At 36.4% G+C, this 144,179-nt stretch overlaps 5 protein-coding genes, 2 long non-coding RNA genes and 2 pseudogenes across 19 annotated transcripts; 4 read left to right on the forward strand and 5 right to left on the reverse strand.

The window, feature by feature from the left end:
* Positions 1-274: 274 nt before the first annotated feature.
* LOC121243560 (ras-related protein RABA6a) lies at positions 275-4,008 on the reverse strand. Its single transcript, XM_041141690.1, has 2 exons — positions 3,415-4,008; positions 275-839 (listed from the first exon to the last, which is right to left on the reverse strand). The coding sequence occupies exons 1-2, from the start codon at positions 3,630-3,632 to the stop codon at positions 392-394; spliced, it is 666 nt and encodes a 221-aa protein (XP_040997624.1). The 5' UTR covers positions 3,633-4,008; the 3' UTR covers positions 275-391.
* A 3,035-nt stretch (positions 4,009-7,043) lies between these two features.
* LOC121243048 lies at positions 7,044-9,814 on the forward strand. 9 transcript variants are annotated; one of them, XR_005936048.1, is made up of 4 exons: positions 7,044-7,609; positions 7,830-7,995; positions 9,201-9,264; positions 9,365-9,807. XR_005936048.1 is itself a non-coding variant. In XM_041141109.1 (3 exons), the coding sequence occupies exons 1-3, from the start codon at positions 7,908-7,910 to the stop codon at positions 9,503-9,505; spliced, it is 336 nt and encodes a 111-aa protein (XP_040997043.1). In that variant the 5' UTR covers positions 7,704-7,907; the 3' UTR covers positions 9,506-9,807. The 9 variants fall into 9 exon arrangements, 1 of the variants encoding a protein (XP_040997043.1); XR_005936050.1 differs by lacking the exon at positions 9,201-9,264 and having other exon boundaries at positions 7,830-8,038; positions 9,697-9,814; XR_005936051.1 differs by lacking the exon at positions 9,201-9,264 and having other exon boundaries at positions 9,697-9,813.
* Positions 9,815-9,926: 112 nt separating this feature from the next.
* On the forward strand, positions 9,927-14,636 carry LOC121243049. 2 transcript variants are annotated; one of them, XR_005936053.1, is made up of 5 exons: positions 9,927-10,066; positions 10,198-10,321; positions 13,092-13,248; positions 14,308-14,360; positions 14,505-14,636. It is a non-coding gene; the product is annotated as an uncharacterized LOC121243049 (long non-coding RNA). The 2 variants fall into 2 exon arrangements; XR_005936054.1 differs by having other exon boundaries at positions 14,308-14,345; positions 14,505-14,623.
* Positions 14,637-60,800: 46,164 nt separating this feature from the next.
* LOC121242402 lies at positions 60,801-69,655 on the reverse strand (annotated as a pseudogene).
* A 1,445-nt stretch (positions 69,656-71,100) lies between these two features.
* On the forward strand, positions 71,101-102,541 carry LOC121243105 (annotated as a pseudogene).
* LOC121243102 (wall-associated receptor kinase 5-like) lies at positions 93,830-107,359 on the reverse strand. 3 transcript variants are annotated; one of them, XM_041141164.1, is made up of 4 exons: positions 107,239-107,359; positions 96,755-97,037; positions 95,941-96,120; positions 93,832-95,157 (listed from the first exon to the last, which is right to left on the reverse strand). In XM_041141164.1, the coding sequence occupies exons 1-4, from the start codon at positions 107,329-107,331 to the stop codon at positions 93,947-93,949; spliced, it is 1,767 nt and encodes a 588-aa protein (XP_040997098.1). In that variant the 5' UTR covers positions 107,332-107,359; the 3' UTR covers positions 93,832-93,946. The 3 variants fall into 3 exon arrangements, with proteins under 3 accessions (XP_040997096.1, XP_040997097.1, XP_040997098.1); XM_041141162.1 differs by lacking the exon at positions 107,239-107,359 and having other exon boundaries at positions 93,830-95,157; positions 96,755-97,378; XM_041141163.1 differs by lacking the exons at positions 95,941-96,120; positions 107,239-107,359 and having other exon boundaries at positions 93,830-95,157; positions 96,755-97,381.
* LOC121243104 (nicotinamidase 1-like) lies at positions 100,411-103,799 on the forward strand. 2 transcript variants are annotated; one of them, XM_041141168.1, is made up of 5 exons: positions 100,411-100,613; positions 100,941-101,124; positions 102,252-102,385; positions 102,476-102,658; positions 103,640-103,799. In XM_041141168.1, the coding sequence occupies exons 1-5, from the start codon at positions 100,473-100,475 to the stop codon at positions 103,643-103,645; spliced, it is 648 nt and encodes a 215-aa protein (XP_040997102.1). In that variant the 5' UTR covers positions 100,411-100,472; the 3' UTR covers positions 103,646-103,799. The 2 variants fall into 2 exon arrangements, with proteins under 2 accessions (XP_040997102.1, XP_040997101.1); XM_041141167.1 differs by lacking the exon at positions 103,640-103,799 and adding an exon at positions 102,939-103,266 and having other exon boundaries at positions 100,425-100,613.
* A 614-nt stretch (positions 107,360-107,973) lies between the features above and the next one.
* On the reverse strand, positions 107,974-112,072 carry LOC121243100 (wall-associated receptor kinase 2-like). The gene is made up of 3 exons (XM_041141159.1): positions 110,946-112,072; positions 110,108-110,287; positions 107,974-109,315 (listed from the first exon to the last, which is right to left on the reverse strand). Exons 1-3 carry the CDS (start codon positions 111,880-111,882, stop codon positions 108,105-108,107), a joined length of 2,328 nt encoding a protein of 775 aa, XP_040997093.1. The 5' UTR covers positions 111,883-112,072; the 3' UTR covers positions 107,974-108,104.
* Positions 112,073-135,467: 23,395 nt separating this feature from the next.
* On the reverse strand, positions 135,468-140,588 carry LOC121243108. Its single transcript, XR_005936062.1, has 4 exons — positions 140,357-140,588; positions 140,024-140,121; positions 137,906-138,018; positions 135,468-135,952 (listed from the first exon to the last, which is right to left on the reverse strand). It is a non-coding gene; the product is annotated as an uncharacterized LOC121243108 (long non-coding RNA).
* Between the last annotated feature and the right edge of the window lie 3,591 nt (positions 140,589-144,179).

Genomic DNA, 144,179 nt, shown 5'->3' on the forward strand with positions numbered 1-144,179 from the left:
AAATCTAAACTCATTTTGAATGGCCTCCTACAAAACTCACTCTACCATTTCAACTCATTACTATTCATAAAGAACTCAACTCAATTTAACATCCAATAGTGCCTTAAAGGCTAATGGTTGGGTTCTTTTTTCTTCTCTAACTCCTTTCCCATATGTGGGTTAGATTCAATAAATTTTATTGAAAAAAAAAAACGATAATTCCTCTTTCTGTTGTCAATGAATTAAGCTTCTCTCATTACTTACATTCTCTCCGGATTGATCAGTCCATCTAATGTTGTGGTAAAATCCTGATATTTGCTCATAACCAAAAAGAAAAAAAAAAAAAAAAAACCCAAATAACAATAGCAACTAGAGATGATAAAAACTCCAAGTGATCTTTGTAATCAGCAATCTACTTTATGCAACAAGTAGTTGATTGCTTGGTGGCTGTGACTTCATGATCAATAGTGATTATCTTTTCTCCACTACAAAGAGTAGTACTGCTTGGGACTGATCCATTTGTTTTGGCTTCCAAGCTTTTTTGGCTTGTGATTTCATGGATTTTGGTAATCATATGCATGAATGCTTCCTCCACATTCACCTTCTCCAATGCAGATGTTTCCATGAAACACAAACCTTCTGCCTCGGCAACACTGTTTCCTTCTTCCTCACTCACCTCTCTGGAGTGACCCAGATCAGTTTTGTTACCAACAAGAACAACCACCATGTCTCCACTCCCAAATTGTCTTAGCTCCTGCAACCATTTCTTCACATTTTCGAATGTTGCTCGCCTTGTTATGTCGTAGATTAACATCGCACCTAGTGCTCCTCGGTAGTATGAACTGGTAATGGCTCTAAACCTATCACAAATAAGATTATTTTGAACCAATGAGAAAAAAAATTCCGGACCAAGTGACAGTTTAACATGATATCATAAATATTGTTAAGACATATAAATTAAGAGAAATTGTAATCATCAGCCACTATTTACTCCCGCACTCTACACGTGCAACTTTTTTTTTTCATAAGATCATTTGGAGGTGTTTTTCATAATATGTGGAGTGTGGGATAGTGAATTGTGGCTGATGAGAAATTTTTTTCATAAATTGAATAATAAAATCTACTCATTTCTATAGTTTACACTTATGAGATAAATGATAATTTTACGTGATGTCATATTAATTCATTTTGCCACATGCATTACATTCTTAAACTATAACAAATTATGACACGCACTCTTTTTAATATTTGAATATCAATACCAACAAAATAGAAATGACGAATTACATTAATATTGATAGTTGATTTTATCTTTTAAAAAGAATTTCCTAAACTTAGTAATTAACAACAAGACTATACTCTTAAAGATATAAATAATAAAGATAATATCTATTTATAAGTCTTAGCTAGTTTTTATATACTCAACACACCATTAAATTTTAATTTTTTTTTTAAAATGATGATAGATCCCACTATAATTATCAGTTTAAAATATATCATATTTTATCAGATTATTAAAGCGTTTACCTTCATAGTTTTGCCCTCATTTTACAACTAATCCATATAATAATGCTATTTCATTTATAATAGGGAAGTGCTTGTGTGCTGTCCAGCTTTAACTGCAGGACGTATCTACATGTAAGACGACATAATAATATTATTTTTTAAAATAATCATTTTCTTAACCAATCAGTAAAAAATAATTAAAAAATATATATATAAATAATTAAAATAAAAAAATAAAATAAGGCGACATAATAATATTATTTTTTAAAATAAGTAATTGTGACGGAGAGGACAAGTATGATGCCAAATGTAATTCTCAAAAGCTCCTCCAGGTGGAGAAGAATGGCAGTCCGCATGGGAGATGACAAACATGTCACGACTCCTTGATTGCCGTGCAATGAAAAGATCATCTTCCTAACCCACCAATGACCAAAAAAAAAAGGGTAGAAAGAGTAGAATAATAATGGTGTCACAAATTCACAGGTTGGGATCGATTTGGTGGTGTCTCATTTCTTTTTCTTTCAACTATTTCGGGTGTGAAAAAAGCCTTTATGAATTATGAATTTGTACAAACTTTCTTTTCGGTTTCTGGGTCCCGCCTCAGTTGGATTTATACATTTTCTTCATCTTCGGCTTTTATTTTCATGATGATATCAAGGAATACTTTTGCATCACGGATCTGCACCTGCCTATTCTACTTATACTTTTATCTATTATTAATAGTTCGGGTCTAAACTTTATATAGTTATTTTATTTTTATTTTTATTTTTTTTAATTTAAAGAGATAGTTACAGTATAATAAATGCAATTTTAAAATGTGTAAGTTGAAGAAATTTATAGATTAACTCATCTCATAAAATTAGTTTTATAAGAGATGATTGCTCATTCCTTATAAGCATATTCAAGATCTTGTCTACATGGAATATGAGATTATTTCTCAACACCCTCCCTCACATGTAGATCAGTATTTTTTTCTGATCATTATCACGGGATAAGTAATGTGAGCTTTCATTCGTCCTATAGTAGACTCTGATATCATGAAGAAATTCTTAGGCTTAACTGATCTTATAAAATTGATTTGACAAGAAATGATTGCTTATTCTTTACAAACATACATAAGACCTTATTCACATGCAATATAAGATTATTCCTCAACATAAGCCTCCTACAAATCTATTGTAATAGTACATTCTTTTTGAGAAAAATGAGACCCACTACTAAAAAATAGATTTATTCCATCCCACATTTATGTACTTTTTAAAGAATATTACGTTGGCCTTACATACTCTAAAACTATTTAATTGTTTATTATAAACTGAGTTATTCAATTTTTAAATTGGTGTAAAGAGTATACTATACACGTCACTCAAATGATAAAATAGAATTTATTAGATGTGTTAACCACATCTAATAAACTCTACAGTAGAAGATGCATTATTCTAGGTTTATATTTGATCTTAGAATTTCTAGTAAATTTTTTTACTTAATTTTTATTTATTTATTTGAAATAAAACAGTTTATATGGATAAGTTCGAAATCGAGATAAGAGGGGAAAAAAAAAATCAAAAGGAGAAAGGTCTTCCTAATTGAACGTTTGTTTCGTCAAGGCTAAGATAACGAGTTTAGACATGGGACCCCCTCGGAAACCTACCTTTACAAGCAACTTTCCTGAGTTTCTGTTGAAACCACGACGAACCCAAAAGGAAAAAAAAAAAAAAAAAAAAAACACGGATATAATTCAATTTTATAGAATATATAATTGTTATATCTATTTGTTTGATCATATATATATATATATATATATATATATATATATAAATATGGATGAAAGTATGGTTTCGGAAAAGATGATAAAAACCCAGGTCTAAACAATGGATTACAGAGAAAATTATAAAAAGCAAGAAGAAATTAAAGAAATGAATTACTAACCTTTCTTGGCCAGCAGTATCCCATATCTGAGCCTTGATCAGCTTGTCTCCAACCTTTATATTCCTGTAAGCAAATTCCACACCTATTGTGGGCTTTGAATCTAACCTGAATTCATCTTTTGCAAATCTTGAGAGAAGGTTTGATTTCCCAACACCAGAATCTCCAGTAAGAACAGCTTTAAACAGATAATCACACTCTTCATCAAATGAATCAGCCATGGAGATGATGGATGATGATGATGATGATGATCTTAAGTTCTTCTTCTTCCTTTGCTCTGATCAATCTCTCCAGCCCAAGAAATTATGAACAAACTTCCAGGAAAGATCAGTTCTTTCTTGAAGAAGATCAAGATGAAGAAAATACAAAGAAAACAGAAAATGTTTGAGTCATGGTGATGAGGAAGCAGCCATGGTCATATATATATCAAATCAGGTACTTTATAGCAGTTTCTTTGGCATTGTTTTTGGAGGGTACTGAGTATTTACATGTGAAAACATTGAGAAACGACATCATGGCTGTTTTCTGATGCTGTCAAGATATGTGGGTGTCTCTAACAAATAAGCCAAATCCAGCTAAACTTGATCTTGGGATAATCTTATCCCCAATTAACTTAAAAAAGCAAAGCCCACTTATATTACTCCAACTGTTCTTCTAAAGACCTTTAATGGAGTATCTTAATTTTCAAATCCTGATGTGGCAAAACCTGATTGGACATTCCTCTCCTCATTCTAACCGATGATTAGCTTGTTCCAAAGCAAAGTTTTTTTGTTGCTTAAAGCTTGTGTATTAGTGGTCAGAGATAATCATTCCAAACTCTCTCCTCTTTCAATTTTAAATGTTTTAGTTGTAACCGTATGTTAGTCGTTTAGATTCCCTTTCCATTAGGAAAACTTGGACATTTTTAGGTAGATAAAAAACTACTACGGTTTGATTTGAATTATAAGAATTAAATAAAAGAGATAGAGATATAAAATAAATCTTATAATAAGTAATTAATATTGATCTAAAAGTCAAATAATTAAACAGCTTTCCATTTTAAAAAAAAATAATAATAAATTAATAGAAAAATAAACTGCAATCAACCTTATCATGTGTTTATGAGATGAGATGAATAAAATATTATTTTTTAATATTATTATTATTTTAAAATTTGAAAAAAATAGAATTGTTTATTATATTTTATGTGAAAATTTAAAAAAATTATAAGATAAAATGAAATCAGATGAAATGAGGTGAGATAGTATTTGTATCCAAACCAACCCTAAATCTCATCTTAAGTCCTTAAATTTGGGTTAAAAATAAATATTGTTGGATTTATATTATAATACTTTATTGATAACTCCACATCTTTCTTGAAAACAATGTAGGTTCTCACCGTTCATTCTAATTGGTATATAATACAAGCAATGTTAGATACAGTCTAGAGCCTGTAAGTCTTATACACTCATTTTGAAAAAAAAGTGAGATCTATCATTAAAAGAATAATCTTTTCATGTAGATCTCATATTTACCTATTTTCTTCAAAGGAAGTACTTGATACTTGTATATCTTGAAATTGTAAATATCATTTTTCGTATAATATATAGTTAAAAAGAAATACTAGGATGAAACTTGACATGACATACTTTCACCTAACTAATATATGATTTATTATTTTTACCTTTCTATTTAACCACATACATATTTAAATATTAAGATAAAATATCAAAAATAATAAATTATATACTATTTAATGTAAAACTTTCGCGTAGAATTTCTCATAGTTAAAACCGAAGGAGTGCTAGCTAGGCTAGCTATTTTGGGCTGATGTAAAGCACACGAATATCTTTCACGAAATTGGTAAAACTCCCCCAAAAATTAATTAATAAAAGATAGATCCTTTGGATCGATCATGACCTTTTCTTGGTGGACCTGGTCCTAATTATTGCAGCATGCATAAGTTTTTTTTTTTTTTTTTTTTTTCTTTTTTAACCAAAGCATGCATGCTGATATGGCCACGAAATAAATACTCCAAGTAAAGCCATATTGTTAGGAACAAATCGAATGAAGGCTACCCTTTCAATACTTACCTAAAAATAAAAATAAAAAGAATAAAGCATATAGTCTTCCAGCCAAAGAAATACAAATAATAAATTCATCGAAGTTCATGAGATTATAAAATTGATTTGATTGGTCCTTTTTATTGAGATTTGATCTTATGCTTATACTATAAGAAAATTACTTATTAGCTGTCAATTATTTTTTTTTAAACTAACTATTTTGTGTCAAAATGAGTATATTCTTGTCATAAATAATCAATTTCGTTGCAAATAATTCATTAAAAATACTCAATTTTCTTGTAGTGATATAATATATATATATATATATATATACACACACATACACGGGAACAATTTGGCATGACATACCAAATTACAAGCTTTGTAAGTTGCATTTCTTACTAGTCTAAAAACAGGTGGTTGGTATGCAACTTGTGTGTGAAGGTAAGAACTTGAAAATCAATTAAGAGTGTGTGTATATATATATATATATATATATATATATATATATATGATTAAGAACTATCCCAAGATAGCTTTATGATCTAGCAAATAGATGAGATATTAATCTACTTTTATAGTTGACACATTGTAGTCTCATAATTACTCTCCAAAAAAGGAGTCCCATTGTTAGTTGAGATATTAATCAATCTTTGTAATCCTAAGAAACAGATTTTTCATGAAATTTTTTATATAGTTGGATGGAAAATAAATCATGGTTGACAGAAGATGAGATACATAATAAGGATGTACTACCCCATTTGAACCCACCTAATTATGAATGGACTTCCTACACCCCATAAGATTTCAAAATCCGCCTATATATAAATATATATATATATATATATCTCTTTATACTTAAAAGAGGCTATCGAACATGAATGAACAGTGCCTTTATTTGACATTTCTATCTTCCATGTCTGTCCTTCTATATCCGGTCGTATTACGGTTTTGCCCCCTTTTTTTTTCCTTTTTCAATCTTTTCTCTTTTGTCTCGTATTCTCTTTCCTCTGCTCTCCCTCCTGCACTCTCTATTTCGCCTCTGTCGACCCTTTTCAATTCTCCAAATCGACACCAATCTCTCTTACGATTCCCCAAATCTCGCCAGCAACCACTCCCAAATATCACAAAGAATTTTTAGATGATTAAAAATTCAAAACAAATTAAATAAATTGCTGAGAAATTTGGGAGATAGATACTGAAAGAATTGGGACCTGCAGTGAAATCCAGCGTGTTGCAGAGAAATCATGCTTCTTCGTTTCGGATAAGATGGAAATATCAGAAGAGAAGGTATGAGGAAGATGCACACTGTTTGATGGGGTTGTAATTCCCTCTGATCATGTAATTTTCTCTGTAAACAAGAATATTATAGTGGATTTCTCCTCCCCAAACCCCCGTAGACGTAGGCATGGAGCCGAACTACGTAAATGTTGGTGTCATCTCTCTTTACTTTCTCTGCACTTATTTTCCATTCACTAACATGGACGTACGCACCGCAGCCGTACAATCGCACCAGAACATTGTCGAGGGCTCCATACAACGCCGATCGAGGCCTAAGTCACCCTAGTGGATCGGGAATGACTCATTATAAGAAAAAAAGGACTTTTACGGCAATTTTAAATTCGCTGCAAATAAAATTGCCACAATAAGTAATCTTTTGCAGCTAAAATAAAATCGTCATGGCCTTTGTACAATTTAAACGCGGTGGTGTCCAAACTTTTGTATTTACATCGATTTAATGCCTTTTAACGGCGAGAAAAATCAACGGAAGTTGGAAAAATTAGTCGCAACGGGATAAAATCGACGGGATTGAGTCTGGGGTGCCGAAACACACTAAACATTTGATTCCACACCCCCGCGCGCGCGCATGGTGAGCCTTACCCAGTCTTCGTCACAATACCCCCTTCTCCACTTCGACCTTCTTCCCCAATTCGGGTACCTGCAATTAAATCCTCCCACTTCATACACACGGTTTCATCTCCATTATCGACTACGTCCCAAAGCTTTTGCATGGGCCAGGGACGTGGTTTCCTCCCCATACAAAATTTGTGCCTCCTTCAACAAATCTCCGAGTGATTTTTTGTGAGATTTTCAAGTATCGGAGGGCGAGCATAATCGACCGATACTCTTGAAGTGAAATCCTTCCGTTAACACAGGTATATCTGCAACTAATTTCTCTCTCTCCACCTTCATCCGCGGTCGTTGCTTTATAAAAATTGGTCTTTTTTTGTAGACTTATTTCAAGATGTTTGAATCTGAAAGCATGTCATTTTTTGCATGAAATTGCTTTTTTATATGATGCATTTTGTGTAAGTGTTGCTGTGGGTATTAGATATTAGTAATGTTTGGGCGATTTTTTTAATTTGCACACCACAGATTGATGGACTTTTGCATGAAATCCCTAATTTGTCAATCATCCATCGAGATCCAAGAACTGCTCCTTTTGTAGAAGCAATGGCATCTCAACCCTTCTTGTTTGAGAACCAATTTTTGGTGTCTATGACAAAGCTTGGAAATGTTCAAGTTCTTACTAGGAATGAAGGTGAAGTTCGAGTGAATTGCAATTATGTTAATGGCGTTGAAGGGTATTGTTCAGTACTTCCAAGTTATTTTCCCAATGCTTTTATTCAATAACTCATGAAACCTGACCTTTTGTGATTTAAAATGTTGGGAGTTCGAATATTGGTTCATTGTAACAGAGAGCTCATGTATTTTGACGAAGATTTTGCTTCTTATAAATCGGAGTGCAAATATATAGGTTAATTAGACTATATGATTTTTTGATAGTTATCAAACTTACACTACTTCCTGTCAAATATTAAAATGTATTCATTTTGTTGTGAAATTGTTAATCACTCTTTCTTGGTGATTTACTTGCAGAATTCATGAGATCTTCTAACATTCTTAAGGTTTGACGTGGGAGATAAAATACATAAAATTTAGTGGCTTTTACAATATTTATGAGCATTTGATGTTGTTAAGAAAATTCAAACGGGAAGCTAGATAGGGATTTAGATCCCTATCAAAATTATAGGATTTGAAGAAGAAGACTAACTTGAGAAAGTGACTGGTGATGGGGTTGAGCTAATTTCTGTATACTCTTCATGAATCAAGTTATTCTTGTTTTAGTTCATAAAGAATATACTAATGCTACTTTACTTCTCCAGTACATGGTTAGTTGATCTCTCTTTGGATGACACATGGAGTAATTTCAACACTTGGTCACTCAATATTTTCTCATTGATGTAATAGTTTTAAGTTTTGATTGATATGTACTTCTTTTTGTGCATTCTTAAGTATTGGTTGCAATAAAGGAAAGCAAAATACATACATATATTTCTTCTACTTCCACTTCTAAGTATTTATTGCTCAAGTACTTGAGGAATTAAGAATCAGATCCTCTAGCATGTTTGGGGATGACACTTGCAGTTTCGAACAATTTGATATAGCTAAAGATATATTGGAGGAAGTTATTCCATTCTAATGATATATCCTTTTGCTTGTCAAATTCCTTGATATGTAGACCTATGCTATTATTTCAGCTCAACCAATCATGAGGTCTGAAAAATGTCTACGACCATATCACCTTGCACTCCATATGTATGGATATATTACCCATTAAGTATACTTTTATTACCTATTGTACTGCTATTATCTCATCAAGAGTGATACAATTGGTGAAGAACTTCTCGTTCTATATATGCTTCATTAAACCAATTCTGAACTCATATAGAAAAATTGTGGTAGATTCATCAACCTCTGGTTAGTGCAAATCAGTTTGAGCATGACTTCTAAATGGCTTGTGTTTAAAGTAGTGAGCTTCATAAAACTTGATGAAGTCCATCTTTTCTTCTGATTTTTTTGTAACTGTTATCTATGGAATATGGATATCTTTATGCCTTGAGCATCAGTACATTCACACCCGAATCTCCTACGATCAAGTAAGAATTGGAATATGGAAAGCAGTAATCATGTTGCAGTGCATGGAAGGATTTAAGCATTTAGGTGCTTCCCTACTAGGGGATGACCTAAATCATAGCTTTGTTGTCTGAGTACGTCATGGCTACAATTGAGGCAAGTAAAAAACATTTAATTTTCATTCTTTCTGGTGTGGTTGAAAACTATTTGATAGTATGGATAACATTAATTGAATTGTACACTCGACATGGCATTTGGAGAAGCACCAATATACATGGCATTTGTTTACCATGGTACTCATTATTATTCCATTAATCTCTTTCAGGATGCATCAGATTCTTGGGGTTTGTCTGTTAGCTTCCTCAGCATAATATTGCTACCAATTGTGGGAAATGTAGCGGAACATGCAGGAGCAATCATATTTGCTTTCAAGAACAAGTTAGTGAGTACTATATATATTGGAATTGGCTTTAATTTTCCTGTGTGCCATTTTATTTTGAAATAACAACAAGGTTGTTAATCTAATTAGTGAAATCTTTTGGGCTTAGATGCAAGATATAACTTTAGGTGTTGCTTTGGGGTCTGCAGCTCAAATTGCAATGTTTGTGGTGAGAATTTAAAACAGAAGCTAGCTGCATCAATTAAAGCTTTCTTCATGAACTTTTGAAAAAAATACTAAGCAAATATACGTTCTGGTAAATACTAAGCAATGTTTGTGGTGAGACCATAAAACATGACATGAAGCAGAAAAGGAGTCTGACTGTTGATTTTGGGTTTTATCATTTCCTTATCGTTTCTCTGGAACTTTGCAGTTATGATTTTGTAGGATAAGACTAATGGCCGGAATGAAGAATGTTGCTCATATACAAGCTCAAATAGAGAAAGTTGGGGAAAATGCTTATCTTTAGGAGGCACTGATAAAGAATCTTCTACAGCTTGCACAACTGCTGGTAATGGCCATCAGGTCTCTCTCTCTCTCTCTCTCTCTCATGCATGTGTTGGCATACATTTCCTGAAGGGCTTTTATTTTTTCTGAACATACTGCTTCAACTCTCGTCATCTTGAGGCATATCCAGAACAATTGTACTCTATTTCTTTTTTGTACTCTGTTTTTTCTCAAAATTTCCATGAGTTGAAGGGTGTACTTTGCCATTCTGTTATTTTACTCTCTATTTTTTTTGTTATTTTACTCTATTTTTTCTCATGAGTTGAAGGGTGTACTTTGCCATTCTATTTTTGCTTTGCTATTATTGTACTTGATGTCAATTCTCATAATAAGATTACAAGCATGCATGATATATGCAAAACTACTCGTTGACATCCATCACTTAGATCTCTTTTATTCTCAAGTAACAAGCTCATGATGGAAACAAACAAGGAACTTGACACAACTGACATAACAGCCAACAACAACTTTCCCACATTTATCCTACAAATAATCGTTTTTAATCAAATAATACCAAATTCTAGCGCCAACACTAGCGAGCAATAACTATGTAGATATATATATATATATATATATATATATATATATACACGAGTGATATATAATGAGTTACTAGATTTTTAGGGCCCATTACCATACCATATGTCCTCATAGAAGAACTTCTTGTCTTTAACCCATGTATTCTGTTTGCAAACAGAGTGCTATGATGACAACATCCATCATGCAGCTGGGCTTGACATGATGAATGCTTTGCCATTATCATTTAACAATCCGGGATAAAGATGACACCCATTAATTTAAGCCAATTATTTTGGGGTACTTGATTTATTTAATTAGTCATTATGTTCCACATTATATATTAAGTCGGTGTCAAGAATTCTCCATGGGCAGGATGAACAGGTAATGTATTGAAATCCCGTAGGCCATTTCCTTTGGAACTTCCTAGTTGATTTAATGTTTGGAGTGTGAATTACTAGGCCTGCAACCCGACGTGATATAGTCGGTTTTGTGCCGGACCCGATCCGAGAAAAAATATTTATGGTGCCAAACCGGTCCGACCCGACCCGACCAAAATAGAATCGGATCGAACCCGCATGACCCTTTTTTTTTTTTTTTTTTTTTTTTTTAAATAAAATTGAAAATCTTGCTTTCTTCTTCAAAAGGCAGAAGAACCAGCTTCCATTTTTTAATTGAATACCAATTTATTTTTCCCCCAAATCAAACTTCAATTTTCAATCTTATCGACAATTTCTATCATGCTGATCTCTACAGAAATGCTGAGATTAGAATAAAACAAAGAAAAATATTAAGAACAAGAAAAATACCGACATTACCACTTCCTTTCCCTTCACACTTTTTCGGAAACCAAACAAATACAGACCCACTAAATATTGGATTGAGTTTGATAAATACTGGACTCAAATAACCATACTAGACCCACTAAAGATCCTTTAAATCTGGACTAGACACAAGAAAAAAATCCTTTAAAGATCTAACATTGTTTTCAACACAACAGTATTTTTCAGGATTAGCCTCCAAATTGTCCAAAATCACTTGCTTAGCAACATGTATCAGTCCTGCACAACAAAAGAGTTCATACTCAGCAATAGATTTTTTCTTTACTCAACGTCAGAATTTATTTTTTCCTTCATTTTCTCAAGAGCCAAACAATTAAAACCACAATAGGAAGCCATTTCATTTCTTTACTCAACGTCAAAATTCATTTTTTCCTTTGTTTCCTCATGAGCCAAACAACTAAAATTACAACAGATTATATTCAAATACAGAGAAAAAAACCCAAAAAATTCAGAAACTTGAAGACTACTTGAACCAAAAACACCAATAGAACTCCAAATTTGTAATGGGAATAAGAAAAAAGTTACCCCATGTCATTCAATACAAGAAAGACCCAGAAAAACTGACTCCGAATCAACGTAGAAATCAGAAAAACTTATCATAATTAGAGAAAAAATTATGAACCCGCTCCAACAGAGAACAATGTCCAAGATCCAAATGATGAAACAGAAGAAGAAAGGAAAATCCACAAAAGTTTTAACTGAAAATTCTGAAAATGCAAATTAAATGTGAAGCCAGAGAAAACCAAACAAAAAAGATTAACCACATACCATTTCATTCGGAAGTCCTTCTCTACAAGCCTCCATTTTCGTTAACTTCACCGTGAGCAGAATAAAAAACAACCACAGAACAGAATCCTAATCTCAAAATCAAACCCTAGATCACGATCCCAGGCATAAAAAACTCAATAACAAGCCTTTAAAGTGAACGAGGCACGCCACATTCTCTCAAAACGCGAAAATAGTTGTTTACTAGCGAGGAACAATGTTTACAGGTATGGAAGGAAGGAAGACAAACGGTGGATGAGAGAGAGAGAGAGAGACAGAGGGCTTACGCGAGAAAGACCCACGCAGGGTTTGAGATCTGAAAAGAGCGGCTAGGGTTTGAGATTTGAAGATAATGATGTTTTTATAGTCGGATGGGTTGACACCCAAAACATAAATCCGCTTCTTGTCGGGTTAGAGATCCGATCAAATAGCAAGCCGATAAAATACGGGTCGGGTCGATTCATTTTAATTGGGTTCATCTGTTCTTCGGATTAAATGCACAGCCCTTTGAATTACATTGATAAGTGTTTGACATTTTTACGTCCATTTTGTTGTAGTAAGTACTATATAACAGAACTTAGTTCCTTAAACCAGTTGCATCAAATTGCTAATACCAAAAGTTAATGAAGAAGTTGTTCGTTCTGATGGCAGCAACTTGCTCTTTTGGTTTTGCATTAGTGCGTTACTGCTTTTTGAAGAAAATCCCATTCCCATGTTGTGGAAGTCAAAGAAGCAAATGAAGGAGATATGATTTTAGCAGTAGTAAATTAGATTGGGGAGGCTATTAATTCCTTCAACCAAATCTATGGTGAGTAAAAAAGCTTTAACTTTTAGAGTCCTTATTCTATAGAGCCTTGAATGTTTAGAGTTTCAGACACTTTCATTATTAATTTTATGGTCGCTGTCAACAACGGAACAATGGTATTGCCTCTTTCTTGTTTTGATGTATCGTTTCCTTTCTTCATTTAGCCATGGTGTTTCATTTCCTTTCGCCAGTTTTCTCTGGTGCAATCTGGCTTCTTTACTTCAATATCAGTATTTTTATGGATTCCTGGAATCTAATATAAATGATCACCATATGTGTTTAGTTACTTGGAGAAGTGCCATCCCAAAATGGGAAATTTCCTTTTAAGTCAAAACTCAGAGTAGACCTTGTAAATATTGTTTGTTTTTCTGCATCAGATGGTATAAATATGTTATTCTGCAGAAGTAATTGATGGAAGTATGCTAAGTAGCATATGGGTATCTGTTAAGAACAGATGCTTGTACCTGCAGGCTGCAAGTCATTGATTTCAAGCTCAACAATTTCTTACTGGTGAAACCTAGACTCTAGACTACCTGGTCCATGAATATGTAATTGAAAGCGGTATATAGGAAATGAAAGTGAGATAACAAGGCACGCTTGAGCTTAAATCCATCTCAAAAGTTGTTTCCTTCTTGTAAAGAATATATCTTGAAAAGGAAAGTTGAAAATTTATAAAATGAAAATTTGGAAATGAAATTTGAAACTGTGTAGAGGCAAATGTTATTGTTTGGCCAAGAATTCAAATAATTTATAACCGTGTGCAATTATGCCCCTGAGTACGTGTGGTTGGTTCACTTAAACAATACCTTTTGACATAAAATACAGACTTATTGGTCCTGAAAATGCTCTAGTGGAATGAATGTCTTTTTGACTTGTGTTGAGTCATTGCGGCAGAGGTGCTGCCTAAATAGTTTGGGATTTATATTGTGAGGTTTTGTGCATTATGTTCTGTATTTTCTTAGATTTTTCTTTCATGCCAAGTTGATGATTGTGCCTTTATTGTTGGGCTAGTTTCACTTAGTTTCTGCTCCTGTCATTGAATGAGTTCCTATGTTGCTGTAGGTGCAGAAACAATGTTTGCTGATTTAGGTCACTTCTCTGTACGTGCCATACAGGTTTATTTCTGCACTACATCAAATCATTTTTTCCTTGGAGAATAAATTCATGTATTTGCTTTACAAGAGGCTCCTTATAAATAATCCATACTATTTATCCATATTGCCTTGTGTGTTATTTCCCTGTCTTCTTCTTGCTTACAGGGGCCAAGCTGCTTATCTGTTGAGATACCCAAATTCTGCAGAAAGAATATTCTATGACTCTGTGCCAGGTAACACCTTTTATTGATATGGATGCTTACATATGTCAAACAGACCCAATATTAGGAATCCAATGCTTAAATCATTTTCTTTTTTTAATAAGAAAAACATTGGATTGTTTGCTTCCCTCACTAGCTAATCCAAAACCATGGCATCTAAATCAGTCATTTCTATCTTTAAAAAGCTCTAGATAAAGTCACTTTTTTATGGAGTTAAGTGCAGTGGATTAGAATATGAACACTATAGTTGATTGCAAATGCAAACTATTTCTATTTTCCAGGTAAGCTTTGATGAGGTTTGGATCCAACAGATTCCTATGAACTAACTATTTATTAATATTCTCACTAATTATTGCGTTGGACAATATTTTTCTCTCTTCATCCATCCATCCATCTCTCTCCCTCTCTCTCTCTCTCTCTCTCTCTCTCTATCTATCTATTTTTCTATCATAAATATATGAAGCAACATAGGATCAACAATGGCTGGGTAAGGCATTCAATGCTCAGCCTCTTTTCCTAGCTAGGCCTGCAGTGTTAGAGCAACTGATCTGTCTTCCTTTTCTCTATCTAGGGCTCTTCATAATTATTAGGTGATATTGTTTCTTCTTTTCTCTTCTAAGCGATTCAATAGTGACGCTGTTTGTGGGATACGATATCCTTTTTTCATCGAAGCTAGGACAAGGACAATTTCTCTGCGCACTGGACAAATCATCGGATGAACAGATAACATACTCCCAGTCCCAGATGAGTATTCTCAATTTTCTTAACATTTACATTTATGAAAAATGGGTGGATAGCGGGCGAGGAAAGATAATCATTCTCGCCCAAGCGAGGGATTGACTGAACTTCTCGCCCTTGCACCCACATTTTACTCTTACGAAAAATGGGCGAATAACGGGCGAGGAAAGATAAAATCTTTCTCACCCAAGCGAAGGACTGACTGAACTCCTTGCCCCTGCACCCACATTTTACGTTTATGAAAAATGGGCAGATAGCAGGCGAGGAAATATAATCTCTCACCCAGGTAAGGGACTGACTGAACTCCTCACCCTTACACCCACATTTTACGCTTATGAAAAATGGGCGGATAGCGGGCGAGGAAAGTTAAAATCTTTCTCGCCCAGGCGAGGGACTGATTGAACTTCTCGCCCCTGCACCCACATTTTACGTTTATGAAAACTGGGTGGATAGCAGGTGAGGAAAGATAAAATCTTTCTCGCCCAGGCTAGGGACTGACTAAACTCCTCGCCCCTACACCCGAATCACTCTACCGCATAAAAGCACACTGCTTGGGCACTTACACTTCTGAGTTGGACAAATAATTAAAGGTGCATAATGGCCGTGAAGTAGGGTGCAGTACACAGGCCGGCATGGACTTAAGTGTACAGTGCCATGCACACCCACCATGCGTGCACAGTGCTCGGGAGCACCACACGAGACCTACTCTCCATCACAGCCCCTCTTGCTTGGTAGCCAACTCACTCGAGACCAATCCTCACGTTCCTCGGGAGTCTCCATCGTAGCCTCCCTCGGCTCGGGATTCCTCCTCAGCCCACCAGCTCGGGAGCCATCCGCTGGGGAACCACTTGCTTGGGAGCCACCTGGTTGAAAGTCACCTACTAGGGAGCCACTTGCTCGGCACCTCTTCTGCCCAGGACTTACTAAGCTTGGGAAGCACGGCTCGGGAAGCATCTCAGGAAGCATCTTGGGATAGACTCTCACTTTGCTCGGGAGACACCCGCTCGGGGATGACCTACTCGGCACCCCACCAGCTCAGGCATCACCTCACTTTGCTCTGGAGTTACCCACTTGGGACCTCATGATCTCCTCGGGACTCATCTGCCCAAGATTTGTTAAGCTTCGGAAACAAGTTCACGCACGAGAGTTCAGCTCTGGAAACAAATGAAGTTTAGCTTGTGATCCCTCCTCTGCTCTGCACCTCTGCTCAGGAACCTCCACCTCCACTTGCTCGGGAGATGACCTGCTTGGCACCCCACCATCTCGGGACAGCACCTCACTTGCTCTGGAGTTACTCACTCAGTACCACATGATCTCCTCGGAACTCCTCTGCCTAGGATTTATTAAGCTCGAGAAACAAGTTCACGCAAGGGGCTCTATACAACGCCGATCGAGGCCCAAGTCGCCCAAGTGGCCGGAAATGACTCTTATTCCCCTTCCGGCCTGTTGAGCAATTTTTACCGCATCAACAATAATAATACAAGGCAAACGTGCCTCCTGCTAAATGTTATATATATGAACATTTTAATTTCTCATCATTAAATAGGTTAAGGTGCAATTTAATAATTGGATACATAAATTATTTGTTTTACATCATAAGTCTAATAAATTTATTTAAATAAATGTAATTCCAATTAAGTTGCCAAAATGCATGATCCAATTTCGAAAGGTAACAACAAAAATTTGAAAGGTAACAACAAAATTTATAGTAGATAATGCCATTCAAAACGTCTCAATTAGAAGAAATAAAACTGTGGGATATTTGAAATTACAAGAAAAGAGAAATCCGTCTCGTAGACATATATTATTGGAGAGTCATTGACTCACTATTAGACAGACCCAATAACACAAAGTAAAAGGCCCATATAATAGATCCAGCGGTCCATAAACTTTACTTAGGAACAAAATGAACTACTCGATCCACTTCTCTAGAACTTCAGTAGCAATGATAAACTCCTCAGTGACATCACAAGATGATTAAAAAAATGGCCATGATGGTTTAACAATAAGGGGAGAGAAGTACCATTAATGCTTGTCAAGATGTCTGTAAATAAGGTTTTCTCTATAGAAAGACAATAAATACTTCACCTCTCTCTATGAAAAAATCTTCTATATTATTAATGTTGTATATATAGATAAGGTGCTAATAATATTCTTTCCTTATATATTTTGAATAAGCAACACCTACCAAGTAAAGCTTTGTTGAAGAGGCTAGGCTTGTTCCTTTTATGTGGATGATGGGGCAAGGTAAGTCCCAAGAAAGTATATATTGGATTCCAGCTCCACTCGTTCGGCATCCTACTTGATCCAATTGAGAGGATACCATGCAAAAGCCATTCCACCTCAACGCCATGCTGTGGGATGTGCTAAGCAAATTGCTTTTGAGTTAATACTATTCTTGTCAACGCCAAAATGGTGTCGAGAAAGAGTCATTTCTGACCCGCTATGTCGATCTTGGCTTCGATCTATGTAGTGTGGAGCCCGCAGAGGTAGTTTAGTGTGGCCGTGCGATGTCTGTGCTTTCATCCATGTAAGAGCATCCTCATTGGCTTGACCAAAATGAAAGGATGGCTAAAATTTAGATAATTTATACTAAAAAGACTCTACATTGGATTGGCTATCTCCAAAATAATTTAGATTTCTACTACAGTGATTGGCCAAATATAGTCAACTACAATTACTTCATCAAACATTAAAATATTAGTTTCTCACTCCAAGTAAACAAATTAAATTAATTAGAATATAATTAACAACTAACATTTAATTTAATTATAATGTAATTATTATTAACATTTAATAATACTTTTTTTAATATTAATTTAATTAGAATATAATTATTATTAACATTTAATAATACTTTTTTTAATATTAATTTAATTAGAATATACTTATTATTAACATTTAATAATAATAATACTTTTTTAATATTAATTTAATTAGAGTGTAATTATTATTAACATTTAATAATACTTTTTGATATTAATTTAATTAGAATATAATTATTATTAAGATTTAATTGGTAGAACTACAAAATGTGATAAAAATAAAATTAATTAATTAATTATTAAAGTAATAATATTTTATTATTATATAGAGAGTAAATGGATAATCCAATGTGGGGATTGAATTTAAATGGAATAGGTAAATGTAAATTCATGTGATATTATCTAAAATTTGAAGATGCATTTGGCCAATCCAATGAGAATGCTCTAAGTGAGGAGTGAAAATAAAGAGACAAACACACAAATTTATATGGTTCGACGTAAAGCCTACATCCATGAGATTTAAGGAGGGGAGGATCTACTATAATATGATTGTTTGCAGAATCTGATGATCTCTAGTCCTCATTGTACATTGGAAATCTAAGCTTTATCTTTTGGTGGAGATCCCCTTGCTGGAGTCCCTATCGTGAGGTTAAAGAAATTGCCAAAGCTGAAGTCTGGAAGAAGCCCCTTAGGAAGTGGTCCAGTCCTTTTGCTTTATCCTCTACCATTTGCGTACTTTACGTCCTATCTTCTCTCTTTTATGTCACATCCTCCTTTTCCTTCTGCCACCCTGTCTTTCCACAACCTTTTGTCCCCTCCTTCTGTCTCTCTTTCTATGCATGCAATACATATTGCCCAACGTTACTTCGAAACCTCCATTCAACAACTTTTAGTACTTGGGAATTAAGGTTTCGAAATAATAATCTCATAGGCAACAAGAGAAAATTAATATCCAGAAAGATAGCTGAGATGAATCTTAGTTTGTAGGCAGCTTGATGGACATTGCAACATTTATACCAATAAAAAATTTCAATTTTTTAGATGAATATGTGTAATTAGATTTCATTAATAAGGTAATTATGAAATCTTTGCTTTGAATCTCTGTTCAATACGATTCCAACCTTAGTCTTCTAATTTGTATCTATCTTTTATGCTAGCACTCATTGAAGGCTTTTTTATTTTTTATTTTATTTTTGTGAAAGACAATGTGTATCCAACTAGTGTTGCTTGGTATTTTTTAACTGCAATGACCCATTAAAAGAGAGACCCAAATACGGGTATTCATTATTTTAGTATTCATTACCCAAGTACGGGCATTCATATATTATTCTAGTATTATATAAGATTACCGAAAGCAATAGACATTATATATATAGTTTCAACTGCACCTCCACCTCTGTATCAAAGTAAAGAGAGCAAAAAATTTACTTGAACAACATATAGTTCTCTACATTATTATTATTACATGACATTATTAAGCATATAGAAATTCAATCGATCTAACCAACTTATGCAAAACTATTGGTGGAGTAATTAATTATCGACCATCATGCATCCAGTGGTTTCAACAGAAGGTTTCGAATTATGCTATCTTGTCCAATAGTTGCATTGGTAGAACTCATGCCCAAATCGATTCCGAAAGAGTGGGTGGGTGTACTGAGCAAGTAGACCATCTCTTCTTTAGTTTGATTATCCTTTCCCCATAGATGTTTTTAAATACTTCTCAATCCCTTTAGCTCCATGGCCACTTCAGTCATAGTGGGCCTATCCTCATTTCTTACCCTTAAGCACCTTGTTGCAAGACTAGCAACTTCCTTTAATACCTCAATATTATTGTCATTGACAATGTGATCCTTAAGAATTTGAAGTAGACGATCCTCTTTAACTGCAGAAACAAAGTACATTGCTAGATTTTTATAAAAAGCTGAATAGAAGTTGAATTATTTATTATATTGTGTGTGAGAGTTGTAATGACAATGTGATCCTCAAAGTTATAAAAACCTGAAAGTTATAAAAATCTAGCAATGTACTTTGTTTCTGCAGTTAAATAGGATCGTCTACTTGAAATTCTTGAGGATCACATTGTCAATGAGAATAATATTGAGGTGTTAAAGGAAGTTGCTAGTCTTGCAACAAGGTGCTTAGGGGTAGAGGATAAGCCCACTATGACTGAAGTGTCGATGGAGCAAGAGGGATTGAGAAGTATGGAAAAACATCCATGGGGAAAGGATAATCAAATTGAAGAAGAGATGGGCATGAGTTCTACCAATGCAACTATTGGACAAGATAGTATGGAAAAGCATCCATGGGGAAAGGATAATCGAACTGGAAAAGCATCCATGCTCAGTACACCCACACACTCTTTTTCAGAATCGATATGGGCATGAGTTCTACCAATGCAACTATTAGACAAGATAGCATAATTCGAAACCTTTTGTTGTAATTACACCACCAATAGTTTTGCATAAGTTGGTTAGATCCATTGAATTTCAATATGCTTAATAATGTCATGTAAAATTAATAATGTAGAGAACTATATGTTGTTCAAGTAACTTTTTTGCTCGCTTTACTTTGATACAGACGTGGAGGTGCAGTTGAAACTATATATATAATGCCTATTGCTTTCGATAATCTTATAGAATACTATAATAATATATGAATACCCGTATTTGGGTCTCTCTTTTAATAGGTCATTGCAGTTAAAAAATAACAAGCAACACTAGTTTGATCAACACTGTATTTCACAAAAATAAAATAAAAAATAAAAAAGCTTTCAATGAGTGCTAGCATAAAAGAAAGATAAGAAGACTAAGGTTGGAATCGTGTTGAACAGAGATTCAAAGCAAGGATTTCATAATTACCTTATTAATGAAATCTAATTACTCATATTCATCTAAAAGATTGAAATTGTTTATTGGTATAAATGTTGCAATGTCCATCAAGCTGCCTACAAACTAATATTTATCTCAGTTATCTTTATGGATATTAGTTTTCTCTTGTTGTCTATGAGATTATTATTTCGAAACCTTAATTCCCAAGTACTAAAAGTTGCTGAACAGAGTTTTCGAAGTAATGTTGGGTGATATGTATTGCATGCATTGAAAGAGAGGCAGAAGGAAGGGACAAAAGGTTGAGGGAAGACAGGGTGGCCGGAGGAAATGGGGGATGTGACATAAATGAGAGAAGATAGAACGTAAAGTAGGCAAATGGTAGAGGATAAAGCAAAGGAAATGGACGACTTCCAATTAGATCAAGTAGGATGCCGGCCGAGTGGAGCTGGAATCCAATATATACTTTATGGGCACTTACCTTGCCCCATCATCCGCATAAAAGGCAGGCGCCAAAAAGGAAAAAGCCCAACCTCTTCAACAAACCTTTGCTTGGTAGGTGTTGCTTATTCAAAATATATTAGGAAAGAATATTATTAGGACCTTATCTATATATACAACATTAATAATATAGAAGATTTTTTCATAGAGAGACGAAATATTTATTGTCTTTGTATAGAGAAAACCTTATTTATAGACATCTTGACTTAAAGCATTAATGGTATTTCTCTCTCCTTATTGTTAAACCATCTTGACCATTTTTTTAATCATCTTGTGATGTCACTGAAGAGTTCATCATTGCTACTGAAGTTCTAGAGAAGTGGATCGAGTAGTTCGTTTCGTTCCAATGTAAAGTTTATGGACCGTTGGATCTATTATATGGGCCTTTTACTTTGTGTCATTGGGTCTGTCTAATAGTGAGTCTAATGACCCTACAGTAATATTTGTCTATGAGACGGATTTTTCTTTTCTTGTAATTTCAAATATCCCACAGCTTTATTTCTTATGATTGAGATGTTTTGAATGGTATTGTCTACTATAAATTTTGTTGTTACCTTTCGAATTTTTGTTGTTACCTTTCAAAATTGGATCATGCATTTTCGCAGCTTAATTGGAATTACATTTATTTAAATAAAATTTATACATTCATGATGTAAAACAAATAATTTATGTATCCAATTATCAAATTGCACCATAACCTATTTAATGATGAGAAATTAAAATGTTCATATATAGGTGGGTTTTGAAATCTTATGGGGTGTAGGAAGTCCATTCATAATTATGTGGGTTCAAATGGGGTAGTAAATCCATATTATATATCTCATCTTCTGTCAACCATGATTTATTTTCCATCCAACTATATAAAAATTTTCATGAAAATCTGTTTCTTAGGATTACAAAGATTGATTAATAGAAGTTGTAATTTAAGAATATAAAGAAGGGCAAAATTGGAAACAAAAATATTAGACTAAAGTAAGTCGGCAAACAAATGAGGGATAAAGACAAAAAAGTTGTCAGCAAAAGAGAAGGGTAAAACTGTAAAAATATGAACAAGATAACAGAAATCAAGGATACAAATGGAAAATAAATATAAAAACAGAGGTAAAATCGAAAACAAAAATGTTAGACAAAAATACTGATTATCCAACATTCGCACTTTATATATAAGTATATATATATATATATATATATATAATATACTAAATTGATTTTCAAGCTCTTACCTTCACACACAAGTTGCATACCAACCACCTGTTTTTAGACTGGTAAGAAATGCAACTTACAAATTAAGCTGGTGATTGGGTATGTCATGCCAAATTGGTCTCATATATATATATATATATATATATATATATATATATACTAGTTGATGGTGCAACGTGCAAGGCACGTTTTTCCAATTGTGTGAAAAATTTCTGGAAATAACATCTATAAACAGTATCGGGTTCAAGGCACGTTTTAAGAGTGAACACTTGAAAAATGATAAGAGTCGGTTTGTGATAAGAGTCGGTTTGTGATAAGAGTCGGTTTGCCCTGTCATTTATTGGGTTCAACCCGACACTGAAGCCAAACCGTATTTTGTCGGACGGATCTGATCGGGTGAGATAGGTTGCTCGGTCTAATCGGTTTTTTGCACAACCCTATCCTAAACCATTTTGGAAAACTTTTTCAAATCTGCTTATGCACTTATATAAGCATGCTTTATCATTTCTAATAAGACTCATGTTGAAAGCAAATGCTATGTATGATCACATTTCTAGTAGAGGTATAATCTAGATTTGCAAAACACGTCTTTTCCTGGCTGTTCTCAGCAATATTGATAATGTCATTGCACAAAAAGTTGACCCGATAGTTTAAATTGATCATGGTAGATAATATCATGTTATGAAGAATACTTACATCTAAAGCTATCATATCACTCTCATGTTATGAAGAACATCAGGCGTAACAATATCCTCTCTCTCTCGTTGAAAACCCTCTCTCTCTCTCTCTCTCTCTAAAAAAGCCTCATGAAGCTTGTTTTTCTTATCTCACATTCTCTAAAGTATATTATCTTCTCGTACTAACCAAAAGACTACACAAATGTATACATATAGTTCATAGACGTAACTGGAAAAAGGAATAAAATGAAATAAAGGAGCCAACATTAATAACCCTTTAATGCCATGTTAAATCACAAAGAAACGGAAACTTTATTACAAGCCCGTTAAAAACAACGTCCAAAAAACCATTAAAGCAATAAAATTGCTTGAAATCCAAAACGGTACGATCACTTAAAGACACAAACTCTCTCCAACGGAAATGCTATTAACTATCAACAAATTATGAGAGAATGAAACGTAAAAAGCAAATGTAAGAAATAAATGTTATTAAAAAATACTAACATTCCCCCACTATTTTTTAATAAAATAATATATATATATATATATATATATATATAAGAGATACTTCCAGACAAAGAATGTTTCTTATGCATCATGAATGTGTGTTTGCATTGAAACGTAACTTAGTGAAATAACAACCTTTACTCCAGAGCCAGTAGTAGTCTCAGATTTGAACTATAACTACTTAAGAAAAATAAATAATTATTAGTCACACATAATAACTTAGGTGTTGACATGGGCTTTATTAGCCAGTACATTACGACTTTGTGCTAATTTCGGTTCCTGAGTGTATTTGAGAATAAACCCAAATCTCATAGAGAGCGGCCTCACTCTCACACTCACATAAGTGAAATCTGTCAAGGGTGCTCCTGTAATTTTTACAACCTACTCATAAGAGCTACAGAATTTCATTAAGAGTTTCTCCAAAAACTCATCCTCCACAATATTACAGAATAAATGCACTCACATCATAGGAGAAACTCCTTCCATGAAGGTGGTAACTTGTCGATGATGCCACAAACAATTAGATTATCTCCAATTTTGATCCCTTCGGATCTAATTTCTGCTACAACCATTTGAAAATGTTGTGCTTACTCCACGATAGATTTTCCATTTATCATTTGATATTGAAAGAAGCGATTTGCCGCATATTTCTTTGCTCCGGCTTCTTCCGTATCATATTTACTCTGTAAAGCTTTCCAAATTTTCTTTGCAGAGGTGTAAGTAGTATTGTAATAATTATAAAATTGATCTGCAAGACAATTTAAAAGATAACATCGACAGTTATACTCATCTTTGATATATTTTTCAATCTTTTCTTTATGAGTTTTCACTTGTGCTTCAGTAATGTTCTCGGTAGTAATCTTGCTAGGATTCTTTGCTGTGAGAACATTAGAAACGCTGAGAAGGCTTAGATAGAAGATCGCATTGCACTTCCATCTCTTGAAATGAGCTCATTTGAAACGAAATGACTTGTTGAGATCTCCAATGTTTTCTGTAGATTTTTCAGTTGTAGGCTCCATTTTGAAATCTCTTTAAAATTGTATGTGAAATATACAATAATATAATAAAAATTACAATGAAATTAATATTCAAATGAAACCAGTTTGGACTGAGGTACGAAAATATCGCTCTCTTTAAGGAGATTCAAGCCCTCTGCGGTGTACAAAGCCTCAAATTAACCGGTGCAACAGAAGTCCTCTTAACTTGACTCCTCCAGGAGCCCAATTGATCATCGTATGATTCAAGCCTGCTCTGCACAAGTGGTTGACTCCAAAGCTCCACTCAAATGAACACCTCTCATTTATCTGGAAATACTCTAAGAAATATATACTCACTGAGCTTGTTTTTCTTATCTCACTTTCTCTAAAGTATATTATCTCCTCGTACTAATTGCAAGACTACACAAATATATACATATAGCTCATAGACGTAACCGTAAAAAGGAATAAAATGAAATAAAGGAGCCAACGTTAACAACCCTTTAATGCCATGTTCTTTTTTTTTTTTTTTTTTTTTTTTTTTTTTTTTTTTTTTTTTTTTTTTTTAAAGAAATAGATTTCATTTCATTCCATCCATGAAGAAAGTTACAGCTGTGACTAATCAATATAGAGAAAAATTTCGAATACAAGCCAAACTACTCATCTGTTGTACGCCTCCCCGCACATAAAATTTTTTGCAACGAACATTGTCTTAACTTCTAGAAACCCTCATAAGAGAGTATTAGTCTCTGAATAAAACAAAGATAAAAAACCAACCCCTACCTCCAAAGGAGGGAAGGGTATCCAAATCGATATCCAAACCCCCATCCTCCAAAGGAGGAGAAGGAGATAACCACCCCATCCTCCAACAGAGGTGGGGTTCTCTTACTATGGACATAAGTCCAATAGCCTATTCCTTTATTAATCAACACAAAATACAAAAAATTAAGAAAACACTATAAAAATGGAGAAAACCAGCACAAAGAAGCTACTAGAGTGCGTGCAAGACACATGCCAGTTGAGGAAGAAACCGGGTAGACGATCGTGGAGGAGCTGGAGGCACTGGATCTAGCGACGCCTCGGGTGGCACCAAAAAAAGAAACTGCTCGGAGGCGCGTGGCGGCCACACTCAAATTTCAAACTGCGCGTGAAGGATATGCGCCACTCCTTTGGACACCGCATTCGGTAGGCTTATAAATCGGCAGCCTTTGAATCCCCTTGTGGGGCACGTGGTGTCCTCTGACCACCGGAAAGTCTTTGAATGAGACTCCTCCCTTATTTGGCCTATAAAACTAAAAAAACAAAAAAAATAACAAAAATAGAGAAAAGGACTGGGCTGAGAGGAAGGAGAAGGAAGGAGGGAGGGGGAGGAGCCGAAGCTTCCACCCCCTGATTGGTTTTTTCTGGTGAGTTTTCTAGAAAGAAAAGTTGGTTTTCTAGAAAGAAGGCGCCATCCTTTAACGCCATGTTAAATCACAGAGGAACGGAAACTTTATTACAAGCCCGTTAAAAACAACGTCCAAAAAACCATTACAACAATAAAATTGCTTGAAACCCAAAACGGTACGATCACTTGAAGACAGACTCTCTCCGACGAAATGCTTTTAACTATCAACAAATTATGAGAATGAAATGTAAAAAGCAACGATAAGAAATAAATGTTATTCATAGCATCCTAAAATTACTTGGTATTTAATATTTTTACATTATTATTTTTAACATTGCAGCAAGAACACCTGAAATGTTTGAAAAGATTATAGAGAATCATTTTGGTATATATATATATATATACACACATACACACACACACCCAACGTAGTTTCAACAATTTTGAAAGAATTAAGGGTAGGAATATTACCGAGACAAGTTAGAGTCTTGACATGAGTACTCTTAATCTGTTTGACAAGGGAAGTATGAATATCTGACCAGGGAGGTGGATTGGACTGTTACTTCTCAAATAGTGGTTTATAGTGTTTCCTGAGGTCTTTGTAGAACTCAACAACATAATTTAATGAACCAATAAATCTTTGTAATTGAATTTTATCAGTGATGACAATAGGAAATTTATCAGCAAATTGAATGGATCTATTGATAGGACGAATATGTCCTTCAAAAATATCAAAACCAAGGAAACAAATTTTGGTTTGGAACAATTTCATTTTCTTAACAAAGACAACAAGATAATTTCTTTTGATGACTTCTAGAAAAGAATACAAATGTTTCTAGTGTTTATCAATAAATTTTGAGTAGATATGAACATCTTCAATATAAACAATTGTAAAATCACTAAATGAATTGAAAATATCATTCGTAATATTCTAGAATTCACTAGGCACATTCTTAAGACCAAAGGGCTTAACATTCCACTCATAATGTCCAAATGAAGTGATAAAAGCAGTTTTGTACATAATATATATATATATATATATATATTGGGTTTTATTGTTTAAAATACTCATCTGTTTGCATTCGTTAATTAGTTTTATAGGTTGATTAATGGTTGAATCTAAACTGAAGCTCAAGTATATTGCAAAATAATCCATATAATATTACAATTTTGCTATGGACAACGGGGATGGGTAAGCGGGGCTAACCAGATGTACGTAGCAACTTACATGGAATTAAAAAAATGGAAGAAAAAAACAAATAAAGAAAAATCGCAGAAAGGAAATAGCAGAACAATTTGTGGTCTTAACCTTTTTCGGCTTTTGTATCGCAGATTATTCGTCTCTGTAAAGAGGAAGCAGAAAAGCCTCTCAAGAGCAAATTTTTCTACTTTCTCCTATTATGAGAGCAGATTATTCTTCTTTCAGGCAAGTAGCATGGCAAATTTTACCTTCGCCTTTAAGGCGTCTCTTTTTCTCTTTCTTCTTCCGATTCTACCTTCCTGGTTTTGGTTTTCTCTCTTGATATTTTTCCTTGAGAAATTAAAGAGGCAGCTAAACAGGGTTATAACTTTCTTTGATTATCTTGTCTAGGCTAGTTCTATGTTTTTTGGACTAAGAATTTTTAATAGATCCATCTGCTTGTTAAGTTTTTTTTTTTTTGGATTTTCCCTTTATTTCTGCACCGTTTTTAATTGATCGGTCGGTCACAAGATTGGGTTTTGATTGTTATGTTTGACATCTCCTTCAAGTTTTTGGGTTTATTTGTAAAGCAAACTTTCAAGTTTTGTTTTTTTTTTTTTTTTTGGTTTTAATGCTATTTTAACTCCATACCCAGATGGTTATGAGTGTGAAATCTGTTTTTTTTTTTCCTTTATTTTTCTTGCTTTTAATTCTGGTCTTAATATGTTTTTTGATTTTTCAAATCATTTTGATGCAGAAAGGAGAGGGAGTGAAATCGGAGAGGGATCAAGGTGAGGAGAGGAGAGGGAGATGGAGAGGGAGAGGGAGGGATTACAACCGACGAAATTTCGAGGGAGAGAGAGAGAGAGAGAGAGGGAACGAAATGAAGAGAGAGGGGGAGGGGAAAATGAAACAATTATGTATTTAATCAAGAATAAAAAAGCAAACGGGTGAAAAACACATCTGAAGTGGGCATGCCGGTTGCACCATGCGGTTGCAACCAGCATTTTCATAATCTTAAAGTTACAATTTAAAAAACTAAAAAAATAAATTTTTATTTAACATTTGAGTATTATTTAAGCATAAAACCTATAAAGGTCAACTTTCGTTACCTTTAATTAATTGAGCTCAACTTTCATTACCTTGACACTAGCTTTACCTCTTCATGAAAAAAATAAAACAATTTATTTGAACTTTAAAGTGAGATATCCCAACAAAAGCTATTAATTAGTTCTTTCTTTTACCATTAATGATACACTAATTAAGTAAATTAACAATATTAGAGGGGGATGCATGCATGCATGGGATGTCTAAAAAAAAAAATACTACAACGTAATATTACATATAGCTGTGGATCGAGTGCGTAAGTACCGTGTAATTATTTTGAAAAAGAGCAGAGTCTATTAGTAAAAAATTAATTTTTTTATGTTGTTTCTATATTTACTTACTTTTTTTTAAAAAATTATACGATACTTACATATTTTACGATTGTAAATATCATTTCTCAATAAGATTATTCTTATTAAACAACACTCGTGATATTGTACGTTATCTATTCACTTTTCACGTGCAGAAGTAGACAATCTTAAATGTGTGTGAAAGAGAGAGAGAGAGAGCATAGATATTGGTGAAAGCTGGCTTGAAAAACAAGTGTACAAAAGAGAGAAAATAATTAATTTAAAGGCTGGAATTCGCCAAATGGATCTAATTTCCGAGCGTTAAAGAAATTGTAATGGGAATCTAGGCCGTCCGGGATTAAAACAAGCACACACGTACATGATCTCTCTTTTATGTTTCTGTGCCTAGCTATATCAAATTAATTATATGGGTGAGAGAGAGAGAGAGAGAGAGAGAGTTGTACGTACGTGGCTACCATTTAGATTTTCTGCCACTTACTTGTGTTGGGTCGGCCGTCACTGAGACAATGCTTTGTGGGTTTGTCGCGTCTGTATAATGATCTCTCTCTCTAGCTACGTACGTACTTTAGCATCCCCTAATCAAATCTTTAAATTTTGGCCGAGTCGACGTACGTACCTAATTAGTAATTAGCTCTTTATGCTTTTAGTTATTAATTATAGTAAGGTAATGACAAGAGCACAACTATTTTTACAATTACAATTACAGTTATAAATCTTTATCAAAATAGAAAAATGACTTCTTCTGTCCATTATTCTCATACTACATATCTGTTAAAGAAAAAAAATTAAAAAGATAAAAATAAATATACAGTATAATCTATATAGAGATGATGAGTAGTCATGACTGATAATAGTTTTATATCTTATATATATTTATTATTTCATGAACAACATGCATCCTGACAGAAACCAACATTCCCACTACTGACATCAACATACATCTTTCCGTTTGATCATAATTTTACATCTTTCGGTAATCTTATAGAATAATATATGAATACCCGTACTTGGGTAATGAATACTAGAATAATGAATACCCGTATTTGGGTCTCTCTTTTGGTCATTGCAGTTAAAAAATACCAAGCAACACTAGTTGGATCCACACTGTCTTTCACAAAAATAAAATAAAAAATAAAAAAGCCCTCAGTGAGTGCTAGCATAAAAGATAGATACAAATTAGAAGACTAAGGTTGGAATCGTGTTGAACAGAGATTCAAATCAAGGATTTCATAATTACCTTATTAATGAAATCTAATTACACATATTCATCTAAAAAATTGAAATTGTTTATTGGTATAAATGTTGCAATGTCCATTAAGCTGCCTACAAACTAAGATTCGTCTCAACTATCTTTATGGATATTAATTTTTTCTTGTTGTCAATGAGATTATTGTTTCGAAACCTTAATTTCCAAGTACTAAAAGTTGCTGAATGGAGCTTTCAAAGTAATGATGGGCGATATGTATTGCATGCATAGAAAGAGAGACAGAAGGAGGAGACAAACGGTTGAGGGAAAACAGGGTGGCAGGAGGAAAATGAGGATGTGACATAAATGAGAGAAGATAGGATGTAAAGTAGGCAAAGGGCAAGGGATAAAGCAAAGGGACTAGACCACTTCCAAAGGGGCTTCTTCCAAACTTCAACTTCGACAGTTTCTTTAACCTCACGATAGGGACTCCAGCAAAGGGATCTCCACCAAAAGATAGAGCTCATATTTTCAATGTACAATGAGGACTAGAGATCATGAGAGACTGCAAACAATCATATTATAGTGGATCCTCCCCTCCTTAAATCTCGTGGACGTAGGCTTTACGTCGAACCGCATAAATTTGTGTGTCTCTGTCTCTTTATTTTCACTGCTCACTACCATGGATGAAAGCAGACACCGCACAACAGCACTAAACTAGCTCTACGGGCTTTACACTACACCGATCGAAGCCAAGATTGCCATAGCAGGTCAGAAATGACTCTTTCTCGACTCCATTTTGGCGTTAACAAGAACAGTATTAACTCAAAAGCTATTTGCTTAGCACATCCCACAGCATGGCGTTGAGGTGGAATGGCTTTTGCATGGTATCCTCTCAATTGGATCAAGTAGGATGCCGGTCAAGTAGAGCTGGAATCCAATATATACTTTCTTGGGACTTACCTTGCCCCATCATCCATATAAAAGGCAGGCGCAAAAAAGGAACAAGCCCAGCCTCTTCAACAAAGCTTTGCTTGGAATGTGCTGCTTATTCAAAATATATAAGGAAAGAATATTATTAGGACCTTATCTATATATACAACATTAATAATATAGAAGATTTTTTTATAGAGAGAGGCGAAATATTTATTGTCTTTCTATAGAGAAAACCTTATTTACAGACATATTGACTTAAAGCATTAATGGTACTTCTCTCTCCTTATTGTTAAACCATCATGGCCATTTTTTTAATCATCTTGTGATGTCACTGAGGAGCTTATCATTGCTACTGAAGTTCTAGAGAAGTGGATCGAGTAGTTCGTTTCGTTCCTAAGTAAAGTTTATGGACTGCTGGATCTATTATATGGGTCTTTTACTTTGTGTCATTGGGTCTGTCTAATAGTGAGTCAATGACTCTCTAGTAATATGTCTAAGAGACGGATTTCTCTTTTCTTGTAATTTCAAATATCCCACAGCTTTATTTCTTATAATTGAGATGTTTTGAATGGCATTATCTACCATAAATTTTGTTGTTACCTTTCAAAATTGGATCATGCATTTTGGCAGCTTAATTGGAATTACATTTATTTATATAAATTTCTTACATTCATGATGTAAAACAAATAATTTATGTATCCAATTATTAAATTGCACCATAACCTATTTGATGATGAGAAATTAAAATGTTCATATATATAATATATTAACAGTGGGGTTACGTGCGAGGCACGTTTGCCTTGTATTATTATTGTTGATGCGGTAAAAATTGCTCAACAGGCCGGAAGGAGAGAAAGAGTCATTCCCGGCCATTGGGGCGACTTAGGCCTCGATCGGTGTTGTATAGAGCTCCCGTGTGTGAACTTGTGTCCCGAGCTTAATAAATCCTAGGCAGAGGAGTCCCGAGGAGATCATGAGGTACCTAGCAGGTAACTCCAGAGTAGGTGAGGTGCTGTCTCGAGCTGGTGAGGTGCCAAGCAGGTCATCTCCAGAGCAAGTGGAGGTGGAGGTTCTTGAGCAGAGGTGCAGAGCAGAGGAGGGATCCCAAGCTGAACTTCATTTGTTTCTCGAGCTGAACTCCCGTGCGTGAACTTGTTTCCCAAGCTTAACAAATCCTGGGCAGAGGAGTCCCGAGGAGATCATGAGGTACCAAGTGGGTAACTCTAGAGCAAAGTGAGGAGTTGTCCTGACCTGGTGGGTTGCCAAGTAGGTCATCTTCGAGCAGGTGTCTCCCGAGCAAAGAGAGGGTCTGTCTCGAGATGCTTCCCTAGCCATGCTTCTCGAGATGGTTCCTGAGCTATGCTTCCCAAGCTTAGTAAGTCCTAGGCAAAAGAGGTGTCGAGCAGGTGGCTCCCTAGCAGGTGACATCCGAGCAGGTGACTTCCAACCAGGTGGCTCGCAAGCATGTGGTTCCCAAGATGATGGCTCCTGAGCTAGTGGGCTAAGGAGGGATCCCGAGCTGAGGGAGGCTACGATGGAGACTCCTGAGTAGCGTGAGGATTGGTCCTGAGTGAGTTGGCTACCGAGTGAGAGGGGTTGTGATGGAGAGTAAGTCCTGTGCAGTGCTCTCGAGCACTGTGCATGCACGGTGAATGTACATGGCACTGTACACTTAAGTGCACCATGCCGGCCGAGTAGTTTGCATTTGCAATCAACTATAGTGTTCATATTCTAATTCACTGCACTTAGCTCCATCCAAAAGTGACTTTATCTAGATCTTTTTAAAGATAGAAATGACTGATTTAGATGCCGTGGTTTTGGATTAGCTAGTAAGGGCAGAAAACAATCTAATGTTTTTCTTATTAAAAAAAAAAGATTTAAGCATTGGATTCCAAATATTGGGTCTGTTTGACATATGTAAGCATCCACATCAATAAAAGGTGTTACCTGGCACAGAGTCATAGAATATTCTTTCTGCAGAATTTGGGTATCTCAATAGATAAGCAGCTTGGCCCCTGTAAGCAAGAAGAAGATAGAGAAATACCACACAAGTAAAGGCAATCTGGATAAATAGTATGGATTATTTATAAGGAGCCTCTTGTAAAGCAAATACATGGATTTATTCTCCAAGGAAAAAATGATTTGATGTAGTGCAGAAATAAACCTGTATGGCATGTATAGAGAAGTGACCTAAATCAACAAACATTGTTTCTGCACCTACAGCAACACAGGAACTCATTCAATGACAGGAGCAGAAACTAAGTGAAACTAGGCCAACAATAAAGGCACAATCATCAACTTGGCATGAAAGAAAAATCTAAGGAAATACAGAACATAATGCACAAAACCTCACAATATAAATCCCAAACTATTTAGGCAGCACATTCTGCTGCAATGACTCAACACAAGTCAAAAAGACATTCATTTCACTCGAGCATTTTCAAGACCAATAAGTCTGTATTTTATGTCAAAATGTATTGTTTAAGTGAACCACACGTACCCAGGGGCATAATTGCACATGGTTATAAATTGTTTGAATTCCTGGCCAAACAATTACATTTGCCTCTACACACAGTTTCAAATTTCATTTCCAAATTTTCATTTTACAAATTTTCAACTTTCCATTTCAAAATATATTCTTTACAAGAAGGAAACAACTTTTGAGATGGATTTAAGCTCGAGCGGGTGCCTTGTTATCTCACTTTCATTTCCTATATACCACTTTCAATTACATATTCATGGACCAAGTAGTCTAGGTTTCACCAGAAAGAAATTGTTGAGCTTAAAAATAATGACTTGCAGCCTGTAGGTACAAGCATCTGTTCTTAACAGATACCCGTATGCTACTTAGCATACTTTATGATCATGTATGTATATATATATCACTATAAGAAAATTGAGTAATTTTTACGATTTATTTACAACGAAAATGATTATTCATGACGTGAATATACTAATTTTGACATAAAATAATCAGTTTAGCAAGCAATAACTGACAGCTAATAAGAAATTTTCTTGTAATGTATGAATGAGATTAAATCTCAATGAAAAAGGACCAATCAATTCAATTTTATAATCTGATGAACTTGGATGAATTTATTATTTGTATTTCTTTGGCTGGAAGACTATATGCTTTATTCTTTTTATTTTTGTTTTTAGGTAAGTATTGAAAGGGTAGTCTTCATTCGATTTGTTCCTAACAATATGGCTTTACTTGGAGTATTTATTTCGTGGCCATATCAGCATGAATGCTTAAAAAAAAAAAAAGAAAAAAAAAAAAAGAAAAAAGCATGCATGCTGCAATAATTAGGACCAGGTCCACCAGTAAAAGGGCATGATCGATCCAAAGGACCTATCTTTTATTAACTTTTTGGGGGAGTTTAACCAATTTCGTGACAGATATTAGTGTGCTTTACATCAGCCCAAAGTAGCTTGCCTAGCACTTCTTCGGTTTTAAGTACTATGAGGAATTCTACGTGGAAGTGTCACATTAATTAATATATAATTTATTATTTTTATTATTATGTATTTGTTTAAATAGAATAATAAAAATGATAAATCATATATTAGTTAGGTAGAAGTGTGTGGTGTAAGACTTCAATATTATAGTATTTCTTTTTAACTATATACTATATGAGAAATGATATTTGTAGTTTTAAGATATGCAAGTTTCGAGTACTTCTTTTGAAGAAAACAAGTAAATATGGGACTTATATGAAAAAATTATTCTTTTAGTGATGGATCTCATTTTTTTTCAAAATGAGTGTATGAGACTTACACATTCTAGACTGTATCTAAGATTGCTCATATTATATACCAATTAGAATGAACGGTGAGAACCTACATTGTTTTCAAGAAAGATGTGGTGTTATCAATAAAGTATTATAATATAAATCCAACAATATTGATTTTTAACCCAAATTTAGGGGCTTAAAATGAGATTTAGGGCTGGTTTGGATACAAAATTATCTCATCTCACTTCATCTCATTTTACAATTTTTTTAAATTTCTACACAAGATATAATAATTCAACTTTTTCAAATCTCAAAATAATAATAATATTAAAAAATAATATTCTAATAATATTTTATTCAACTCATCTAAAATTATCTCATCTCATCTCATTAGATAAACACGTGATAGGTAGTTTTTTTTTTTAAATGGATTGCTGTTTAATTATGTGACTTTTAGATCAATATTAACTGCTTATTATAAGATCTATTTTATATGTCTATCTTTTTTATTTAACTCAAATAATTCAAATCAAACTGTATTAGTTTTTTATCTAGCCAAAAATGTCCAAGTTTTCCTTTTTTATTTTTCTAATTATTTATTATATTTTGTATGAAAATTTAGAAAATTTATAATGATGAAATGAGATAAGATGGGTTGAGAGTGTTTTTGTATTTAAACGGGGCGTTAGAATTAAGGGAGTTCTTATTAAAAAAACAAAAAAGGATTTGCAAGCAAATATATGAAATTAGAAACTCAATAATTAAAAGGATCATAAACATGATGAAAAATCCAACGTATGACTACATGTTTACGTCCTTCACCGGCCCTAAGGCCTTGTTTGGTTACATGGATGATATGAGATGAGATAAAAGTTGAAAGTTGAATAAAATATTGTTAGAATATAGTTTTTATTTTGAGATTTGAAAAAGTTAAATTATTTATTACATTATATGTGGGAGTTTGTGAAAGTTGTAATGATTATTTGAGATGAGATAATGAAATGAGTCTTCTCAATTCATCTTAGTAACCAAACTAGCCTAAAATTAACATAATGATAACTAGTTTTAATTAATTATCATATATGGTACAAGCACTATATATAGAGAGAGATACTTACAGTGTAATAACGATGGCCCTAGAATTGCTTGGTTTAGGACTGCAACCTGTTCCTTCTCTCCTCCCATCGCCTTCGTACCCCTTGGGGCACGAACAATTGAAATACCCCACATGGTTTATGCATGCTTTCTCAATGCAAGGGCTTGAAGTTTTGCACTCATCAATATCTGCAACTTAGTAATAACCAAAAATACTCATGTAAGAAAGAAGAAAGGCTCGTGCTAGAACGATACAGGCCAGCTAGCTTAAAATATACAAGATCATAAGCGTAGATCACTTTTTCATGGCATGTTCCATTCTTTTTTAAAGAATCGAGCTTTCATAATTTAAGAAGGCTATGCTAGCGGGCCGGCTAGCATTTACTACTAGACATACCACTAGTTATAATTTTATAGTATTTTTTAACATTTTTAATCATTAAGAAAAAAAATATACAATTTCCACTTCCTTAATTATTAAAGAAAATAAATAAATAATAAAATTAAAATACATGAGCGGTAAGATTGAGCAGTAGGTTTGAGGAGCTCGACAGACATTTTTCATTTAAGAAGGTACATATTCATAAATTAATATAGATTAATTACCTTCATAGCCATTGGAGAGATATGGGTTTCCGAGATAGCCTGAGGAGCAATAACAACGATACACAGGACCGCTTGTTGAATTGTGACACTCACTATTTGCTGCCTTGCATGCATATCTTGTGGTATTTTTCTTAGCATCTTCGCATGTCTGGTTTCCAACTGCCCAATCTAGCATTAAGGGAAGATCATCTTTATCCTACAACTTCTGAAGATCCAAGGACAAAAATTTGTATGCTTCTTCTTCCACCACAAAGCCAAAAAGTTGTATGCTTATTTTTCAAGGTACCAAGCCACACAACAAAATAATTTAGTCCTTGTGGGATTGATGTCTGGCAACAGCTTGTGCCACAGCAAGACCAATTTACAACACTGTCGATGCTATCACAGAGAGACACACATCCACTCATATACTTCTTTTTTGAGATTGAAGTACTTATAATAATTCCTACAGTACTGTTGTAACCGATGGTAGTGAACTTGTTTTTTGTGGAAGAAATTGGAAACCATTGCGTGGGGAGTTCGACATAGCTGTTGTTGGGATTATACCCAGATTCGTAGGGGCAATTGCGGGCGACAGGAGCCGAGACTCGGAGTTCGCCATCCAACGAAATGTTGCGGACTTATGTTCCATTCAAAAATGGTGTTGGAGTCCCGGAGGAAGAGTTACAAGTGATGAGAAAAGATGGGTCGAGGTAATACCCATGACTTGTTCCGAATGGGTAGGGAATGTCGAGTGATCCTCATGTTGTGATGCAGTTGGAGTTGGGTTCAGCCGCTGCTATAAATATTGATGCTAAAATTACAACCCCAAGAAGGAGGAGTTGTTGCACCTGAAGTGTTTTATGCAAAGACATGATGAATCTCTGCTCTTCTGTAATTAAACAGTACATTTTATTTGGTTCAAGATCCCTTGATCGTTAACGGCCTCTAATGGCCATCTATTTGTAAAACTAGCAGTAGCGGAACCAACTAGGAATTTGTTGTGGGGGCCAAGATAATCTGTAAGTTCAAAAGAATTTTGTAGAGGGGCCAAGATAAGTTTTGAGAGAGGGGGCCAACAGATGAGATTAATATAATCCTATTAAATCATAAAAAATTAATATATATCATTATTTTTTCTTTCAAACCTTGGGGGGCCATGGCCCCTTTCCCCTTCATAGGTCCGTCCCTGTGTAGAAGGAAATTAATTCCTCTTTGGAGAGACTCAACTAGTCTTGAATTCTTCTAAATATATATATATATATATATATATATATAGAAGAAGACTTGTCTGATTTGGAGGATTATTCTTAATGTATTCATTCAATTGTTTTCAGTGAGATGTTGTAAGTCTTCAGCATTAATAAAGATCAGTTTCATTTAAAAAAAAAAAAACTTCAAGCAAGGAGGACATAGTTAGGCTTCGTTTGGTTACACAGTTCAGATGAGATGAGATATTTTGTTGAAAGTTGAATAAAATATTATTATAATATAATTTTTTAATATTCTTTCTATTTTGAGATTTGAAAAAGTTGAATTGTTTATTATATTTTATGTGAGAGTTTGAAAAAATTGTAATGATTATATAAAATGTGATAAGATGAGATGAAATACTTTAGTTTTATATAACCAAATCAGATTGCCTTTTTCTATGTCTCTAATATTCTTTTTTCGTTCATTCATAATAGTTAACTTAGAAGAAGATGGCCTTCTGCTTATAGAAGGCAACTATTAGTACTTATCATTGAACTAGTCAAGAAAATTAATATCTCATTTCTTTGAAGGGTATTTTGGGTGGCAACGGCAGAACCGCATTGATCCTTAATTAGGAGGAGGAGCCATGGCCTCCCATTTATTCTCTTCAAAATTTTCTAAAATTTTAACATACAAAGAAATGTCTCACTCTAATTTTTTTCTACATTTCCTAATTTTTTATAATTTATATATATGATCTACTTTTAAAGATGTGGCCCCATTAATATTAAATTAAACTAAATTTAAAAAAATAAAAAATTTATTAATATGAATCCACTATTAATAAACTTATAATTAATAGGAGCCAACTAATACTGCCTATTAGTCATCATTGAACTAGTCAGCGAGTCAACTAGTCAAGAAAATAAAGTCTTTTTCCTGTAGAGACTTGTATAGGTACAACATGTACTTAATCTTGAGGATGCTGAGCTATGTATTATGGGGCACAGAGTGATCTAAAAATGATTAAAGAACTTTGTGTCACGATCAGAGGTAATAGTTCTGGGGACTCCATGCAGGTGGACAACTTCTTTAAAAAATAAGTGAGCTACGCTGGATGCATTCTATATCTTTCGGCAGAGAATAAAGTGTGCCATCTTGGAGACTCGATCCACGACTAGAAAATTAGAATTGGCACCATGTTGAGTACGTGGTAACCCAAGCATTGCGTTAAATCCTCCCAAATTTTTTGAGGTATTGGTAATGGGGTATATAATCCCGTGTTCTATGAATGACCCTTCTTCACTTGACAAATAGGGTAGCTTTGCACAAACCTCCCTACATCACGTTTCAACTGAGGCCAGAAATAACGTTCAATCACCAAGGAAATTGTTTTGTCTTGACCCACATGGCCTCCTAATCCTCTCCCATGCAGCTCACGTAGGACGTGTTCACGCGAGAAGTCCGAGGAATACAGAGTTGGTTTCCATGGAAAACGTATCTCTCTTGTATATGAAAGTCTGAACTTGGCTGTCCTATTACACATTTATTCCAGACCTCAGAAAAGTCCTCATCATTGGCATTCAAATCCCTGAGTTGTTCAAAGCCAGTGATCTCGACCTTCATTGTCACAAGCATGGATGCACGACGGCGGAGAGCGTTGGCTACTTTGTCTGTTGCCCAGATTTGTGTTTGAGCACCATGGTAAATTTTTGCATAAAGCTAATTCATCTGGCAAGCATACGATTCAAGCTATTCTAGGTGTTTATGAATTTTAGGGTGTGATGGTCACTATAGAGGACAAACTCACGCTGAATCAAGTAGTGCTCCTAGTGTTTCAGAGACCGTATAACAATAAAATTCCAACTCATATGTAGTCCACTTTTGCCCTTCTTGGAACAAGACATACCGATTATGGAGGTGTCACATCAACTTCAAAAAGCTTATCAAAGCTGGGAAGAGCAAGTATTGGTGCTATGGACAACTTCTCTTTGATAGTATTAAAACTGACCTCTTGCTCCTTACCCCATATGAATCGCCCTTTATTCATACACTTTGTGATGGGTGCCACCAGGGAGCTAAAATTCCTGTTGAACCAACATTAGAAAGTGGCCAGTCCATGGAAGCTGCAAACTTGGCTGACGGTGGTGGGTGTTGGCGAATCACAGATAGCACGCACCTTCTCCTCATCCACATGTATCCCTTCGGCGCTTACCACAAATCCAAGAAATAGTAACCTGCTACTTAAGAAAGTGCATTTCTTCAAGTTAATATATAACTTGTGATGGAACAGTACCGATAGAACCTCCCTTAGATGACTCAAGTGATCAACTTGATTGTGGCTGCAAATAAGAATGTCGTCAAAATATACCACAACAAATTTTCCGATGAAGGGCTTGACAACTTGGTGCATGATGCGCATAAAAGTGCTTGGCGTGTTAGAGAGACCAAACAACATTACCAACCACTCGTACAAGCCTTCTTTGGTTTTAAAGAACGTCTTCCACTCATCTCTTGGTTATATTCTTATTTGATGATACCCGCTATTCTTATTTCAAAAAATGTTCGACCTTATAAGCATATCCAACATATCAATTAGTCCCAGAATGGGAAACCTGTATTTTACCGTTATTTTGTTGATGGCACGGTTGTCCGTGCACATTCGCCAACTCCCATCTTTCTTTGTCGATTAGCGTTGGTACTGCACACGGGCTCATGCTCTCCCTGATGATCAGTCCCTTATGAAGGAGGTCCTCTACTTGTTCTTGCAAGATATGGTGCTCACTGGGATTCATTCGATAGTGTGGCGGATTCAGTAAGCTCGTTCCAGGAACTAAATCAATGTGATGCTGGACATCATGCATGGGTGGTAGTCCCTTAGGTAACTTTTGTGGTGCGAGGCCTTCAAATTCAGTCGAGAGATATTGCACTTGTGGGGGTATGATGTGGGAGTCAGCAACATCTTCTCCTTTCACCACCAGTGTCCATATTTCCTCAGTTTCTTTTGCTTCTTCTAGGAACTGACTCTCGCTTATGGTAAACAAGGCACTCTTTTCTTCAGCTTGTAAGGAGTTGGGACCCTTTTCCCCCATGGGCATTAACACTATTTTTTGGTCTTGCCACCAAAATGAAATAGTGTTGTTGTGCCCCTGTAAGTGGCATCTACATGGAATTGTCAAGGTCTCCTGAGTAAGATATGGCAGGGGTCCATTTCCACCACATTGCACATAGCTTCATCTTTGTAGTATTTTCCAATGGAAAAAGGAACACGGCAAACGTTACTTATCCTTGCCTTGACTCCCTTTCGGATCCAACTGATCTTGTATGGACGTGGGTGCTTGTCCATCTTTAACTCCAATGCATTCGCAAGGGCCTTTGATACTATGTTCTTGCAACTTCCACTGTCGATTATTACATTGCATACCTTATTGTTAATAGTGCAGCGTGTCTTGAAAATAGAGTGCCATTGGTTTCTATCCTTCAGCTTAAGTGCAAGCAGCACTCGTTGAATGACACAGTTGATTGGCTCTCTTTCATCTCCTTCTACGAGTTCTTCTACTACATCATCTTCACTACTTTCTCCTTCTCTCGGATCCCCTTCACCTCTTATCACATGGACTAATCGGCATGTGGGGCACTCATTGGATCGATGCCTTGGCTGGTTGCATTGAAAACACTTTCCTGCCATGGGCTTAGTATATGGGTTGTTGCTCCCTCCTTCCTTGTGCATTGGAGCCTTTGTATTTTGATTACTGCTTTCCCTTCTTTGTATCCTACTATATGAGGGTGGAGGGGAATCACTCGGCTGCTGATGTTGGGTAACAGCCTTTGTTTGTGGTGCCTGATTCGATGTCCTCGGTGGTGGCCTAGCCAACTGCATCGTAATCTTCTCGGGTAGGTTGACTGCTTCCGAAAAAGCACAGACGGTATGTGTAACGCCCGTCCTTGTGGTGGGACCTTTAGAAAATGATTTTTAAGAAAAGAGAGGGGAATTACCGTTCATTTTAAAACTTTTTACTTCCATACCCAGGGTGCAAGACTCTATGTTACAAAATAAAATATGCATTGAGAATAAAAGAGGTTTACAATGGAAAACATCAATCTTAAAATAAAAAGGCCTCCCATACAATTAAAACTCTCATGCCTAGACTTCTGTGCTCTTCCCCTTGGGTCGTGTCTGTCCTGACACATGTTCATTTAGTTCCTGTGAGGGAAGGGGCATATATAAAAACTAAAATGAGTCGAATACTCAGTAAGCATTACTTCATACAGTTAAAATATACTAACATAGGTTTTTATTCATGCATTTATCACTCCATACATACTATACGTACATGAAACATACATTCATTTTGAAAACATCACTAGGTGGGGTTTTTCTTAATAGGGTTTTCTTTTCGTAAAACATCTCCCGTCAGTTCCTTCATCTTTCAAAGAGTTCGATGCATTCATACATTCTTTCTTTTCACGTTTTTTGGCTGGTACACACTGTTACGCCCCGTGTGTTGGGGTTAGCGGTCTTCCTTTGGACCTAGATTCTGCCCGTGGCCACTATTTGGGAATCCCTTTCAGTCAGAGGGTAGCACTGGGTGCACTGCTAGTACTACTTAGCCGGCATTGTAATATGCCCATTCCTTTGGTACCCTTTTCATTCATATGACCCTTACGTATTTTCATACATTGAAACGTTCATTTCCTTTCAGTCCTTTCCTTTCATTCAGTCATTTCCTTTTCAGTCTTTTTCATTTGACAGTTCATTCATGGAAAAAGGTCATTTAAAAGCATGAGCTTAAACATCATCTTTCATGGCATCCATAAAGCATCAGTTCATAGGGACATTTTAACATCATCAGTTTATAGGGACATTTTAACACAATCAGTTCATAAGGACATTTAAAACATTTTCTTCACATCGTTTAAAGCATCGCTGAAAGCAGAAGGCATAGACCTCACATCTCATTTCGTGAAAATACATACAATAGATACTAAGTATAGTCATCCATTCACATGCATACAATTGATACTTTGGTTGCATAAAAAGGGACTGGTAAGAAGGGCCATACATACGTATATTTTTGAACACTTAGCATGTTTTTTCATAAAACATCGTTTCCCTTCATTTTGTAAAGCATTGTAAAGATAAACATTTATTTTGCATTTTCATATCATTTAGAAAACTCTAGAAGAGCTTGAACATAATACTTACCTGGACTCCATGCTATAGTCATTTCATGCAGTCCATTCATGTGTGTGTCAGATAGCAATCTACATGCATGCACATAACCTTGGCGTCATTGTTTATCTAATGCATAAGCAACTAAACTAGAAGTAGAACTACACTTCGCTTGGAAACACTCCTTCTATCCCGTGCTCTTACATGTCACTTACTATGCTAAAACCTTCAAGATCTACTTACGGTCATTTCCTCTTTCAAACTCAAGGTCTTACCTCTAGTGCTCATCCACTAAAGTGAACCTCCATGATTAATCTTAGGGTAAAGACACTAAGACCTTCATCTTATTCTTCTTATTAACCTTATCCCGATGCATGACTCAGACCGACTAAGTCACGCATCCCAATCCTAGACAATACATACGCCACTTCCTACATTCGAGATTGTGCTTCCTCATCGTCATCATTATTCTCATTCATGTATATCATACGACTCTAAGCCAACTTTAAGGCTCAAACATCGTGTACCTATGCTTAGGACAGATTACTTATTACATATGGTAAAGTTGTTTGGCACATATGTTTCACTAGATTACGCATGAATCCTACCTCCTTATCACTTAAGATCAACATATAACACGTTGATCACCTGCTTGTATAAACAAGCCCATACTTCGATACCAACCTTCTCTTAACCCAGCTAGCATGACTCTTCATGCTACCCCTTCCTCTTGACAGTTCATCCCAACACTTGACATGACAAGACTCCATTCATAACTACACCTTACGTCACGTCACCTGACATCCTGCTACGTCATTTCTACGCCAACTCTGAACTCATCATGAGTACGGTCCCTCACATACTCCTATCACATCGTGACATCTCGTCACGTTCTCGCTACGTCGCTCTTACATTAACTCCTCACTCATCACAAGCACAACTTCTTATTTAACCATGTCACTTCGTGACATTTCCCCGTCATGCTTTTGTTGTGTTACTCTTACACTATTCTGTCACTTCACACATACTCTCAGCCATAAGTCAACTACATGGCGACACTTGTCTCCTCAGACTACAGGCCACATCACAACTACTTTGAGACACTGTTCCACAGTTTCCGACACTACACATCATGCTCTACGCTAATCAACTATGCAACTATCTTTATCTTCACAACATGCCACACGGTGTATCGCTTCACCCATGTGTACTCCCTTCACACACGTTACACCACATCACCACTGCGACATACACGTCATATGGTGCATCACTCCACATAGAGTACACTCCACGTGTACTCCCTTCACACATGCTACACCACATCACTACTAAGACATACACGCCATATGGTGCATCACTCCACCACATGGAGTACACTCCACGTGTACTCTTCTCATTCCATGCTACGCTAGGAGGGTATATTTCGTGTATACCCTTCTTATTCCACGCTACGCCACGAGAGTACACTCCACGTGTACTCTTCCCAGTCCATACAATGCCATATAATTCACAACCACACTTCAGAGCACAGTCCACAATGACACAACACACTTCCCAACTACGCCCAACACTTCACATACACAAGACATCACATCACCACACTACACAGCAAACTCCATAAATACTAACAGCACAGTCCACAACATAACCAAACAACTAACATAATAACAAGGATAAGGGAAAGATAGTTATACCATTGTCGGGATAACCCATGCATTGCTAGTTGGCCGGCACGGCCAGTGGCATCGAAAGCCATTAGCTTAGGCGGTTGCGGTCACTACTGTGACCTTACAACAGGACTATCCTGGGGATTGGATCTAGGATTCTAGTGGGTAGATCTGGGCTATGCAAAGGTGGCCAACATGGTGGGGAGTCCGTGGGTGGTGGCTAAGGCTATGTATAGTGGCGCTTAACCACGTACAGTGGCTGTTTGGACGTTTGGATAGCTAGGTGTGGTCATGGAAGTGCTCATGGTGGCCTCGTGGTGGCAGTAAAGGGTGGAACACGATGGATCTAGCCATGTATAGTGCATCCGAGAGGGTGAGGATGCGTGTGAAGGCTAAGGGCAGCTGGAGACTATGGCCAAGCATGGAGGGGCTGAGAGAGGTGCGGTGGAGCTAGTGGTGGCATTGAGGTGGCTGGAGGCTGCGGATCTGGGCTATGAGGTGGAGGAACACCCGTGACAGAGTGAGAGAGCGTGAGGGAGGAGGGAGGAGGGAGGCTCAGCTGGGCATGGGGGTAGCTAGGGGAGGTCGCCGGTGAGGGAGAAGGCTTATGGCGGCGGTGGTGCGGTGGCCATGGGAGGTGGAGCTCGGTCGTGTGTATGGTGAACTCGTGCATTAAGGCTACGTGTGTGCGGTCTAGGGAGAAGCTAAGGTAGTTGGGTCAAGGGGAGGAGGAAGTGGATGGTTAGGGGAGACCCGTGGTGGTGTCGGTGGTGGCTGTGGCTGACGACAGCGGCGCTAGGAGGGGATATAGAGAGAAACCGAGAGGAGAGAAGGGGCTCGCGTGAGACTAAGGGAGGGGCTGCTGGAGGGACTTCAACGGTGGATGTGCTCGTCGGCGTGAGGGGAGGCCATTGGTGGTGGTGGTGAGGCTGGGTGGCACACAGCGGCGCTGGGCTAAGCCGAAGGAGATTCAGGTAGGGGGAGGGGCTGCGTGCGGCGTAAGCTGGAGGGAGAGGGAGGAGAGAGAGGGAAAGCAAAAAGTGAGAGAGAAAGAGGGGGAGCTAGGGTTTTAATCCAAACCCTTCATCTTGGGGTCTTCAAGATGATCTAATGATGGGCTTTAAATATGAATTTGACTTAAAACACTGAGGGGAATAAAGATAGAATATTATTTAAACTAAACTTTAGTTTATAAAATAATATTCTTTTATCATTAATAAAATGATGAAGTTTTATTTAATATCTTTAAGAGAATAAAACCATCTAATTAATTAGAGTTTTCAATATAATTTAAATCTCATAATATTTTAAATTACTAAAATCACATTGATAAAATGATTTCCTACAATTATAATATTTTTGGAGCTCTTCAAAAATATTATAATTGTCTTACTTAAAATCAGGCTTAGTCAAATAACACTAGGAACATCCCATTTCAAATACTCATGACTTTGAAATACTGAGCTAGCTTTATAAATCACATAATATCTTTAAAAATACGACATCAAGATTCGGCACACATAACGAGACTCGTAGTCGCCAGAGAGAAGGGGAGGACTGTAACATCCTTTCCTTCTTGGAATAAATTCCATCCTCGAAATTTGTTTACGTTAGAAAGAATGAGCGGGATGTCACAATATGCAAGGACACTTTGTCTTGGATGGCTTTGTGGAAACCTCCCATGTACCTCACAATTTGCTGCCCCTCAGTTTCCGAGAGATTATTTCGAGCATTTAGTCGACAGAACTCTTCCATATAGTCATTGGCAGTCCTCATTCCTTGCTTGCATTTCTGATATTGTTGGTAAAGGATTTGCTCATAATCTAGAGGAAGAAATCTAGCCCTCATCAATATATCGTTTCATCTTTGGTCATACACGCACTGGCTGCTTGCTTTGTCTTCTCCTGTTATTTTGCATTTGCTCCCACCAAGCTGATGCACCACCACGTAGTTTATAAGCAACCAGTTTTACTTGTTGCGCTTTAGAAATTTGCATATAGTCGAAAAGAATTTCCACTTCAAGCATCCAATCAAGAAAGCTCTCAACATGAAGGGAACCATTGAAGCATGGTAAGCAGTTTTAATTCTAAAGTTGTTGTTGTTTTGTGGAGCCTTCCTACCATCTGGGTTCCCATGAACGAAGCCCTCCAGTTCTTCATCACTAGAAGAATTTCATGCACTTGGTCTCTCTATCGCTGCATAAAGCCACGACCTCCTCTTGGACAGTTTGTGCCTTCATTTTCTTCATCCCTGTCACCACCAACATGAACACCATTGATGGCTGTTTGAATTTCCTGTAACATGCGTTCAATCCCTTCGAAACGCTGCTAGTTCCTTTGATCTTGAGAGTTAACGGCTGCCCAAATGGCTTCAATGCCACGATCTTCACCTTGGGAGTCATCTCTCGCCATTAAGCCAAGTAAAGCCTTGCTCTGATGCCAAAACTGGCATAGCAAAAAGGCATGAAGAAAAAAAAATAGAGTACTTGGAAGAACTGTGTCTTCTGAAATGAACACAAGCCGAAGAAAATAAATCACCACCTTCTCATTCAATCTTTTCAATAATATCTCTTCTACAATGGTGTCAAAATATATAGTAGGATCACAAAAAGGAATTGGACAATCAGTAAAATGGAAATACTTGAAAAATGAAACAATCAATTAATGAGCAAATCATAAGAAAATCATAGATGAAGAAACAGAAACAATTTTTTTTTTTTGATAAACCAAAAAAAAGAAACAATTAAAAAGGCAGGTTGACGTCGATAATTCAAGCATTAGCAAGGGATGCTATCGGTGCATTGGCTGGAGTTCAACTTTCCCACCACTTAACAAGATCTTCTAGAATCATTGCATGCAACTGCCACGTTGGTGTCTTGCATCAATATACATTGCGTACAAGACGCTTATATGGTCGAAATAGTTCAGGTTCAATGACATCATCGGATACGGATGAAGACTCGAAACAACCTCCGTCTGTTGTAAGGCAGAGTGATGGTAAGGAGCCTAGAAGTCATGATGAGGCAACGTCTAACCAGATTCGTAAACTCATGTTAAATTACGTCCTAGTTACAATGTGGTTCTCAATTGAGATATGAACATCTGCTATCCCAATTAAGTAGATATATAGGCTAATCTATATGCCAAATATATATATATATATATATTTCTCAATTACAATAAGGGTGTTAGCCTCGAATGACAATAAACATATGTAGGGATGTGTATATAAGTATGTATTGCATTAGCTTGTGATTTAGTTTCAGTGCCACCATCAAGGAAGTGATGCCGTGGGGTAGCGACAAGTAGACTGTTTGATCAGCTCCAAAAGGTGGGACCCATTTCTACTGTAATACCAGATGGACGGATCTCACCCTTGTGTGAACATGGTAAGATATATACCCGGATGGTAACATGGATTGTGAAGCATCATGCTAACATGGTTCATGACAATTGGAGATTTGCCCTTGAAAGTGAGGTGGAGGAGCTGACCCAGCATGTGAAGGTAAGCAATATGTACTCAAAATTGGTTTTTACCTTGAACAGATTTGAATAGTGTACCTTTGTAAAACCCCATCCCACAATGGTATTTAGCAGGTATGTTATATGCGTCCATGATCATTAGGCAGATTTCGTTTTATTTTGGGAGAAGGGAAATCACCGTGAATGTGTGAGGAAGCAGCTGCAAATCAGTTACAATACGTTTTATCATGAGCTTTATGTCGAGTACAAGAGACTCGATAAACATGAAGTGGCGTTGGCTATAGGGTGCAAGTTAGTCAATGCACTTGTTTGACAGAAGCTGTGTGCATGTTGGGCAACCCCTAAATTTAAGGTAAATAGGTATATATGCATATAAATATATATATATATATATATATATATGTCAAATGATTATATAGTGCCATATGACATGAATTATAAGCATACAGATTTTGAAGTAATTATTTTGAGAGTCTGGAGTTGGAGACATATGCCGTGGGGAATGTGTCTTGACTTTTTTTACTATTGAAAGCCACTAATGTTTGCATCTGCACATTGAGGAAGTTAATTGTTCCAGTTAAAGCTTTTGTTATTGTAAAGCTATATTTGGCATGTTAACGGGACTAGTGATGACCTGTTTTGGTTTGGCATGTGTTTAGATGTACATCTTTTAATGAAAGAAGAGGGCAGCTCCAGCCAAGCCCAACCATAGTGTCAAAGCCATTATGAGGCCGCCATTCCAGAAAGTCACCAAGATAGTCTCTGGATGATGGAAGCTGATTGGTTGTTGACCAACTTCTCCTTTCATCCTTGTCCTTGTATTTATCACTCCATACTCCATGTTCCAGCATAGCTGCAATAACACATCCAATTACTTTCTATTATTACTCAAAATGTCGCACAAATCAGTCTGAAACATGAATAGTTAATAAATGCAAATTAACATTCCAAAATAAAAGGCAAGAGTCAAGACCAGGGTCTTGGATGACATCAATCAAGGCCAAAGTCGTTGAATCTATGAGCAAGAAAGATCAGTGATGAAAATATTTGCTGAAGGTTGAATGCATTCACAGATGCTCCATTTCAAAACTACATTCTGTAGCTCATTAAAGAAGCCAATGCTATTTTGCTCCTGGAGCCAGTAAATGGCCCATTGAGGATGAGGACATCTAATTCAGTTATAATCACATGGATTAGCATTAGATTTCAAACTTTTGGAGATCCATTAAAAACATAATTGTGCGCCAGAATAAGAAGGCAGTACCTAAGTAAAATAGGTTGCACTTAGATGAGTTGATACTGTTCTAGGAGCCACTCATGGTCCTTAAATACGTTGCAAAGAAAATAACCTCTAGCATCTTCAAAATGTTTAGTGAGACTTGGATGACATTAGCAAGGTTAAAATAAATAGATTTCTACCAATCTCAATAGGGCTCTTGAAATACTGACTGCATTTGTACAAGGAGAAAAAGATAGAACCTTTAGTCAGCAGATTAGGCACCGCCATAGCCCAATGAAGAAGGGAATACATCAACTTCATACCAACAATGATGTAATACGGTCCTCTGAAACAGAGACTTGAAAAATTTCACTACAAAAAGCTTCATTCTCAATGCCCGGCATCCATTCAATGCCATCTTTTTTATCTCATACTATATTGATGACTGAACACCAACCCAATTGCGACCGGAAAAAAAAAAAAAACAAAAAACTACATAAAAAAAACCCTGAAAATTTTACCTCTGGAAACTAGAACAACGAAACACCATAGAAAGAGATTAAGGAACCAAACAAATCCAAAGATTTACCTCAAAGATGTTGTTACCTCAAAGCCAAGACCCGGTGAAGAACCAAAGATTTGCAATTTGGAGCTTAAATTTCTACAGAGGGAAAAATAGAGAAAAGAGTAGCATCGGGCTCTAGAGGGAAGAGAGAGAGAGAGAGAAAGAGAAAGGAAAAAGAGAAAATGGAGAGGAAAAACTGAAAGGGAGAAAGGAAATTTTTTTCGGATTCACGGGAAATGGGAGAAAGGGACGCTGGAGAGGAAGAAAGGGAAGAAAGTGAGAGGAAAAAATAAATGGAATTATGGGCAAAAAGGGGAAGAGCAGTTGAGAGAAGTGATTTTGTAATAAAAGAATCAAGATAGATTACGAATAGTGAGTCTTCAAATATGAAGACGAAAATAAATTTCCTATAGCTCAAAGTTTGAGTTTTCATGTTTACCAAATTCAATGCCAGCGTTTTAAACCCCTGATTCACCAAATTTTGGAGATTCCTTCATTTTAGTGAGACCGATGCGAGTGCTCTTAGCGGGACTAGTGATGACCTGTTTTGGTTTGGCGTGTGTTTAGATGTACATCTTTTAGTGAAATACAATGAGATATTAATGAAATTGTTATGCATGCATGGTAAAATCTCAAAAAGAAACCATCAAGAAGAATTTCAGAAATTGAAGAGACATAAACTTGTAATTATTATATCAGTAACATAGTATGGAATTACTTGTCCTTTATGATTGAGTGCATAGAAACTATTATATATGTAAAAGTTTGGCTAGGACTAGGTGACTAAGTTGATAAGTTTGGATATGGCTAAGTGAATAAGATGATAGAGTTTATCTTATCTTTGGTTTTGTAATTTGGATGAAGGTAAAGCACTTTGATTTTATCTAGGGCTATTTTGATTTTATCTAGAGGTTGTTAGATAATATTGCAGATAAGTCAAAAGTGTATTTATCTGAATTATAAGGAGTCTGGAATTGTCCTGTGAAGAATTTGAATGGAAACTACATCTACTGAGACTTAGCGCCAGATGCAATAGATGCGTCAGCAGAGTTTCACGCGGCAGAGTCCTTCTGTTAGCAGAGTCCTATTGAAGATCAAATTCCTACCAGACTCATTTCGTCAACAGAGTCCTACTGCAGATCAAATTCCTATCAGATTGTTTATTTAAAGGATCCTACTGGTTAGGATTTGCAGAGATTCAGTTCTGGATATTTTTTAGGGATTTGCAGAGATTCAGTTCTGGATATTTTTTAGAGCACTTTATAGTGCATATTTTTGTGAGAAAATTCATTGGAGAATTTTCATATTGTTTCTCTCAAATAGTATGATTCGGCCACTGGAGTTCCAGGAGAAAAGTCAATGTTTGAAGATCGTCAAAGGTTCTAGCTGATACTACAGTAGAGACAAATGGGTCATTTGTCTAGTCAAGTAAGAGTGTTAATTGACAAAGATTTTGTAATTGAGATTTACTTTTAATTGATTTTCAAATAATAAAATTGATTTTTCTAGGTTTGGCTGCATCGTAAGGTTTTACCTTTAAAGGGTTATTTAAAGGGTTTCCCTTCAATACCAGTCTTGGTGTTATGCAATTTATTTACTTTACGTTATTGCTTAATTATTAAATAATTGCATGATTAACGACTAATCAATTTGTTGAGTGAATTGGTAGATATTTTTGCTGCGTTACAATATAAGGACATTTGGGTAATTTCAACTATCGAGCCAAAGTTAAAAGAATTAGGACGCACCACGCTCAAACCAAGTACCAAGATCACAATCCTTTCTAAGGCTCATCCAAGAGAATGTAAGGGTCGCATGGTTGTGCATCTAATTGATCTATTTGTGGTAAGATAGCTTATTCACAATACTTGTTGTAATGATTTTGCTACATACATTGTTGCAGCGTGAAAAGTATAGATAATTTGGTGGATTTCTATCGGTTAAGCCACTAGACTCTGGTGAATGGGGGATTTGTGACAAAATAGGCTGAAGTGACCTATGTGAGTTATTTTGAAACTACATGATTTAATGGTTTTATAATATAATTGTGTAATATCACTACAACACAAGTTGTCTTTCGTGATAGAGGAAACTGTCACCCAAAATAATCAAAACGTCACTAAAGATATTTGGTGACGGTTTGAAACTGTCACCACGACTGTCACCTAATGTGCGTCACAGAAAACAATGGGTGACGGTTTATTGTTGAACCATCACTAAAAATATTTTTAGTGACGGTTGGAGGTATTCCGTTTGGTGTAACGTTCGAACGTTCCCTTTTTCTGTGATGGTTGAGATCTGTCACAGAAAGTCACTTTCAGATGTCCAATCTAGTGTTCGAATGTCAACCTGACTGATTGGCGTTCGAATATCAGAAGTTGATGTTCGTTGATTATAGTTCAAACGTATCATTTTTACGTTCGAACGTTTATACTTCCGAATGTTAACTACAATAAACGTTTGAACCTCCGTTCGAATGTTATCGGACCATTGTTCAAACGTAACGGATATAACGTTTGGACATTAGTTCAATTGTTAATGAAGAAGCGTTCAAATGCAAGTGGTACGTTCGAAGGTTTGTTGGAACAACGATTTGTTCGTTTGAGGGTGAGTACGTTCGAACGTTGAGTCGGACGCTCAAACGTTATGTTACAATTCTGTTAACGTTCGAACGTGAACCAATGTTCAAACATTTTTTATTTACATTCGAACGTTCAAATCAGAAATACTAATTTCATAAAATTAAAAAACATACAAATTGTATCATATTATACACCATCAATTAACAACTAACAATGTCTTATAAAGTTTTAAAATTAGATATTAAAATAAGTTATATACACTGATAGAATTGATAAAATTCATTTCTTCTTCTTTCCTCGCCCACCGTGATTCTGTTGCAACGACATAACACGCTCCATTTGCACCATTATCTCCCGCTGCACTTGCTCTTGGATTTCACTGCATATTCTTTCCTCTTGGTCTCTCTGTTGGTCCTGCAAACGTGTCTCTAAATGAGACTGTCGCTCTAAGAGAGACTCTAGCTCTTGCTGTCTTGATCTCATATACTTATTCTCATGCCGTGCATCTTCTAAATCTTTGGTAAGATTATTAATTTTTGAAGTCTATGAGATTGAGGAGGATGAACATCTATGCTTGAAAGATCGTCTCAAACCTCTTGCCATACTAGACTGTGGCCTGAGCAGTTGCGTGAATATGTTTATGTCACTAGGAGATTCCCTAGAAGCTGACTGCATCTCCATCATTCTTTCCTGCAATTTGAAAGAAAACACACAATAAGTAATGTATTAAAAGAAATACAAATAAAAAATAAATTATTCACATGTTGCATAATTTATTTAACAAAATTAACACCGCTTACATAATTATCTACAACGGCAGGATCCATTCACTCACTATATTCATTAGTGTGAGCAGTAGTATAGACATGAATGAGAAAAAAGTTTTTAGGATCATCACGTTTCTAATAAAGTGACATTAGTAATTTTAAAAAGATAATGCTAGTACTTGAATAAAAGAATATCAGAAAAATAAATGAATTCTATAATTTTTTAATTACAATTTTTTCAACAAGACAGTGGAATGACGTTGAACCGGCATGATGGTGGACAGTAGAGCGGATCTATTCTGTGCATTTGTAGAACTTAAGTGCTACAAAATTAATTAGGAATGTTAATTGTAATATATATACATATAATATATAGAACGAATATAAATGTAAATAATTAAAGGATATAAATGTAGAATACCTGATAATCTGGAGATGTGAAAAGATCACAACACTTTCTCCAATTGTCTAACTTCATCTGCTGGAAAGGGGATTGCGCAGCCTCTTCCAATGTCTCAAACTTTTTGAAGTAGTCATGACATCGTCCCTTGTGACGTCGGAATAGTGTAGCCATCAATTCATTCACAGTTCTCAAATCCCCACTACGGCCAAAGTCGAGGTCGAATTCATCCTAATAAGTGAATTAGGTCAAAAATATGATATACTAATTTAGGTGAAAAAATGTACTCTCAAAGTAAACTCACCAACACACGACTTCGAATGTGCTCCTTAATCTCATTCGAAACATCTTACTATGAGCATACATAAAATTGAGTATAAACTCGGACTATTGTGCCAATATAGGAGGAAAGCGCTACTGCACTATCATCCACTCCTCCAGTAAAATTATCAAGAATGGTGATCTTGATTTTTCCATGCCTTCTATTTTTCTCAAGAGAGATGTCACATGTATAGCCACGACTGCGACGAGCAGATGTATCAACTATACAATAATAGTATAATTATAGTTATATAGTTATTGAGACAAAAGTATTAATTATATAATTAATTATCAACGACATTTCCTTATTGGTAGGTGTCGACTAGTTGTTGTTCTCTTACGTGTTAACTTAATCTTCAGGAGCGGATTCCTCGAGTGAGAAGTCCTCAATGGTTTCCGGATTTGGACTTGGCGGAGAAGGCACATTTCCTCATTGTCGTTTTGGCGGCATCCTTGAAAATGATTAATTATATCAAAGAGAATTAATTAGAAGAAATTATGAAAAGTATAATATTCTATAGTCACCTATATGAATAAAATATTTAGTACTTTTATTCTTAATTTTCGGATGTATTTTCCATACTTGTTTCAAAATCTCCCTCAATAAAATCTTCGTCATCATCATTAACCTCTTATTCGTCCTCCTTATCCACCTCCTCTCCGTATTTTCTTCTGACTCTGCTTTTTCTTCTTTCTCACTTACTTGAATTGAATGATCATTTAATATGGATGGGTCAAGATGGACAGGTGGGACGCCATCTCTACATAAGGGAAGCAACTCGAGTGCACCGAGGTCAACAAACAAGTTAATACCATCTCCATCTTCCTAATAGGCCTCTGCAATCGGAGTGTCATCTTCATCTCCACTATTCTCGTAATTTACACTCGTTCCTACTTCATATATATTTTGAGGGAAAAATTTTTGTATGACTTGCCAAGTTATCTCTCGACTATCTTCATTAGTGCTTTTCATTGAATCAATCAAGTAATAGACTTGGATAGCTTGACAAGCCAATACAAATGGATTATCTTCGTACCATTTAGACGTAGTATTGACACTCATAAAATGATTATCCCTATGTATCAAAACCTGACCACTGCCTATATCCCACTAATCACATTTAAAGACATATGTTACAGACCCACCTATATATTTCAATCCGATAATACCATGTATGACACCATAATAGTCAATATCATCTATTCCATGACTCCCCTCTACCAACACACCAGAGTTTTGAGTCTTTCTATTACGTTCACAGTCCAGAGTATGGAGCTTATAACCTCGAACCGTGCATGCAGTGTATCGAAGTGCTTTATTTGAGGGACCATGGGCCAATGCATACAATTCAGGAGAAACTGATCCGGGATCATGAGCACGTTGTTCCAAAATCTAACAATTGAAATAATATATATTTATTAAAAGTTACCCAGAGTTAAAAGTTTCAAAATGTAATATATATATATATATAATTTTAGTTTGTATACATTGTTCAAACCATCCGAAAAATTCTTCCTCGTGTCTTACCTTTATATTCTCTACGCCTTCCGTCCTAAGTTTGTCCATGTGCTCAATATATATAAGTGCGAAATAATATTATTTTGAGCACAAAAATTATAGTTAAACTTGAAGAAACTAGAATTATTCGAAGCATGTAACGATATACCTGAGATAGTCATCAATCTCCCGGCAATTATTTAGTACATACCACTGTATTTTACCCAACTCTCCATCAATTAAATCGTAACCCGTTTGTGCACCCAAGGGTCGTACATTCTGAGAAAACACTGATAGCTCATGAGGAGGCGGAGCAGCAAGATTAGCATTTCGCTCTTAACAATTAAATCGTGTCTCAACACCACGAAGATACAGAGAGCAATATGTTAACCATTCCTCGTGTATATAGGCCTCTGTTATTGAACCCTCAGCTCTAGCTTTATTTCCAACAATGCGCTTTAGTCGACCCAAATATCTTTCAACTGGATACATCTAACGGAACTGCACTGGTCCACCCAACAGTACCTCCAGGGGTAAATGTATTGCTAAATGGACCATGATATCAAAAAATGATGGTAGAAAGATCTGCTCGAATTTACATAGCATAGTAGCAATGTCTTTTTCTAGTTTCTGCAATATATTTCGATTTACTATCGGAACGCACAAATTCTTAAAAAACATACAGAGTTTGGATATGGCGACACGTACATTAGATGTAAGATTCCCACGAATTTCCACCGGTAAAAACTTCTGCAAAAATATGTGACAGTCATGACTTTTCAATCCACTAATTTTTTAGTCATCAGGGCTCACGCATCTACCGATATTTAAAGCATAACCATCTGGCAATTTCACACCTTGCAACCATTTGCAGAAGAACATCCTCTCCTCTCTCATCATTGTAAAACATGTATGCAGCATGACCACCCTGTTGCCTTCTACCCGCCAATGTAAATTATGTTTAATTCTCATTCTCTCAAGATCTTTCCTTGTCTTGATTGTGTCTTTCGTCTTTTTGTTAATACTCATCAATATACCCAGTATATTATCATAGATATTCTTCTCTATGTGCATTACATCCAAGCTATGTCGCAACATGCAGGACGACCAATATGGCAAGTAAAAAAAAATACTACGCCTTGTCCAATTCAATTCTGCTGCACCTCGTTTTCTCTTGTTCTTTCCCCAACCTTTACCAAAATTGTTTGCACTAACATGTACCAGTTGTTCCACTATCTCTTTCGCAGACAACTAATTTGGTGCAATTCTATCATCTACTCTCCTATCAAACTTAGCACATTCTCTTTTCAATGCATGATTTGCTGGTAGATAATGTCGATGACCCATGAAACACAACTTCTCAGAATATTTTAAACACTTACTAGCAGTTTCTTTATTACACGTCGGACAGGCTAACTTCCCTTTAGTACTCCAGTCGGAAAGATTCCCATATGCCGGAAAGTCATTTATCGTCCACATTACCGTAGCATGCATATGAAAAGATATCAATGTGGATGCATCAAAAGTTCTGACGCCTATTTCTCATAACTCTTTCAGTTCTTCAATTAACGGCTACATGAATATGTCAATGTCATTCCCAGATGATCTCGGGCCGGGGATAAGTAAAATTAACAAAAAGTTAGGTGCCTTCATGCACCTCCATGGTGGAAGATTATACGGAATCAACACTATGGGCCAAGTGCTATAACTTGTACTCATATTCTCAAAAGGGTTGAATCCATAGGTTGTAGGCGCACGTTTCTAGTTTCTATCCCAAACTTTGGGTATTGATTATCAAAAGATTGTCACGCAAGTGAGTCAGCTGGGTGCCTCATATATGCGCCATCCTTAACTCTTTTCTCCTCGTGCCACCTCATATTGTGAGCTATTTTCTCACACATATATGGTCTTTGCAACCTAGGTCTCAAGAGAAAATATCGCAACATCTTAACCGGCACGTCTTTCTTACCCTTCCACCTCGACTCTCCGCATACAGGACATGCTTGTTTCTCCTTGTTCTCCTTCTAGAACAAAACACAATCATTCTTGCATGCATGTATGGACTTGTACTCAAATCCTAATCCTCTTCTCAATTGTTTTGCTTCATAAAAGTTCTTCAGTGACATCCCACACAATGGCTTATTGCGAAGCAACCACACAATAAACGACATTTTGGAATGTTTTATGCAGCCTGGATAAAGCTGGTGCTTTGCATCTTCCCACATTGTAGCAAAATTTTCAGAATCAATCCCTCGGCCACTTGAGGCATTGTCATCAACCTCATCCATAAACATCTTAGCTCCAATGTCACCCAACATCTCATCCATAATGTGCGAATGTTCTACAGTACGTGCAAACGTATTTAGTATGCGTGCAAATTTAAATTGTATTTGCGAACGTACGTTTGTAACGTTCACATGTATGGTCGTTCATATTCTTGAGCGGCACATACGCGCAAACGTTATTTGTAATTTGTGTGAATGTAAAACCTTTCAGTTGCCATAAACCAAATATATGTTCGCTTTAATAGTTATGTTCGTTCGCACGTATTATTAAATATGTTCAACAGCTTCCTCACATGTGAACATGATATGCTTTATATGTTCCAACGTGTATTTGAGCCATCACGTTTGAACATTTATCATTTTATGTTAGACTGTTTATACTAGATAATCTAACGTGCGAACGTAATAACCAAAACGTTCGCACGTATAAGCTTATCCTCCGAATGTTAAATTTTACGTTTGAACGTGTACCAGAAATAATTTAGATTAGAATACATAATATGCTTCATAATATTAATATTGGTCAATTTCACGAACTCATATAGGAGCAGAAGAGTTTTCGTTACGAGAGGTTGGATGAATATCTGCTCATTGGGGGGTATCTTGCCTAAGGATGCATCCTCTCACACCATGACAGTACACAGTGTTCAGCTTAAGGTCTCGGTGGATGTCATCACCGAGTTTTTGGGGATCGGTCACGTAGTTGAGAGATCGACTGCAAAAAATGCTCAGCCTATGGATGGATCCTGAGTAGATGTAGAAGTAGACACTTCTACATCATCTGTTGGCTCAGTTGACCGGTCGGATGCTGGGGATACTGATGAGGAGGATGGCGACCAAGATGAGAATTTCTACATTCTTGCTGGGACTGACCGAGACTGGATCGATAGGAAGAACTCCTTCAACCAAGTATAGCTCCTCCCTTTTTTTCTGCATGTTGCATCTTATTGTTGCAACAAATGTAGATCTTGTGGGACATAAAGCCACATTTAGCCAAAAACATGCACAATTCCTTATACAAGTGGCACGTGGAGACTCCATCGACTTGCCACTTCATATTTTTTAGAGGATCTGTTATGAGGCGAGCATCATCTCCACGGACAACCTCCCATATGGAGTCCTTATTACCAAGCTATTAATGGCCCGAGGTGTGCAACCCATGGTTGAGGAGTGGAGGACAAACTAGATGAGCCCCATTGACATTACAACACATCGTCGAAGCATTGGACAGGAGAAGGGGCATGCTCGACGTTAGCTTGGCCCTGTACCAGATCTTGTTCCTCTGATCCAATTCGAGCCCCATGTTGGGAGTACTAATCAGCTGCCGATGGGTACATCTATGGGAGATGCGCGGCCTGCTTAGGTTGATGCGATGGTCTCAGATATTACTATGCACATTGATCGAAAGATTGAGTCAGTGGAACAGACTGTTGGAGATTTTGCTACCGATGTTCTCCATCGAATAGATATCCTAAACACAAAGGTCAACGCAGTGACTAATGATTTTAATAAATATGTAACCAACACGTTTGATTATTCTATACTTTATTTTTATCATATGTAATGAAAAATATTATTATTTAATATATCTACTGTTTTTGAATTTTAATTCCCAATCTTTTTTTTTTAAAAAAATCTATTCATAAGCCTCATACACCACACTCCACCTTTTTTTGTTATTTTTTTAATTTTTTTCTCTTATCAAATGTATAGTATATGGATGATGAGTAGAAGAATTTAATTATTTTAAAAAAATAAAACAAAAAAAAAAATTATGGTGTGTGGTGTGTGGAGCTTATGAATAGCAATGCTCCTTTTTCAATGTTAGCTTATACAACTTTAATATTAAATCATAGCATTTCAATTCTCAATCATTTTTAATTTGAAATATCCAACTTTAATATTAAATCAATTAACGTTCGCATGTGAGAATCAATACCGTTTGAACGTTGGCGCCAAAATTTTTTACATTCACACGTAAATAGACTCCACGTTCGAATGTCCAAGGAACGTTCTAACGTGAATATGTATATGTTCAAATGTAATGTAATTTTTCAACTGCCTTCAGTGACGGTTTCTACAAACAGTCATAGAAAATACTTTTTTGTGACGGTTTGGGCACTGTCACAATTTTCAAACAGTCACAAAAACTAATTTTTGTTGTAGTGTATATCCCCACTCCAAGCTACCAAGTCCTAATCTCCATCTCACAAAAACCTAAAATGCTCACCGCTAGTGTTAATCCTTCACGGATAAAAACCTTGAGAAAAAAAAAAGGTTAACAAAATCTACACAACACAAATCAAACCAAGAAGCAAAAAGCAAGAGAAACTCAAGAATTGATTTTCACAATGAAGCACGTATGAAAGAGCACCTACTGAGGAACCTGTCTCCGCCTTTGCTTCCAAGTTCAAGGATTACCATGTTAGCTCAACATGACAAGTAATGACAATTTTCCAAATGGGATCTTGTCTCTGACTTTGCTTTCATTGTTGTGTCCTTTGAAAGTTCTTGATCAAAATGGGGATTTGATCCTCAAATGGGAAGCTAGCTAGATTCGACCTATTTTATTCTAGATGAAGAGCTAGATGCAAGTCATCCTTACTACTTGATCAAGCAATGCAGAGGGCGTAGATCTATCATGGGTTCATTAAGTACTTGTCAAAGAATCTCCAACCCATATCAAAGAAAAGTGAAGTGAGATGCAAATTTGGAATCTTCTTATTGGAATATGGGCAATAATTTTGTACATCTCAAATTATTTGTATGAAATGAGAGACTTAACATATAAGGTTAAGATTACATGTTAAACCCAACTATACAGTACATTCGGATCAAAGATGCACTCTTTTGCTGAAAATCATGTTAAGGAAAATTCCACATAATTAGGAAGACAAGAGCCACCCCATGAGGGAGTGACGACCCTCTTGATGAGGGTTGGCCACTTGAACTCTAGATTTGCCATTTTATTATTTATGTGTTTTTTAGTTTTAATTTCTTGTCATTTGATCAGCTTTTTTTTCGTAATTTTCTTTATGGAAAAGGTCGGGATAAATGCCATGATTTAGCTAATTAATTGATGCTAATTGCTAGTGTAATGTACCTAGGAACTAAAGAGCACTTATGATGGAACCCTCATTGCATTATGAAAGACAGTACAAGTTGTACAACTTTTATTACATTAACATTTTTAAACACAAAATTGTTGCAAGTTACATCCAACTACAGAAAATTAGTAAAAGAGGGACAACCAAAATAAGGTACTGAATGATCTAGTCTACAACATTGTTACACAACATTAATAGACATATAGAAGTTCACGAATGGATCTAATTGATTTATATAAATCAATTATTGTCAACTTAACCACTTATCGGCCATCATCTAGGGGTTTCATGAGTTGGTTTATCATGCTAGCATGTCCACTAACTACACTTACAGAAGAACTAGCGCCACTATCAATGTTTAAAGATAGTGTAGTTGTACTAAGTAAGTATTCGGTTTCTTCTGTGGCTTGATTATCCTTTCCCCATGGATGCTTTTCCATAATTCTCAATCCTTCTAGCTTCATTGCCACTTCCATCATAGTGGGCCTATCCTCCCCTCTTAACCTTAAGCATGCTTTTGCAAGATTAGCAACTTCCTTTATTGGCTCAATATTAGCCTCATTGACAATGTGATTGTCAAGAATGTGAAGTAGACGATCCTTTTTCACTGCAGAACCAAAATACATTGCTAGGTTGTTATAACTTTTAGGCCTATTGGAAGAAATTGCCTCTTCACCTGCCAGCAGCTCTGCCAACACAACACCAAAGCTGTACACATCACTTTTTTCTGTTAGCTGGTCAGTTTGGAAGTATTCAGGGTTTAAATACCCAAGGGTTCCTTGCACCAAGGTGGTTATTTCTATTGATCAAGAGCTATCAACCTTGAAGCTCCAAAGTCAGCAACTTTTGTTGTGTGGTTATCATCTAATAGTATATTTGTACTTTTCACATCTCTATGTATAATTGGCATAGAAGTTTCAGGATGTAGGTATGCAAGGGCTCTTGCTGTTTCTGTTGCTATCTTCAAACGTCTTTCCCATGAAAGAGAAGAAGCACGACTTATATCATGAATATGGTCAGAAAGAGTCTCATTTGTGATGAATTCATAAACAAGTAAGGGAACTTCTGTTTCAAGATAACAACCTATTAGCTTAACCACATTTCTATGATCGATTTGGGTAAGCAAAATCACCTCATTTATGAATTGCTCGATTTGACTCTTATCACAGATTTTTTACTTTTTTATGGCAACTTCTTTGTTATCGGATAATACACCTTTGTAAACAGTTCCATAACCCCCTTTGCCAAGGACTGTACTCTCATCGTAATTGTTGGTGGCCTTTTTAAGCTCTTCATTGCTAAAGATTTTCGTTGTCTCCATAGACCTTCCATGATTCAACATATGTTCTTGTAACATGAAACCACCATTTTGTTGGAAGTACTTTTCTTGGAGTTTGATGAGCTTCCTTCTTTTCAATCCCAAAAGTACTGAAAAACCTCCCAAGAGCAAGAGTAGGAGACTTATGCTGATGCCTGTAGAAAATGAATTTTCAATTAAAATTGTCACTAAAATCCAATGTTTCATTATTCATGTTTGAGAAGCGTCACAGACACAAAGAGATTTTACAAAAATAAACTCATAAACTGATGTGACATGTGATATAATAGATCTATTGTACAGTGAAAATAGTTTTACAGTCTGATGAATTACACAACTTAAAACTATAAAAATCACTTATACATACTTACATAGTGCAATAATGATATTCTTAGAATTGCTTGGTTTAGGAATAACGGGAGTGCAACTACTTCCATTTCTCCACCCATCTCCTTGGTAGCCCGTGGGGCAAGAACAGCTGTAAAACCCCCACATGGTTGACGCATATTGCATTATAAGCGTACTCGTGATTTAGAGTTTCACACTCATCAGTATCTAAAACAGTACGATGAATAAAGCCCATGTCAAAACTCACATCCATCGTAGCAATAAAACATCTTTAATATGATGTCATTTAGCTGGAAAATTAATCAACTCCAATTCATTTTTTCTTTCTTTATTTAATGACTTTTATAGTATAGTTTATCTATTAAATTTTTCTATATTGACCATTTAAATAATTTTTTAATCTTTTTTTTTTATTTTAAATATTTCCTCTAACTACTAATAAATTTATAATATCATGGTATGTTTTGATATTTGCAATATTTCTCTATATACAATATCATTTAATTTTGTACTATGCACAAGAAAAAGTTAATTATAAGCCAAAGAAAAATCAAAATTGATTCAAAATATATAAAAAAAATGAGATTATACTATGAGATTATACTATGAGAATATTGTCAATTATATTATAAAACATTCATTTTTTAGAATTGTCTAAAAATATTCTCAAACTTTGCTTGGATATATTATGAAATATTCATTTTAATAATTATGAATGAATATTTTTAAATATATTATAGAATATTCATTTTCGATGTATATTTATAAAAAAGTATTCTCGGAATATATATGGATTTGACGGAACATCACATGGAAATTCAGCCTAAAGAAACCAAAGAAATTAAAGATCTAAGAAGTTATCAAATTAATGCATATATATAGAACATGAATTATGTACCTTTGCAACCACCAGAGAGATATGGGTTTCCGTAATAGCCTGAGGAGCAGTTGCAACGATATCCAGGTCCGTTTGTGGAATTGAAACATTCACTATTCGTTGCCTTACATGCGTATCCTGTAGTATTCTCCTTAGCATCTTCGCATGTCTGGTTCCCAATTGCCCAATCTAGCACTAAGGGAAAAGCATCTTTATTTTGCATATTCTGAAGATCTAATGTGGAAAAGTTGTATTCTTTTTTATTTTTTTTTCCACCACAAAGGTGAAACTGCATGGATTGAATTCGCTCACTGTGGAGTGCTTTTTAAGGCTGCCAACCGACACAGTAAAATCTTTTATTCCATTTGGGATTGGAGTCTGGCAACATCCTACGCCAGTGCAAGACCCGTTAACCATACCGTCAATGCTGTCACAGAGTGACATGAGTCCTGTCGTATAATTTTTGTTTGAGAATGAACTTCCAATGAGCGCCAGAGTGTCGCAACCGACGGCGGTGAACACGTTCTTCGTATACGAGATGGGGAACTCTCGCAAGGTGAGATAGGTAGAGTTATCTCTGGCATTAATATAGTCCAATTCCTGTGGGCAATCACGGGCTATAGAAGATGAGACTCGTAATTCACCATCCAATGATATGTTGAGTATCTTTATGTTACTAACGCGCAGAAATGGTGTTGGAGTACTCGTCCCGGAGTTGGAGGAGGAGGATGAGTTACAAGTAATGAGAAAAGATGAGTCAAGGTAGTAGTCTTTGGATGTTCCAAATGGGTAGGGGATTTCAAGCGATCCACATGTTCTGTTGCAGTTGGAATTGGGTTCAGCTTCTGCTGTTGAAGTCCCTGCCCCAAGCAAGCAGTCAACAATGACTGCTTGCTTCTCAACCTCCAGCGAAGCGTCCAGCGCCTAACTGTCTATTGAATGCATATTAAATGCATTCATACGGTAATGCGATATACATTCGCTTATAAATTGAAGTTCCATGAGAGAGCTTCAGATACACCCAAGGAAGAGAAGAGAAAAGAGAAAGAGCTTGGAGAGCTATGAGAGAAAAGAAGAGAGTTGAGTTGAGTGGAGTGTGATCCTCCTCCTCTGTAATATTTTCTTGTGTACCACTATTTAAATAGTGAAGCTCTTTTCTGTGGATGTAGCCAGTTGCCGAACCACGTTAAATTCTTGGTGTCACTGAGTGCGTAGAGTGTACTATTTTATTACCGCTTTTATCCCTTCCGCTGTGTTGATTTCCCCAACAAGTGGTATCAGAGCGATTGTTGCGAAAAGTTTTTTTTATAAAAAACTCGTTTTTAGTGTGTAGCTCAGTTTTCAAATTTGAGTATACCACTGTGTTCGTCTCATCGAGACAAGAAAAGTAGTGAAAACCAGAGGCCGGACGGACACCGTACGCTCCCCCACGCGCCGTCTGATGATCAGAGGGTGAGCCCACTCTCGACACGGGCCGCACGCGCCCAGGAGAGGCACGAGCGCGTGATACCCACTCTCAGTATGCGCCACAAGTGCTCCTGAGAGAGTCTTGCCGTGAAGTCCACGCGCACTTGAATCTAGAAGGCGCGTTAGATACACGCGCCTACGCGTTCCACGCGCTCCAATGAGGTTCTGGAGAGTGAAGAACATGCGCCTACGCGCTGTTATTCGTGCCACGTGCTGCACGCACGACAGTGTTCCTGTTTTGGTTCTTTTGCTCATTCCTTGTGCTATCTGAGTCCGATTTTGACGAAACAAGACTCGTTTCCAACAAAATCAAGCGTTCCGGACACAACGGTGTTGTCCGTTTTACGATATTCCACTTCAAAGATCCTGTACTTGCATTTTGTATTTAGAATCAGTCTAAATCCATGGAGGATTCAGCATCAGGCGCCATGATAAAGCTGACTGCCTCAAACTACAGTCTTTGGAGGCCTCGGATGGAGGATCTATTGAATTGTAAAGATCTGTCTGACCCTTTGGAAGATGAAGGGAAGAAGCCAGATGAAGTTACGGATCAAGTGTGGAGAAAGATGCACAAGAAGACTATCGGTCAGATCAGACAATGGATTGACCATAGTGTTTTTCACCACGTGGCCCAGGAGACAGATGCATATAGCCTCTGGAAAAAGTTGGAGGATATGTATCAAGCTTAGACTGCTCGAAACAAGGCCCTCTTGATGAGACGGCTTGTTAACTTGAAGTTGAAGAGCGACATCTCTGTTACCAAGCACACTAGCGAGTTTCAAAACCTAGTTAACCAACTCGGATCTGTCAACCTGAATCTTGGCGATGAAGAACAAGCACTGCTACTTCTCAGTTCGTTACCAGATAATTGGGAGACGCTAGTGGTCTCCCTCAGTAACTCTACTCTAGATGGCAAACTTACCATGACGATGGTTAAGGATGCCCTGTTTAATGAGGAGGCCAGACGAAAAGAGACAAGCATGAATCAAACTCATGTCCTTGTCACCGAGAATAAAGAAAGGCCTCAAGGTGATGATAGAGGGAGAAGTGGAGGCAGAAACAGAGGGAAGTCTCAACCACGTGGAAGGTCCAGCAGTACCAGGAACCAGCAGACGGGTAACATGAAATGTTACTATTGTGGCAAAGAAGGCCACATAAGGAAAAACTGCCGCAAGTTTTTAAGGGAGCAAGGTCAAAGCAGTAAGCTGAAGAAAGAAGATGGTGAAACCCTTGTCACTCTTTTGGGAGATGTGGTAATACTCTCCACCAGTGATGAGACGTGTCTGCATGTTGCAAGCCATGATGTTGAGTGGGTGGTAGACATAGCAGCATCATACCATGCAGTGAATTTTTCACTACGTACAAAGCAGGAGACTTTGGTACGATAAGGATGGGGAACGCCAGTTCCTCGAAGATCGTGGGAGTTGGCGAAGTGCAGATAAAAACCAACGTTGGTTGTACCATGGTGTTGAAAGATGTTCGACACATTCCCGACCTTCGGCTCAACCTGATTTCGGGAACAACCCTTGATCAACAGGGCTATGACAGCTACTTCAGCAATGGCACTTGGAAGCTGTCACAAGGTGCCATGGTTGTCGCCCGAGGACATATTTGCAGTACGTTGTACAAAACCCATGTGAAGATTGGTTTTGATAGCCTCAATGCAGCGGAAGACGAGGCATCACCAAATCTGTGGCATAAGAGACTCGGACACATGGGTGAGAAAGGGTTGGATACGCTTGCGAAGAAGGCACTCATCAAGGTTGCCAAAGGAATAGCGTTAAACCCTTGTGAGTATTGTTTATTTGGCAAACAACGCAGAGTCTCGTTCAATTCCTCTACGAAGAGAAGATTAGAGTTGTTGAGTCTAGTACAGTCTGATATATGTGGCCCCATGGAAGAAGAGTCATTGGGAGGTAGCAGATATTTCGTGACATTCATTGATGATGCTTCACGAAAGGTCTGGGTATATGTTTTGAAGTCAAAGGATCAGGTCTTTCAGCACTTCAAGAATTTCCACACCCTAATGGAAAGAGAGTCGGGAAAGAAGTTGAAGTGCCTGCGAACGGACAATGGAGGAGAATATGTTTCCAAAAGGTTCGCTGCATACTGCGCTGATCGCAATATTCGACATGAGAAGACGGTCCCATATACCCCTCAGCACAATGGTGTAGCCGAAAGAATGAATCGGACCATCATTGAAAGAACAAGATGCATGCTCAGTATGGCTAAGTTACCAAAGCCATTCTGGGGTAAAGCTGTTCGTGCTGCCTGTTACCTGATCAATAGATCACCTTCCGCACCACTGGAATTTGAAGTTCCTGAGAAGGTTTGGTCTGGAAAAGATGTCTTTTACTCTCACCTGAGAGTGTTTGGGTGCAAAGCCTTTGCACACGTATCCAAGGAGCTGAGACAGAAGCTCGATGTCAAGTCAACTCCATGTATCTTTGTTGGATATGGAGATGAAGAATTCAGATACAAATTATGGGATCCAGTGACAAAGAGAATTGTCAGAAGTAGGGACGTTGTGTTCCATGAAAACCAGCATATAGGAACTGAAGCTTCCTCGATGTCAGTAGAGCTTAGTTCCTATACACATCCTGCACCATTACAGTTCGCCACAGATAATGAGGATATGCAGGATCGAGATCCAGAAGCAGAAGAAGAAGCTTAGGGTGTCGAGCAGGGGGAGCAAGAACCCTCTCCACTAGCAGCTAGTGTACCACCACAAGGGTTAGATGGTGATGAACCTCCTTTGGTTAATGAAACTCAACCAAGAAGATCAGCAAGAGGCCGCCTACTGATTCCGTCGATGAGATATCCGGAATCAGACTATATTCTGCTTACTGATGAGGGGGAGCCGGAGAGCTTCCAGGAAGTTCAATCTCATGCTGATAGAAGCCTATGGGTGCAGGCAATGCAAGAAGAGATGAGTTCTTTGCAGAAAAATCAGACCTATGAGTTGGTGAAACTTCCTGAAGGAAAGAAAGCCCTAAAGAGCAAATGGGTGCTCAAGCTGAAGAAAGATGGCCAAGGAAAGCTAATAAAGCATAAGGCCAGATTGGTTGTCAAAGGATTCCAACAGAAGAAGGGAATCGACTTTGACGAGATATTTTTCCCAGTGGTGAAAATGATGTCAATCCGAGTCATACTCGGATTGGTAGCTAGCTTGAATTTGGAACTCGAACAGATGGATGTGAAGACAGCCTTTCTCCATGGAGATTTGGAGGAGGAAATCTATATGGAGCAACTTGAAGGGTTTGAAGCTCCAGGGAAAGATCACTTAGTCTTCAAGCTAAAGAAGAGTCTATATGGCCTCAAGCAAGCGCCTAGGCAATGGTACAAGAAGTTCGACTCATTCATGATGAGTCATGGTTACAAGAGACTTGTTGCAGATCAGTGTGTCTATGTTCGAAGGTTCCAGGATGACAAGTTTGTCATACTCCTTCTTTATGTTGATGATATGTTAATCGTTGGTGATGATAGGTCCAAGATTAACAAACTAAAGAAGGAACTATCCAAGTCCTTTGACATGAAGGACTTAGGCCCAGCACAGTAACTTTTGGGCATGAAGATTGTTCGTGATAGGAAAGTCAAAAGGGTGTGGTTATCACAACAAAAATATGTTGAACGGGTCATCAGACGTTTCAACATGGGTGATGCTAAGCCAGTCAATACTCCACTTGCTAACCACTTCAAGTTGAGCAAGAGCTCGTGTCCTTCTTCAAAGAAAGAGATTGAAGAAATGGAAGTAATTCCCTACTCTTCAGCAGTTGGAAGCCTGATGTATACAATGGTTTGTACCAGACCAGATATTGCTCATGCTGTAGGCATGGTGAGCAGATTCCTTTCAAATCCAGGAAAGGATCATTGGGAAGCAATCAAGTGGATTCTCAGGTACCAAAAAGGTACATCGAAGATGTGCTTGTATTTTGGGGGAGCTAAACCAGTTTTGGAAGGCTATACAGATTCAGATATGGCAGGAGATCTGGATAGCAGGAAATCTACTTCAGGATTTCTCTTCACTTTTGCAGGAGGAGCTGTCTCTTGGCAGTCTAAATTGCAGAAGTGTGTTGCTTTATCTACAACTGAGGCAGAGTACATTGCCGCAGCGGAAGCTGGAAAGGAGATGTTGTGGATGAAGCGTTTTCTCCAAGAACTAGGGGTTAGTCAAGAAGACTACAAAGTACATTGTGATAGTCAAAGTGCTCTAGATTTGAGCAAGAGCTCAATGAACCATTCCCGCACTAAGCATATTGATATCCGCTATCATTGGATACGCAAAGCGATGGAACAACAGTTGTTGAAGCTTGTGAAGATCCATACGAAAGAGAATCCAGCGGATATGCTGACGAAGTGGTTATAAGTGAGAAACTTGAGCTATGCAGAGACATAGCTGGGATGGATAGCATCTAGGTAAATGGGCATGGAGGGGAGAATTGTTGAAGTCCCTGCCCCAAGCAAGCAATCAACAATGACTGCTTGCTTCTCAACCTCCAGCTCGCAGTGCCCAGCCCCTAACTGTCTATTGAATGCATATTAAATGCATTCATACGGTAATGTGTTGACTGCTTGCTTCTCAACCTACAGCGCGCAGTGCCCAGCACCCAACTGTCTATTGAATGCATATTAAATGCATTCATACGGTAATGCGATATACATTCGCTTATAAATTGAAGTTCCATGCGAGAGCTTCAGATACACCCAAGGAAGAGAAGAGAAAAGAGAGAGAGCCTGGAGAGCTCTGAGAGAAAAGAAGAGAGTTGAGTTGAGTGGAGTGTGATCCTCCTCCTCTGTAATATTTTCTTGTGTACCACTATTTAAATAGTGAAGCTCTTTTCTGTGGATGTAGGCAGTTGCCGAACCACGTTAAATTTTTGGTGTCACTGAGTGCGTAAAGTGTACTATTTTATTATCACTTTTATCCATTTTGCTGTGTTGATTTCTCCAATATCTACTGCTGTTGCTACAAATATTGATGCTGAAATTACAAGTACCCCAAGCAGGAGTTTTACAGCTTGTTGCTGCAGAAGAACAGTTACAAGCAAGGAAGGTAGGTACTTATAGAAGGTAGGTACTGGTAGTGTCCATTTGGCAACATCACCCATCATTGAATTGGTCAAGACACGACCGGCTATTTTGAGGGCTAAGCAATAAGTTAAAACGGTCGTTTTTCTTTTATCAATTTAACTAGGTTATGTTTAAATATATTTTTATTTAAAAATTATTTTTCTTGATCTTTGAGATGCAAAATTGTTAATTAAATTTTTATATTCAAGTTCTTTTAATATCTTCTTCTTAATTGATAATATGACTAGTCCATTTAAGATTTTATACTTTTTGCAAATTCTCCAGCAATAATTGTAACAGTACATGTTTAGGCACTATCCTCAGATCCCTTTTTTTGGATTTGTTGTATTGTTTAATTATCTCCATATCTCTTTTGTCGTATTTTTTGATTTATTTTGTTATCTTGTAGTTCTATTTGGTGTGTTTCTTGATCATCTACAAATGTTTCACCTAAATTTTCTACTATATTTTGTTTATTAGTAGTAACAAATTTATTTAAAGATCCTTTTTGGGATTTAATCAATTTTTCTATTTTTCTCTTCTTCTTTTTTTTTTTTTTAGTTTCTCATATCCAGATGCATATTTTCTATTAGACATATTTTCTAGTAGAAAAGAATAATATCTACTATATAAAATCTTACTATACTTATGAATATTTTAGAATAAAATAAATATTAATATAAAACAATAGAACCTGATGTAGCAAATGAGATTCACTTTTATATAACAAATAGACTTCACTTTTATATAAAATTTTTAATCTGCACAATAAAACACGATATCTTAACGTTAAAATTTAAAATCAACAAATAAATTCTAGACCAGAAGAATTGAAAGAGAAATAAACAAAGTTTGAAAAATAGTGAATAAGAATCTACACTTTTTTTATATAGATCAAAAAAATATTTTCTTGGACTGAGTAAACAAATTAGAGGAATCTACATGACTTTTTATTTTTTATTTTTTATTTTTTATTTTTGGAAAATTAGAGGAATCTACACTTGGAGAAGCTAGCATGCATATCTGGAAGGGTGACGAAGATTTTCTTGGACACATGCGCCTGTTTCTGTCCCAATACAAAATATTTTCTTGACTTTTGCCCGAATACGTTTTCAACTTTGGATTTTTTAGCATGGAAAATAGAAATCGGATAAATGTCGACATGTTGCACCAGCAATGTATCCAGCATCGATGCTGGATATGATCTGTTGATAGACATGTGATCTCGATATCCGACTTTATAAAAACTTTACTCTCTAAAAGGTGGTTTGGGTTTAAAACTCATTTCAACTTATATTAACGTATTTTATTTTATTATTATAATTTTTTTAAATTTTTATATAAAATATAATAAATAATTTTATTTTTTTAAATTTTAAAATAATAATAATATTTTAACAATATTATATTCTATTATTTATAAACTATCTTAATTCGTCAATCAATCCAAACTAATTTGTTGGTAGACATATGATCTGGGAATAAGTGAATCAAGCAACAGGAAATTAAAATGGTGTCTCCGACCATTGATCTTTTGAAGGGTGAAATTCCTCTTGAGCAGGAGGCCGTGGTTTTGGCCGATGATACTCTCACCGGTCTTGTTCTTGTTGACATCATAAATGGTTTCTGCACTGTTGGTGCTGGAAATCTGGTATACTTTAAATATTAATCAATTCCTTGATGTCTTCTGGTTTTATTCTGTTAAATACTTGAAGTTAATGCCTTTTGTTTTTTTATCTGTCTATCTCCCACTGATGGAAATATGTCACCAAAGTTCATGTTTTCATCTTTGTTTCCGATTGGTTTCTGCTTTGTTTTTTACTTCCAAATCATGGATCCTTGTAAGAAATTGTGTCTTGGTTAAACTGTTTACAAGATTTTGTTCAACAAGCAATTAGAGCTCTAAAATTGGAAGTTTACTTACCAAAATCTAACGATGTTCATGTCTCAGGCACCAAGACAGCCTAACAGTCAGATTTTTGGAATGATCAAAGAATAAGAAAGGCTGGCCAGATTGTTTTGTGAGAAGAAATGGCCAATTATGGCATTTCTTGATTCTCATCATCCAAACAAGCCCGAGGAACCATATCCTCCTCATTGTATTGCTGGCACGGACGAGTCAAATCTGATTCCTGGTATTTAGTTTTGCCATCTCTTTAATAATTCCTCGTCCAGTTTTGTTCCTTGTATGTGTAGTGCGTACATGAAACAAGAAAATGCAAATCTTTGCAGTTAAAATGATTGTTCTGTTTTTTGCGGTGTTGGAAATGTTTAGATTTGGGCTTCCGAGGAAGACTACTTTTATCAAAAATAAATGAGGCAAATATAATTTGAGTTTGACATCATTCTAAATTTCTATGTATGCTTGATAGAAAAGCCAATTTGAGATAATATTGCAACACCTTAGGTTAATATCCCAATGAACGATTCATATTATTATGTTTTTAGATTCACCTTAGGTTTCATTCTATGTAGTTTTCTTAATCTTTGGATTTACCTTTCGCTTTGTAGTACCACATGATTTCTGTCTAAGGTTTAAAGGAACACCACTTTTTCATGGCATGATCCCATTTTTTTCGAAACAGACTACTAGGTGTTTACACACTATGGTTTGGTTTCACAAACCATCTCAAATCTTCTTGTCTAATCATTACAATTTTTCCAAACTCCTAAAAGAGTAATTCAACTATTCAAATCTCAAAATAAAATTAATATTGATAAATTTTATTCTAATTATATTTTATTCAACTTTCCTTTTATCTTATCTCACATGAGTAAACAAACAAGAACTTGTATATAGAGTTACTCTTCTGCGGTTGTTCCCCCTCTCCCAACGTTTAGGTTGTCCAATCATCTCTATTGGCCACTTTTCTGGGATGTTTCACAATGGTTGATCTGTTTTTTGAATATTGATTATACCTTGTTAAAACCATCCCAAGTTTGCCAACATGCTGTGTTAAACACATGCTATAGGAATAAACTTCCCTCTCTTTTACTCTGATTTGATGTTTGTTTTTTTTCCACTAAACTGTAGCTCTGCGATGGATAGAGAATGAACCTAATGTAACAATAAGGCGCAAGGACTGTTTTGACGGATTCTTGGGTTCAACTGAGGCTGATGGTTCCAATGTTTTTGTGGATTGGGTGAAGAAGAATCAGATCAAATCTCTAAGTGCTTAAGACAATTCCTTTGAGAGCTATTCTTCCTAATTGTTTGATCTTATTAATTAGCATGATTGATTATGTTTATGATTTGTGTTGATGAAGTTACTGGTTGCTGCTTGCGGTGGCGTCATGCCCTAACTGCAGCAAGACATGGCCCTCGGTTTGGAGATAATGCTCTGTTCTTCTTGCTTAAAACAGAGGCTGTTGCAGGATCGGTACTTATATATATGCAGGTGGTTGCTGGTTCTTGGCGTACTCTCTCATGTGGCTTCCGATGCAGATTTCCAAGAGCGGAGGGTGGCGGTGCAGTTAGACTAATGCCGGAACAGACCTTGAAATAACACGGATATTATATACAACTTGACCACTAAACCTTAAAATAACTTTAGATTCAAGCTGTTATAATGTATAAAATGTAATTCAAGCAAATTTACTAGAATCATTTATTTGCTCAAACTAAATTAACCAAGCCTTTTATTAGGACATAAACCCTTAAAATAAAGCTCACTAAGCTCTACTTATAGAAATAAAGAAGATTCTTAAATTTTTCCTAAGTAGAAATTTATTAAAATGTAGACCTAAGTTTTGAATTTGAAGCCTCTAGGCCTAGCAAAGTGTCATTGTAGGTTGGCGTGAGGCTGCCTGAATGGTTTGGATTCAAAGATGAGCTGAGATGGATTGAGATGGTTTGTGAATAGTATAATAAAAATTGAATTATTTATTATATTTTATGTGGAAATTTAAAAAAGTTATTTTAGAATTTAAAAAAGTTAAATTGTTTATTATATTTTGTATGGAAATTTGAGAAAGTTGTAATGATGAGATAAAATGAGTTGAGGTAGGTTTTGAATGCAAACGAGGAGTGTTACTTCTATTTTCTTCTTTGGCTTCTACCAAACTCTCTTCTTCTTCTTCTTAATTCTTTTCATTTCTTCCCACATAGCCTTCCTCTTTTGTGGCACTTATGTTTCATTATTCTTTTTTTTTTTCTTTTTTTTCTGTTGCATTAACAACAGTAATTATTAAATAATATATCTTTATCAGTTTTAGACTTCAATATTACTGTGATTTAATTTTTTTTTTCAAATTTAAAGAAAAATAAGACAGGGCAGGTTTGGGAGGTGAGATGAGAATTTTGTGTTTTGTTTGAGAGTTTAAAATATTGTGTTTTAATATTATTATTATATTGAGATTTAAAAAAGGTGAATTGGGATTTGAAAAAGTTGAATTGTTTATTATATTTTGTATGAGGATTTGAAAAAGGTGTAATGATGAGATGAGAATTTTGTGTCTCATTCCATCCCCAAACCTGCCCTAAATTTTTAGCTGCCTATCGTCTAGGGACTCTTATCATTGTTGTTTTGGATATAAATATTAAGTTAATTTTTTTAAGATGCTAAAGATATAATATATGTCCTTCTATAAATTATATATATATATATATATGCCCACGTTATATATATTGATCATGTTATTTGCCCTGGCAATATATAACCCGATGGCAATATATATATATATATATATATATATATATATATATATATATTTATCTTCCCAGTGTTTTCAAAACTCCAACAATACTAGGGTTACCGAATGTTTTAACCAAACGCAGAGCATCGTGCCACGCATATACGTACGTTCCCACATAGCAACGCCTTTGATCACTCCATAGCAGGGCAAACGAAGGTTTTTCCTCCACCGATAGACGTCGGTTCCTCTGTTTTGGACCCTCAAAACAGAGCAAGAAATAGCAGTGCAAACCGAGAGTTTTCCACGGATCAAACACCCACCGTACGTAAATCTCACGTTAAACTGATCTCCATGAATTTACTCTTCACGTTATACTGATCTCTATATATTTACTCTATTTATTTACTCTATGTTTCTGCCCCTCTATGTATTTTCTCTATGAATCTGCCCCTCTATGTATTTACTCCATGATTTTATTGAAATCTTGCTAGCTTTGAATGGGATAGAGACCCAGTAGAACAGAGATTGACTATAAATAGGACTCTCCCACACCGAATTGGATTCAAAAGACACCAACACCTGAATGAAGTTTGACTCCAAATAACCATCAAACAAACTACTGCATCTAAAGACACCTACTAAATCTATACATGCTCATGCAATACCGTAACTCATCTCCAAACATAACCCTTAATTGGCAACAAAAGATGGCATCAATCCTACCATTTAACAAAAACCTTTTAACTTCTATTGATTGAAAACAGACAATGCTCTCAGACCAGCCTTGGTGACCAACGAATTTAACTAAAAGGGGAAATGGTAAGAACATGTTTGATGCATATTTGATTCACAATGCTTGAGAGAGAGGGATTAGGGCCAAAGTTTCCTTTGACTTCTGCATTCTACGGAATGAATACAAGAATATCCAATAATTCCTTGTAAGCTGATCTCAATAATTCCTTAATCAATCATAACATGGAAAACAAGACAACACATCGTATATTTTAATCACCAACAGCTGCATTAAAAAAAAAAAAAGAAAAAAAAAAGAAAGAGAAAAAACAGATGACATGTAACCATTTAGACATCAAACCTCATAATATATAGGGAATAATATTTCAGAAGATCCAATTATCCCTGCAATCAATAGATATTTTGTAATTTAATTTTCTGGTATGCTTTGTGTAATTTAATTTTGTAAAGTGTACTTTTTACAAACACCTGCTGTAAAAAAAAAGTCTATATATTGTACTGGCATACATTGGAAATGTACATGAGAAAATATTCTGAATCAAATGGGATTATTCAAGAGCAAAATATTCTTTAAGAACTTTTTACAAACACCTGTTGTGCATTGGAAGTGTACGTGAGGAAATATTCTGAATCAAATGGGATTAATCGAAAGCTCTTGTTATCAAAATTATGAGAGTTAAAATATAGATGCTCTTTGCAGCCAAAGCAAACACCAAATTAATGTGACAAGGCTATTTTTATTATTATTTTTTTAAAACGTATTAAGGTGATAAGGACAAATTAATAGATTTAAATCAAAAAAGGAAAAAACTATATAGGTGGTCATTTGAAGGTGAAACTTTATAGGACTACTATTAGACTAACTGTGTTTCACATATCACATATTATAAGTTTGGGGTTTATTATTTATGCCTATATTTATGCTATCGAAGCCTTCATGGGCCGTGACATAGTCGTCGTTGATACTTATATTTATGCTTTATTTTGCTTTACTTTTCGAAGTTTAATATTATTTTCCATACTATGTTTTAAGTTATTGATGATCTTGCATTCTCATTCAGTTCTATTTTCATATTTCAAATATAGTTAAGCTATGGACAAAAGTTGGATGGAAAAACCTCGACATACAAAAGAGTATGCCCATAGTGTCAATGAGTTTTTGAAGTTTGCATGAAGGTTACACCATTTGGCATGCTCATGGGGAGAGAAAAGGGGAGGCATCTTACCATGCTATTGGTGCCCAAAACAATAATGAACAAATAAATGAAGGCTCCAGTGGGATGACAATCATGTTACATGATATTTTTCCAATGTTTGATCCTGAAATAGTCGAAGGTACTAGGCCTGAAATACGTGTGGAAGCTGGAGAAGCTAGAGTGCAATATGAAAATCAACAAGATTCAAACGAGAAAGTTAATAAATTTTACAATATGTTGAAAGATGCTAATGAGCCATTATATGAAGGGTGCACAAAACATACTAAGTTTAGTGCTATCATACGTCTCTGGAATATGAAGTGTTTGAGTGGATTGAGTAATATCATATTTACAGAATTGCTTGAATTCATGAATGAGTTGCTCCCACCAGGAGCATCATTGCCTAAAAATACATACGAGGCAAAGAAGTACATGAATGAATTAGGGCTTGGATACGAGAAGATCTTAGTATGTCCCAATGGTTGTATGTTATTTTGGAAGGACAATGAGAATCTGGAAACATGCGTGGTATGCGGAGAGTCAAAGTGGAAGCAAAAAGAGTCTATGGATGAAAGGTCTATAAAAGGTAAAAGAAATCCAGCGAAAATATTACGGTGGTTTCTGTTAAAACCAAGGTTGCAAAGGCTTTTTATGTCATCAAAGACTTCTTCACAAAGGAAATGGCATGCTATAGGCCGCACAAATGATTGGGTACTAAGGCATCCAGCAGATGGTTTGGCTTGGAAGACGTTTGATTCACAACATGATGAGTTTGCCTCTGACTCCTACAATGTTAGGCTTGGTTTATTTGCAGATGGCTTTAATCCTTTTGGTAACATGAGCATTTCCTATAGTACCTAACCGGTTATGTTGGTACTGTACAATTTACCTCCTTGGATGTGCATGAAACAATCAACTTTCACGCTATCGTTGATTATACCGGGACCATCGTCACCTTCAATGAATATAGATGTATACTTAGAGCCTCTAATATCAGAATTAAAGGAATTATGGGAGGTTGGAGCACCAACATATGATGTTTGCTCTAGAGAGATGTTTACAATGCGCGCGGCTTTAATGTGGACGATAAATAATTTTCTTGCATATGGTGATTTGTCTGGATGGAGTACAAAAGGTCGTTTAGCATGTCCTTGTTGTGTGGGTAATACACGATCTAGATGGCTGAAATATGGAAAAAAAATTTCCTACATGGGGCATAGACTATTCTTGCCAAGAAATCATAGGTGGAGAATAATGGCAAGAACATTTGATAGTACACAAAAAATTGATCCTCCACCTATTATGCCAACACCTGATGAAATTTTCGAATAATTAGATGATGAAAGATGCAATGCTAGAACAAATCGTAAAAGAAATATAGTTGTGGGGGTCCACTACCGTTAAGAACACTCATGGAAGAAACGTAGTATTTTTTTTAGTTTGCCTTACCGAAAAGATAATTTATTGCATCATAATCTTGATGTGATGTACATTAAAAAAATTTGGTGGATAATATTGTTGGCACACTGTTAAATATTGATACGAAATCAAAAGATGGCATACAAGCACGCCTTGACTTACAAGAGATGGGTTTGAGACCACAACTTCATCCAGTTATTACAGCTGCAAACAAGACATATTTGCCTCTAGTTTTTTTCACAATGAGTAACCAACAGAAAGAAGACTTGTTGAAGGTTATAAAAAATGTAAAACTACCAGATGGTTATTCTTCAAATGTTTCACGTTGTGTCAACCTTCAACATCGTACTATAATGGGCATGAAGAGTCATGATAGCCATATAGTGATGCAACAGCTCCTGCCAATTGCATTACGTGGGTCATTACCTAAGAAAGTAATAGAACCCTTAATCGAGCTATCTAGATTCTTTAGGGGAATTTGTTCGAAAATGATGCGGCTTGAAGATTTGGACCAATTTGAATCTAGAATACCCTACATATTGTGCCAATTAGAAATGATATTTCCGCCATCATTTTTCACGGTTATGGTGCACTTGATTATACATTTAGTTGCAGAATGTAAACTTGGAGGATCCGTGTGTTGTCGATGGATGTATCCCGTTGAAAGGTATGCTATAGTTATTGTGTGATACCCCGTATTTACGTGTTTTTTGATTAAGTAAATTATTATATTTATTAAGATTATGAGCTTTCTTGTTTTACATTTTAGATGATTTACGTGATATTATTTTAAGATTTTTTAATTGTTAATTCAATGTGTTTTCTTGTTATATTGTTCATTATTTAAATTGATCTTTACTTTAAATTAGTTTATTGTTAGATTTAATCACTACGTTTAAATTATTTTATTTGACTTGATGTTTTGAAATCTTTTTCGTTGGATCATTTGTGTGACCCAAGATGTGAGGATTGGATCTCATTTATTTCCCTCACTTTTTCTTTTTCTTTTCCTCTTTTTATTTTCCTTTTCTCCTCATTTTCTTTTCTCCTCTCTCTCTCTTCTCTCCCGTGTGCGAGCCTCTCTCTCCCCCGTCCGTTGCGTTGTCCTCCACCCAGTGCCGCCGTACGATGTCATGGTCGTCACCGCCCCTCCCAACCTCTTCCCTCTAGCCGGCGACCACCCCCTCCGTTCCCAGCCCCTCTCACGCCGCCAATCTCCTCCAAGCACGGCTTCAAGCCGCGGCACCTCTTGTGTTCGCACGCCGCCGTCGAGCCACCATTGGCCGCCATCTTTTCACCACACCACCATTGACCTCCCAACTACCTTACCCACCCATCCTGGGCTCCAATTTGCCACCGGTGAAGTCCATCCAACTCCATTTACATTTTGGGCTTTTTGGACTTCAACCGCCCTCTACGCCGCCACCCACGACCAACCACCACCACCATTAGCTTCATCGACGTCCCTAAGCCATTCCCTTGTAATCTCAAGTCTTTGTTTGTCTCCGTTCAAAATCTTGCATTTTGAGACCCACGGCCATAGTGTATTTTGCACTGTTACATTGCCGTGCCGCCACTTCTAGCACCTCCGTGATCATTCAAAAATTATATTATAGAACTATAAGTATTTTTCCAAAGAACCTTTGAAATTTAAATGTATTTTTGCACTAACTCATTTTTACTGTGAATTGGTTGTTTGTGCCGGACTGAGTCCGAGGAGTAAGGGGGTCAGTTGGATTGGAGGATGAAGTTGTTTGTGTTATTGGACTATGTTGTGATTTGCTGGTTGTTGAATATTTGTGTTGTGTCATATACAATGCATTTACACGTATGTTCATGTTTGTAACTGAAAATTGGGTTTTCGCATAATTGCATACATGTTCATGTATATACTTGAAATACTGAATTTTCATGTGAGAAATGATTTTGTGTATGTTTGAAATAATTGGATTGTCTGGTTTGAGAGAAAGGAAAAGAAACTATAGGGATGGTGGTAAGCAGGGACGGTGGTATAGTCCCGCCTATGATTCCTACCTACGGTGCACGCGGTAGGGATGGTAGTAAGCAGGGATGGTGGTATAGTCCCGCCTGTGATTCCCGCCTACGGTGCATGCGGTAAGGATGGTGGTAAGCAGGGATGGTAGTATAGTCCCACCTGTGATTCCCGCATACGGTGCATGCGGTAGGGATGGTGGTAAACAGGGATGGTGGTAGAGCCTCATCTATAGTATCTGATAAATGATTATGTTGTCGGTTTATGATTTAAGGTTACGAGCACATTTTCTGGGAAAATGACGAATATTATTCATGGCGTGTTTATGGTCAAATGAGATTTTTGGCGTGTGTTGGAAAATAATCATTTTTGGAAAAAATGAGGATTGGGTCACATTTGTGTTTCGTCATGTACTCATGTGTGTTGGTTGCATTAATGCATTTCTATCTCTTGGGTTGCTTCTTTGATTACTTGTTGAGATTCATAATCTCATGCCATTCGATACCCTGCGGTACCGTTTTATGGTATCGCAGATTTTGATGCAGATGAGGACGACGAGCCTTAGGGTTTGGCTCAGCTGGAGGACTGATCTGGGGTTGCTCTCGTGTATCGAGATTCGTTTTATCACTCGTTTATGTATTTTTCCTTTGTAATATATTTCGAGATAACTATATAACTTTTTAAAGGTAAAAAATTTTTGATATTTGTATTTAAATTTCTGGTACTTAGTTGGTGAACTTTTAATTAACTGCTACGACTTTTGTTGTGCACTTTTGCATGTTGCACACACTTGAACGCTTATCGTTGGGATGCGTGACCCGTGTTGTCATCATCTCGACGTCACGATTCTCGTGTTTCCGTATGTGGGAGTCGGGGCGTCACTTATTGAATTAAAAACACATAAATCTATTAAAGTAAAAAAATATTTTTAAAAAAATAGTAAAATTCATCTCATGATTTTTGTTGTAGATACTTACACCGACTTAAGTTTCATGTGCGTAACAAAACTGCGCCAGAAGGTTCCATTGCTGAAAGATATTTGATGGAGGAATTATTGACGTTTTGTTCTCGTTATTTAGAATTTGGTCAAATGGTTTTCAGTAGACCATCTAGAAACTCAGATGATTCTAAAGGGAAAGTTCTTGACGTTCGCCTCGATTTTACGGCGTGGACTCAAGCACGTAAGGCGGTAGGAGCCGGGTCAATTACTCGCGGTGACCAAGTAAGGTCCCTCCCATTGTGCTCCCAACTTTCCTTCTTCCGGGGTGGTTACTCCCGCTTCTCGTAACACCATGTCGCCCATTTTAAACGACCGCAGCCTGACTCGTTTGTTGAAATATTGCTCTGCTTTTCGCTTGTTATTCGCCGTTCGGATGGCTGCTTCCTCCCTTCTCTCTTCCAGGCCATCCAGGTTCTCAGCTAACCTCTCATTGTTCATGTTTGGGTCAAAGTGTTAGACACGGAAGGTGGGCATTCCGACCTCCACAGGAATTACAGCTTCACTCCCATAAGTGAGAGCGAAGGATGTTTCGCCGGTGGGGGTTCAAACGGTAGTTCGATAAGCCCAAAGCATGCTCGGGAGATCTTCAGCCCATGCTCCATTGTGTGCCTTGATCCTTTTCTTGAGGGTGGATAGGAGAGTCTTGTTGGTTTCCTCGGCCTGTCCATTGCCTGGGGGTGGCCCAGCGAGGAGTACTTTACCTTAATCTTGAGTTCTGTACACCATTCTCCGTAGTGTACACAATCGAACTGCTTCCCGTTGTCCGAGACAAAACTCTGCGGTATGCCAAATCGACAGACTACCGAACTTCCACAAGAACTTCGTTATGTTCCGGGAGGTGATGCCTGCGAGTGCTTCTACCTCGACCCATTTGGTGAAGTAGTCGACCGCGACCATGACAAACCTGCCCCCTCTTGCTATGGGAAAGAGGCCAATCAGGTCCAGCCCTCATTGGGCGAAGGGCCACGGGGCCATAATTGAGGTCAGTTCCTCTACCGGACAGTGGGGGACTAGTCCGTCCTCCTGGCACTTTATGCATTTTTTGGAGAATTCATCTACAACTTTGAGGCTACCGGGCCAGTAATATCCGGCTCGGATTACTCTCGTAGCTAACGCCCTCCCTCCCGAATGGCTTCCATAGATTCCTTCGTGGATTTCGTCTAATGCATACTGGGCTTCGTCTGGTGAGATGCACCTAAGGAGCGGCTCGGAGAAACCCCTTTTGTACAGTACCCCTTCAAGCAGCGTGAATCGAGCCACCACGGTGTGTTCTAGAAGTTGAAGTTCCTCCTGCCCAAACTGGCCCTGGCCAGACGGTCTGCCTTCTGATTCTCAGTCCTCGAAACCTGCTGAAGGTTAAAGTAGCGAAAATGATCCCGCTTGTTGTAGACCAACTGGAGGTATTTCTTCAACCTTTCCCTCTTTGTAGCAAACTTCCCTAGAACCTGGCCGACCACGACCTGGGAATTAGCTCTTACTTCTATCTCCTCTACACCAAGTAATCGCGCAATCGTCATCCTTGTCAGGAGCACCTCATATTCGGCCTCATTATTCATTACTTTCAAAGCCAGCCTGATTGCATAGCCGTGCTCCTCTCCTTACTCAGTGACGATGTGCACCCCTACTCCCCTGCCAGCCCAATAGGACGAGCCATCAACGTAGACTTGCCAGGGTTTTCCTTGGGGTGTACCTGATACCTCTTCTGGGAAGTTGGTGAACTCGGCAACAAAAGCCTCCAATATTTGTCCTTTGGTCGCCATTTTGGGCTGGTACTCCATGTCGAACTCGCTGAGCTCGATTGCCCATTTGGCTAGTCACCTCAAGGTGTCTGCTTTTGAAGTACCTGCTTGAGGGGGTAGTCGGTAAGCACTCTGATTAGGCGTGCTTGGAAGTATGGCCTTAGTCTCCGGGCCACAACAATAAGGGCGAATACAACATCTTTGCTCGGGGGTCTCTTGCTTCCGTGCCCCGGAAGGCTCAGCTCATATAGTACCCGGGACGTTGCCCTTCTCCCGTTTCTCGGACCAGCGTCGCCGATACTGCGTGTGGGGACACCGTTAAGTACACTGTCTCAGCAGTGGGGTGTGGCTGAGGTACAACTTTAGGTCAGTGAAGGTTTTCTCACATGCCTCATCCCAGTTTTGTGCCTTCCTCAGGACCTTGAAGAAAGGTAGGCATCGGTCGGTGGATCTAGCGATGAATCGGTTTAGGGCTACCACCCTCCCGGCTAGTTTTTGGACTTCATGGACACTACGTGGGGAATGCATTTTCATCACTGCTTCTATTTTTTCGGGATTCACTTCGATCCCTCTCTCCGAGACCATGTATTCTAGAAATTTACCTGTCTCTACCCCCGAACGCACATTTCAACGGATTAAGCTTCATCCAGTACTGTCGGAGGATGGAGAATACTTCTAGTAGGTCTGCCAAATGCTTCCGGGTTTCTTTACTCTTCACTAATAGGTTGTCCACGTATACTTCCATGTTGCGGCCAATCTGCTGTTTAAACATTCGGTTGAACAACCGTTGCTAAGTGGCCCCTGCGTTTTTCAGTCCGAAGGGCATTGCCTTGTAGCAGTAGAGCCCTCGGTCGGTGATGAACATCTTTTTCTCTTCGTCATCCAGATTCATCCTTATCTGATTGTACCCAGAATAAGCGTCCATAAAGCTGAGGAGGGGATGTCCTGCAGTTGAATCTACTATCAGATCGATGCGCAGTAGAGGGAAGCTATCTTTTGGGTAGACCTTGTTCAGGTCGGTGAAGTCTACACACATTCGCCACTTGCCACTAGGCTTCTTTACCAAAACTACATTTGAGAGCCATTCTGGATACTGGACTTCTCAGATGAACCCCGCAACAAGGAGTCGATCCTCTTTTTCAGCTATCGCCCCGTACTTCTCAGCGCTGAAGCTGCGTTGTTTTTGCTTTACTTTTCGTGTCGTTGGGTCAACGCAGAGCCAATGCTCAATAATGGAGTTTTCAATCCCGGGCATGTCTTTGTGGCTCCAAGCAAACACATCTCGGTGTTCAATAAGGAGAGATATCAGCGTTACTCTCATATCTGGGTCTAGCCTAGTGCCGATCCAAACTTGCCGTCCAGGCTCCTGCTAGTCTACTACCACGAGTTGCAGTAGTTCATTGGGCGCGGCCTGTCAGAGGGCCTGCTCATCACAGACTTCCCCGTCCCACTCGGTCAAGACTGGGGCTGATCCAGGCTTGGGCGTTTCTTTTGGTACTTCAATGGCCGCCACGAATCGTGCCTCATGTCTCATCTCCTTGTCATAGCATTCTCAGGCCAGGACCTGTTTGCCGCGGGTTTCCCCGACTCCAGGGTCAGTGGGAAACTTCACCTTAAGGTAAAAGGTAGACATCACTGCCTTCAAGCTGTTCAGGGTTGGGCATCCTAGTATGGCATTGTACGAGGACGGGGCCTTGATAACCAAGAAATCGGTCATAGTGGTTGCGATTCTGGGCGTCGTTCTTGCCAAGATTGAGAGAGTAATGACCCCTACTGGATGAACGACATCCTCCGTGAAACCCTTGAGGGGCATTGGGGCCGGGAGTAGCAGATCCGGGTTAATGCCCATTTTGATAAAAGTGTCCCAAAACAGGATATTGGTCGAACTGCCGTTGTCGATCAAGATTCTCCAGGTCCAGAAGTTCGCCACTTGCATCGTCACCACCAATACATCGTCACCACCAATGCATCATCTTTCGTCGAAGGTTATCGCAACACCTCCAACACGTCATTGCGGTCTGCTTACACCCCTCTCTGCACTGAAGACTTCCTTGTAACGTGCCTTTTGGGCGTGTGGCCTTCGGGCCGACGAGGTAGCTCCCCCTCCCGCATACCCTCCTGTGATAGTGCTGATTTCTCTAAGTGGCCCATCCTCCACGATGGGGCTTCTCCACCTCTCGTCCTTGACTTCTTATCTTCTTGAGACTTCTCCCTACTAGAAGTTTGGGCGCCTACCTTCGGACTGGTCTGTTTCATTCCCCGACCGACGCACCCGATTCTTCTGTTCTTCTTCTTTAATTTTCTTCAAGGCGTAGCAGTCGCTCATGCTGTGTCGGTTGTTCATGTGATACTCACAAAAGGGCGGCTCTCCACCTCACGGGGGTGTTCTCCTTTGGGACCCACTCGATGGTTTCCTTCTACTGCCAAGTTGGCGTGGGCGCGACTCGCTCCCTCAGTCCAAGCTGGTGCCTCTCTCTTCCTCTTTACATCCGATGCTGCCCCTTCTCTCCTCTGCAATTGTCATGGTTGGGACGTTGCCCTGACGCTTTTATGCCAGCCCACTCCAGCTCAAACCGTCGAGGGTCCGTCAAGGCCACTAGAGTGTCTTCTGCATTAATGAACTCATTTGCCCGGTCCATGAATTCTCTCAGCGTGTTGGGGGTCTTCCATGCTATTTCGGACATGAATGGATTTAGAGGCCAGATACCCCCAAGAGTGCTACTAACGTGATCTTCTCCTCCTGGTCGTCCGTGGTCATGAGTTCCCAATTGAACCGCGAGAGGTACGACTTCAGATTCTCACTGTTCTGCTGCTTGACCGTCAGGAGGTAGGCCAAGGGGCGTCTCCTCTTACGGCTAGCCAATAATTGCGTCATGAAGAGACGAGCGAGCTCCTCAAAGCTTCCTATCGTTCCTAATGACAACCCCCCAAACCAGCTTCAGGCCGCTCTTTTCAAAGTTAGTGGGAAGGCCCAACAAGCGACCTCTCCCGGGAAGCCGTGTAAGGTCATGTGGGCCTTGAAAGTTTCCAGGTGCTCCAGCGGATCTTTGGACCCGTTGTACGCTTCCATCTGGGGAGCTTTGAACTTAGGAGGAAGGGGCATAACCAAGATTTCCTCACTGTAAGGGAGGTTGGAGCTGACCAGCACTGGTCTACGGTTGATGGGTTGTCTATCTTCTTCTCCATTTCTGCACATTTGTCCCCCACCTATTGGATTTTGAGGTGCATTTTGCGCCATTCTTCTTTCACCGCAGTGTCTGCCAGAATCTTTTACGAACCTTCCTGCTCGTTGCTGCTTGGCTCCACCCCTCCCGCCTGCTCCTTATTTGAGAACTTGAAGGTTGTGTTTTCCTGGCAGAGCGTCCCGGCTTCCTTCGTCAGTTTCCTGATGGTCTCCTCTATGCTTGCAAGTCGTGCTTCCATCGTTTCTTCCTCCCGGTCTTCCCTTCTCGTAGCCTGGGATCTTGTCATTGCCGGCATGCAAAGTATACGTTTTTATGGAAAAAATAGATCCCACAGACGGCGTTATTGTTGATGTCGTGTTTCACAACCCGAACAGTTCCGCAAAACTCAAGTTCCTTGGTGCTTGCAACTAAGAATAAAGAGAGGCTCCCGTGGCCTCCGAGGTCACTCTGATGCCTAAGTCAGTGGATAGTTCTCTGTTGAGGGAGAAGGAAATATAGAGCAAAATAGAATTGTTATGTAGGTTGAATTGAGAGTCTCCTGTAGTTCCTTATTTATACTTGATTCGGGCCCTTCCATTGAGGGAGATCGTGGTGTGTCAGACGCAGGCCTACCACCACTCATTCTCTGTCGCGTTAGTGGGTGTCAGTTCTGTGGCCTAGCAGGAGATCACACCGTGCTAGTTGTCACGTCTGTCTGGCCGCCACTTCTCTGTCATGTTAGGAGGTGTCAGATCGCGGGCTAGCTGTCCTTGGCTCATGGGACGTGCCGTTGCACGCCGGATTCCCTATCAATGACCCGGGTTGGCTCGTGCCTTGGGTCCGTGGCTCTGGGACTGGGTGCATGCTGATGTGGTGCTCGTTCAGCCTGGTGATTAGACTTGTTAATTTGCCGACCCCCGAAGCGTTCCTCCCTATCCTCCTGAGCCTTGAGTCGATAGGCCAATCCTGATTGGGCCTGTGCTCACTTCCCGATCCTCCCGCGTCGAGCTCCCAACTCCCGCCAATGTATAATTCCGTATCTTGGGACCTCCTGCAAGGTGTTGTGCCTAGGTCTTCGATCCGGGCTTCGTGGTTGGGCTTCCCTAGGCTCAGGCCCTTCTAGGGTGGGCCTCCCCTCACATATGCTTTAATGAAAGTATAAGGACATTGATGCGATTGTGTTGAAGCTATTCTACCCACCCCTCATGCCTAGGTGCATATTGTTATAACCAACTAGATATAATTTTTAAAGATAAAGGAAAAGGACAGTTGACAAATTTGAATGAACATGCACATTTTCAGATAATGTTTAGAAGCATAATGTGTTCTCAGTATTTAGTAGTTAAGTTGTAGATTTTGGATTCCAATTGGTCCACCCCAGTGTATAGCCCATAACTACATTAATGTGAATTCTATGTATCTGACTTTGGATGAATGAATGTCTTTGATTTATTAAATTAGATGAAAATGTTTCCTATTTCTAAGTATAGTTTATTTAATTAATTAGAAATTTATTTATTATTTCTGTGACTGACCTGAAATAAGATAAATTATATGTTAGTAAGATAAACATTAAAATTTGTATAGAAGTGTGACAATGAAGGTTGGCGAAGGAAAAAAAAAAGAACCAAAGCGGCTTTGCGGCAAAATTCAAACTTGCTAGAAATAAGCAAATGAAAATTTTAAGATAGTATTAGCGGTGATTCGTGATTGCCGAAACTAAGTCTATTCCAGTAATTTATATGTGCTGCAAATATGTGTGACTTACATGCACATACTATACCGACGACCAACTAAATCATAGAGGTTGATTTTTTGCGACAACGTGATAGTTTTTGTGGCAATTTAATGACCTTTGGAAACTTCAACTAGGACGAAAATTATTTGCGACGATATTTATTGTTGATTTTGACTTTTCTCAACGAGTTTGTGGCAAACAGATACCGTATTTTCCTGTATTTTTTTACCTCATTTGTGATGAAATAAAATCGCCGGTAAAAGTATATTTTTGCAACGAGTTTTGTCTATCATTGAAAATTTTCAGAAATGACATTTTTATTTTGTCGAATATGCAGCGATTATAAAATTGCCGAAATTGATCAAATGCATCAATTATTGGTGGTATTTTCAACGATTTTGACCGCTAAAAAAACCATTTTTTTTGTAGCGATTTAAAGAAATGTAAGAGAAAATTTTAAATAAAAATAGTATAAAGTTAAATAATTATTTAAATATTTTTTTTTGAAATTTATAAAAGTTATACTGATTTTGGTGTTTTGTTTTGAATTAAATTTGTAAAAGTTGTATTAATTTTTGTGTTTTGTTTTGAAGTTCATAAAAATATATATTGATTTTTGTGTTTGAATAATAATTAGGTAATGATTATACAAAAAAGTTGAATATTTGAAATTGAAATGAACTTTGTGTTCGATCAGTAATATTGGAGAATGAAATTATGAGAAGTTTTAAGAATTTTGAGAATTCTTATGATGTTCAAACATTCCCAATTAGTCTCGAAAATTTCCGGTTTTTTGAACTAGTCAAGAAAATATATACTTTTTAGGCCAAAAATAGTTTTTCTTAAGCTAGTCAAGAAAATATAGTTTTTTTTCTTCGTCGACTGAAATGGTAAAAGGAAAAAGAAAATATCCAATTCGGCGCCTCTGAACCTCTGAAAAGGATACTTGGATATATAGATATCATTTTCCGTTTTACCTCTTTTTTAACTTTTATTTTCACTAGTGGTTTATTTATTTATTTGCAATGATCATTAATACATATATATATATATATATATATATTAGTCTGACATATCGAGAAATTAAAATTCTGCAAATGTCAGATTAATTGAAGTGGCTCATTAGTATGTTATAGGTTATATATTTTAAAAACTTTTAAGAGATTTTATTCAAATAAAATCTTTATATGGTTAATTATTGAGATACCCATTTGACCCAATAGGTTAAATTGATGACAGATAATATTTTATGAAGACTTACGTCTAAATTAGCATTCTTCACCATCATAAACGGACAATATCACTTTGAAAGAAAATTATATCAATTTTTTCCAACAAAAAAACAAGAAGAAAGAAGAAGATAATATAAACACAAGGTAGCCACAATAAAAAATCTGGCTTTTTGCGGCGAATAGTTAATTTTCTGCCACAAAAGACTTCATCCGACCGATACGCGTTTGCAGCAAATTGGCCAGGAATAAATCGTCTGTGTTGATCAATTACGGTGACTTTCAAATTTTGTCGGATGGGAAATCTTTTTCCGCGCGAAAAAGATTTCGTCGAAAATAAGCTTTTCACAGTTTTGGCGTTAGATTAGTTCTCATGAAACAAGTATTTGCGGCGAATACTACTCGCCGCAAATAGTGATAAACATTAAGAAAAATATATATGGGGCGAATTAGGATTCGCAGCAAATAACAATTATGCCAAAAAAAAATATATAAATGCAGAACATCGTATTCATCAAAATTCAAGCGATGCACTAATTTTATATTTTAAGAAAAATAAATATACATCCAAGCGCAATAAAAATTAACCAAAAGAATAAAAATAAATGTCCCTAAAAGGTAAACATCATATAAAAGTTGAAGATACAAACATGACACATGGATTTCACCTGTATCATTGGCAAAACATTCTCAGAAATATGTTTGCAATAGATTCACCAAATGCAATTTTGGATAATGTGCACATATGGGTTTCACATACAGCCACAACAACTTTAAATATGTAAACATTTTCACAGCCAAAAATTGTATAGTAACCAAAGAGAAAGCATCAAATTTCTGATATGTACTAACCTCCAGTTTATTTATTTCTTCTGTGGCTCTAAGTAATTGTCTTTTCAGATGTTAAACCTCTTGTTTATGATTCTTGAAAGAACAAGTCTGAGAGAATGTAATGAGTCCAACCAAAATAAACATAAAACTTTAGGCTCCAACATAAAAACTGAATGATACAAACATTAAAAAAAAACACTGAAGCATGCATGCAGTAGTACTGGAAAACATCATGTGCAGTGATTATTCCCCTGCCTTCTTTATTGTCTTTATGTTCTCGCTTTGAATAAAATCTTCAAATAGTCAAAATCTTGAAACTAGAACACAAGTTGCATATAGATCAATGGTAATGAGGCAGATTTACTAGTTATTTTAGCTGACTAACATATATGTGTGTATATATATATAATTTACCAAAATCATCTATAATTAAATTCTAATAGAATATATTGTCCAATAAAATTGCAGGAAAAATAGCGAATCTCAGTAATGGAGATATAGCTATTGATCATTAATACCATCGGTACAAGGTATAATTTGCACATAATAAATTAATTAAAAAGAATGGTGATCACTCATATTAATCCCAATTATATAATTAATTATTTGTTTACTTCCTGAGTCGGTTATGGAAACTTTATAAATTCTCTAATCATTGAGCCATAGTACTAGATATATTAACACACTTAGACGAAATTTTTTCTCAATGATTTGGTAATGTAAACCAACTTAAAAAAAAAAAAAACAACTTATTCTGCTATATATTACACACTATAGAGCGTAAACCAAAGTCCTCAAGATTATCAAAATCCTCAAGGTCATTAAAATTATACAAGAATTACAAGACACAACAAAAGTGAAATGAAAGTCTCAAGATACCAAACCAGCAAAATCAAATTGAGAGATGATTCTAACACATGCCTCAAATACTAACACATGAGGCAGCAGTCTTTTCAGATGTTAAACCTCTTGTTTATGATTCTTGGATGAACAAGTCTGAGAGAATGTAATGAGTCCAACAAAACATATATAAAACTTTAGGCTCCAACATAAAAACTGAATGATACAAACATTAAAAAAAACCAACTTATTCTGCTATATATTACACACTACAGAGCCTAAACCAGAGTCCTCAAGATCATCAAAATTATACAAGAATTCCAATCGAGAAACAATTCATGGTGAATATGAAACTACAGATTCTATTTTCAAAATAAGGCATTTGCCCATTCTATCGCCTATATCATTCAAATTGAATATGAACATGCAGAACAGAAATAATGCCATTTGTTTGTGTAAGCATGTGGGCTGTGCAACCAGCCTAGCTTGTGGCATAGGGTTTTACCCCTAATAATTCCAACGCATGCCTCAATTTCTCAGGAAAATTTCTAAGAACATAATATGACTCTAAAACACTTTGTTAGAGCTAGATTCTGTTCAGATCCAAACATGAGGCAGCAGCCTTAATGGCTCGAGTCAGTGAATATACTAAAAGCTGCCACAATATAACCCTTCAAAATTCAAAAACCAGATGAAGCCTCGAATTTTGTAGAAAAATACGATCAACCCACTCTTTCATTCACATCCAAGACCAAACCCAGAGAGAAAAATCAAGTACAGTTGCATGAGAAAAAGAGGAAAAAGAAAAGAAGAAGCCCGCTAGACGAAGAAGCTAAACCTTACCAACAAAGTCGATGCCTGTGATCAGCAAGAATTCAACATAAAAATCTGAACCTAAGATGAAATGTTTGCAATACACATACCTAAAACGGGAGGGGAAAAATTTGAAAAACACAGACCCATTCATTGAGCAGCAGCCCCTCGTCCACGGTCCAGTCGAGATCCCCCACATACGACGATGGAATCGAGAGAGAGAGAGAGAGAGAGAGAGAGAGAGAGAGAGAGAGAATTAGGGTGAAATAGAGAGTGGGAGAAACGGACGGAGAGAGAGAGAGAGACACGCGCACACACAGAGAAAAAGATAGAGAAAGAAACAGAGGGAGGATTGAGAGACTCACCTCCTCGGCGAGGTGGCGATGGCATGGCAGCAGGCACGGCTTGGGAAGGGCGGCAGCAAACTCAGAGAAGGAGTATCGAACTGGGGGAAAAGAATAAAGGGGGAGAAGGAAATGAAAGAATGGAAAAAAAGAAAGAAGGGGGGATTCGCGATTTTATAGAGACATTTTACGGCGATTAAAAATTGCCGAAAATATACCCAAAACGTAGCCGTCAAAGACCCATAAAGGGGTATGTCAGGCAATTCTATTTGCGGTGACAAATTATCGCCGCAAATGGTCTTTTTAGCGGTAATTCCCTCGCTCTCCACAAGAAAAACACGGCTACAGTATAAATTGGTTTCTGCCGTCCAATTTTTGCCCTCCGCAATTTTCTTTGGCCGCATAACAAATAATCTCGCAAATAAGTAACCATATATTCCAGTTTTTCTTGTCATGAATATGAAAACTATAGATGTCATTTTTAAGATTTGTCTTGATCGTTGAGACACAAGTTTATATGTTTCAATATTGTATGCAGTCATTGTTAATTATCGACAATATCACTTTTTTCCAACAAAAAGACTAGATCAAGAAGATAATATAAACATAAGGTAACGTTCAAATGATGCTGAATCTGATTTGAAGTATAGAAACATTTTAAGTATATCGAGGAATCCCTATAAGTTTTTCTTGTAATGAATATGAATATTATATATCATTTTTTACATTTTTCTTTGTGGTTGAGACTCAAATTTACATGATTGAGTATTGTATGCGATCTCTAGAGTAAAAGTCCAATCAACTACATAAGACGAAACGACAAAAGAGGAGAAAATAGAAAGAAAACGAAATGGAAGTTAAGTGGGAAAATGAAGCACGCAAGCATTATGGCTTTTGATTGGACTGACCAAAGGAATAAAGTAAACATAGAAATACATACGAATATATCATTTTTTTATAAAATTGTTTGTCGAACTAGAAGATTATTTTTTTAAGAACTGTTTAAAAAAACCACTTCGAATGTTGTTTTTTTTTTTTTTATCTGCAGGTTAAAGTTTAATTGTCTAATCCTTCATGAGTTGCATGTTCTATGTTCAATACGGATTCTCCTTAAAAGTATGGTTTCCATCCGTTCACTAATGAAAGACAGACATGTTAATATATTATGATTTTATTATAATTTCACACGAAACTAATTGAAACACCAAAATATTTCTAAATATATAGTTTTGTCCTTTCTGTCTCTTCCTCTTCATCTCTCTCACAAGAACCCTAATTTATTTCTCTATCTCCCCTCTCCAAGCTACCCAGTACTTCTGATCTCCATCTCTTCTTCTTTTTCAATATTTTCCTTGTCCTTTTTTCTCTCTTTGGATCTCTCTCATGGCTAACAACCTAGCTAGCTAGTGATCTTCTCTTTAGTTTAACAACAAAAAATTATACCACACAAAGAGCATATGAAAAATAAAAAATGCTAACCGCTAGTGTTCCTTCACGGATAAAAACCTAAAGGAAAACAAAATGTTAACAAAATCTATAAATCAAACCAAGAAACAAGAAGCATGCATGATGAGAAACTCAAGAATTGATTTCCCAATAAAGCATGTATGAAAGAGCACCTACTGAGGAACCTGTCTCCGACTTTGCTTCCAAGTTCAAGGATTACCATGTTAGCTCAACATGACATGAAGCAATGACAATTTTGCAAATGGGATATTGTCTCTGTCGACTTTGCTTTCATTGTTGTGTCCTTTGAAAGCTCTTGGTAGAAATGGGGATTCAATCCTCAAATGGAAAGCTAGATTAGACCTAATTTATATTCAATGAAGAACTAGATAAGTTCTACATGCAAGTCATGATCTTTAGTACTTGATCAAGCAATGGAGAGGACGTAGATCTATCATGGGTTCATTAATTACTTGTCAAAGATTCTCCAACCCATATCAAAGAAAAGCGAAGTGAGATATGCAAATTTGGAATTTTCTTTTCCGAATATTGGCAATAATTCTTACATTTCAATTTATTTGTATGAAATGAGAGACTTAACATATCAGGTTTCGATTACATGTTAAACCCAACTGTACAGTACATTTGGATCAAAGATGCACTCTTTTGCTGAAAATCATGGTAAAGAAAACTACACATAATTAGGAAGACAAGAGCCACCCCATGAGGGAGTGACGACCCTCTTGATGAGGGTTGGCCACTTGAGCTCTAGATCTACCATTTTATCATTCATGTGTTGTTGTTTAGTTTTAGTTTCTTGTCATTTGTTCGTATTTTTTCCCCTAATTTTCTTTATGGAAAAGGCCGGGATAAATGCCATGATTCAGTTAATTAGTTGATGCTAATTGGTAGTGTAATGTACCTAGGAACCGAAGAGTATTTATGATGGAACCCTCATTGCATTATGAAAGAGAGTACAAGTTGTACAACTTTTATTACATTAACATTTTTAAACACAAAACTGTTGCAAGTTACATCCAACTACAGAAATTTAGTAAAAGAGGGACAACCAAAATAAGGTACTAAATGATCTAGTCTACAACATTATTACACAACATTAATAGGCATGTAGAAGTTCATGAATGGATCTAATTGATTTATATAAATCAATTATTGTCAACTTAACTACTTATTGACCATCATCTAGGGGTTTCACGAGTTGGTTTATCATGCTATCATGTCCACTAACTACACTTACAGAAGAACCAGCGCCAATATCAATGTTTAAAGAGAGTGTCGTTGTATTGAGTAAGTATTCTGTTTCTTCTGTAGTTTGATTATCCTTTCCCCATGGATGCTTTTCCATAATTCTCAATCCTTCTAGCTCCATTGCCACTTCCATCATAGTGGGCCTATCCTCCCCTCTTAACCTTAAGCATGCTTTTGCAAGATTAGCAACTTCCTTTATTGGCTCAATATTACCCTCATTGACAATGTGATCCTCAAGAATGTGAAGTAGATGATCCTCTTTCAGTGTAGAACCAAAATACATTGCAAGATTTTTATAACTTTCAGGCCTATTGGAAGAAATTGCCTCTTCGCCTGTCAGAAGCTCTGCCAACACAACACCAAAGCTGTACACATCACTTTTTTCTGTTAGCTGGCCAGTTTGGAAGTATTCAGGGTCCAAGTACCCAAGGGTTCCTTGCACCAAGGTGGTTATTTCTATTTGATCAAGAGCTATCAACCTTGAAGCTCCAAAGTCAGCAACTTTTGCTGTGTGGTTATCATCTAATAGTATATTTGTACTTTTCACATCTCTATGTATAATTGGCATAGAAGTTTCAGAATGTAGGTATGCAAGGGCTCTTGCTATTTCTATTGCTATCTTCAAACGTCTTTCCCATGAAAGAGAAGAAGCGCGACTTCTATCATGAATATGGTCAGAAAGAGTCCCATTTGTGATGAATTCATAAACAAGTAAGGGAACTTCTGTTTCAAGACAACAACCTATTAGTTTAACCACATTTCTATGATTGATTTGGGTAAGCAAAATCACCTCATTTATAAATTGCTTGATTTGGCTCTTATCACAGATTTTGGACTTTTTGATGGCAACGTCTTTGTTATCGGATAATACACCTTTGTAAACAGTTCCATAACCCCCTTTGCCAAGGACTCTACTCTCATCATAATTGTTGGTGGCCTTTTTAAGCTCATCATTACTAAAGATTTTCGTTGTCTCCATAGACCTTCCATGATTCAAAATATGTTCTTGTAACATTAAGCCACCATTTTGTTGGAAGTACTTTTCTTGGAGTTTGATGAGCTTCCTTCTTTTCAATCCCAAAAGTACTGAAGAACCTCCCAAGAGTAAGACTAGGAGACTTATGCTAATGCCTGCAGAAAATGAATTCTCAAGTAAAATTGTCACTAAAATCCAATGTTTCATTATTCATGTTTAAAAAGTGCTACACGTGCAAAGAAATTTCACAAAAGTAAACTCATACAAATTGTTGTGGCATCATGCGATACGGTAGATCTATTTTACAATAAAAGTAGTATTACATCTAGACACGTCAGTTTGTGAATTTATAATTTTATGAAATCATCTTGTAGCTAAAACGTTTCTGTTCATGTTTACTCAATACCAGTATTATTTGCTTTACAATTTACAATCATTTTGAACCAAGTTAATTAAGAACCAATATTTAGGACGACAGAATGAATATTTGAGCTAGAAAGTATTTACATGAGTGATTACCTCATAAGCTAGCATACATATATCTACCTTTGATAGCTTTCAAATGTGGTTGATGTTAAAGCCAAAATGGTAAATTATTTTCAATTTCCTTTAATCTTTCTTCCAAATACTAGAATGACACCAATTGGCATCTATAGTTTTCACTTTCTAAATAGAGACGTTTTAACTAATTTTTATTCTTTTTTTTTTCGAAATAACTCCCTTTATTTATTAAAACAATCCTCACTAATTTTTTTTTTTTCATTTCTCTATTCTGCATCGACTGATAATTAAGAAGTCTTTACGAAGTTAAAAATTCTAACAAATTAATTGATAACACAAAATATATAAATACAAATAATGTTACGTATAGTTTTTTTAAATGGAGTATGCAAAGTTTACGCAATTTAAGATTATACAAATCATTTATATATACTTACAAAGTGCAATGATGATATTCTTAGAATTGCTTGGTTTAGGAATAACGGGAGTGCAACTACTTCCATTTCTCCACCCATCTCCTTGGTACCCCATGGGGCAAGAACAACTGTAAGACCCCATATGGTTGACACATGCATTATCGGCGCACTCGTGATTTCGAGTTTTACACTCATCAATATCTGAAAACACTCATCAATATCAAAACTCACATCCGTCAGTATATAGCAACAAAAAATCTTCAATATGATGTCATTTAGCAGCGAAAACTAACTAACTAAGAGCCCTCTCAATAATTTTTGTTTTTGTTTTTTTTTTAAGGTACGTACATCATTAAAATTCATTTTCTTTATTTTATCAACTCACTTTTATAATATAGTTTATCTATATCATCTGAGTAATTTTTTAATCCTTTTAATTTATTTTAAATATTTCTTCTAACTATCAATAAATTTGCAATATCCTCATTGCAATATTTCTCTATATACAATTTTATATAATTATGTTCTATACAAAAAAAAAATTATAAGCTAAACAAAAATAAAAATTGATTCTAAATATATAAAAAAAACTGAGATTGTATTAAAAGGTTATTTTCAAGTATATTATAAGAATATTCATCGTTTTAATAGTTATTAAAGAATATTTTTAAATATCTTATAAAATATTCATTTTCGACATATTTGTAAAATGATATTCTCGGAATATGGATTTGATGGAACATCACAGAACTCAGCCTAAAGAAAACGAAGAAATTAAAAGAAGATCGACTATGAAATTACCAAATTAATGCATATATAGATAAGCATTAATTACCTTGGCAACCATCAAAGAGATATGGGTTTCCTTGATAGCCTGAGAAGCAGTTGCAGAGATACCCAGGACCGTTTTTGGAATTGAAACAATTACTATTCGTTGCCTTACATGCGTATCCTGCAGTATTCTTCTTAGCATCTTTGCATGTCTGCTTTCCAACTGCCCAATCAAGCACCAAGGGAAAAGCACGTTTATCCTGCATATTCTGAAGATCTAAGGTGGAAAACTTGTATGCTTTTTCTTCCACTACAAAGGCGAAACTACATGGATTGAATTCGCTCACTTTGGAGTGGTTTTCAGGGCTCCTAGCCCTTACATTAAAATCTTTTATTCCATCTGGAATAGGAGTCTGGCAACAGCCTATACCAGAGCAAGAATTGTTAACCATGTCGTCGATGCTGTCACAGACTAACACGCATCCTGTTGCATAATTCTTGTTTGAGGATGAAGTACTTGAAATGAGCCCCTGAGTGTCACAACCGATGGCTGTGAGCACATTCTTTGAATACGAGATGGGAAACTCTTGCACTCTGAGAGAGGTAGAGCTGCGATTGGGATTGTAGTCCATTTCCAATGGGCAATTACGGGCTACATAAGCTGAGACTCGTAGTTCACCATCCAATGATATGCTGCGTACCTGTATGTTGCCTAAGCGCAGAAATGGTGTATGAGTAATCGTCTCGGAGTTGGAAGAGGAGGAAGAGTTACAAGTAATGAGAAAAGATGAGTCAAGGTAGCAGCCTACGGATGTTCCAAATGGATAGGGGATATCAAGCGATCCACATGTTCTGTTGCAGCTAGAATTGGGTTCAGCTGCTGCTACTATAAATATTGCTACTGAAATTACAAGTACCCCAAGCAGGAGTTTTATAGCTTCTTGCGGCAGAGGAACAGTTTGAAGCGAGGAGGACATAGCTTGCATGCTAGTTAATCGCCTTTTTCTGTTCTGATCTATTCTTTCTTTCGTTCCTAGTACTACTTAGAAGATTTCTTTATAGGAGCCAACTAGTCAACTACTACTGCGCATTTGCCTAAACAAGTCTACATCAAGAAGTCCCTTTTATTTTTTTATTTTCCCCATGAAAGCCAAGAAAAATACATTTCTAAAGATAATCTAAAAAAATATTTATTTCTTAGGTTAGCACAGCAGCTACCGAGAGAATCTCCAATGAGTGCAATTCTTGTTCTTATTTTCTTTATTTTCATATTTTTTTTAATCATCTTTAATATTTTTTTTAAAAATAAAAAATTTACAATATCGTTAAAAAATATTGATTAAAAAGAAATTAAAAAGTTTTATTGGAACCCACCATCGGGATGCTTTATCGGGAGATAAAGCAATTAATTCCTTAATGATTTCTTATCTGAACTAGTTTGAAGCGTGGAGGACATAGCTTGCATGCTAGTTAATTCCCTTTTTCTGCCTCTCTAATCTGATCCATTCTTTCGTACGTTCCTCGTACAGCTTACTTAGAAGATGGCCTTATCTTTATTGGAGCCAACTATATGCTACTGCCCATTTGCCGAGATCACTCATCATTCAACTAGTCAAGAATTTTTATTTTTATTTTATTTTTATTTTTTTGAGCTACTCAAGAAAATATATTAATATCTGAACTAGTCAAGAAATTATATTAATATCTCATTTCTTTGAAGGGTATTCGGGTGGAGGCAACTTAATATATTGGTGACATGCATGGAAAAAGTCTAGATTTAGAGAAAAAGTTATTCTATTCACAAGCTAGTATAGATGAAAACACATAATCCACTATTACACGATTTGATTTACTGTATTCAAATTTGCAAGTTTTTCTTACAAATCAAATTTTGATATATCAGCAATGTAGAGCGTATGTCATCTACATCGACTTATGAATAAATTTTGTTTTTGACAAAAGTCCATGATCTCTTAGATTTGATTAAGAGATCGAGTCAAAGAATTTTGATTTTCATGAAATCGTTTAAATGAACATTTGATATAAAATAAGGGGACAGAATAGTGAGATGAGAATTTTTAATTTTAAATTAAAGTTTTAAATATTATTTTTTAATATTATTATTATTTTAAGATTTAAAAAAATTAAATTGAGATTTGAAAAAGTTAAATTGTTTATTATGTTTTGTGCAGAAATTTGAAAAAGTTGTATTAATGAGATTAGAAGATTAGATGAAAATTTTGTGTCTCATCTCACTTGTCAAACCTATCAAAGTTTCTAAAGTCATGATGATCATTTGTATTAATTTATAATTTAATAATAGGTCTATTATATAAATCCTAAATAGAAGTCCAATCTACCACGTACCTAACATTTCAAGAAGTAAGCAAGCATCGACCATATGATGTTCACTAGGCTTAATTAAACACCTCCAAGTAGCAGCTGGCTGCGTTGACGTAGAAGATCGAATCATAATTAATAGATAATAATTAGGACTAGTCAAGTGGAAATTTGATTTATTATCTGCAAAGTGCACTCTGTGACGCAATAGGCAGCAACTAATTTTATTTTTAACTGCATACCCTTTGATTTATTATCTAGATGTCTGTTATTTCTTAATAGTAGAAAGGATCTATCCTAAACTCCGTATCATTATTATTATTATTTTATAATAGATGCAAGCTTGCTCAAAAAAAAAAAAAATTGGAAATTTGATTGCACCGACAGAGAAATAAACTAAATAGTTAGCAGTACATTTTTTTAGTCTGCTCTAGGTGCCCAAGTCTAAGATCTTGATGATCAACTCTTGTCCAAGACATAGAAAAGTCGCAAGAGAAATGGTGCTTAATAGAATTTTAAAATTATTTTTATTATAAAATAAATCAAACTTATCATATGTAATTACGTTAATTTTTTTTATTTTTTTTATAAAATTTCTTTATATTTGTAATATTTCTTAAGTCGTAACCGAACATTTATTCCATAATTTCACACTTCTGTTTCAAAATGAAGTACTGCCCCTTCTTTTATATTTGGATCAGTATCTAAACGATATATATATATATATATATAGTTGGATTACCCTGCATATATAATATATGTAATTTATTTATTAAATTATAGATTACCCTGCATATTTCTTTATTGCTAGATTTGAAAGTGAGTTGGAGGGTTTAAAAATATTATATAGATAAAAAATAAAAAAAAAAAAAGGCAAAAAGACCCGTAGGAACTGAGTAATTAACAAATTAGAGGAATCTACACTTGGGACAAGCATATTTGGAAGGGTGACGAAGATTTTCTTGGACGCATGCGCCTGTTTCTGTCCCAATCCAAAATATCTTTTGACTTTTGTGCCAAAATGAAAGAAAAAGCCCGAATACATTTTCAACTTTGGATTTTAGTATGGAAAATAGAAATCAGATTAGAGTCGACATGTTGCACCATCGATCTTATTTTAATCTTTTAAAATAAATAGTAATTTTATATGATATCAAAATAAAAATTTTAAGTTTAAATTTTAACTGTACACTCTATTTCGTTTAATTAAATATTTTACGTATTAAATTATTTATTAAGAAAAAATCTCATCCACACATGAGAAAATATGTTAATATATAAAATAGATAATAAAATTTACCTTGTTCTATGTGCTTAAATTTTGAAACAAATGATGAATTCACGCCAACTTTATAAAAACATTTATATGTATTTACAACTTTCTTTACTCTTTGTAGATAGATATATCTGGGAATATGTGAATCAAGAAACTGGAAACTAAAATGGTATCTCCGACAATTGATCTTTTGAAGGGTGAGATTCCTCTTGAGCAGGAGTCCGTGGTTTTGCCCGATGATGCTCTCACCGGTCTTGTTCTTGTTGACATCATAAATGGTTTCTGCACTGTTGGTGCTGGAAATCTGGTATACTTCAAATATTAATCAATTCCTTCATGTCTTCTGGTTCTGTTAAATACTTTAAGTTAATGCCTTTAATTTGTGTTTTTGTTTTTTTTAAATATATCTTTGTCTATCTCCCACCGATGGAAATATATGTTACCAAAGTTCATGTTTTCATCTTTGTTTTCTATTGGTTTCTGCTTTGCTTTATTTTATTTTTTTTTTCAAATCATGGATCCTAGTAAGAACTCGTGTCTTGGTTAAGCTGTTTACAAGATTTTGTTCAACAAGCAATTAGAGCTCTAAAATTGGAAGTTTACTTATCAGAATCTAACGATGTTCATGTCTCAGGCACCAAAACAGCCTAACAGCCAGATTTCTGGAATGATTAAAGAATCAGAAAGGCTGGCCAGATTGTTTTGTGAGAAGAAATGGCCAATTATGGCATTTCTTGATTCTCATCATCCAAACAAGCCCGAGGAACCATATCCTCCTCATTGTATTGTTGGCACGGACGAGTCAAATCTGATTCCTGGTATTTAGTTTTGCTATCTTTTTCATAATTCCTCGTCCAGTTTTGTTCCTTGTATGTATAGTGCGTACATGAAACAAGACAAATCTTTACAGTTAAAACGATTGTTTGTTTTTTGAGGTGTTGAAAATGTTTAGATTTGGGTTTCCAAGGAAGACTACTTTTATCAGTGATGAATGAGGGACATATAATTTGAGTTTGACATCATTCTAAATTTCTATGTATGCTTGATAGAAAAGCCAATTTGAGATAATATTGCAACACCTAATATGTGTTTGCGTTTGCTTTATTTTGAAATGGGTGAGCATTATCTGATCAAACTTTCATGGTGGTGTGGTGTAAAATATGTTTTGAGTAAGTTAATATCCCAATGAACGATTCATATTATTAAGTTTTTAGATTCACCTCAGGTTTCGTTCTATGTAGTTTTCTTGATTCGTTTGTTTTCGCAGATGAGATGAAATGAATTGAGATAAAGTTAAAAATTAAATAAAATATTGTTAGAATATGTTTTTAACATTATTTTTGTATTGGAATTTGAAAACTTTAAATTGTTTATTTTATTTTGTGTGGAAATGTGAGAAAATTGTAATTATAAGATGAGATGAGTTGAGAGAAGTTGTAAAAAGAAACGAGGAGCATCACTTTTTCATGGCAGGATCCATTTTTTTTTTAAACGGACTACTAGGCACGCTCAGTTCTTGTGAGCATCACTTTTTCACACTCTAAGGTCTTGTTTCACAAACCATCTCATTTCTTCTTATCTAATCATTATAATTTTTTCAATCTCCCAAACAAAATAAAAATTAATAATTCAACTTTTCAAATCCAAAAATAAAAATTATATTAAAAAATTATATTCTAATAATATTTTATTTAACTTTACTCTTATCCTATCTCGTATGTGTAACCAAACGAGACCTTATATTAGAGTTACTCTTCTGTGGTTGTTCCCCTCTCCCAACGTCTAGGTCGTCCAATCATCTCTATCGGCAACTTTTCTGGGGTGTTTCACCATGGTTGTTCTTTTTTTGGATATTGATTATACCTTTCTAAACACATGCTGTAGGAATAAACTTCCCTCTCTTTTACTCTGATCTGATGTTGGTTTTTCTTCCACTAAACTGCAGCTCTGCGATGGATAGAGAACGAACCTAATGTAAATATAAGGCGCAAGGACTGTTTTGATGGATACTTGGGTTCAACTGAGGCTGATGGTTCCAATGTTTTTGTGGATTGGGTGAAGAAGAATCAGATCAAATCTGTAAGTGCTTAAGACAATTCCTAATTTGAGAGCTATTCTTCCTAATTGTTTGATCTTATTAATTAGCATGATTGATTTGTGTTGATGAAGTTACTGGTTGTCGGGATATGCACTGATATATGTGTGCTGGACTTCGTATGCTCTACATTATCGGCAAGGAACCTTGGGTTTCTCACCCCTCTGCAGGATGTGGTGTATTCTCGAGCATGTGCCACATTTGACATTCCTCTCCATGTTGCCAGAGACACCAAAGGGGCTTTAGCTCATCCCCAGGTGCTGCATTCATTAATACAAAGCTTTTCTTCATATCTCTATGTCATCACATAGAACAAACGAGGAATTTAAACTTGGCTCTTCCACAGAAGTAGACATCATAGCAACTTGGAAACATAAGGCACTAATTACAGAGAATTTGAAATAGGAATTAAAAAAAAAATGTCTTCTTTGCCAAATCAAATAGGAAAACACTATATACTACACATTTGTCTCATTCCTATCATAGAAATACATTTCAAAGTCCTAAAGATGATGTTATTGTGTTACATGCATGCAGGAGTTTATGCATCATGTTGGGCTATACATGGCAAAAGAAAGGGGAGCAAAAATAGCGAGTGAAGTGTCATTGATCAATGCACCAAAGATAACAGCCAGGCCTTGAGCTAGGATGTAGCATTACTGAACTAAATCCTGTGTAGCAATTGTTTATGGGTACATGGAGCCTTGGTGTAAAAACACTTTTGAATACATATGTGTGCGAAGTAGTGGTGTGTATTAAGGCTTCTGGCTCATTGATATGAACCCGAACATTTGAGTGCTTTAATCATCTGCAAATTTGATCTTAGGGCTCCATGCATATGTGTATGTGCATCATGATTTTCGTAGCTTCTTGCATTTCATTTTTTTTTTTTTTTATCGATTCTTTCTTACATTTGATTCAGGACTTGTATTGGAAAAAAAAAATAAAAACTGGAAAAAAAGAGAGAGATAATTTCATAGCTCTGGTACTTAACAACCACTAGCATGGCCAAGCATGGCTACTTCTTTTCAAAGTGATGCGCTGCCCCGCATGGCCAACTCGTGGCTTCGCCCGTGCCACACCATGGCAATATCATTCGTGTTGGTACATTTCCCTCGTGTGCCACACCATGGCAGTGCTACATATGGCATGTCGGTGTGCCCTGTGTCATTGCAGCACTACAATTTATATGCACAGTATCTCTACTCGGTAGCAAAAGAACATGTTGCACCTTCTAGGTGTGAGCTACTCTGTGCACGTCGAAGTGCTGCACCGCCATGTTGCGCACCCATCTTTGTGCAGGGGAGGGTGCACCACCATAGTTCCTACATACCGCTTTGTGTGTTGAGCTTTTTTTGTGTTGATCCTAGTTCTGTTTTGTAGCTATCCAATTTGATGCACCAAAGATAACAGCCAGGCCATGAGCTAGGATAACAAAATTTATTTGCTCCCCCCGCGCCCCAAATAAATTCTAAATAAAAAGATTCATTTGGAGTGTATAATAAACTAACCAAAAATCATCAAGGCGACTAACTGCTTTTTTGGCCTCCCTGCGCAACCGCTAGGCAAAGTCTACCAACTTCAAGTAATTGGTATCAGCCTTGCAAAGTTCATCCTAGATGGTCTTGTACTTAGTCGTAATGGCTTTCAGTTCACCCGGGGTAGTATTGAGCTCAATACAAAGTTTGGCTCTCAATTAGTCAGCCGAATTGGCATCATGTAGTGATCGCCACCATCTTTCTTAGCTCCAGCGAACAATCGCTTGTTCTAGCTCAGCGACCAACAAGCGTGTGCTCAGTGCCAGCTCTTCCTCCAGCATCGAAACAGCTTGGGCAATATTCCACTCAACGTCTAAATTATGGCCCAACTCATTCTTTGTCTTCGCCAACATGGATCATTTAGAGTCCCCTTAACTCTTTTATCTCAACCTTTGCCACAAGAATCTCAGTGTCCTGCTCTTGGGAGCACTTCCCTAAACCGCTTCCTAGCGCTTCTTCTCCGCCATGGTCTATGATACAAATTGGAGTGCCCCCTCAATAAAAGCTTAGGAGGCATCCACCTTCTACATCATGGCGGACCCGCGTAGGAGATGCACCCAACCAAGGTAATAAGCCCTGCAAAGGAAAGTACAATGTCAGGCCCAACGAATAAAACTGGAAGGTGAGTCAAATAGAGTATGATCGAAACATGAACTAGGGAAAGAAGTGTCCAAAGTTCCTTAGTGATCTTAGCAACCAAGGGATTCGAGGCAGGGGAGCCCGTGAGGAGGGAAAGATCTCAGGCAAGTCAGAATCTCTCGGAGGAAAAATTTTAGGAGAGAGGGAACCGCAGGGAGCCTTTGACTTGGCGTTACCTCCCTAGAAGGAACTTTCTCTAGGGTGAAACCTCTAGTGGAGACCTAGGATGAGTGGAATCATCCACTCAGCAGGACACACAGAAAATACTTCAAAATTCCTTGCCTCACCCTCACATGCCAGATAAGTGGGAACAACGTAAGAGCATTGGCATTGGATTGGCTATTTTATTCTTTAAATTTTGACTAATATGTAACTTTTTCACTTTTAGCTAATCATTCAAAACTTCAAGTCTACATTAGATTAGTCATCACACTCTCTATAATAATAAAATATTATTATTTTTTATTTTTATATTTTTATAATTAATTAATTCTATTTTCATAACCTCCTATAATTTCTAATAATTATATTCATTTTCATTTTTACAATCCAATAAACAAAATTTCATCACACAATATCAAGGAAAAGAGCCGCGGGAGAGAGAAGGAGCCGAAATATAATAAACAATAGATTTAGACTTGCTACAGGACTTTTCATATTTGAAAAGAAAAATGAAATTACTGTAGCTCATATTTGAGATGAAAAGTCTTTGGCTAATTTAATGTGGGCCAGTTTTTGTTAAAATTAGTCAAATATAAAGATGAAAAGGCATTTGGCTAATCCAATGCCAATGCTCTTAGTCATTAAGATCCCCGCTTTCCGCAAAGGCATACCACTCATTAGCGCTAATTCCCAATGGGACATCTTCCACCGACATTGTTACCTCTCACTTGCCAGTGGCCATAGGAATGCCCCCCAACTGCAGTAACCTCGAGAATGCCTAGTGTGAATCCTCCCTCCTCAATCTCTAACACCTAAAAGGAATCACTCAAAGCAAGGGATGAAGAGTCTGACGGAGAAAATCTCTTAAATAAAGAATCCAAAAGGGTTTGAGGGAGTGAATCTAGAATTGAGTCAAAGAAAGCTTAATCCAAAAATGAATCTATTTCTTGGGCACCCTGTCCAACAACATCTGCTAGGCAATCAACATTTAGCGAAAGAGGTGGTAATGGGCCTCCCTCCTGCCCTCAGGTATTGCGGTGGCAAAAGTAGGCGAAGAACATCTTGCTGAAGGGGTGGCATCATTCCCATTGGAGCGAGCAAAGCTGCGACAAGCATGTGGTCCACTATGTTGTCTCCAACCCTTGGCACAGGGTCTCTCCTTCCTTTAGGGTCTGAACCACAATAGAATCAGAGAGTTGTGGTCTAATATCTAGTAAACTCCTGCATTAATATTGTATTTGGCATACTACTCTAACTTTGCTTATTAGTGATTTAACAAATTAGTCTGTGCACAGTAACTTAGCCATTCATTTGTTTATATTATTTTATCTCTCCACATACTTACTAGATATTAATTAAGCATGTCCCAAACATTATTTACTAGATATTTGTTATATTATTTTATTCTACATACCATTGGCCCCTCCAAATTTATTTGCTCAAATGCATCGGAAGCTAGAATATTAGACCTTTATTCAAGACAAAGTCATCTTTAGTTGAGGTTGGAACCAATGGAGAGACGTTCAACCTATTATTATGTGAGTAAAAATTGCAAGTACAAATAGTATTTTCCATATACGATATGTGTATATAAACTTACACAGAACAATAATGATATTCCTATAATTGCGTCGTTTAGGACTGCAACCATTTCCATCTCTCCTCCCATCTCCTTCGCACCCCTTGGGGCAAGAACAGCTGTAAGACCCCACAAGGTTGACGCATGCAGTAACAGCTAGCGCACCCATGATATAGAGTTTCACACTCATCAATATCTGAAACACCATGAATACAACCCATGTCAAAACTCACATCCATCGTAGCAGTATAAAATCTTCACTATGATTCATTTAAGCTAGTTTGTTTTTACAAATGAAATGAATTGAGATTAAAGTTACAAATTGAATAAAATATTGTTATAATATATTTTTTTTAATATTATTTTTGTTTTGAAATTTTAAAAAAGTTGAATTATTTATTTTATTTTGTATGAAAATTTATAAAAATTGTAATGATTAGATGAGATGAGGTGAAAGAAGTTGTGAAAACAAACGAGATCTTAGCAGTGAAAACTAACTGACTAAGATATATTACGGAATATTTATTTTTAATAATTGTCAAAGAATATTTTTAAAATACTATTGAGTATATTATGAGAATATTTATTTTCCTTATTTATAAAATAATATTCTCATAATATAGATTTTGTTGATAGAATCCATGATTCCATACTAATGCATATATATAACATGAATTATGTACCTTGGCAACTGCCAGAGAGATATGAGTTTCCGTCATAGCCTAAGGAGTAGTTGCAACAATACAAGCGTATCCTTAGTATTCTTCTTAGCATCTTCGTATGTCTAGTTTCCAACCGCCCAATCTAACACCAAGGGAACAACTTCTTTATCTTGCATATTCTGAAGATCTAAGATGGAAAAGTTGTATGTTTTTTCTTCCACCACAAAGGTTAAACCACATGGACTGAATTTGCTCACATTGGAGTGCTTAACCGACACAGTAAAATCTTTTATTCCATTTGGGATGGGAGTCTGGCAACATCCTACGCCAATGCAAGACACGTTAACCATACCGTCGATGCTATCACAGGCTGACACGCATCCTATTGTATAATTCTATCTAAGGCAATACTTCCAATGAACCCCAGAGTGTCGCAACTGACGGCAGTGAACACGTTCTTTGTATACCAGATAGGAAACTCTCGCAGGTGGAGAGAGGTATATCTATTGCTGAGATTAAAGTCCAATTCATGCGGACTATATAAGTTGAGACTCGCAATTCACCATCCAATGATATGTTGAGTACCTCTATGTTACTAACGCACAGAAATGGTGTTGGAGTACTTGTCCTGGAGTTTCAAGTAATGAGAAAAGATGAGTAGGGAATGTTTCAAATACCCAGGAGATGTTATGAAGCGATCCACATGTTCTATTGCAGCTGGAATTGGGTACTTCAACTGTTGCTATAGCTACAAAAATTGCTGCTGAAATTACAAGTACCCCAAGCAGGAGGACATAGTTAATTGTCTTTTTCTGTGTCTCTAATATTCTTTCTTTCATTCGTTCGTAGTAGTTAACTTAGAAGAAGATAGCCTTCTCTTTATAGAAGGCAACTATTAGTACTCACCATTGAACTAGTCAACCCATCTCATAAGGAGGAACATAAAATTGTTGCAAGTTAAATCCAACTACAGAAATTTAATAAAAGAGGGAGAACCAGAAAAACGTACTGAATAATCTTACAAGGTAGTCTACACCATTATTACACAACATTAATAGGCATATAGAAATTCATGAATGGATCTCATTGATTTATATAAATCAATTATTGTGGACTTAACTCCTTATCGGCCATCATCTAGGGGTTTCAAGATTTGGTTTATCATGCTATCAGGTCCACTAACTCCACTTACAGAAGAACCAACTCCAATATCAATGTTGAAAGGGACTGTAGGTGTACAAAGCACATATTCTGTTTCTTCTGTGGTTTGATTATCCTTTCCCCATGGATGCTTTTCCATAATTCTCAATCTTTCAAGCTCCATTGCCACCTCCATCATAGTGGGCCTATCCTCCCCTCTTAACCTTAAGCACCCTTCTGCAAGATTAGCAACTTCCTTTAATGCCTCAATATTACCTTCATTGACAATGTGATCCTCAAGAATGTGAAGCAGACGATCTTCTTTAACTGTAGAAACAAAAAACATTGCTAGGTTTTTGTAACTTTCAGGCCTACAGGAAGAAATTGCCGGTTCACCTGTCAACAGCTCTGCCAACACAACACCAAAACTGTACACATCACTTTTTTCTGATAACTTGCTAGTTTGGAAGTATTCAGGGTCTAAGTACCCACGAGTTCCTTGCACCAAGGTAGTTATTTCTGTTTGATCAAGAGCTATCAACCTTGAAGCTCCAAAGTCAGCCACTTTTGCTGTGTGGTTATCATCTAACAATATATTTGTGCTTTTCACATCTCTATGTATAATTGGCATAGAAGTTTCATAATGCAGGTATGCAAGGGCTCTTGCTGTTTCTGTTGCTATCTTCAAACGTTTTTCCCATGAAAGAGAAGAAGCCCGACTTATATCATGAATATGGTCAGAAAGAGTCCCATTTGTGATGAATTCATATACAAGTAAGGGAACTTCTGTTTCAAGACAACAACCTAATAGCTTAACTACATTTCTATGATTAATTTGGGTAAGCAAAATCACCTCATTTATGAATTGCTCGATTTGGCTCTTATCACAGATTTTAGACTTTTTGATGGCAACCTCTTTGTTATCGGGTAATACACCTTTGTAAACAGTTCCATAACCCCCTTTGCCAAGGACTCTACTCTCATCATAATTGTTGGTGGCCTTCTTAAGCTCATCATTGGTAAAGATTTTTGTTGTCTCCATAGACCTTCCCTGATTCAAAATATGTTCTTGTAACATCAAGCCACCATTTTGTTGGAAGTACTTTTCTTGGAGTTTTATGAGCTTCCGTCTTTTCAATCCCAAAAGTACCGAAGAACCTCCCAAGAGCAAGACTAGGAGACTAATGCTGATACCTACACAAAATGATTTCTTAAGTAAATTTGTGACTAAAATCCAATGTTGCATTTTTCATGTTTGAAAAGTGCGACAAATACAAAGATATTTCACAAAAATAAACCTATACAAACTAACGTGGCATCATGTGAAATAATAAATCTATTTTACAATAAAAATAATTTATATCAAGCCACATCAGTTTGAGTTTAAAATTTTACGAAATCATCTTGTAGCTAAAACATTTCTCTTCATGTTTAACTAATACCGATATTATTTGCCAAGAGCTTGATTGCCCAATGGCATATGACCCAGTTTTCTAAATAAAAAAACCTAGGTTCAAAACCCCCCTCCCCTGTATTAAAAAAATAAATAAATAAGAGTATTATCTGATTAACAATTTAGAATCATTTTGAACCAATATTTAGGACGAGGAATGAATATTTGAGCTAGAATGAGTGATTACCTCATAAGCTAGCATAGATATATCTACCTTTGACAGCTTTCAAATGTGGTTAATGTTCAAGCCAAATCTTTCAGCTTCCAGATACTAGAATGACACCAATTGGCATCTATAGTTTTCACTTTCCAAATAGAGACGTTTTAACTATTTTTTTTTTTTTTTATTCTTTGTTCTGCATCGACTGATAATTAGGAAGTCTTTACGAAGTAGTTAAAAGTTCAAACAAATTAATTGATAACACGCAAAATATATAAATACAAATAATGTTACGTATAGTTTTTTTATAAAATGGAGTATCATGCGGAGTTTACGCAATTTAAGATTGTACAAATCATTTATATATACTTACAAAGTGCAATGATGATATTCTTAGAATTGCTTGGTTTAGGAATAACGGGAGTGCAACTACTTCCATTTCTCCACCCATCTCCTTGGTACCCCATGGGGCAAGAACAGCTGTAAGACCCCACAAGGTTGACGCATGCATTAACAGCGCAGTCATGATTTGGAGTTTTACACTCATCAATATCTGAAAACAGTATCATGAATACAGCTGTCAAAACTCACATCCATCGTTGCAATAAAAAATCATCAATATGATGGTCATTTAGCAGGAAAAACTAACTAATTAAGAGCACTTCCAATAATTTTTGGATTTTGTTCTTTAAATTAAGTACGTACATCATCAAAATTTATCTATTAAGTTCTTCGATCTAGATTATATCATATAAATAATTTTTTTATTTTGTTTTAAATATTTCTTCAAACTATCAATAAATTTATAATATCGATCCTCATATTTTTTGATATTTATAAATATTTCTCTATATACAATATTATCTAATTATGTCTACCTATATACACACAAAAAAGAAATTATAAGCCAAACAAAAATCACAATTGATTCAAAATAATAATAAAAAATTATATTATATTACTAGAATATTATCAAAATCTATTACAAGAATATTCATTTTCAATAATTGTATATGAATATTTTTTAATAATTATGAAAGAATATTTTTAAATATATTATTAAATATTCATTTTCGATATATATTTATATTCTTGGAATATGGATTTGACGGAATATCACATGAAAACTCAGACTAAAGAAAACAAAGAAATTAAAGAAGATCTAAGAAGTTATCAAATTAATGCATATATATAGAACATGAATTATGTACCTTTGCAACCACCAGAGAGATATGGGTTTCCGTAATAGCCCGAGGAGCAGTTGCAACGATATCCAGGACCGTTTGTGGAATTGTAACATTCACTATTCGCTGCCTTACATGCATATCCTGTAATATTCTTTTTAGCATCTTCGCATGTCTGGTTCCCAATTGCCCAATCTAGCACTAAGGGAAAAGCATCTTTATTTTGCATATTCTGAAGATCTAATGTGGAAAAGTTGTATTCTTTTTTTTCCACTACAAAGGCGAAACCACATGGACTGAATTTGCTCACATTGGAGTGGTTGTTAACGCTGCCAACCGTCACAGTAAAATCATTTATTCCATCTGGGATAGAAGTTTGGCAACAACCTATGCCAGAGCAAGACTCGTTAACCATACCGGTCATGCTTTCACAGAGTGCCACGCATCCAGTCATATACTTCTTGTCTGAAGACTCTGAACTTGTAATGAGCGCCAGAGTGTCGCAACCGACTGCGGTGAGCACATTCTTTGTATACGAGATGGGAAACTCTTTTAGGACGAGAACATTATAGCTGTCATTGGCATTATAGTCTGATTTCTGTGGGCAATCACGGGTTACAGAAGATGTGACTCGCAATTCACCATCCAATGATATATTGAGTACCTTTATGTTGCCTAAGCGCAGAAATGGTGTTGGAGCACTCGTCCCAGAGTTGGAGGAGGAGGAGAAGTTACAAGTAATGAGAAAAGATGAGTCAAGGTAGCAGTCTTCGGATGTTCCAAATGGGTAGGGGATTTCAAGCGATCCACACGTTCTATTGCAATTGGAATTGGGTACTTCAACTGCTGCTGTTGGTACAAATATTGCTGCAGAAATTACAAATACCCCAAGCAGGAGTTTTGCAGCAGCTTCTTGCTGCTGCTGCAGAAGAACAGTTTGAAGCGAGGAGGACATAGCTTGCATGCTAGTTAATTGCTCTCTAATCTGATCTATTCTTTCGTTCGTTCCTAATACTACTTACTTGGTGGCCTTATCTTTATAGGAGCCAACTACTACTGCCCATTTGCCGACATCACCCATCATTCAACTAGTCATGCAATAATTTTTCTTCTTATTGTTTTCTTTTTCTGAGCTAGCAAGCCAACTAGTCAACTATAGTCAATAAAATATAGTCTTTTTCCTGAGCTAGTCTCGATATAGAAGTCCCTTTTTTTTTTTTTTTTCTCACGAAAGTCAAGAAAAATATATTTTTAAAAACTAATTTTGTTATGCATGAGTGACTCTATTCATTTTCTTATTTTATATTTAATAACTTTATTTTTTATTTTTTATAAGATATAAAATATGAATAATAAATAGTAATTAATGAGAATAATTATTTTTTAAAAGACAAAACTCAAGAGAAGTATTTATTTCCTGTATCATGAAGTAGTCAAGAAAATTAATATCTCATTTCTTGGAAGGAATTCCGGTGGTAGTGGCTGAACTCCTTAGGCCAGGGGCCATAGCCCCCTAAATTATTCCTTAGATTTTATTTATAATTCTATAAATATAGAAAAGGCTCCTCTAAAAAAATTATTAATCCCCATTTACACTTCATAATTTTTTAAAATTTCAGTTTACCTAGAAATGCCTCTCTCCATTTTTTTTCTTTCTATAACTCCAAAATTTTATATATTTTTCTGTATATTATCTATTTTTAAGGGTGTTGTACCATCAAAATTAAATTAAAACTAATTTTTAGAAAAATAATAAACTTGTTAATATGAATCTAAAATTTTTTTATTATACAACATTAAACTTCTTAATATAGCTGCTAGTTAATTGCCTTTTTTCTCCTAAGAAAGTCAAGAAAAATACATTTTTAGAAATACTAAAAAAGTTATTTATTTCTTGTTGAAATAGTCAAGAAAAACATATTTTTCTAGATAGTCAAGAAAATTAATTTCTATTTCTTTGAAGGTATTCGGGTGGTACTGGCGGAACCACGTCGATCTAGTACTACTTAGAAGATGGCCTTATCTTTATAGGAGCCCACTACTACTGCCCATTTGCCGACATCACTCAATTCATGATTCAACTAGTCGAGAACTAGTCGAGAAAATATCTTTTTTCAAAGCTAGTCTCGATACAGAAGTGAGAAGTCCCTTTCATTTTTTATTTTTTCTCCAAGAAAATTAAGAAAAATACATTTTTAAAGACAGTACTCCTGAAAAGTATTTGTTTCTTGTCTCCTGAACTAGTAAAAAAAATTAATATCTCATTTATTTAAAGATATTCGGGTGGCACTGGCGGAACCACGTTGATCCTTTTGGGGTTGGGGGAGATTATTTGAAAAATTAAAACATCCCTTAAATTTTATCCATATTTTTATAAACTAATAGTAGCACATTTATCCGGTTGAATGAAAAACAAGTTCTTGTAAAATATAAACGTAATCATAAGCAAAAGAAGTGGTATATGGAGAATTTATGGACTCATGATGACAGTACTTCACTGCATGTGACTGCATGTGATGATGACAATACTTCACTGTATAAATCGAAGCAATCCAACCGAAAAAAATAAAAAATGAGAAGTAATAAAATGAAATTTAAAATTAGCGAAACCAAAGCATGGTCTTGGTCGCAGAATGGAAAATTCTGAATCAGTGAGCAAAAGAATATGCATCAATAGAGAAAAACATATTATAGTTAGGAAACGAAACGAAAAACAATCCAATAGTAAAATTCTAAGTCAATTCCTCCAAAGTAACAATTTACATGTAAAGCCACAAAAACTCCTACAGAAATTGCAAACCTTTTCATGTACTCAATATTAGATATTACAAATTTCATACCAGGAAGGAAAACATACGTCTGAACGTCTCATTTAGTTGCTGAGAAAATAAGGGAAAACATTAAAAAAAAAAAAAAAACTTACGATTTATTGGATCCCAGAAGAAGTTAAAAATAATTAGTGATGGCAATATCTGAAATCTCCTTTTCGTTCCATTTTCCTCAGTTTTCACTACAACCAAACAAGAAACAAAACAACACTTAAGATCAAACCCAATACACCGATCAGGGAAGAAAAACCAAAAAACGAGAAGAACTACTTCAACCTAAACAGATGTCAATTGTAGGGAGTTGAGAGGGTAAACCTATAATGGACTTGAAAGAATCCGAATGGGGTCCATTGCGAGGCAAAGCTGAAATCGAGCTCAGAGAAACCAACACCAAGAAGGAAGAAAGCCCAGGAACCAAGATTGCGAGAATCCAACCCTACTGTGAAAGATCAAACTCAAAAGAACAGAAAGTAGAATAGTCAGGGGCTCAACTGGAAAGTAGAACACAAGAGTCAGGGGCACAACTATAATTACAACAGGTCACACAGGGGAATAAGCTTCTCAGAAAGTGTCAAACAAAAAACTGTTCATTCCTGTTCATTTGCATATAGTGACTTTTAAGATATAAGAGCATTCACACCTGGTTTCCTATAATTTTTCCTAAATTTTAGCTAGAAATCATACTTCCTATAACTTTCTCCTAAATTTTACTTATCTTTAAAAAACCTCATACATCTCATTCTCTATTCTGTTAAAATAATCTTTTTCTATTCTTTCTTTATTATTATTTCTACTGCTTTATTTCTACATCTTTAACTATTCCCTATAAAATATATATAAAAACTGATTTAAGGGATGAATAGTGACTCTCCAAATATAGGGAGTCACTGTTCACATCATAAACTTATACCTTAAAATAGGGAACCGGATGGAGTGCTTATTTTGTCAAAAAGTTAAGTTGATTTCCTAAAATTAAGAGATTTTGGGAATATAGGGAACCGGATGAGAATGCTCTAAGGGATATAAAAAATGCTCTCCCAAAAATTTTATAATCTTCATTTACTCTTTAAAATTTGCTAACATTTTAATATATATAGAAATGCCTCTCTCCATTTTCTTTTTTCTATAACACCAAAATTTTGTATATTTTCTATAATTTTCAAAGATGTGTCACCACCAAAATTAAATTAAAACTAATTTTAGGAGAAACAATAAACTTAATAATTTGGATCCCAAAATTTTTTATTATACAATATTAGGCTTCTTGATATGGAATCAAAAGTGAAAATACAAGAAAAATCATTAAAGTTGATGATCTATGGGAGGGGTATTTACACCCCTTCCAGGTCAGGCTGAGCTTATCCTAGAGGCCTAGTGAGTTGCAATACAGTTGGCCCATGAACTGCATAAGGAAGAAAAAAGCCTAGGGCCTGCGCGGGAAACTGAACGACGTGGAAAGGAAGGACAACACCTACACTGACACCATCTTGCATACGCACGTTATTACAGAGTCATGCCGCAATTAAGGAGCAAATACGAGACATGGGCGGAGATCACGGTGAGACCCCCTATCCCTGACAGACTGTACGGATGGTGGCCACACCCACCCATCTGCCATTAAGGCGTGGCTTGGGGAGGCCACGCCGCATTAAACACGACAAAGTGGTATCTCGTACAAGAGACAAAGGCCTCTGCCACGGGATACGGAGTATGATCTCGGCAAGCAATAAAAGCTAGGAACCAGGTTAGAATTCGGGAGTTATATTCTCTTGCTTATTAGTATTCTCTCCAAGGAACCAAAAAACTAACTAGCATCGAAGGTGACCCTTCAACCTTGAGCCTCTCATTCTTTCTCAGGTAACTGAGCCCAGTACCCGGTGTGCAATACACGTCGTCAACAGTGAAGCGGTCTGTGGGATTCGTATAAAAATAATGTGTCCTTCATATGTCGTCTACAACGTGCTTTCAGACAATCCATGGACAAGAAGCTTTGTCAACAAACATGGATGGAAGAATTGCAGAAATGGAGGAGTGCATGAGAAAAATGGCGGAGGAAGTGGAGAACCTTCAGCGTGAAAATAAAGCCTTAAAGAGGAGGAACAGCGAGCCGCGGGATGACGTAGGGCCAAGTCAAAATGTACATGCAGAATCTAAAAGCGCCAATGGGGTAGAAGTCATCAATGCAGAATGGAGGAGGATGAACCACAAATTGCACAGCCTCGTGGAGAAGTATGAGGAGATGGCAAAAAGGATAGTGGCCTCGTCATTAGTTGACTAGCTGCTTACCAGGACCGAATTTCCCTATAGTTTGGAAGTGATGGTTGCGCCTCTACCTCCAAAGTTTCGAGTTCCCAGGTGGAGATGTACAACAGGTCTAAAGATCCTCTCATGCATCTGGAGACCTTCAAAGTCGACATGACCCTGCACGAGTCTCTCGGAGAGATTGCTTATAGGGCTTTCCTGCTGACCTTAAAGGGAGTTGCGAGATGGTGGTTTGGGGCACTGCAACCCTACTCAATTGATAGTCTTGGCAAGTTAGCCCGACTATTACTGAAACAATTCATGGCGAGTAGAAGAAGAAGACATCCCAGCTCCCTAAATCCTAAGCATAAAGCAGCAGGAGGATAAAAGCCTAAAAGCATACTCGACCAGCTTCAACAAAGAGCATATGACGACAGATGATTAAGACGAGAAGATTACATTGGCGGTGCTCCTGGGAGGCGTGTGGCCTCGAAACCCGTTCATGGTGGAGTTAGCAAGGAGAACTCTCACGACATTGCGGGAGTTCATGGACAAGGCGGACAGTTTTATCAATGTCGAGGACACTCTTCGAGCCTTGACCGTCTTGATGACAATTGAATTGGAGCAATTTGACAGAAAGTCCAATGTGTCAAGGTGAGTGACAACCTTGGAAAAAATCAAAAGGGGGTAACAAGACAGGAGGCAGGATGAGGCTACTCCCTCAAGAGGATAGGGTTCCAGAAACGCATGGTCTAGCCTGAGTGTTTAGGAAGAAAGCAAACCAGACACTCAAGAAGCTGACAATCGCGACCTGGCTAACAGTCGTTTTTGCACCTACCATCGGAGTGGAACCCATAACATGAAAGACTGCTACACCCTTAGGAGGAAAAGGGACAAGTTGGAGTGCCTCGTGGCCCAATATCCAATAGACCAAGGGAGGGAGTCGGAGCAAGGTATATGGTAGAACGAAGTGTATACGGCAAAAAAGTGCATGCCCAAAGGGCACGCAATGAAGAAGTGTAAACGACAGAACGACCCCCTGCTAAGTAGAGAAGATGCTCGACAACAGCTTTCATCTCCGTCAGAGATGACGACGAAGAACGGGTCCTATACCCCCACAACAACGCACTAGTCGCCAACTACACAACTAGGAGGATCATGATTGCAACAGCAGCTCCGCATATATCCTTTAATTCTAAGGTTGGAATATTGATAATTTTTATTGGGCTTAAATTATATTTAATGGGCTATATTGGATAAGCTCACGAGCAATAAATTATTGTAATTAATTAAGAGTTTTAATTAGACTCAATAATTATGTTAAATCCTATTTTTTATTTATTAAAGGAGTGAGACTCCTATTAAAATTTAAAGATTGGCTATTAGAAATAAAAATTTATTTCAATTTAAAATCATTGTTGATTGAAATTTCCTACATAGTCTCAGTCACTCCCAATCCAACATTAAATGAACTACTAAAGTATATTTTTAATTTCAAACACACTAGGATTACAATTCTAGACTCATGTTTACTTCAAAACTCCTAAACCCAACCCATATCATCTTATAAATAGTCTCATGCACTATACGTGCACCTACCTCTTCAAGCCTAGGCTTTTTATTTTTAGCTCTCTTTTTACCTTCAGCATGTCGTAGCCTCGTCACCCCCACCATGAAACATGGCAAGGCCACCATCGTCTCTTCCTCCCTCCTAATCATAACCACCACCGTCCCTCCATTGCACCTTGATCAATTTTGTGTCATAAATTTTAGGAAGTAACACTATAAGGTAAGTAACTTGATCATAAATAAGGATTAGTACACGTTAGCTATATATATATATATATATATACACTAGGTTGGGAGCAACGTGCAAAGCACGTTGCCTAGTTTAGTGAAACAGTTTTTTTTTTTTTACAAAAATAATATGGTTTAAAAAATGATTAATGAATAAGTTAATGAATGAAAACAAAAATGCATGCATGAAAACTTTTTTATTTCATTATCTCTAACGACTTACAAAATCTTGAAACTTTTAGCCTTACTTTTCAAGTGCTCTTGCTCTTCATAAATCGACATATTTTCCTTATCTAAAGGAGTAGGAAGTTGAAATGAAGAGGAAAGTAAGGATTTCAAATTCTTATTTTCCTACTTTAAGTCTTCTATTTTTTTTTAGATTCATGAACAACTCGTTGAAGTTCATAAATTTTCTTGTTATGCTTTCAACTTCAAGAGTTTTGGACTGCAATCGCCAAGAAAATGCAATAATCGCTGATGAGTATCAAGTACCGAGACTCACCATTTCATAAATGGCATCATCATTTGACTTGTTTGTTAGATCATTTTCATGTTGCATGGCACCTTTGGCGAATGTAAAAATAATTGGTGGCCGAGATGCAGAATACCCCATATAATGAAAAGGGGATTATTGGAAGAAGATTGTTGAGCCATTAAAGAAAAAACTTAGAAAGCGAGAATGCAGATGAATTTCAGAGAGCAAAGAAGAGTTGATGCAAATGAAATGAAACTCAACACTGATTTTATAGGGATGGAAATGAGAACAAGACAAGCTATCAGATTACAAGATATGCAGAGTACATATTTTATTTAGCTAAACCAGTGAGATTAACAGCAGACTGTCCCTATGTTTCTTGTAAACGTTGAACCTCTGCTGTTAACCGCTGTTGTTCACTTTGTATTTGTACCCCCTCTCATTCCAGCTCCTCTATGCGTGATTGCACGTCTTGAGCATACTGGTCCACATATTTCCTCAACTCCCTATTTTCCTGTTTTAATATTTTATTATTTCTCCTTTTATTGGCAAGTCTTTATTGCAACTCATTTATTTGATTTTTAAGCTGATCATCTTCACTAACCCGTGATAGTAACCTACGAGACATGGTCATAATAGTGCCAACATATTGAGCGCTAAGCATTCTAATTCCTGCAACAACCTCAGATCAATCCTGCTAGAAAAATGCATCTCTACCCCTATCATGGCGTTGATGACCTCAGGATTAAAGATGAGTGGTTGAGGCATAAATGGTTCCTGATTCAAATCGGGAAAATTGTTGGAAGAATGTTACTCGACCATTTGAGAGATTGTGTGAATTTGTGAGAATTTGTAAGAAATGTGAGAAATGCAGAGTAATTGTTCTGTGTGTATTTCGAATGGTGAAAATGATCTTTTAAATAGAAATCCAAAGCATTCAAGGCTTTGTGAAAGCTGATCCAGGCGAGACCAAGGGCGGAGCTCGAGGCTCTAAAGCGTTGTTGGCTCGAGCTTTACAGCACGAATCGGGGATCCAAGACTCCATGATTTACGGCATTTATCAGACTTTAAAATTTATAGCACTTATCACAGTTTGATTGAGAAGATACATATGATCCAAAAAATCTCAATTTTTTGACTATTTAATCTCAATTATATTTGAGTGGATAGGACTCCTATTCCGTTTTTTGAATACGCCTTATCCGGTCATTCGCCACAATCTCGTAATTGCCGTTGTTAGCTCGAGCTTTACAGCAAGAATCAGGGATCCAAGATGTAACACCTCGTATTTTAGTGTATTTTTACTGAATTATTATTTTAATAATTCAAAAATTTATTCTCTTATTTTATAATTATCGGATATTTTAAATGGGTTATTTTATGATCTTTAAATTGTGAAAATTAAATTGTTATGTTTTCTTAATATTTATTTATTGTTGTACATTTAAATTGTTCTTCTTTTAAATTAATTGATTGTGGGATTTAATTATTTTATTTTCATTGTATCATTACGTTTAAATTATTTTAATTGATTTGCTGTTTTAAAATCATCTTCGTTGGATCATTTTTTGTGGCCCAAGAGGTGAGGACTGGACCTCATTTCTTTTCCCCACTTTTCTTTTTCTTTCTCTTTTTCTTTCCTTTCTTTCTTTTCTTCCCCTGCTCTTCCCCTTCCCGCTCGACGTCTTCCCTCTCTCTCCCCGTGCTTTCCGTTGCTCGCCCAGTCCATCGCCGTGCGCCTCCGTCCGGCGACACCGCCCCTTCCGTTCGATTCCCCATCGGCCGGCGACCCCACCTCCCAAATTCCAGCTCCTCTCGTTCCGTCGTTCTCCTCCACGCGCAACACCAAGCCATGGCCTTCACTTCGTTCGCGTGCCGCCGTCGCGCCACCACCGGCCATCATTTCTTCACCACTTCATCCTTGACCTCCTAGCAACCCAATGGACCCAACCCCAGCTCCGATCCGTCACCGGTGAAGCACATCCAACCTCATTTCCGATTTGGGTATTTTTGGCCTAAAACCACCATTTACGCCGCCACCCACGGCAAACCACCACCACCATTGGCTTCACTAACCTCTCTAGGCCCTACCCTATCAATTTCGGGTCTGAGTTTGTCCCCATTCAAAAGTGGGTATTTGAGACCCACGGCCACAGTGTATTTTACACTGTTACGTTGCTGTGTCGCCACCTTTTACAGCTCCATGATCATTCAGAAATTATTATATAGCACTGTAAGTATTTTTCCAAAGAACTATCATGATTTAAATATATTTTTGCACTAACTTATATTATTGTGATCTGGTTGGACATGCCGGACTGAGTCCGAGGAGTTCGGGGGTCGGATTGATTGTGGATGGAGTTGTATGTTTGGTTGGTATTGTGAAATGTTGGTTGTTGGTATGGTATTATTCATGTACATGGCATATTGCACGTATGATCATGTTTGTAAAGGAAATTGGGTTTCGTGTACATGCATTCATATTCATGTGTTTCATGAAAACTGGATTTTTATGTGTTAAAAGATTTTGGGTGCGTGTGTATCACGACCCCAAGCCGAGATGGGGTATTATCTTGGTGGAGCTCCTCTGGTCACTCGGGAGCGAAATATACTGAGTGACATCCCCTGGGTTGTCGCTGGGCTACAACGGGATCGGACGAGATGGTCTCGTGTCGACTCTGTGACCCCTCTGCAAGCGGGCGGGGGCTAGAGGATGCTTGGCCACGTACGCGCTGGGCGCGGAATTGGGCATCGCTCGTTGCGTAGTGGGTGCTTGGCCACGTACGTACTGGGCACGGAACTGAGCATCGCTACGAAGCCAGGACGTGTGGATGATCCCTATGGGAGATCATGGTGCATTGGTTAATGGAATAACGAGCTGTTTTCTGAGAAAATAGCGTGTGTTGATTAAAAGGATTTTATGTGATTCATTTTCTGGGAAAATGATGTTTTATTGACTTGGGTCATTTTCTGAGAAAATGACGGAGTATTATTTTTGAGCCAAAATGGGATTTTGGCGTGTGTTGAAAATATCTATTTTCGGGAAAAATAGTATTTTTGGATCTAATGCATATTTCATCATATGTATGCATGTTGGTCGCATTAATGTATTTTTATCCCGTAGTTGTTTGGTCTATACTTACCTGCGGTACCATTTTGTGGTAACGCAAATTTTCGATGCAGATGAGGCTGAGGGTGAGCCTGAGGATTGGGCTCCGCCCGAGGAGTGAGCTGGGATCACTCGTTTTGGCTTGAGACTTGTAAAATATTTATTTCAGATGATTGTATAATATTTAAACCTTTTTATTGATTGTTTAAATTGTATTAACAATTCTGGTACTTAGTTGTATTAATTATCCGCTGCGTTGTTTTTGTATATTATTGCATGTACACACACTTGACACTAACGTTAGGATGTGTGACCCTGTTGTCATCATCCCGGCGTCTCGATTCCCGTTTCTCTTTACATGGGGGTCGTGGGCGCCACATGTGGTATCAGAGCAGTTCGGCTCTTGGTAAAATCACATGTCCCATACGTGGAGTACTAGAAAAATTTAAAGTTGTGATTTGAAATTATTTGGTTTGAAGTATGTTATTTTAATAGTTTTAATTTATTTATGTTTTTATATTTTGTTGGTTTTATTTATTTTATTGTATACTACTTGTTTATTTATTTTATATTATTTGTTTTATTTTATGGCAGGTTATTTTATTTATTTATTTTTTAATTATTTTATTGTGCACTACTTCATTTGTTTTATTCATTTTATCTTATGATTTTTTATTGTTGGTTTTATTCATTTTGTTGTATATTATTTATTTATGAAATTTTATTTTATTTTGTTTTGTTCGGAGTTGAAAAGCGGGTTAAGAGTTGTGCTATGGCAGGAAGATGGTACGATTGTGAATGTCATTGTTAGACTTGAACATTTAGTGTAGTAGGCCTGAACTCTTGGCAACTGGTTTGTTTTAATATCGAGGCTTGAAGGGAATGGCATGATCTGGGTGAATTCTTTGGAGTAGGAACTCAAGTCGCAACTGAGGAGGGAAATAGTTTTAAATCGCTTAGGTTAATTGAGGTCGTAGCCTCCGTAGAAATTATGTAGTGAGTTTATGGAGTAGGAGGTTGTAAGTTCAACGAATTTCAATGTTAGATTTTTGAAAAGGTCACCTAAGGTTTGAGGCCTCATAGTCTTTAGGAAATAAGTTTATTGGATTTAAGGTGGTAGGTTCAACAAGCAATTGAGGGATTACTTAGATCAGAAGTTTTCGATCTTGTCGACCTTGATAAGCAATTTGGTAACATTCGGGGTTTTAGAATTTACAAGTTTTATAAGGTGAATGTTTTAGATTTAAGGTCATGGATCTTCAAGGTTTTGGGAAATTATTTTTATCTGGTTTAAGGTTTTAGAATTGCAGAGTTGAATGACTGAATTAAATAGGATTGATCTGAGTTGAGTTACTGATATGAGAATTTTTTACGAGAGAACTTCTTTGGAGATGAAAGGTAATGATCTAGTTTGTGTATTTTCCGAGGATTGAAGATGTTGATCTAGTTCAGATAATGATTGTTTTTAGCTCGAGGTTAGTGACGGGTTGAGGATTTAATCCATATCAATTTTAAGGAATAATAGATGGTGCGGACGTAGGAAATGATTCTTGTTGATTTCGGGGATATAGGCCCAGATGGTGGAAATGGTAGTGACAGATCACTTGCACGTTTGAAGGATTATTGGTTCTAGCTAAGTGTGTATGAGATCGATGCGTAGTAGTGGTGAGTGTGTATGCATTTCGGAGAGTACAGGGGTCCTTGTCTCATTTTTGGCTTGGAAGAAGTGTCTTGGGTAGGTGTTGAAGATGAATAAATACAATAGTATTAAATTCAAGATATTTTGGTTTGGAGTTTTTGGTGAGTCAATCGGAGTGTGTAGTCGAAACGGATTACTCAATGGAATGATAGTTGACAATAATTATTGTGATTATCTATAGAAATTAATTGTGACTTGAGGTTACCTAGAAATTTAAATTTTGAGGTTATGCTTTCTTTGGAGATTGAGCATCCAGTTGGTTGAATTAAGGACATTGTTATTTAACTTGAAGAGATATTGATGGGTCGTCATGTTTGGTGTATGATAAGATCTTGGAAGTTGAAGTTTAGGCATTAGCGATGAATAATATGATCAAGTATGTGAGTTAATCAAGCATTAGAATCCTTGGGTGATTTGCATTGGCTTTTGGTGGATTGATGATTTGAGCAGTATGGCTTGCCTTGAGGTTTAATAGTGATGTGTTATTGAATGAGCTAGTCGTGCTAATACTAGCTTATAGGAGTAGAAGTAGCTGGGCGAGTTACCAAGGAGGTTTTGTTAATGTTTTGGTGAAGTCGTTGATGGTTCGTAGTGAGTTTAGTTACTGCTAGATTAGATGTTATTCAGAATATAGGTGATGAGCTTTTGGGTTTAGGTTGTTGGATAGAAGTTTATAGGTGCTCTTTTTGGTTGGTTAGGTTGGAATCGAATCTTTTTAAGGTATGTTCCTTATCGTAGATGAGACGGATATATTTTGGGTTGAGGTTGCTTATTTTCAATTTGGGATGCTGAGGTTGGTTTTCTGTCTATGATCATAGATGTATTTTGCGGGATATTGATTTTGATCAAGGCAGCAGGAGTTAATTTAGGAATATGAGTGATAACTCTTGGTTTTGGGAAAAAGGGTATTTTCTATCAAAAGGTGGTAAGAGTTTTCTGGTTAGTAGGTATGGAGCCACCTTGTACTCGATGGTGCTAGTTTTATGAGGACATAAATTTTATGCATGTGGTGAATTATCAGAGTGTGCAGCAGAAGCATGATATTTGTGGTTGTAGTTAGGAGTTTGGATTTTGTGCTGATCTTGAGGAATTAGTGGTGACTTGAATTTTTAGATGATGCTTGTAGTTGGATATTAATCATTTGGTTGTGCAAATTTGTTATTGATGGTTAACCTTGGAAGTGGCCATTAGGTTACCAAAGGTAGAATTCAATGGAGGTTTAGAAGTTGTAGCATAGGAGCTGATTGAGGTTAGCATGGATTATTGTATGGAGCTATTGATCATTGGAATTTTCTGGATATTGTATTAAGGTTCTTGTGGAAAATAAGACTTTGGTTAGCATAGTCATCTAGGAATATTGTTCGTGATGTGCCGCTGGAGGACTAATACGAGTATGTTGGATATCGCCATATTTTTTTGGAGAAATGTGCCACGTGCCGACAAGTTAAGACTGAGCATCAAAGACCTGTTGGTAAACTTCAACCTCTCCCTATTCCTGAGTAGAAGTGGGATGATATTCTATGGATTTTGTTGTGGGTTTGCCGAGGACCCTAGTGGAAAGAACTTAGTTTGGGTGATAGTTGATCGGTTGACCAAGAGTGCCCATTTCTTGCCTATCAATAATACCGACTCTTTGGGTAAGATGACTCGGTTGTATGTCAAAGGGATAGTGTGTTTGCATGGAGTATCCAAGAGTATCGTGTCGGATCGGGACCTGCAGTTGACGTCCCATTTTTGGAAGAGTTTGCAGGCAGCTTTAGGCACTAAGTTGAAGTTTAGTACTGTATATCATCCTCAGACAGACGGCCAATCAGAGCGTACTATTCAGACTTTTAAGGATATGTTGCGTGCTTGTGTCATGGAATTTCAGGGGAGTTAGGAGAATCACCTGCCGCTAATTGAGTTTGCTTATAATAACAGTTTTCATTCCTCCATTCAGATGGCCCCGTATGAAGTTTTGTATGAGAGGAAGTGTAGATCACCATTGTGTTGGGATGAAGTTGGCGAAAGTAAGTTGATTGGGCCTGAGATAATTCAAGAAATGAAGGATCAAGTTCAATTTATAAGGACTAAAATGGCGGAAGCCCAAAGTCGCCAAAAGAGTTATGCAGATACAAGGAGAAGAGACTTATCATTTGAGATAAGTGATTGGGTTTACCTTAAAGTCTCTTCGATGAAGAGGGTTAAGCACTTTAGCAAGAAGGGAAAGCTTAGTCCAATGTATGTTGCTCCTTTCCAGATTATAGAGAAAGTTGGGCTAGTTGCTTATAGATTTGCCCTGCCGGATTATTTTGGGGATGTCCATGATGTGTTACATGCATCATATTTGAAGAAGAGTTTTGGATAGCTAGAGCCGCGTTTTGTCGACTCTGAAAGCATTGAACTTCAGCCTAATCTTACTTATGAAGTTGCCCCGATGCAGATTGTAGATGGGAAAGAGCAAAGGTTAAGGTCTAAGACAATACCTTTGGTGAAGGTGTCATGGGGCGATCCGTTAGCTCAGGATTTCTCTTGGGAGAGAGAAGCTGTCATGAGAGAGCAGTATTCGTATTTATTTGATTGATTGGCGGTATGTTTCTTAAGTCTGCTCTTGGTTGAATCTTATTCCTGTCTTAGTTTAATGTTGACCTTGCGAATTTCGAGGACAAAATTTTTTTTAAGGGGGAGGATGTAATACCCCGTATTTTAGTGTATTTTTACTGAAGGATTATTTTAATAATTCAAAAATTTATTTTCTTATTTTATAATTATCGGATATTTTAAATGGGTTATTTTATGATCTTTAAATTGTGAAAATTAAATTGTTATGTTTTCTTAATATTTATTTATTGTTGTACATTTAAATTGTTCTTCTTTTAAATTAATTGATTGTGGGATTTAATTATTTTATTTTTATTGTATCATTACGTTTAAATTATTTTAATTGATTTGTTGTTTTAAAATCATCTTCATTGGATCATTTTTGTGACCCAAGAGGTGAGGATTGTACCTCATTTCTTTTCCCCACTTTTCTTTTTCTTTCCTTTCTTTCTTTTCTTCCTCTGCTCTTCCCCTTCCCGCGCGACGTCTTCCCTCTCTCTCCCCGTGCTTCCGTCGCTCGCCCAGTCCACCGCCGTGCGCCTCCGTTCGGCGACACCGCCCCTTCCGTTCGATTCCCCATCGGCCGGCGACCCCACCTCCCAAATTCCAGCTCCTCTCGTTCCGTCGTTCTCCTCCACGCGCAACACCAAGCCGTGGCGTTCACTTCGTTCACGCGCCGCCGTCGGGCCACCATTTCTTCACCACTTCATCCTTGACCTCCTAGCAACCCAATGAACCCAACCCCAGCTCCGATCCGTCACCGGTGAAGCACATCCAACCCCATTTCCGATTTGGGTATTTTTGGCCTAAAACCACCATTTGCGCCGCCACCCACGGCAAACCACCACCACCATTGGCTTCACCGACCTCTCTAGGCCATACACTATCAATTTCGGGTCTTAGTTTGTCCTCATTCAAAAGTGGGTATTTGAGACCCACGGCCACAATGTATTTTACACTGTTACGTTGCTGTGTCGCCACCTTTTGCAGCTCTATGATCCTTCGAAAATTATTATATAGCACTGTAAGTATTTTTCCAAAGAACTATCGTGATTGAAATATATTTTTGCATTAACTCATATTATTGTGATCTGGTTGGACATGCCGGACTGAGTCCGAGGAGTTCGGGGGTCGGATTGATTGTGGATGGAGTTGTGTGTTTGGTTGGTATTGTGAAATGTTGGTTGTTGGTATGGTGTTGTTCATGTACATGGCATATTGCACGCATGATCATGTTTGTAAAGGAAACTGGGTTTTCGTGTACATGCATTCATGTTCATGTGTTTCATAAAAACTGGATTTTCATGTGTTAAAAGATTTTGGGTGCGTGTGTATCACGACCCCAAGTCGAGATGGGGTATTATCTCAGTGGAGCTCCTCTGGTCACTCGGGAGCGGAATATACTGAGTGACGTCCCCTGGGTTGTCCCTAGGCGACAATGGGATCGGACGAGATGGTCTCGTGCCGACTCCGTGGCCCCTCTGCTGGCGGGGGCTAGAGGATGCTTGGTCACGTACGCGCTGGGCGCGGAACTGGGCATCGCTCGTTGCGTAGTGGGTGCTTGGCCACGAACGCGCTGGGCGCGGAACTGAGCATCGCTACGAAGCCAGGACGTGCGGATGATCTCTGGGGAGATCATGGTGCATTGGTTAATGGAATAATGAGCTGTTTTTTGAGAAAATAGCGTGTGTTGATTAAAAGGATTTTATGTGATTCATTTTCTAGGAAAATGATGTTTTATTGACTTGGGTCATTTTCTGTGAAAATGACGGAGTATTATTTTTGGGCCAAAATGGGATTTTGGCGTGTGTTGAAAATATCTATTTTCGGAAAAAAATAATATTTTTGGATCTAATGCATATTTCATCATATGTATGCATGTTGGTCGCATTAATGTATTTTTATCCCGTAGTTGTTTGGTCTATACTTACCTACGGTATCATTTTGTGGTAACGCAAATTTTCGATGCAGATGAGGCTGAGGGTGAGCCTGAGGATTCGGCTCCGCCTGAGGAGTGATCTGGGATCACTCTTTTTGGCTTGAGACTTGTAAAATATTTATTTCGGATGACTGTATAATATTTAAACCTTTTTACTGATTGTTTAAATTGTAGTAACAATTCTGGTACTTAGTTGTATTAATTATCCGCTGCGTTGTTTTTGTATACTGTTGCATGTACACACACTTGACACTAACGTTGGGATGTGTGACCCTGTTGTCATCATCCCGGCGTCTCGATTCCCGTGTCTCTTTACATGGGAATCGTGGGCGCCACACAAGACTCCATGATTTAAGGCATTTATCGGACTATAAAATTTACGGCACTTATCGCAGTTTGATTGAGAAAATATATATCATCCAAAAAATCTCGATTTTTTGACTATTTATTCTCAATTATATTTGAGTGGATAGGACTCCTATTCCATTTTTTGAATATTCATAAGTCATAATTGCCTTATCTCGTCATTCCCCACAATCTCATAATTGCCGTTGTTGGCTCGAGCTTTACAGCACGAATCAGGAATCCAAGACTCCATGATTTACGGCATTTATCGGACTCTAAAATTTACGGCACTTATTACAGTTTGATTGAGAAAATATATATGATCCAAAAAATCTCGATTTTTTTACTATTTAATCTCAATTATATTTGAGTGGATAGGACTCCTATTCCATTTTTTGAATATTCATAAGTCATAATCGCCTTATCCCATCATTTCCCACAATCTCATAATTGCCGTTGTTGGCTCGAACTTTACAGCACGAATCAGGGAACCAAGACTCCATGATTTACGGCATTTATCGGACTCTAAAATTTACGGCACTTATCACAGTTTGATTGAGAAAATATATATGATCCAAAAAATCTCGATTTTTTTTCTATTTAATCTCAATTATATTTGAGTGGATAGGACTCCTATTCCGTTTTTTGAATATTTATAAGTCATAATGGCCTTATCCCGTCATTTCCCACAATCTCATAATCGCCGTTGTTGTCTCGAGCTTTACAGCACGAATCAGGGATCCAAGACTCCATGCTTTATGGCATTTATCGAACTCCATGATTTACGGCATTTATCGGACTCTAAAATTTACGACACTTATCACAGTTTGATTAAGAAAATATATATGACCCAAAAAATCTTGATTTTTTTACTATTTAATCTCAATTATATTTGAGTGGATAGGACTCCTATTCCCTTTTTTGAATATTCACAAGTCATAATGGCCTTCTCCCGTCATTCCCCACAATCTCATAATCACTGTTGTTGTCTCGAGCTTTACAGCACGAATCAGGGATCCAAGACTCCATGATTTACGTTATTTATCGGACTCTAAAATTTACGGCACTTATCACAATTTGATTGAGAAAATATATATGATCCAAAAAAACTCTATTTTTTGACTATCTAATCTCAATTATATTTGAGTGGACAGGACTCCTATTCTCTTTTTTGAATATTCATAAGTCATAATGGTCTTATCCCGTCATTCCCCACAATCACACACATATATATATATATATATATATTTATATATACTTTCAGTTATTTCATTGCAAGGAAGACCATGACATTATCCATGTACTTTAGTAAATTACACAAACAGCCACCCCAAAGATGATCCCCAGCGAAATCAGCCTCTAAGAGAAAAGTAAAGTGGAATGAATGGAACTCTCACTCATTTGGTTATCAGAATCTTCCTTTAATCACCAAGCAATTATAGCTAGAAAATGCCAAAAAGTCTAGAAGGATTGGCCCCCACTTCCAACATATTATCCTCTTGTCACCAATATTAATGCTTTTCCGCCAAACACATGATTGCTACTTCGAAAAATGTGAAATTGAGTGCTATTATTCTCTTACCCAAATGATGGGACATTCATCATATAACATAACTTTTTTTTTTTTTAACAATTATTATTTAAGTAAAAGTATTTATGCAGGTGAGGTTACCCTTTTAAGTTCTTTTTATAAAAATGTCTCATATTTAATATATAATTGTATAAGTTCTTATAAATGTTTATTATTTTCCGTATATAATATTGCCCAAATAAATGCTAGGTCGAAAATGACTGCTCGTAGATGGATTTGGCCACTGTCCAATATCGTTCACTTTTTAAGATTAAATTTGGCTTGCTTTATGATGATTTATGCGATTGTTTTGAAAATTTTTTATCTTCAATTTCAATTTAAACATATTTATATTGAATTTTTTTTTATCAATTACTATTCATCACTCCACACCCTGCATTCTATAAAAAAAATTTCATACCCTATGAAAATATCTTCACCCTATAAAAAAACTATAAGTATAGATATGAGAATGAATAGTAATTGATGCATAATAAATCTCATTTATACGTGTGAAACAGAAAAAACAAAATGGTTATTAGCATAATCATTTTCTGAATTTTTATGTAAAAGAAATTTAAAACGCACTAACTCGCAAATTAATACATTATTTTATGCAAATTATACTATGTATAGAATAATACACGCGTGAACAAATTAAAGCCAACATATATCATTTCACTTCCACTCCAATCGTTGCATTTAACGAATTAATAATTCTTAAAACTCTAAAAACCATTAAGAAAAGACAAAAAAAGAAAGTCTACCATTGGTGGCCACCACTAGGACCCCTTGGGCAGTCCAAATCGAGCTGTCCTACCGGTATATTTGAGTGGATCAAACTTTCCATCTTAATTAAATTTTCTCTACCTATACATCTTAATTAGCTGTAGTTTAGATTAGGAGTTAAAATAAGATGAATTAAGATGAAAGTTAAATAAAATTTTTATTTTATTTAAAAATTTAAAAAAATTATAATAATTAGAAGAAATTAATTAAAATTGACTTTGAATCCAAACGTGTCGTTATTAAGTGGAGTTAAGGCTAATCTTTAACGGGAGAAATTTTAATTATTGAAGTTGTTAGATATGTTTCATGTCTATGCTAGTGAAAGTGACAGCAATAGATTGAAAAGATTAAATATCATGTTCTTCTTATTTTTTTTTATTGAAAAGTGGTTGGGTGTTTGAAAAGCGGTAGGCAACATTGAAGGAATTTATAATATTAAAATCTTGATCTTGTTCTTTGGATTCATATAGAAGCTAGTAGACGGAATGCATATGAACTTGTTTGCACGCGATTTCAATGTTCAAAACGTGTTGTACATATTTTATGTTTTCGTAATACTCAAACAATTTATTCTTTTCAGCGTGCAATGGCCAGCCCCGTGATTTGTGATTAAATAGTCAAAAAGCGGAATAGGAGCCATAGTCCACTCAAATATAATTGTGACAACATTCAGTAAAAGCTGGATATGCTTTCACATTCTTGCGACAGATTGACTTTTCTTGGAAGTTTCATGTACAAGGCATGACTTTTCCTCCTTTCTGACTGCATTTTGAAGAAGAAATCGCATTGATAGTAGTGGGTAGGTGAGATATATTACCCAAAGAGCAGACCAAAAGTATAAAAGCATTAAAAGAAGATAGCAATATCTGGAATCCTATAGTCATCATTTAGACTATCACTTTACTTTATGAGCCTCTTAATTTTCATTACAAACCATTCTTTAATGCTCGTCCGAATATATTGAGTTATTTTAATGTTATCAGCTAACTGAGATCGTGACTGTCTAAGCGCGCTTAGATAGAAAATAATACTGTTGAGCTAATTTCATCCTTATCCTAATGTCTGCAGGTCACTTCAAATTAAATAGACACAAAGGACGTGATAAAAGTTAAAAGACTTTATAAGTGGATCATCATCATCATCTTCCTCCGTCTTCTCCTCTTCTTCTCTTCCTATTCTAGGCCGACTTTCGAATTTTCTTCATTGTCGTGGGTCACAACTCACTACCAAGGCGCAGCCTACAATGGTAAGATTTACAGCTTGGTTGTGGGTCTCTATGACCCAAGAGCACGGTCATCAACATGGATCTGTAAGTTAGAGACGCATGAATGAGATCGAGAGTTACGGGTTTGCGAGTTTAATGACCTAAAGTTGTGACCATGATGACCCTGGGAAATAAAGATCTACCCACAGATCAATTTAAGACTCGTGACACATCGATCTCTATACATATCTATGCGATTCTTACTTACTTTTATTTATTTGTTTGGTTTTATATGTAATTTTGTTAGCTTGAATTTGTTTTTTATTGGATTTGTGAGATTTTTCTCATCGGTGAGTTTGGTTAGCTTGATCTGTAAGTTTGGATTTTCTTTTGCCTTTATTTAGATTTGTAAGATTTGTTACTTTGCTTTGTGCAATTATTTTGGACTTTTTTTGTGAAAAATGTGATGTTAGACGGGGTTCTCGAACGATGGTGCTGCCAATCTGCCGCTCGACATCTGGATTTGGTCACCGGCCAATAAAGGGCAGGGCAAGGGCCCAACTTACCCCTCCTCCCTCCCCCAACAGTCCGCATGTCGAAGGACGGAGCTAGGGCCACCTGTATGGCGGGGGCGAGTAGCATCCCTAATGAAAATTGGTTGTTTTTGTAAAATGATAGTAAAATGCCTTAGGCCTATTTCTCGCTCACTATAATTTCCGTGCAACAAAAAAAAAAAAAAAAAAAAAAAAAAAAAAAAAACATAATCAAATTATTTTTAGCATCTAAAGTATAAGGTCTACTCCCTTTGTTTAAGTTCTTCCATCTGCACAAGAATGTTAGAGGCAACATAGTCCATATATACTTGTGGATAGCATGGTAAACCATCAATAATGATAACAATAGAAAATGCAAATAACAATACAAATATTTTACAATACTTATTTTAATTTTTTATAAATTGATAACTATTAGATAAATGCAATAAATAGTATATCAAACCTGTAATTTTATAACAGTTCAAGATAACTTAGTCTCTTAACAACATGTCCTCACAAAATCTTTTGCAAACATTATGAATAAATTAGCAAAACCATTAATATACAACATCAAATATCACTAACAACAACAATATATATATATATATAATTAAGCTTCTCTAAATAATAAAAGCAATGTAGAAATATCATTTTCAAATATCAAAAAGGTCATTTGTGAATTAATCCAGGTTCATTTTAATCTTATTTAGTACAATTTTTCTAAACACTCAATTTTCATCTAGAGAAGCATTATAATGCCATTGTTGAAACTAATGAGGATGGTCTCAATATAATAATATGAAAAGAAGATGAGATGATAATGGTTATGAATAATGATTTGATAAGATGGATCGTGATGGTTATGAAGATGTAATTTAATAAATGATACAGAAACATGATGAACTGCTGATGAGTATTGGTAATGATGTAATGAGATAAAACGTGGTGGTTAGGAAGATGGGGATGTGTTGAGGTCATAACAATATGAAAGGATGATGAGATGATGATGATGATGAGTATGATACTGATGCAATGAAATGAATGATGGTTATGAAAATGAGGATGTGATAAGATCATGATGATATGAACAGATGATGAGATGCTGATGATGACTATGGATAATTATGTAATGAGATAGAACGTGATGGTTAGGATGAAGAGGATGTGTTGAGGTCACAACGGTATAAAATATGACAAGATGATAATGACGAGTATGATAATGATGTAATGAGATAGATGATGGTTATGAAAATGATGATGTGATGAGATCATAATGATATGAACAGATGCTGAATGATATGAAAAGATTATCAAATGATAATGATGAGTATGAGTAATGATGTAATGAGATGGATCGTAATAGTTGAGATCATGATTATATGAAAAGATGATAAGATGATAAATGATATGAAAATATAATGAGATGATAAATGATAAGCTAAGCTAGGCTAAGAGGTATCGGTGACCTCACACCTTGGCTTACTATGCGATCGAGAGTAACGTTACCAGGCAAGCCCCAACATCCGACCTAGTCGACCCTTCCGTCCAGCCCCCACATGGGGCTGGCAGAGGCCTCCATCTGCATACCATGATGGGTGGGCTTTAATTCTCCTGTTTGAAAGCCTAAGGGGCTGGTGTTGGGCTAGGCTTTGGGCCTGTCGAGGTTTCAACAGTCTACCCAGTCCTTAAATATATATAAATATAAACATATAATATATAAAAACAATGAACAAAACCCTAACTGTAAGTACCATTGTTTGTCCCTGCTCTCATTTCTCTTCTTCCAAATTGTCATCGTCCTCTTTTTCCCCCATCTTCTCCTTTCTCCCTTCCTTCCAGGCTTTCACGCCTCAGTGGCCACTATCCACTTTTCTCTACCTTCCCTTCTCCTCCTTCTTCCCATCTACTTCTCCTCCTCCTCTAAGCCGACTTCAAAATTCTCTTCATTGTCGTGGGTCACAACTCACGGCCAATGCACAATCTACAATGGTAAGATCACAGCTTGGTTGTTGGTCTCTACAACTTAAGAACACGATCCTCGATGAGGATCTGTATGCCATGATCAATCAAGAGCTTTGCCGCCACTACTTAAAGTTACCTGTTGTATCATACCATACATTTCTTGCATTGTTTCCCATGCTTCATAACCCTCTATTTCTTTCTTCTTAACCCACGACTGGAATCGACGGTTACGGGTCTGCAAGTTTAATGATCCACAGGTGTAGCCATGATGACCTTGGGCCATAAAGATCTACTCACAGATCTCAAAGATCTATCCACACATTTTTTTGACTCATGACATGTTGGATCTGTGCACAGATCTGTGCGATTATTACTTGGTTTTGTTTATTTGTTTGGTTTGATCTATAATTTTATAAGTTTGAACTATTTTTTGTTGGATTTAGGAGATTTTTCTCATCTATAAGTTCATTTAGTTTCATTTCTAAGATTGTTTTTGCTTTTATTTGGATTTGTAAGATTTTTAACTTTGCTTTGTGTGATTATTTTGGACTTTTTTGTAATATACCACCCAACATCTAGACGAGGAACCTGCTGATAGGAGCTCGGACCCCCCCCCCCCCCCCCAAACAAGGTCCATGCGTCGAGGGATGGAGGCAAAGCCCATCCTTTTGGGCGTGCAGGTTGCATCCTTAATGGATCTGGATGCTTTTGTAAAATGATAGTAAAAGCTCTTATGCCTATTTCTCTCTCTAATTTTTGTGCAATAATAAAAAAAACATACTCATTGTTTTTAGTGTGTAAAGTAGAAGGTTTACACCCTCTGTCAAATTCTTCCATATGCACAAGAATGTAAAAGACAACATAATCCATATATACTTGTGGTTAGCAAGGTAAACCACTAATAATAATAATAGAGAATAACAATATAAATATTTTACAATACCTATTTTAACATTTTATAAATAGATATATCTATCAAACCTGTAATTTTATAACAACTTCAAGATAACATTGTCTCTTAACAACTTGTCCTCACAAAATCTTTTGCAAACATTAAGAATAGATTAACAAAGTGTTAATATACAAAAAAAAAAAAATGAATTAAGATTCTCTAACAAATAAAAATAATGTACAAATATCATTATCAAACTTCGAGAAAAAAATATTTTTTCGTTGATCCAGCTTCATTTTAATCTTATACACTACGACTTTTTCTAAACACTCAAGTTTCATTTATAGAGACATTATAATGCCAATGATGAAACTAAACACTCAAGTTTCATTGATGGATCGTGATTGTTATGAAGATGAGGATGTGATGAGATCCCAATGATATGAAAAGATTATGAGATGATGAGTATAATAATGATGTAATGAGATGGATGATGGTTATGTATGAGGATGTGATGAGATCATGATGATATGAAAATATAATAAGATGATAAATGATATGAAAATATGATGAGATGATGATCATTAATATGGATAATGAAATAATGAGATGGATCATGATATGGTTATCAGGATGAGGATGTGATGAGATCATGATTATATGAAAAGATAATGCAACGATGATGAGTATGGATAATTATGTAATTAGATGGATCATGATGGTTATGAAGATGAGACTGTAATGTGAATGGTGATGAGATTGTGATGATGATAACAATGATAATAAGATGATAGAGGCAGCGGGAGGAGGAGGGAACTTAGGGATGGGAGGAGGTGGAGGAGGAAGAGGAGCAGAAAAAGATGGTGGAGAGGGAGGAGGAGGAGCCAAGACGAAGAGATATAGGCAGAGTGAGATGATCCCTTAGTTTACTTGCAAGAGGATAGAAGAAGCCTCCTATGTCCTTTTCCTCCCACTACTTTTTGTGCAAGAATTTAAAGTCAAACAGATTTGTACAATGCTTATGATGTGAAGGGCGAAGATAATCACACCTTGTCACATGCTTCCATTCTGAAAAAGAAGAGAGAACACAGTCAATGTATACTCGTGGTTAGTAGACTATACCACCAATAATGACTATAATAAAGGGAATCCTAATAATATAAGTAATATACAATGAAGCAACTATAATCCTAAATGTTAAGCAAATTCCAGTGAAGTAATAAAAGCCATCTTTCAAGAACAACTCAAATACAATAGAAGAAACATGAACAAAGTGATTTTGCAATATCTCACATTGAGAATGGATATAATGTGCGTTCAAGTCTCCCCCTAACACCAATGCAATTAGAGGAAATACATATCACATAAGAAACATAGAGAAAATGAATAGGAGCATTCAATTAGTAGAGACCTAATCTGAAGATAAGCTTACTTTTATTTTGGTATGGTAAGAAATGCATCATTAAAAATTTGGCTTCAGGAAGACTTTATTGGAATTTTCGTTGTTTCAGTATCATTTTGTCAAGAGAGCAAGTGTGAGTGTTATTATGTCCAGTGAACTCAGTAAGATTACATTTAATAAAAGAAATTATAAAACTTATCAGCAGTAGTAACATATAAGTGGATTATAATAGTAACAAGCATAATCTTGTTAAAGTATATATACTTGAGTCTTTACCACAAAAAGATTAGTCATATAAAGCACCTATGGACCCATCAAATAACAGGGCAAGAACAGATTCATTAAAATGCTATTACCCCCATATTTAGCTAATGCTCTGCCAAAAGCACTGTTCCTTCATCTTGCTTTCTAAAATCAAGTGTGGCAAATAGGTGCTGGAAGGACGTAGAAATCCCTGACATTGCATGAAAAATATATGTAAATAGAGTTAATCTCATATACCATTGTTAAAAAGAACACCAACACCCACAAAGGCACACATGCATATGGTTTTAAAACCCACCCTTTATCTCCTAAAGAAAGAATGAATATACTTATATACCCCACAAAGGCACACATGCATATGGGTGTCCGGGAGCAGCGTCCTGACTAATCCAAGGTGTGTACAGGCCCTCGACAAGGAGTTTCCCACAAGTGTACCTCGGGTAATTCAAGGAGAAAATCCCCCAATCCGATGGTCCTTAGAGATAGTTTGTACCCAAGGGGATTTTAACCTTAGACATGTGGGGAAGTATACCCCAAGCCCAAGGCCTTTACCACTTGAGCCAACCCATAGGAGTTGTCAAATAAAAAGAAAAATAAAGTTCATAGGCATGAGTTCATGATAAATCCACGATTGCCAAATTGGTAAAAAAGATTAAATACAACAGTTAAACAAAGCATTCAGCATTTGATAGTGCTAAAAGTTCGATTCTCCAGCATACCAAACCATGCACAGTGATTTAGTACAGCTATAATCAACATTTGACTCAATTATCTTTGCTATCCATTCAAACATTCATCCTAGTTTCAGCATTTAACCAATACTCATAAATTCATAGCAAACATGCATCTTAGATTTGAACGTGATCATCCAAGTTACACCATAGAGTAGAAATATGAAGCAGGCCACATAAATAAAGATATATACTTCAATTTTCCTTTCCTCATACCTTAAATGATTGTATAACTCAAGGTAGAAAGATGAACTGATGAATAATATAACTAGTAGCTCTACATATCATTAGGAAGGTTCACCGCCAAAGTCACAACGCACTCACACATCATAACAAAGCCTTTGCTCTTAACAATCTAACATAAGTTTAGGTTCCATTTAAAGCTTTCCAAGTTTTGGTTCATGCAAAGTCCAAGGAATATAAGTTTGAAAAGTTTGAATAGATTCAAACTCAAAGCCTTTGCTCTTAGTAATTTAATTCCCAAGTACTGCAGGCATAATGGCAAACACCACATCATAACAAAGCTTAATCATTCAGCAGAAAATTAAGTTCTAGCTATATGAAAACTAGGGTCTAGCTATTTCATCTTCTATAAATTTATAGTCTTATTTTTTGAACAGATACCTTAATATTGGAAGACTGGATTTCCTTTCCTGGTTTAGATATCCTAGACTTTGGACCTTAACTCATCTCTGTTCAGAATCTAGTAGGCCTTCGTTAATCAAGGATCTCTTAGCCTTTGCAACATGTACAGGAAAATTTAAAAATAAAAGAGTCAGATGAAAAGGGAAAAGAAGTAGCTGAATCAAAATGAATATAAACAAAAAAAAAAAATTCATAGAAGTATTGACTATGCAATTCTTTGATTATATGTAGGTATATACCACTCGAGTTTTTGAAGGTGATCTCTGAAGAACAAAAGAAAATTTAAATTTTTCACTAATAAAAAACATAAAGAGATAGAGAGAGAACAACCCATCAACCCAAACAAGAATTAGGTTAAAAAAAAACCTTAATAGCGTCATCTCCATGAAAATGAAACATGAAAACTTTTTTGTTTAAACAAGAAAGGCAATAAAGAAACAACTCGTGTACCTCAACAATAAACAAAAAGGAACTAGCTAGAGATATTCTATGATAGAGAATCACCAAACATGAAACAAATTATGATAATTGGTTCTTAAGACTTTTTTAAACCCATATTAGAGCATTATAAGCATTTGATTCATCAAAGTCATCTCTACACTTTAGCTAAAAGTATATGTTTTCTATAAATCCAAAACAATTCAAGCCATAACTCCACATTGGATGAGTCAAAATAATAATATAATATAATTTCTTTAATAATAATTTTTTTTTCATATTTTGTAACTACATTAACTATATGTTAATTAATAATTTAATTTTTACTTAAAATTATTGTTTCCCAACAATTATTTTTCCTCAACCTATTTCTCAACTATTAGTTGAGTTTGATTTTTAGAATAAATATTAAAATAGTTGGGTCTAAGTTTTTAGAATAAAATATTACTTTTGAAGATAATATTAGTACATCTTTAAATTTGAAGAAACACTCCTAAATATTGTAGCTCATATTTCAAATCCTTATTATTTGACTACTCTACCGCAGATCATTCAAGCCACATTTCTTCAAATTTTAAAGATGTCAGTGTTCTAAAAAGTTATAGCAGTACACAATCAGGAATGACATCATCTACAACATTCTAGTACATAACGGCCCAATACGTAAAATGATAGCCCCATCAATAAGAGGCAAACAGGTGGCACAATATAGCTTAAGGATTGCTGAACTCTGCAGGCAAACATATTGGTTACCACATTTTCAACATCTACTTTTCTATGAATCCAGATCAAAGCAAATATTCTGATAAAATAGACTGACCTGAACGAATAAGAAAGCCTTAAGTAATTGAAATATGTAGTCACCACTCACCATAAAAACACTTTTACTATATGGAAAATAATTTACCAAATGAGGCAAAAAGGAATCTGTTGCAAAGAAGCTTACCATGAGGAAAGTTATAAGCATACAATGAATCAATTTTCACCAGACCGATTGTGGGGAAAAATTAAAACAATGGCTGCATTCATTTCACATACGAACACAGAGGTTGGGGGGTAGCAAAGGAAATGAACTATGGCAAATCATTAATGCCAAAGTAACCCTCCTATTACTATCACTTGCAACGTTGTACGTAATTTCAGTAACAAGCATGATGGAAGCCACTGAAGCATGGTTATTTCACACTCTTAACTGGATAACCAACAGTGGCCAAATCATGCACATGATGTTCAATAATCTCGGTGAGTCCCACTGCGTGATAGCTGAGGACCTGGTAGGATACGAGGATAATCACAAAGAAAAATTCAAAATCGTATGGACTCAACGAATACGTTCTCATTGAAGGGTGTGGATGGGCTGAATATTCCTAGTCAAGAGCCAAACCAGAAAATAATTAGACATGGATTTGCATTAAAACTGCAAAATCAAAATACCCCTGTGGAGAATTATAAACATATATGAATCAGTTTTCAATAGAAAGATCGGGGGAAAAGAAAAAGTAAAACAATGACTGCATTCGTTTCAAATACGAATTTATTTAAAGATATAGAGAAGAAAAAATAAAATAAAATAAAAGAAAAAAATACAAAACTAAACAAAACTAAAGATACATTGCAAATCATTAATGTTAAAATTTCCCCCCTATCACCTTCACTTACATATAACCTGCAGAGGCCTTGGAGACCAACGATCGCAGTGGGTCTGCCTTGCCGTGAGAAATCTTTGAGGTGCTTCTCACTGCCGGATAGCTGAGGACCTGGTGAGATCACAAAGAAACATTAAAATCGTGTAGACTCAAAGGAATACATTCACAAACAAGAGTGTGGGCTGAATACTCTTAACTAAGAGAAAGAACCAGGCAAGAAAAACCTAGCTAGCAAAAGAACAAGAAGCATATGCCCAATCCTAAAAGGAGAAGAGAAAGGGGCGAGCATATCGCAAATCTTTAACCCCGAGCAGACAAAACGGAGGAGAGAAAAAGGCGTGCATACCGTAAATCTTTAAGTCGAGCAGACAAATGACTTCGTGCTCGAGCTCGTCTAATTCCAATGATTCTCGCGACCTCAGATCAGACTAGAACTCACCGCTACCACTGAAAACTATTAACCGAGAGGCAATGTTTCGCACCAGAAGTATACCAATTGAGCAAAATCGAGGGCAAAGACTAAACCGACGCAGGTGGAGGAATAAAGAGGAATTTCACCGGAAGTCTCAATAAAAAGGCTACTAAACCGACGCAGATTGTAGAAGACATCAGAGGTGTTTTAACTAAAAGATCAGATTGGGAGTTTGGCTTTATTTTCAGAGAAGGAAACAGTGTAGCTCATGAACTTGCAGAGAGAGTTTTGCAGAAAAAAGGAGAATGCTGCTGGATTGAAGATGAACCTGCTGAGATCAATTCTATTGTAATCAGAGAGATGATTTGTAACGAACAAGTTTCAGGCTCCGTTTGGTTATTCAACTCACTTCAACTCATCTCAACTTATCATTACAATTTTTTTAAATTCCAATACAAAATATAATAAATAATTTAACTTTTTCAAATCCTAAAATAATAATAATATTAAAAAATAATATTTTAACAATATTTTATTATCTCAACTCAACTCAACTCAACTCAATTCAACATCCAAACGCAACCTCAGTTATGAATGAATGAGAAGTATTACTTGTTGATTCAAATAATAATAATAATAATAATAATAAATAAATAAGGATTTCGGGGTTTTCTGTTTTACCGTCACAGGAATGTTTTGTGCTTTATTTTTCAAAATCTTTAATGTTCAAATTTGAAAAATGGAAGAAAAGAACGCCTACATTTTTTGTCCTTCCACCGTCTTATAAACGGTGTTTTACTGTTGCTGGAATGCTGTGTGTTTAATTTTAAAAAAATATTTTAAAATAGAAATTGAACAACGGAAAGAATAGCTACATTTCTCTTCTTCTTTTTTGTTCTTATAAATTGATTTAAAAAACCCACATTTGAAAATATAAAAGAGTAGAGGTACATGTGGTTATAAATTTATGTACCAGACTCATTTTGTTAATTTTTTTTTTAAACTCAAATTTTAAATTTCAAATATTATAATTTTGAGCATATAAATAATTTACGCATAGGGAAGTAAGTTTTTTTATAAGCTTTTCTTCAGTACAGTTAGTATTTTTCAAAATAAAAATATAAAGAAAAAGAAAAATACTAAATGTACTTTAGAAAAAAAAATTGATGCTAAATATACTTCAAAAAAAAATTACAAAAAATTTACTTATTCACTTGTCAGCTATAATACTGAAAATTATGAATTTTGAAATTCAAAATTAATTGGAATTTAAAAACAAAACTAACAAAATGAGTCTTATACGAAAATGACTTGTTATTAAACCAAAAAAACTGCTTATTTGTGACCACCTATTTCCTGTGAAAATGTTTATTTCCTGCTATTTCCTGCCGAAAGTAGTCTGCTTTTATCACAAATAATCATTATCGTTACAAATGTTTATTTTTCTTGTAGTGATGTAAACTTGTAAGTATATGTAACACTACTCAAAGATAAAAGTGTTTGGTTTAATTTATTTTTTTATTTTATTTTTAACAAAAGTTAACAAACGTAAAATTATGGATAGTGGATTCTGCTTATAGGCTCTTTCACGCCTTACTTCTTGTTAGAAAATTAATTAGACAAAATTACGCTTTGTATCACAAAAAAATATTGAGTGCCCTTATTTAAGATTCAACTGTTAAAGCTCAAAGAATAATAAGTTATAAGAGATAATTTAGTTATTTGGTTCTAATGATATGTGTATATATATAATAATAATAATAATTCACAATGCACATTATAACTTTTGGTAGTTTAAAGTGAATGTTGCAAAATAAATATTCTTGATTTTTTTTTCACTGAATAAATATTCTTGATTTAACACAATTGTAGAGTGTTCCAAATTTCAACTAGTGGTTTTGAACAATTAGCATGTTTTTTTTTTTTATTTACTCTTTGAATTTATTCTAGTTAAGAAATGAACGATCCATCTACAAAAAAATTTATAAAAATAAATTCATAAATTGACGTAGTTTGATACGGTAAATTAGATTATAAATTTGTCTTTACATCATTTCAAAATGCTGAGATTTTGTTCTAAGTGTACAACCTAACTATCATCAGTCTAATACAATGAAACTCCAATGTCTCATTCGTCAAAACATGTTTTACTGCACTCATGCTTTCAATTAAGCTTCTACTCCTAATATTTATTTCATACACATATACATTTTAATTCATTTCATCCGTCACACAATTAAACATATGGTTTTCTATCAGTTTACTATTAGTTTTAAATTTATTAGAATTCATTATTTTTGTTCTTTAATGTAAGATTACAAATTGGTAAGCTAAGCTACTCAGCCAAGCAAAAGCTCTATTTTTTGTTATTTTTGTAAGCATTTTGTTTCCAAAGGTGCATAAAACATGAAAATCTCACATAAAATATTAGGGTTGTTGGTTGGCCCCGCATCTAGTACATTATCGCCGCCCCCGAATGGGCCTAGGCAGGCAATCGGCCTTGCCCAAGCAGACGGGCGGGCAGGCTTTTTAATAGAAATGGTATACGAGTGTGGGGTGCAGGTGGGACTATCCACCCACCCCTCATACCATAGTATAAAAGAAAAAATAAAAGAATCCAAATTTCATTTTCTTTTCTCTCTTCTTTCTCTTCCTCCGGGACCCCATCTCTTAATGTCTTCTCTCTTCTTCATCTCCTCCTCCGTCACTTCCCCAACCCCACAGCAGGCATCACGTCTCCTCCTCTTCTTCTTCTTCCTATTCTCTTCTCCTCCTCCACTTTTTCTTCTTCAAGGTTGTGAGACATCCAGGCCACAATGCGGTTCTGGGTCTAAGGCCATGAATGGCTATAGATTTGCAAAGAGACTCACAGACATTTGTGAATGTGGTTCTTTGCCTCGAGCCATAGGCCGTGGTATGGCCATGGGTTTGCGAAGAGGACCACGGTCACTATGAGATGTGGGTCTCAATGTAGACCCATAGCTATGCCATGGTCTTGCATTGCTACAAAGCTTTTTTTGGTACAAGACGATTTTTTTGGATCTGTGTTTCTATACTTGTGGTTTGATGATTGACCTTTATATTTGAGGGATAGATATGTGGATTTGGTGAAGGGATTTGTGAAATCTGAATTGGTTTGGCAGATTCTAAACGGTCTGCATCGCCATCCATCCGCCTGGCAACAAGACTGGACCAGGTGTTGATGTCCATATGCAGGCCCCTCGCCCATGCGAGTGTAAGGGGCGGGGTGGGTGGCTACCCATCCTCTAGGAGTGGGCAGCAGGCCTATAAAATATCACTTATACACAACATTTAGGATTAGTATTATGTGGGCAGGGTGAAGGAAGCCTCATTGATTTTGCAACCTGCAAGTTAAGAACTAGAGCCATCTAGTAGAAACACTATTTTTTGGTAGTGCTTAGGTGTGAAGATCTCCGCCCATGGGCTATAAACGGACCTCATGACTTGCGCATGTATATACCCCCGTCATCAGCACATTGTTTATTGACTTTTTTCACAAAATATCAAGAGTTGACAATATGGTAGTGTTGAGTCGACTGTGTGTCATGGTACTTGCTTGGTTTGTGGTGTTGTTTAAGGTTATACATGATATGTGCCTAGAAGCTAGACCAAGCCTAGAAAAATGATGGGGGTTATTTTTCTAGGTGAGATGTTACTTAGAAATATGACGCATATCACAACTAATATTCTGGAAATGGCTAAAAAATAAACAAAGTACAAGACGAGAGAAAATGTC

This window comes from Juglans microcarpa x Juglans regia, chromosome 8D (genome assembly GCF_004785595.1).
Source record: "Juglans microcarpa x Juglans regia isolate MS1-56 chromosome 8D, Jm3101_v1.0, whole genome shotgun sequence".
NCBI lineage: Eukaryota > Viridiplantae > Streptophyta > Magnoliopsida > Fagales > Juglandaceae > Juglans > Juglans microcarpa x Juglans regia.

Coding starts and splice junctions, on each gene's coding strand:
- LOC121243560 (XM_041141690.1), bottom strand. CDS start 3,632: ATGGCTGATTCATTTGATGAAGAGTGTGATTATCTGTTTAAAGCTGTT. Junction 840..3,414: donor GATACTGCTGGCCAAGAAAG/GTTAGTAATTCA, acceptor TATTTGTGATAG/GTTTAGAGCCATTACCAGTT.
- LOC121243048 (XM_041141109.1), top strand. CDS start 7,908: ATGGCATCTCAACCCTTCTTGTTTGAGAACCAATTTTTGGTGTCTATG. Junction 8,039..9,200: donor TATGTTAATGGCGTTGAAGG/GTATTGTTCAGT, acceptor AAATTGTGGTAG/ATTCATCAACCTCTGGTTAG. Junction 9,265..9,364: donor CTAAATGGCTTGTGTTTAAA/GTAGTGAGCTTC, acceptor CTTGAGCATCAG/TACATTCACACCCGAATCTC.
- LOC121243102 (XM_041141162.1), bottom strand. CDS start 97,322: ATGGACTACAATCCCAATCGCAGCTCTACCTCTCTCAGAGTGCAAGAG. Junction 96,121..96,754: donor TCTCTTTGATGGTTGCCAAG/GTAATTAATGCT, acceptor GAGTGTTTTCAG/ATATTGATGAGTGTAAAACT. Junction 95,158..95,940: donor GAATATCATCATTGCACTTT/GTAAGTATATAT, acceptor CATTTTCTGCAG/GCATTAGCATAAGTCTCCTA.
- LOC121243104 (XM_041141167.1), top strand. CDS start 100,473: ATGGTATCTCCGACAATTGATCTTTTGAAGGGTGAGATTCCTCTTGAG. Junction 101,125..102,251: donor CGAGTCAAATCTGATTCCTG/GTATTTAGTTTT, acceptor ACTAAACTGCAG/CTCTGCGATGGATAGAGAAC. Junction 102,386..102,475: donor AGAAGAATCAGATCAAATCT/GTAAGTGCTTAA, acceptor GTGTTGATGAAG/TTACTGGTTGTCGGGATATG.
- LOC121243100 (XM_041141159.1), bottom strand. CDS start 111,882: ATGCAAGCTATGTCCTCCTCGCTTCAAACTGTTCTTCTGCAGCAGCAG. Junction 110,288..110,945: donor TCTCTCTGGTGGTTGCAAAG/GTACATAATTCA, acceptor TACTGTTTTCAG/ATATTGATGAGTGTAAAACT. Junction 109,316..110,107: donor GAATATCATCATTGCACTTT/GTAAGTATATAT, acceptor CATTTTGTGTAG/GTATCAGCATTAGTCTCCTA.